The sequence below is a fragment of the Ursus maritimus genome, unplaced genomic scaffold (assembly GCF_017311325.1).
Source record: "Ursus maritimus isolate PB19 unplaced genomic scaffold, ASM1731132v1 scaffold_10, whole genome shotgun sequence".
NCBI classification, from domain to species: Eukaryota; Metazoa; Chordata; class Mammalia; order Carnivora; family Ursidae; genus Ursus; species Ursus maritimus.
In genome coordinates, this window is record NW_024423344.1 from 59692960 (window position 1) to 59837138 (window position 144179).

The 144179-nt window shown below is 35.1% G+C and overlaps 1 non-coding gene across 1 annotated transcript; it reads right to left on the minus strand.

Moving 5' to 3' along the window:
• Positions 1-80448: 80448 nt before the first annotated feature.
• Positions 80449-80555, minus strand: LOC121101476. Its single transcript, XR_005833467.1, has one exon. It is a non-coding gene; the product is annotated as a U6 spliceosomal RNA (small nuclear RNA).
• Between the last annotated feature and the right edge of the window lie 63624 nt (positions 80556-144179).

A 144179-nucleotide genomic window follows, 5' to 3' on the forward strand; every position in this document is an offset into this window, starting at 1 on the left:
TGAGCTCTGTGCCCCAAGAGACAGATGGAGCGACAGAAATTGTCTTGCGAGGACATCCTCAGCTTTTCCCAGCTGCACTGGCCTCTCGCAGTGGATGAAAGTCTGCCATATTTCAAGCTGTTGATCTTGGAGAGGGTTGATTTCGCCCTTCCTAATTTTAAATCTATCTCCACCTAGCCGATCTCGTCCATGGTGTGGAATGTTAGGACTGAGTTTGCATTCCTCATTCTTTACAGTCCCTAATTTCCGCTGGTGCTTGTGAATTCCTCTACTTTGACTTATTTGATTGTTGCGTTTAGGAGAAGGAGAAGTCTGCATGGGCCTGTCCTCCTAGGCCCTCTCTCTTTTAGATCCTGCTGCCTGCAGATAACGTGGAATATATTAGCTTGCCCTTTGTGTCAAGTTAACCACGGCAACTCTCCCTGGCAAAGGCATTTTGCGTATCTGGCTTCGTCAGTTACCCTTTGAGAGAATGTGTCACACTAAAGAAATACATTATCCAGCTCATTGGCTCCATAGCCAAAGCTGTGTGTGTCTCCAATCGGCTTCATCAGTATTAAAGGATATCTTCTCTCTCCATCTATTTGCTTTTCCTGCTTTTTTCTCAGTTATCTGTGAATAACAGAAAAAAGAAGGGGTGCTCTATGTTGGCCGCTCAGAACTACACTGTGTAAGGAGCAAGGAGAATAAAAAATTATGTAGAGGGAGAATCTGCTTGGACTTTAAATAAAACATCATAAGGAAGGTGACCATTGAGTAGAGAATTAAAAAGGAGTATATTTTCACTAGACAAAAAAGCAGGTGGGGAATAAGGCACAAAAACCAGAAGCAACAAGGAAACAATCTTTTGTGTTCGGAAAACCGAAGTCAGTTTACTTATGGCAGAAATCTGGATTTCAAGGTCATGAGAAAAGGAATGCAATGGGAAAGGCAGACAATGTGCAAATGATATCTGATACTCGGAAACACTGATATTATAATATTATAAGCCTCATATCAAATGTGTTGTAATGACAGGTATTGAAAGCTGCAGGACCCTCTAGTTCAGTGCTAGCCTTGTGGTATTATTGAATATGATTTTTTCCCCATTTTCTGCCCTTTTATTGCAATATATGGATTTCATTTAACCAAATTACACGATGTTAATAATGGCGAGGACAGGGGATAAGGATTGCAATCTACTGGTGCAGAAAGTAAAAGCTTAGCTTTCAAAGAAGAGCTGATGGTTGAAAAATCTACAAAGTCTCTGGGTTTTGTTTGTTTGTTTTTTCTGTTAAACAAAGTAAGATTAGTGGGAGTAGCGGCCTAAGGAAGGCGTAAGTCAATTGTGTCCAGTTGTTCTAGGCAGGTGCAGGAAGACATTCCAAGAAAGACGTTGAGCATGTTCATTTAAAAAACAAAGTTGAAACCAAACCATGAACCAACGCCTGTTATTTGCAGCTATCAGAAAACACCACTTTTCTTTCAGGAAAAAACCTAGGGAGTTTTTGTAGAAAGGATCTTTAGGTGTTATGTGATCATGATTGGATGAGGAATAGGGTCTATAGAAATAATGAATTTGACAAAATGACTTTAAAACCTGATGAGTTGTGGGAATATGATTCATTTTAAAATAAGTTCTCTAGTTAAGAAAAAGAGGAGAAGCTGGAGTAGCTGATCTAAAATGCCTCTTTAAAAAAATGCCTCTTAATAAGCATCAATAAAACAAAATGAACAAGGACAAACAAATAGCAGCAACAAAAGTTCAATTTCAAACTTTAAACACTAAAAAAATTCAGAAATTAGATATCTCAGCATGATAAAACATAATCCCTAAAGGAAAACATATTTTTATGTCTATGTTGGTAAATATTAATGTTATGCTAATAAGCACTATTTTAGTTCACATACTAAATCTATTTTCAAAACAAATCAGAACAGAAATATTTTTCAAAATGAGTATTAAATTAAATATAAACACAAAAATTCATTTTGTTTTTTTCTATTTATATTAAGAATCTATTTTTCTCCAGTTTTCTTGCATAATCTAAATAACAAAGAAATGTCTAATTTATTTTTAAAAACAAACAAAAATCTCTGAACATAATTTGCTAGATAAATAATAAACCTGTTGAGGTCGAGAGTCTCACTGAATATTAATATTAAGACAGAGACACTTTGGAAATGTCTCCATCTATTGAGAGTTCCTTATGAAAGATATGATATTATTACTTGTCCAGGTAATGTATTCATCTAGCCATGTTTCCCTACATAAAATTTTAAAATAGTATGAAACATTCCTATTTATTCAGTGTAGATTACATACTCTGTGTAGCCTAACTTCTCCTATATCAAAATTGATTCTTTTATGCTCGTGTATTATCCCCACTATATTGAAAACCATATAGGTCAGAAACAAATTCTTTATTAGTGTTCTATTTTTAACACTCAGCAAAGAACATGAGACATAGCTGTTAGCAAAGATGATTTTGTTGAATTAAAGATGTGATTAATATGTGTATTATTTTCAACTTCAGATGCTTGAAACAAACTGGAATTTTTTATTGTATAATAAGGTATAGAAAATATTTTCATTGGGGTACCTGGGTGGCTTGCTTAGCCAGTTAAGCATCCGACTCTTGATTTCAGCTCAGGTCATGATCCCAAGGTCCTGGGATTGAGCCCATGTTGGGCTCCACGCTCAGCCAGGAGTCTGCTTAAGGATTTCTCTTCCTCTCTCTCTGCCCTTCCCCCACCCCCACAACTCACCCTCTCTTTCTCTTTCTCTAAAATAAATAAATAAATGTTAAAAAGAATAATTTCACCAATGGCGTCCTTTCAAAAGGATAGTAATTTGTATACTCAATTTTGTTACAATTACATATATCATGACCCATTATTTTGTGGACAATAAAGGCAATGAACAAATTATTCATAAAGGTCAACAGAAGGATTAAAAGAATTTAAATAGGGTCAAGTAAAATATTCCCAAAAAAAGGTTATATTTAAAAAAGAATACTATTGCTATCCCAAATTATAGTAATTTTGACTTGGAAATCAATTTCTATCTTAACTGTATTTTATTTACAGCACTTTTTACTCATACATTAATTATTTGCTATATATCACAAATTTACATATTCACTTAGAAAAATAAGTCAATATAGAATAAACAAAAATTACATTACATTCTTAGAGAAAAAAAAATACATGTATTTAGGTTTGCTCATTTTAATAATAAATAATGTTACCCTAGTTTAAATTTAAAAAGTTGAGAGTGCATGATACAAACTCTAGAGCTAACACTGAAAACAGTACAGAGGTATAGCTAAACACTAATAGAAAAATTTAAAAGAATGAAAAAATATGTTAAAATAATTCATGTTGATATAGGAAAAAAATACAGAAGAATGAAAACCAGAGAGGACAAACAGAAACATAATAGAAAAAAAGCATTCCTAAATCCAGATACAGGAATGATTACATTAAATATTACTGGGCTATCCACTTGAATTAATAGATTTTAAAAGAATGATTAAAACAGTGAGACCCAACTCTATGCTGTCTACTAGAGATGCTCATCAACGTAAGAACACAGACACTTGAAAAATATTTACAGAGACAGAGATATGACATGCAAACAGTAAATATTAGAAGGCTGGAGTTGGATATTAATATCAAAATACAGAGCATTATCAGAAATGATTGAGGACATTTCATAATGATAAAATATGAATTATTTAAAAACACCAAACAACCATAAATAAGTATGCTCATTTTAATAGTGTTTCAAAATATAGAGCTCTCCCCCTCCCCTTCCCTTTCCCTCTCCCCCCTCCCCTCCCCTCCCAGTCCCTCTCCCCCATCCCTTAGGTCCTGCCATGGCCTGGCTCACAGCTCTGCCCTTTCTGAGGAGATCTCAGCTCCTGAGTCCCAGCAGATGGTGCTATCTTCACTTTGGCATCTCTGAAAGAGTCACCAAACACCTACATCCCAGCTATCATCTGCCTGGGGCTCCTGCTGCAGCTGGATATCTGCCAGCTCTGAGTCCAAACTAGGAAGGTGACTCTTCCAAGTGCATTCAAGGAATCCTGGGAGTCGAGGGCCTCTTGCTTCTTCATGCCATGTCACTGTCAGAGTAGGAACATGGTGGAACACTCTACCGGCTTGTTACCAGTACATCCAGTGTTGAAGTAGACATCTTATCTACCTGACCCTGCTTTCTGTCTTGGACATTTACTGCTCTTTTTTGAGGCATATGTGTTAAATATACTAACATTCTTCATGTCATGTGAAAATAGAAAATAAATAGAAAAGCAATTTAAATCACTTCCCCAAAATATATATATATATAAATTGACTAATACTATTCACTCTTGATGTTATAGAAAAACTGGGCAAAAAAAATGAAATAAAAAAAAACAAGAATTATCTGAACAATAAATGGAAAGACATTGAATTAAATTATAACTGAAACAGATTATAAAATTATGGGATGCAGCAAAAGCAGTGCTTAGAAGGAAATGCACATCTTTAAATGCTTAGTGTAGAAATAAATAACTGTCTAAATTTTAATAATCTTACTTTCACTTTAAGAAATGTAAAATGAAATAGCAACTCAGAACCAAAGTAAGTAAAAATAAATAATAGGAAAAAATCCATGCAAATAAAACAGATAAGCAACAGATAAATCAATAGAGCTAAAATTTACTTTTTAAAATAATTAACAAAATTTATATATAAAAAATGGAGAAAATCATAAATTATCAATACCAGGAATGAATGAAGGGTTATTGCTATAGATCCTATCACAGTAGAAAGAGTGATAGAATTTGATGAATAAAGCTTCACAAATTTGATGAAATGGACAATATGATTTATTGAAATTACTGATACAAGAACAAAACAATCCATGTACAACCACGTGTGTACACACACACATATGCACGCACAGATTGAATTTTTTAATCAAAATACAATTTCAAAAAGAAATCTCCAGAACTAGGTGCCTTGTTTCATGAATTTTGTCGAACATTTAAAGAAGAAATACCATCATTCTGTACAAAATCTTTCAAGAAATAGAAAAATAATTTTTTGGCTTTTTTCCTCAAATTTTTATTTAAAAATTCTAGTTAGATAACATATAGTGTAGTATTAGTTTCAGGAATAGAACTTAGTGATTCATCACTTACATCCAACACCCAGTGCTCGTCACAGCAAGTACCCTACTTAATACCCATCACGCATTTAGCCCATCCCCCTGCCCACCTCCCTCTATCAACCCTCGGTTTTGTTCTCTATCCTTAAGAGTTTCTTATTGTTTGCTTCTCTGCTCTCTTTCTTTTTCCTTCCCCTATATTAATCTTTTTTGTTTCTTAAATTCTACATATGAGTGAAGTCATATGGTATTTGTGTTTCTCTGACTGACTTGTTTCACTTAGCATAATACATTCTAGCTCCATCCACATCATTGCAAATGGGAAGATTTCATTCTTTCTGATGGCTGAGTAATATTCCAGTGTGTGTGTGTGTGTGTGTGTGTGTGTGTGTGTGTGTGTGTGTACCACCTCTTCTTTATCCATTCATTAGTTGACATACATTTGGGCTCATTCCATAGCTTGGCTATTGTTGATAATGCAGCTATTAACATCAGGGTGCATGTGGCCCTTCAAATCAGTATTTTTTTATCCTTTGAGTAAATACTTAGTAGTGCAATTCCTGGGTCATAGGGTAGCTCTATTTTTAACTTTTTGAGGAACCTCCATACAGTTTTCCAGAGCGGCTGCACCAGCTTGCATTCCCACCAAACTGTAAGAGAGTTCCCCTTTCTTCAATTCTCACCAATGTCTGTTGTTTCCTGGGTTAATTTTAGCCATTTTGACAGGTGTGAGGTGGTATCTCATCGTAGTTTTGATTTTTACTTCCCCGATGATGAGTGACGTTGAAAAGCTTTTCATGTGTCTGTTAGCCATCTGGATGTCTTCTTTGGAAAAATGGCTTTTCATGTCTTCTGCCCCTTTTCTTAACTGGATTATGTATTTTTGGGTGTTGAGTTTGATAAGTTCTTTATAGATTTTGGATACTAACCCTTTATCAGCTATGGCATCTGCAAATATCTTCTCCCATCCCATAGACTGCCTTTTAGTTTTGTTGATTGTTTCCTTCACTGTGCAGAAGCTTTTTATCTTGAAAAGTCCCAATAGTTCATTTTTGCTTTTGTTTCCCTTGCCTCTGGAAATGTGTCTACTAAGAAGTTGTTATGGCTGAGGTCAAAGAGGTTGCTGCCTGTGTTCTAATCTAGGATTTTGATGGTTTCCTGTTTCACATTTAGAACTTTCATCCATCTTGAATTTATCTTTGTGTTTGGTATAAGAAAGTTTCATTCTTCTATGTATTTTAATAGTCCATCATAACCCTAGTAATAAAATCTGATAAAAACATTACAAACATAAAAAGTACAGAGCATTGTCTCACATGAGCATAGATTCAAAAATACCGAATAGAATATTTGCAAATCAAACCAGGAATATATAAAAAGAGTCATATATCACAGCATAGTAATTTTTTCTAGAAATTCAAGATCATTTTGACATTCAAAATTCAATCAGAATATTTCACATATTAACCAAAAAAAGGATAACCAATAAGTTATTTTGCTAGATGTAGAAAAATCATTTGAAACATTAACACCCTGGGTGACTCAATCAGTTCAGCGTCCAACTCTCAATTTTGGCTCAGGTCATGACCTCAGGGTCCTGAGATTGAATCCTGCACTGAGTTTCATGCTCAGCAGGGAATCTGCTTTTGATTCTCTCTCCCCCTCTGTGGCTTGCCGCACCTTCTCTCTCTCTCTCTCTGTCTTTCTAAAAATAAATAAGTAAATCTTTAAAAAAAAAAAAGAAAAAGAAAAATTAATACCCATCCATGAAAAAAAAGAAAATGTCAGCAAACTAGGAGTAGACTTTCTTTATCTAACATCAAACATCCATGAGAAATTAATAGCATATACTAAGCTATGAATGGTTCATTTCCTTCCCCCTGGAATGAGGTACTACATAGGGTGTTGATATTTCAAAATTATTCTGGAGTTTATAGTCAAGAAGAAGATTAAAGTGCATAAAAATCAAAGAGGAAAAAAATCTCTATTTGCAAATGACATGATTATTTCCAAAAAACATAAAAGAATCTGTAAAACAGCCACTGGAAACAGTAAGTTAATTTAGCAAGGTAATGGACTATGCACTTTATTTACAATACTGAATTTCATACTCCCATCATATTTACATATTAACAGTAAACAATTGGAAAATGAAAGTAATTTACTATTGATGCCAGCAGGCCAGGTCTGAGGACCTGGGGGGTGGGGGTCCCACAGGACCATCCAAGAGAGTCCTTGGCTTCAAAGCAAACGTGAGCTAGCAGGAGGTGAAAGAAACATATAGAGAGAACAGATACAGACAGAGTGAGTGTCCAGGAGCCTCAGAAAGGAAAGGAGGGAGTCTCATTTTTGTTTGGGGTCTGGGGTTTTTTACTGAGGATGGAGTTCTGGTATACTCATCCTCTCAGACATCCAGGAATGGATTGGAACAAAGACAAGGGCTCAGGTGTTACTCCTTGGAGCCAGGGCTTCTTGGCACTGAGATGTGTAGCTCCAGTGGTCTGGAATGTACATGTGATAGCTTCATCGGGTCATTCTCATCTGGTCCTTCCTTAGATGTTACTTATTCTGGAGAATCATCAACTCCTTGTCCCTTACAAGGAGGACATATGATATTTGCCTTACAAGGCATGCATAGGGTGGGGTAGGGGTGCAGGCTCTAGAAGCAAGAGTAGAAGCTTGCAAAGAAGTAAAGGAAAAAAAACCCAGCTTTTTCTCTCATGCAGTCCCTCTGGTTTCCTGTATCACTATTGTAAGTAAATAAAAATAGTTTACTACTGTAAGTTACCAAATACTTTTTAAAAACCATTACAATTAAATTTAACAAAATGTGACCAAGATCTCTACATTGAAAATTATGAAGTGTTGATGAAAGGAATCAAAGACATTCTTAAAAGTGGAGAGATATACCATGATTCAGATGTTAATTTCATCAAAGTGATCTAATAGTCGGATGCTATTTAGAACTTTTTGGAAATGCATAGGATCAAGAATGTCTAAAGAAATCCTGAAAAATAAGGAACAAAGTTGGAAGACTTTTAGTGTATGATTTCAAGATGTAATAGAAAGCTACATTTTTCAAGGTAGCATAGATATATAATAATTACCAAATAATTTTTATTTACTTGCCGCTATAATTTTATCAATATTTCCATGTTTTCAGAAGTGTAGTGGCTTTATATATCTCAATGCTATCATTTATGCTGCAAAATGGAACTAAATATACAGTGCTATTCCTTCCCGTTTGTGCTATCACACTGCAAAATTGTACTGATATCCCCCCTTGTCCCCTTATAGATTTTCTTTTTCCTCTTTCTCTCAAGAAAGTCTGTAAGACTTATTTCTTTTTTTTTCTTTCTTTCTTTTTTTATGTTTCGGATGATTAGGACAATGGTTGTTGGAAGGAGACAATAATAACAATGCAGTCTCACTTGTCAACATACACAAATTGGTCAGGAATTTCACTGTTTATTCCACCATTATTTGGTAATGATTTGGGAAGTCAAGTAATCCATTTTAGAACTAGTATGAAACAGGCTTTCTACTTAAGATGTATTCATGAAAATATATTTCACTTATTAATTAAAATACTGCCTCCTTGGCTTATGCAAGAAAAAAAAAATCTTCCTTTTACTATATGTGCAATAATCGGGCAGTATATTGTAGATGAGCTCATATTGAATTCCTAATAACCACTTTTCTCCTTTGGCCTGATTTAAACAGTATTATTATTTTAATTTTCTGTGATATCATCAGGGTTAAGTTTTTCGCTTACATATCTTGACCACTAACATGAACTTGCTAATGCTTCACTTCTGTGCAAATTAATAATGATCTAATTAAGACTGAAATTCTTTGAGATATTCAGAACAAAATGTATTGATTGACTTTTGACCTGTACTACAGGAAATGGGGAAGAATCCAATAATGATTAGTATACAGGAGTTACTCCTACCATCTGTTGATAGGATTTCCTTAAAAAAACAATAGAGACAGAACTGAGGCAACTTGTCCTGTTAAAATATTTCAGCCATTCCACTATTGACCTTCATGAAAACGATCTGCTCCTGCAGGAAGCGAACACACCACAGAGACCAGCCTGTTAGGGTTTTGAGGATTGCTTTTATATTGCCAAATGCCAAAATACTAGGAATTCTAATGTATCTCAGGCAATTAAGCTTTTACTGCCTAAACTTTCCATACTAAATTTTGGAAACATATTCTCTCTTGCTGCTGTATTTTGTTAACTTAACAAATTTTTAGTAGGTTGGGATGGAAACTTATGTTAAAACAGATTAAAATCACAATGAAAACCTTTTATTTAATCATGCTGAAAGATAGGGTAGGGGATGCAGTCAAAAGAAATATTAGAAGGTACAACCACAATCATTATAAAAAGCTTAATAGAATTCATTCCTAAAACAAGCCGCCTATTTCATTTTTATGCACGATTATATGCAAAATCTTTATGAATCTATTATGATAATCTATGAGGTATGTACATATTAAGATCTCAGTGGTTAACAGAATTAGATATTCTCCCACTCCTATTCAGTAATATGTATTTTTGTCTTTAATTTGCATATAGATTTTATAGAATAAGAATTATGTCTTTGATAAAGACCCTTCCGTTTACATTTATTCCCTTACTTTAAATTCATAAGATTCAATTTAATACTTGTTTCACATTAGAGTATTCTAACATTATGCATAATTTGGAATTCCACTTTCCTAATTACTGCATTGACTGGGTGTAGTAATAGCAGAACTTGAATGAGAGACTCTCAAGCCAGACATGGTGGGTTCAGTCCTCTCGCTGGCACTTACTGGCTCTGTGGACTTACTTGGGTAATCTACATAACCGACTCGGTTTACTCTTTGTTACAATGGAGAGAATAGCATCTCATCCACAGAGTTTTTATGGTGATTATATACTATAAATCCAGGTTATCACTAGTGGCAACAAAACAATTTTCCTCGTTTTGGGGGTTTTTCTTTTATTTAGCATCAAATATGGGCCGAGTGTATTCTCTTTATTATTTGTCTAAATACCTTCTCACTCCTTCCGAGTGGGTTAGGAATAAAACAGAGCTGTCCACAGTAAGCACGCATGTGGAGGAAGGGGATGGGGAAAGTAAGAGAAGTGTTGAGGTTCTTTCGAAGTGGAGAACGTACATATTCTGTAAGGCAGACAGGTATGAGTTCCCGGTGACTCCTGTCATGTTAAAACGCTAACCCAATGTTGTCAAAACTTCTTATTTTTTAGAAGAAGCCAGTGATCTGTATTTGTACTTGAAATCCACAGTTGTTTAAAGTCAGGAAAAACTAAAATAATTTCAGACATTCAAGAAGCCCGCATCATATGAGACAATAAAAAATGTGTGATGGCTATGGGTTTGCTACCTTGGAATTGGCATGACTAAGTCAACTTCTCAACTGAGCAAGGGGAAACTTACCACTTGCGTAAGGTCATGAAGCATAGAAATGACTTAGCTAGTATTTTAAAGTACCCTCCAATTCCACATGCATTTTTTACTGTGTCATGGCCTTATATATCAAGGTATGATCTCCAGGCCAAAGTGCAGAATTCAGATCCCCTTGACTACTTCCTCACCTTCACCACATCTCAGAAGATGCCTCTCTAAAAAACTAAAAGTCAGTTTCAAAACATTAAATTTTTTCTTACATTTTTCCCCCAAGTAGAGCTTTATTAGAATAAGCCGTAATTGTTCCAGAATTATTTCCATTGGGTAACTCAAATTACCACAAATGTTAGGGTATTAACATTATCGAAGAGTAAAAAATATATCTTTTTCACTTCATAACACTTTGATCTAGGGTTTTATTTAACTACTCAATTCAAAGTCTGTTTTTATTTTAATAACATCTGATACTACTCACCATTATTAAATACAGATTCTTTGCTGAATACTTAGAAGAATCAGCCCTCCTCTCTACTTTTCTACACAGGTACCCCACCCAAATGCATGCAGGACCGGCTAAGTAATTTGTAGGGCCCAGAGCAAAATGAAAACCTGGGGCTCCTTGTGCACACGCGAGCTATCTATGACATGCAAACAGTGAGATGCTGTCTCCTCACTGAGCAAGTCCCACACTATCCACAGACAGGGTTCAAGGCTCGCTAAACTTGGATTAAAAATTGTTTTGGCTGGTACTGCATTTTTTCAGTTTTGTTGAGATATGAGTGGCCTATAGCATTGTGTAATTTTGTGTACAATGGGATGATATGATATATGTATACATTGCAATTACAATATTAGACTCCACATCCCCCTTTTATGTTTTCAACAACATAACAAGTTAGGATGGAAGAGAGAAAGACAAATAATGTAAATGATTAACAGGGAGATAATGGACAATACTCTGGAACATTTATATAATTCAATTTTACTATATCATTTTGAAACGAATCGAAACATTAAAAGTATTTACACTGTGATATTTAATAGAAGAATTAGGTATACAGTAATATATAGACATAGACCTATATATATTTTAAACCATAATCAAAAATAAATATGCCAGTATATAATGATCTATGTGAAAATACAATAAGTTAGTAATTTCTTTAAAAGAAATAATTATCCATTACATTATTAAACAAAAACTTTAAACTACAAAAAAAATGGTTGATAAATTTGAAGGGATGATGTCTCTTGAAACACATTTTAGGATTATCATTGAAAATTAAACATTTAATTTAACTTTAACACATACTTCAGGGAATTTTTTTTCTTTTTTAAATATAAAGGAGGTAATGATAACCATATCTTAATAATTATAATATTTTAACATAAATTTAAAACCACGCAAAAAATCTCTAGTTAATAAGCTAAAATTGAGTGTGAGTTGGTTGTTAAATATGTCATATAGTTAATGTAAATTGGGATGAAAAGATGTAACTTGTCTGAGCTAACTGACGTTCAGTCTTCCTCATCTCCATTCTCTCATGTCTAGACGATGTTCTCCAAATTATCTAGTTCTCATAAATTCTTGGAACCCATTGTAGGTTTAGGGTGTCTGTACAGAATCCTAGAAATGAACAAAGATAGTAAACCACTACCAAAGAAGAATGGCTAGTTGGCATTTCTTTTTGACACAGAATTGTGTTTCTAAAATAACTATCAGGGAAGAAAGAGGAATAAGAATTCATTCTAAATTGATATGGAATAATAACCTTTTCTAATATAAGGAAACTATTCATCAGTCCAAATCCACCTGCTTTGTCTTTCCATAAATTACTCTCATAACACAAAAATAGCCTACCAGTCAATCTGAAAGTTTGGCAACCTGTGATTTTCTCTCTGTTTATTTATTTTTATAAGTATCACATGGCAGGCAGTATCTCATGATGCTGAAGGATATGGATTTATGGCCAGACAGACACGTGTTCAAAGATACAAATTACCACCTAGACGTTGTTATCCTAAGTCTTTGTCAACTTTCCAATTCATAAAATGAGGATATGCATGTATTAGGCTAAAGGCTAAGCTACTACCACCAAAATATTAATAATAGTAACAATAATAATTAAGAATAAGAGAAAGGGAATGAACCATGAGAGACAATGGACTCTGGGAAACAAACTGAAGGCTTCAGAGGGGAGGGGCGTAGGGGATTGGGATAGGCCGGTGATGGGTAGTAAGGAGGGCACGTATTGCATGGTGCACTGGGTGTTATATGCAAGTAATGAATCATGGAACTTTACATCAAAAACTAGGGATGTACTGTATGGTGACTAACATAATATAATAAAAAAATATTATTAAATAAAAAAAGACTTAAAAAAAGAAATGTAGAATGACTTAATAAATAATGATAACTAAGAATTATAGATGCTAAATAAAAAAAGAATAAGAGAGAAACAAAATAAGATAAGGATTAAATTAATATTTATTTCTCCTGTATGTATCATTCCATCTGATACTCATTGAATTATTCATTATGATCATATGTATGCTCTGTATCTTGAAAATGTCTGTAACAAGTTTCTTAAGCTAATAAAAGGTGGAGGACAGAAAAGCATGGAGAAAAAGAAAAAGAACAGAAAGAAGAAAGGAGTAAACAATAAAGGAGAAGGTGATAGAGGAGGGGGGGGAATTTATCTGCATTTTTCAAACTAGTACTATTAATACTGCTCAATATTGAGTTGGTGAAACAATAATGTCTGTGGTTCAAAAATATTTTCTCTAGTTTTCTAATCAACTGTGCTATTCTTCTCCTTACAAAGGATGGTTGATGATCAATTAGGCCACATTCTTTCACGATTTCACTTGATGGAAATAACATTCAGGATATGGAGAACTTATGCTACCGTTACATTTTAGTAGCACTGAAACTATGTATCATTTTCTTTAGTAACATGTGTATTTTAATGGGAAATTAGGGAGAGGAGTAACAAGGAAAGCTATTTTTAGCACAAAAGTTTATTTGAAACATTTTCATTTCAGGGTAAACACTTAGAAGCAGAGAACAAAGTTTACATGCATACAAAGACACAAACACATACAGATAGTCAATAAATTTAATTAAAAACAAGCCAATGTTTTTGTATCTCATATATTAATCTGAACATAGAGGGAAACTAATATTTTGGCGTTGCTTGCGTTGTTTTTCAGATAACAAACCGGCATTGTTCAAGGGAATGAAACAATTTATCTTATGTATTAACACTTCGATTAATCAGTGAGATTGGAATGATATTTTCTTAATACTATACTGAACGTGTAATTGAAAGATTATTTTAAAGACAACGGAAAATATGTACTGAAAAATATTTACTCTCTATTTACATAAAATTCCACCAAACTCTAACTGGATAGTCAACAAATTGATGTCTCTACATTCTATGTGCTTAGAATTGTATTTTATGTTTTGAAAAATGTGGAAAACAATTCTAAAATAAATTTTGTACGATATTATTGTTAGGGGTGTGTCTGCGTTGTGTGCATGGAGGTCTCCATCCTTGGACTCCCCATAGAAGATTTGTGGGGGGATCCACTCTCATATACAGACAGCCAGAAGGCAAGTAGCAAGCACAAAGCAGTTTATTAAAGTGAATGTACACTCTCCAGGTGGGAGAGGTGGAAGGTTCTGCCTTGGTTGCTCTGGAACTGGATATTAGTGGGTCTTGGGCTGGGAGGAGCTGCGACATACAGGGGAGTGGTTTCTAGTGGAGGCTGCTTTCAATCATTTGGGAAACTCCTATCACAGGTTGGAAGGGGGAGTTTGGACCCTAGAATATTTGTACCTCTTGGCAGCCTTTCTGCATTGGGGGCGGGGGACAGTAAAATGCTGTGCAAATGTATTATGATGAGTCTAGGGGTTGCTACCTAGGTTCCATGAGGCAAAGAAATATGCTCCCATAATAAACGAAAATAAAGAATAATTGAAAAGACAAATGGAGACCTTTATAAAAATAAACAAAAACAAAAACAAAATAATTAAAATTAAATTTAAATTAAACAGAAGGGAACTCTCTACCTGAAAATGGAATCTAAAATCTGAAAAGAAACCATCATTGGATAAGCTTCAGAGTGGAATGTAGATGACAGAGAAAGTAAGTAAACCTCTAGATACATCAACAACAACAAAAATCTAATCTGAAGAAAAAGACTCTTGAAAAGAAGATTAAATTAAAAAAACAGATTGTCAGAGTTGTGTGGGATGGCTTCAATACATTGAACATATTTGAAATTGGAGCCCCAGAGGGGAGGAGAAAGAGAGAATGGGACAGAAAAATTAATTTAAGCAATATTGGCTGAAATGTTCTAAATTCGGCAAAATACTTAAATTAATAGATTGAAGAAGCTTACGGAACTCCAAAAGGGAAGGATGAGTCACCATATCATAGTCAACTGCTAAAAAGCAAAGATAAAGAAACAACCTTGAAAGCAGCCAGAGAAGAATAAACAACATGGTTTCTCTGGATGCTTTCATTTCTTCAAGCCCTCGATACAGTGGGTTCTCCCTATTTAATGTTCAAAATTACAGAATTTAATAATAATTTCACATATGCTGTTTAGATATCACGTATTCCCATTTTTATAAAAGAAAAGATGCATCAGATACATATTAAGTGGAAGAACATTATTAAACCCTCCTTCTATAGATTCAGGGGCAAATTCAGGATTTTCCCCTCCTTTAAATGTCAAAATGAAAAAGATGAAAGAAGGAGAAGGAGAAGGAGGAGAAAAAGAAAAGAGAGATGGGGCTTTTTCCATATCCAACAAAATTCAGTGTTTGGATTCTTACATTGTAAGTGGTGAGATGTGAGCAAGCAGTTATTGAAATATGTGTTACAGTATAAATAGGTCTTTGGAATTTGGGAAGACTGAGAGGTGTGAGTCCAGCTCTAAGTGACTCAAAAGAAGAGTAATCAGCTTTTGTAATGTTGTCCTTTTCTGTGAGATACAAGAGGGGTAATTGGAAGTCATGAGAGAAAGGAATAGAAATGGTCAGGTTGGGAGAGAGACTTTCATCATCATTAGAATTACCAATATTATTATAATTACCCTCATTATGGTTTCCTTCTTATCATCATTCTTCCTTAGTGAGAATCCGCTGGAAGTTAGGTAAAAAGATGGGCTAAACCTTGAACAATAAGGTTTTGTTTATTATGTTAATCCACTACTACTCTACTGTTACTTGTAATTTCACAAACAATATAACTTTGCTCTCATGGTTCTCTAAGTCTTCGTTCTACGTCATGGTTGAACTTTCTTTTTAGATTTTTTTTTTAAGGTATTATGTTCAGGCATTATTATGTTTCAGAACATTTAATTTTAGTAATTATGAAATAATTGTGGTATAGTATTTATAATTCAAGTTAATAAAAGTTCAGATTCAGATTAGGAAAATTTTTAACTTTCGTTTTTTGTTTAAAACCTTAAAATGACAAGTCTCTCATTTTAACTTACTGAAATAAAGAATTTATTACAATTGGAAACTTACTGGTATTTCAGTCCTGTTATTGGTTTAGTCTGTGGTTTGAATTGTTTAATAGATTTTCAATTACTTCAACTCAACATGAAATTTCAGCTTTGTTTTCCTTCTTAACTTATGTAAATCACAATAAATTCTCCTGCACTCCTGTGACATATTATCAATATTCCTTTCACTATTTAACTTTATAAATAGAATAGCCAGTCCACTGGTCAGTTATCGTATTGATCGACTTTACTGCATCTTAGAATATGTATTCAATTCTTGCCTAACCTATTAGCCACTCACACAAAGCTTATATTTCATGTTATTAAATGATTCAAACCAAAGACTAATAACAGGACTGAAATACCAGCAAGTGTCCAATTTTAATAAATTCTTTATTTCGGTAAGTTGAAAGGAGAGACCTGTCAATTTAAACAAAAAGCCTCGATTGTATTACTAATGTCATAATACAGGGTTGGATTCTTTTTTTTTTTTTATATGCATATGTAACTTCTAATTAAGTAAATCAAGCAGTTTTCGTGATTTTAAAAGTTAGAATATTTCCAGATTTAAAATTTTCTCATTGGATATGTCCTAATAAAATGTGAATTCCAAATGTGGCAATCTGAAAACTGATTTTTATTGTGATCAGGAACATGCATTTTGTTTTAAATATATATATTAAATACATATATATTTAATATATATTCTTGATGTAAATGTTCCAAAAAACGAACCATGTTTTATTTTAATCTATTTCTTTTATTTTAATCATCTGGATTGGTGTGACCCCAATTCACAGAGTTTCATTTATTGGAACTGGGTTCTGGTGCCATATCAGAAGGACTCACAATGCCACATGTTGACATAAGCTCAAAACAAAACCATGACCCAAGATACACCATCCTTGAAGATTCATAATACGATAGTCTTTATTTTATTCTTGGGATAACAACTTCTTCATGTGAGGGCACCCTATTTTGAGAAACCATGCTTCTGAGTTCAAAATACAAGCACAAGTACTTCTCAGGTAACAATTTCAAAATTTGGGATAATAAAACATCCCAGTTCATTGCTGAACTTCATCTTTGGTCCAATTACAATAAAATACACATAAAGCTCAAATCCAGCCTAGGGGAAAGGGAGACTCCGAGTTACTTTCTCTTCCTCTCAGGCATCTTAGCCTGAAGGTGTGGATGCCGCTGTAGACCTTCCTTTCCAGTTGCCTCTGTTAAAGGTTAGAGAACAAAAGAGCATCCAGTCACTTAGGAGTTTGCCTCTTGTTAGTTTGGAAGGGCCACCGCTGCAACTCAGAGAGGTCCTTAGAGAATGAGGAGTTTCTCTGACAGCATAATTTCCCCAGTATCAAATTCATTTTGAGGAAAAATTGTCACTTTCCAGTTGATCAGGGGTCACAGGTGGAAACAGAGACCACAGAGCATCATAATTGTTCCCTACAGGTGAAGGCTCAGTTGGAGTGTGATTGGCAATGGCAACAAGACAAAGAGCTTCACCACTAAAATTCCATCAGAGAAGTTATTACAGTGTTTGGCTTTATGGATTCTGTCGAAGAGAAATGACTTTAGCTGCTGCCGACTGCTAGCTGTAACCCCTGCCAAGTTCTATATAGAGGCTAGTAGAACAGCTTGTTGAAATTTCAATAGAGCCTGACTCAGGGGGAAAAAAAAGAGTAGTGCCATATAGTCTTCATCTGAGCTGCATCATGACTTTCAGAGAATTTAATATATAGTCTGTGTTTATGTCCAAGCATAAATCCAATTTGAGAAATCCCCAATTGTATAGTTCTCCCAGGCACTTGCCTTGATACAACTTCACAATCACATAAAACTTGCCTAGTAAGTAACTATTTAAATCTAAAGAAAACCGTTTTCACTGTGGTAGGAGGGATAAGTTTTTCCCCCCATTTCATCAGCCCAGTTATTGCTTCAGAGAAAAGAGCAAGTAGTCACTTCATCACTTTTTCGTGTGTGAATTAAAAAAAAAAAAATCCTTACTAATTAGGAATGGATAAAAGAGCATTGCAAGTTCCAAAAAATTGTACATAGAAGAATCAATACTTCAGAATGCCTAAAATACATCAATAAGGTCATACCTGGGTAGAAATTTACAAGGAGGAGAGTAGGCAACAGTCATGGAAGCCATATATCATGTCACACAAAAGGCATTGACTGGTTAAAAGAGGCATTTATCCAAATTTCCATTTGTGAGATAATGCTCTTCAAACATTTTTCGGACTCTTAGAGGAAAGACAGTTCAAATTTTGTTAAGACTGTCAGAGAATGTATGGCCATCTATCTCACGGAATTAAAATGTTTTCATTAAAACTAAATATATCTTTGTTGTTGATCTTATCTTCAGGTTAAAATCTTTACAAAGGAGCACCATTGGATCTAGTCCTGTGCCAGAGAAAAGCAATATGATTCTATTACCTTTTACCAAGAAAGAAGACAAATAGCTTTATTTTTTAAGCATTTATTTTATCAGTCAATATATTCAAAACAGGAAAATATTTATACATAACTTAAAAAGAACATTTTTGCTTATATGTCATGATTTCTGAAGAAAATTTTGAGATAAATAGAGAAAATAACTTGCTTATAAAAAACCCACTACCCTTTACTTTGGCTATGGATTAAATCAACAAATCTAGATTTAATTAACAACATATGACGAACGCATACTAGAAGGAAATCTGATCATCCAATCTACAATTATTTATTTAAATCTGAAACAATAGGCAAAGATAGCCACATGCTTCCAGGCGATACTGGCTTAGATCTTCCTTTGTTAAAATATCAGTTCAAATATTTTCTTCCTTTCTATAAATTGTCTTTTCATATTGTTGGTTCTTTCTTTTGTTGTGAATAGGCTGTTAAGGCTGATGTAGTCCCACTTGTTTATTTTTGCTTTGTTGCCGATGCTTTCGGTGACATATCCAAAAAATTCATTGCCAAGACCAATATCAAAGAGCTTTTCCCCTATGTTTTCCTCCTGGCCTTTTTTTAGTTTCAGCTTTTACATTAAAGTCTTTAATCTATTTTCAACTAATTATTGTGAGGGATGTAAGATAGGGGTCCAAAACCGTTCTTTTGCAGATGAATATCCAGTTTTCCCAAAACCATGTATTGAAAAAATATCCTTTTCCCATTGTGTATTCTTGGATCCCTTGTCAAATATTAGTTGACTTTACATGTGTGGGTATATTCCTGGCTCTGCATTTTGTTCCATTGTTCTAGGTGTTTGTCTTTCTACCAGTAACATACTGTTTTCATTACGGAAGCTTTGTAGTATAATTTGAAATCTAGTGTGATACTTCCAGCTTTGTTTTTCTTATGGTTGCTTTGTCTAATTGGGATTTTTGTGGTTACATATGAATTTCAGGGTTGCTTTTTTCTGTTTATTTTTCAGAGAAATACCATTAGAATTTTGATAGGGATTGCATTGAATCTATAGATCTCTCTGGGTAGTATGGACATTTTAACAGTATTAATTCTTCCAGTCCATGAGCACAGGATATCTTTTTATTTGTGTGTGATAGCCGATAAGGGGTTAATACCTAAAATGTACAAGGAACTCATGCAACATAACAACAGAAAACAATCTGATTTTAAAATGAGCAAAGGACCTGAATAGACATTTTTCAAATAAGACATACAAATGGCTAACAAGTATATGAAATGTTGAGCACATCGTTAATCATCAGAAAATTGAAAATCCAAACCACAGTGAAGTATCACCTCATACCTGTTAAGGTGGCCATTACCAAAAAGATAAGAGATAATAAGCATTGGTGAGAATGTGGAGAAAAGGGAACACTTGTGTACTCTTGGTGGGAATGTAAGTAGTATAGTCATTATGAAAAACAATATGGAGGTTCCTCAAAAAATATAAAATGGAACTACCGTATGATCCAGCAATTCCACTTCTGGGTATATATTTGAAGGAAATGAAATCGCTATCTGAAAGAGATATCTTCACCTCTATGTTTATTGCAGCTTATTTACAATAGTCAAGACATGGAAACAACATAAGTGTCTGTCAATAGATGAATGGATGAAGAAAATGTGGTGCATATATACAATTGAATATTATTAAGCAAAAAAAAAAGAAAGAAAGAAAGAAAGAGAAAGAAAGAAAGAAAGAAAGAAGAAAGAAAGAAAAAGAAAGAAAGAAAGAAAGAAAGAAAGAAAAGAAAAGAAAAGAAAAGAAAAGAAAAGAAAAGAAAAGAAAAGAAAAAAGAAAAAGAAAAAGAAAAAGAAGGAAATTCTGCCATTCTCCAAGTTTCAGTCATTTGTCAGTTCATCTCTAAATTGGTAACTTAAAATAATTATCCTGTTTGGAAGGTTAGTTTTGTTCCTTGTTGGGCTAATTATGGATTTTTCCCACCAAAATATCTTTCATCATATCTAAGACTGAACTATTCCAGCTCCCAGATGATCAGTTGTTTCACTTTCCAATAGCACAAGACTATTACAAGTTCTCATCAACACCATCAATAATTTTGGTAAGAAGCACAAGCATACCTTGAAAACTAAAAGGTATACTTACTCTTTTCCCCTTCTGTGCTAGTGTCTTTACTAGATAAAATTAATACCTTCAAGACTGTAATGCATATCTTCATGCAGAACGCTTTTGTTCATTCCAGCTGTGAATCAGAGCACAATTTGGTGTTATCCAGAAGGGAGAGACAGAAAATAACTTTTCTGGATTGCTAAACTATCCTTGTCAATTGTTTTAGATTCATAACAACTAAACTCAAAACACTAATGGCAGAAGCTTCCTATCAAAATATTAGTTGTGTCCTGTTTGATTCGTTATAAATTCATGCCTTTAGCATAAATAACCTCATGATTATTTAGTCCCTGCATGCTTATTTTCATTGTTTCACAATGACCAGCCTTCATGGGCCACTGAGCGGCAAACGTTTCTGCTATATATCCTCCCTCCCAAATTTTCCTTTTGCTGAAATTTTTTCATGTTTTAATAACAACAAGAAGAATGGTTACACAGATATGCCTTTATGTATCCTATATACCTATCACAGAAAACAAACACGGCAGTTCTATTATAATGATTCTTTTGAGAATGTAAATTTGTTCTAAGGAAGGCGATGTATTAGGGAACAATTTGAGATTGTTTATGCATGATTTCCTCCACAGAACATTGAATAAATGCAACAAACTGCACCTGGGTGAACCGAGAGAAATAAGAACGCGCAGAACACACACACAAGCACACCCCATAAATGTCCACCGGGTACATCAGCTCAGTGTGGGTGTTTTGACTTGGATCCGTCCACGTGTTACAACGTAGAACTTCCTGTCTGAATGGCAGATGACCCTACTTCTACCTCTTCACCCTCGCTCACAAGATACAAGTTTGCAGAGCTTACTTTTTTCTTTTTTGAGATTATTTATTTATCTGAAACACACACACACACACTCACACAGAGAAAGAACACAAGCAGGGGGAGAAGGAGAGGGAGAAGCAAGCTTCCTGCTGAGCAGGGAGCCAGATGCGGGGCTCAATCCCAGGACCCTGAGATCATGAGCTGAGCCAAAGGCAGACGCTCAACCAACTGAGCCACCCAGGCACCCCCAGAGCCTATTTCTACAAGCAAACGTCAGTTTTCATTCAAGATGAGATACCACATATATTGTCGTATCCCATTTATGTCTTTCTTAACAAATTAACATGTCTAAAACTGTGCTACACTTTTCTTTATTAGTTTCCTGACTTTTTTTAAAAAACGTTTCACTGATGGAGTTTTGACTGTTGTGTCCTGGAGCCATTTCCCCCATAAACCCTGTTGCCTCATTGTGCAATTTTGCATAGCTTTGATAATTTTGCATAGTGGGATGATTTATAATGAGATGTATAATTTTAGGTCTCAAAATTTGAATTTCTAGGTGAAACGGAGGCTTTAAAAAATTGAACGTACCGAAGGTGACTCAATAGGGCAAAAAATATAAAGGTTACCAAAAATCGAACACTAAAATAACAGCAAAATTCAATGGTTTTATATGTAACCTCAAAGGCACTGATAATTACCAAATTATGAAAATTATTCTGGAAAACAAAAATGCAAGAATAACTTTCTACCAAAATAATAAGTAACTGTGCAGTTATTATCAAAATTACACTAATTATATCTGAAAATCATTCCTAAATTGACTATACAGAGAAATAACCATAAATAACATTAAAAGTACGAATGATGAACTCAGAGTTTTCTCACTACTTTTAAGAGACAAAAACGTCTCCACATCAATAAATAGAAGGTAAATAATCCAGTGGAAAAACTGGCACAGGCAATAGTACAGTTTAGAAGATAAAAATACTCCTTAAAATTATAACCAACTTCTCTACTGAAAGGAAATAAACTCAATAATATATCATTTTTTCCTATAATGGATGTAAAATATGAAATTTGTAATTTCTACTTTTGGTGAAAATATGGAGGAGTTGTCACTAATCAGTGTTTACTGTTGGGGCATAAATCTGTACGTTTAGATTGAGTTTACCCACCAATATTAAAAGCTTGCATTATCCATAATTCTGCTCTCCTACTATTGGGAAACTAGCATAAAAACAATCATTTTAGGGGATAAATATATATGGAAAAATAGATAATTTCATGTCTCTTTTCCATAAATAGGTAGTAAAATAAATAAAATACCTCTAACTAGAGTATAGGCTAAATAAAATATTTTATATCCATGTGATGTCATACTCAGCAGCAATGAAAAGAATAATATAGTTCTATGTATATTTGATATTTCACAAAATAGAGCATAATCTGATATTAAACAGTGTGTGTGTGTGTGTGTGTGCATGTAGGTGTGTATAAACATAAACAACTGTCTAGAAAGCTATTCACTTAACTGTTAATAGGGCTACCTCTTGGATGGAATTGAAGAGGTATGTATAGGTGAAAAAAGGGATTAGAATTCTTATAATACATTCTTTTAAAAAAAGGCATTGTAACTTTTAAAAAAAGCTGTATTTTCATCATTCTCTGTTTCCTAAATTATTTAAAAATAGAAATATAAAAAAGCCCATTAGGGAGAATTGCAAAAGGGGCCTTTACAAAAGAAAGAATGGTCTCTCTAATTCTTACTTTGAATACAATAGCTATATGTGTTTTTCAGTTCTCTCTGGCTCAGAAATGCAGCTTTGTATGATCTGTAGCTTTATAGGATCGTCCACAAAAGGCAATCTTTGACATTTTATAGATGGAAGGGAAGAAATTATTCAAGTAGCACTAGGGTGATACAACCACATCGATGTCTCCGGCCCACCAGATACAATGAACGATGGGCATCTGAATCAGAATCAAAAGACAGGTATTCAGGGTCATTGAAATATAACATTTCTCATTCTTCAATATTTCCATTGACACCTAAGCTACTGGTGATAGGTAGTGACTATTTGAGGTAAACCTTGATTATGTAAAGACAGAACAAGAGGTAATACTGAGCAATATACAAGACTGGTGGGAGAGCGTTAAGACAGATCATGTACACGTTGAGTCACTACCTTTCGGACTTTCTTCTCACTGAGTCTTGCACTTTGAGGTCCATGAAATTGCTTTTATATACACTGATTCTTCATTTATCTGAACAAACTTGAGTAAGTTTGAGTTTGTATCAACTAAAACGTATTTAATTAGAACATTCTCTATGATTTTTCTCTAATTCTACAATTTGAAGGATTTCACTTAGCGAACCACAAATTCATTTCTACTAAATCCAAACACACCAAGTACACAAATTCTGAGCACACAGTGGAATAATTATTTCAGTTTTTTCATAATATCAGCTGAGCCTATTATTTTATATTCAAGAAGTCCTTCCAGTGAAAACGTGTCGAGAAGTTGGGAAGAAACATACTGAATATATTATTTAAATGTGTAACCAAAATACTATTTAGAAATAGGTTTAATGCATATTCTTGACTTTGTAAATAACCTATTATTTTGTTCAATTAATTAGTTTACTGATGTTCTCTGTTTGACAGACTATAAAAACTTTTTGAAAAACAAAACAATAAATGAAGACATCCTATTGAATTCAATATCTAGATTGCAAAGATATTTAAGAATATAATGCACCTTTTAGTTACTATAATTACTGATCTTATTATGGATAATATGACCATTTATGTCTGTATTTAAACTTCCTCTGAATTTCTTATAAGCAAAGAATTTCAATACCAAGTGTACGCTAATTGCCTATTGTTGTATGAAAAAGCAAGGACAATAAACAACACAAATAAAATACTTCCATAACCACAATTGATAGTATTTCAAACCAAGAAGAGTCCAGGAGAATTCTGAAGACATCAATACTCTTGGATGTGATAATCCTTTAATGCTTCTCTCTTTGTCTCCATCTTTTATGTCTGCAAAGAAAGAGTCTAAAAGAATCTGGTTGAAGGCACATTTGAATGAATACATTAGTGGATTTCTTATCTTTCTTGAAGGATATTTGTATTTAAATCTTTTTCATCTATATTTGAATAATGAAAGATGCTGCATTGCTAAGAAGAGTGGCATGAACCATGAATAGTTCAATGCAAGTTCAAGTGAGGGAAAAGAACTTTCTCTCTTGTTATCTACTGAGCGAAGTGGATGTATCAGTCCTCTACCCACATCCAAATCAATCCTTCTTACTCTTTTTATGTACCCATCCTGTGATTTCTAAGTACTTCGCTACTAATTATCTATTTGCAGCTCTCTTCTGAGGACTGCCCTTGGGCTGTTTAACTGCTGCGCTGGCAGGTACAGTGAGCGGGAAGTACCTGTGTTGGGACCTGGCCAAGCCATAATTTTGCTCAGCTATTTCCCACGTTCTGCTCTGTTTCCTTGACTTCTTTATCAGTCTTGACTCGAGCACTTCCTTCAGAGGTAGCTTGAATACAAATTCTTATTTAAGACCCGCTTGTGGAGAACCCAACCTAAGACAACACCTCTTTATCTCTCATGCAAAAACACACGCAGCACAGCTGCACACACGCACGTGCAGCAATACAGTGATAATTATGGTGCAGGAATAAATACACTGATGACTAAGCCCTGTTGTGAGTGACCTTGCTTTCTTCACTTTAGCGATGTGGTTTTTTTCTTTTGAAGCAATATTTCCAGATCACTTTCACCACTATTATTTCCTATGATTTAAACAAATAATAGATGAAAATATCTTACATTACAAATTAAGAATCAGAGTTGATACAGTTAATTGTAGGACTAGTTCCCTTGACCAGATGCTTTTAGAGTGTAAGATAGATGCTATTCATTGAAATTTGAGAAAGTGTAGCCATGACTATTAAGTGAAAAAAAGAACAGAAGTATCTTATTTTACTGACAGCTTAGCTGGTGTACTATTTATTAAATGGTGAGCACCATGGGTGGAATAATTAGAATAGAGAGTCTAAGTTTTTCTCTGTTTGTTTTGGTTATTTTTAAGAAATATTTTCAATACATGTAATAAATAAAATAATTTTCTTTAAGCTACCAGAGCTGCACCTAGTAGAGCCCTGGTTCCCAAAGTATTGGATTTGGAACACTGGTGATTATTAAAACTTGCTCCTCAAGGAAATCATTTGAATACAAGGAAGAGTTTATATAAACGGATTTGATAGGTAGGGTTGGATGGGACCCAAGAGTCTAAGTGTTATGTATTGCCAGGATGAATTACTACCCAGAATATTCTATCAACCTCTCTTGGCCAGAGACGTAATTCTCTCTTTCCTACCTGGTGTCTGAACAAAGATCAAACTTTTACTCCTAAATCATCATTTTTATTTTCTCTTTTTTAAACCCCACAGACATTTATAATCTAGACCAGTGTAATCCAATAGAAATATAATATACGCTACATTTTTAATTATGAATACTGTGCTGTTCACATTTTTAAGAAGCAAAAATAAACATGTAAAATTAACTTTCATACTGTTATTTTACGTGGTCCAATATATGCAAAACATTGACTTGACATAAAATAAATACAAGAAATTACTAATAAGATAGTTAACATCGACATTTTGGTACTAAGTCTTCAAAATGTGATGTGTCTTTTATACATACAGCCCATCTCAGTCTGTGCTAGCCACATTTCAAATGCTCAAGAACTATCTTATTGGACAGCTATGGAGCCTTTTTTTTTTTTTTAAGGATTTATTTATTTTATTTTAGAGAGAGATAGAGAGAGTGCAGTAGCAGGAGGGGCAGAGAGACAGGGAGAGAGAACCTCAAACAGACACCCTGCTCAGCTGGAGCCGAGGTGGGGCTTGATCTTAGGACCATGAGAACACCTCCTGAGCCAAAACCAAGACTTGGCCACCAGCTGACTGCACCACCCAGGCACCCCACGGAGCCTGTTTTTGCACTTGTTTGCTCTTCACTAATCATTTTTATGTCACATATGAAGTGTATACCGTGTTAAAGAAAATGAAGATGGGAGGATCCAATTAATTACACATACTGGTAACTCAGACTCAGGATCTACTCTTCAAATGCATGTGCCTCTCAGAGAGAGAGAGAGAGAGAGAGAGAGAGTGTGTACATGCTTATCACTAGTTATTTATTGCTGGATAATGAGTTTTTCCAAAACGTAGTGAGTGAAAGGAACAAACATTTGTATTCTCACAGTTTCTGTGGGTCAGGAATCAGGTGTGGCATTGCTGGTTGCCTCTGGATCAGTGTCTCTCATGAGGTTGCACTCTACACGCAGTCTCATCAAAAGATTTGACTGGGGGACAAAGATGGAATTCATCTCCAGCTCACTCACGGGATTGTTGTCAGGCCTCAGTCATTCACCACATCAGCCTCTCTCTGGGAATGCATGTGCTCTAGAAACTGGCTTCTGCCAGGGCAAGCAATTCAAGATAAAACAAGAGAGTGTCCAAGATAAAAGCCATAGTCTTTGATAATCTAATCTTGAGAGTGGAACCCATCCTTTCTTTTTCTATTGGATAGAAACAAGTCAAAAAGCTCAGTCCACTTTCTAGAAGATGAGATGAGACAATGGCATGAACACCAAGATGCAAGGATCATTGGAGCCATGTTAGAAACCACCTAACCATTGTCCTCTTCCTGGTCCCCAATGACCCACATTCCTTCTACATACAAACTATACACCGCTCTACCTCAGGTCCCCCAAAGTCTCTTCTCATTACATCATTAACTCAAAGTTCAGAATCTTGCCTTCTGGGTCAGATCCAGGTGTGAATAAGCCTCCTGTGCTGTGGTTCCTTCACCACAGCACACTGAGTACACTTCCTCTTGACGTGTACCCGTCACCTGAAAGGAACAGGCCTGCTTCCTGCATGTGGAATCATGGGAATCCAAAGACTTCTCTTCATTCTACACTGAGTGTTAGCTCTCGGCACAAGCTGGGAATGTTTCTGCTATATACAGCACTTTGATGAACTTTGTGAGTTTCCTGAAAACCTTCTTGGGATTCCCTCCATTACGCAAAAGCCACACCCACAAATCTTCTCTAGATAAACCTTTCTTAAGGAGGTGCTTTGAGGGGATTGTTGAGGCACATCTTTGATGGCCTTAAAGGCAACTGTTTTATGTGGCAAAATACTGCTCTGAGACACCACCTTATGGCATTCTGAAGAATTTTAAAAAGACTTTTTAAATTTAAGTGTCCTCCCCACAATCTGTCTTACTCCTCACACTAGTATCTCCACCCAGGGATCTACTTTTTCTTCCATGTAATTGTGTTACATACAAAATATCAGAAATCCTGTGATAAATAGCTAGGTCAACCAAGCATTTCTCGAAGTATAGCTGGTAGCGTTACCTTTGATCTTTGATTAGAAATGCTTTTCTTGGACCAAGTGATCTTCCACTTCCTTCCCTCTCTCCCCCAGAGTAAATCAACCCTCTCCAATTTATAAGGTATGGTGGGATTCATGGGTAAATATCATAAAACAGACTGTCAGGACTGCTGTTTATTTAGGCAAGATGATTTATTTCAACTTCTAACAACCAGCTGGGTTCATGAAGCAGGAAATCAAATACAGATTTGTGGAATTGTTGCGTTATTAATACTGAGTCATCTTTCCTGAGGACCAATCTGGAAGGTAGTGTTAGGGTAGCAGTACTGAGTTCAGGCAGCCAGCCAGGCAGCTCTCCAGGATACGATACATATATTATTTGAATAATTTACATGTATGGTGCCCATAAACAGGGTTTCACAAGTTACTCCTTACAGGAAAATTAAATGACACACCTTCCACCAAATAGACAAAACCTTATAGTGTCAGTTAAACCACCATTCTCAGCAAGTGAAAGCCTATTTTGCTAAGTAGGTTTTCAGTGTGTAACTACAGGAATTAAGGTACAACATGTACCAGCCAGTCTATAGTCAACTGAAGTCAGCAAAGTATGTGAAGCTGGTTACCAAGAATAAATTACTAATATTATCTTGGTTTCTAGCACTTTAATAAGCCTATCTAGGATCTGTGTGGTCTGTAATATCATGATATGCAAATGAAAAGAGAACTAAGAAAGGGGGGTAAACATCATAAATTGCCATAAGTCAACCCTACCAAATATTTTTTAAATGAATATTCATTCATTTCCATATAGATTATATCCTTCTGTATGAGTATAACTAACACATTCCAGTTGCCTAGGAAAGAAAAATAGGTAAATTAAAAATAAACTCAAAAAGCTAAGTGTTATTTTCAGGTTATATAAGTAATGTATGCTTAACGTAAAGGAACAAATAATTGTTAATAAAAAGTTAGTTTCTTGTTTCTAAAAGTTGGATTCTCTAAGTTCCAAATTTTGGAAACTCTAAATGTATTGAGTTCTACATTTTTAAAAGATTTTTATTTATTTATTTGAGAGAAAGAGAGCACATGAGCAGGGGGGAGGGTAGAGGGAGAAGGAGAAGCAGACTCCCCACTGAGCAGGGAATTCCAGAATCCTGGAATCATGACCTAAGTCTAAGGCAGATACTTAATTGACCGAGCCACCCAGGTGCCAAACTTCTACTTGTTGAATTATACATCATTTTAAATTGCATTTGTATTATTCTATATTGGACAGCATTATCCATCTCTCTCCATTTTCTTAGGTGGCTATGTAGCAACATTTAATTCAGGAATTCAGAATCTTGGTTTAAATTTGTTTACAACCATTACGCATCTAACATTTTATTGCATATTGCAGAAAAAAGTATTTTTCCACAGGAGGCAAGTTCATTCAGGGCAGTACAATGGGAGTGTAATTACAGTTCTTAACTTCAGTCCCTATGTTGAAAGAGAGCCTTTCGAATGCATGTACAAGGTCCTCTACTGGTGATATCCTCAACCCACAAGGCAATGTGGCCTGTACCTCAAGGATATTCCATCTGGAAGAAATGTTTTTTAATGTTTGCAATCATGGTCTTAGTCAATTACGTCTTAGTCAAGACCACAATCACAAATGTATTTATCGTCCTGTTAAGCAAAGCAAGGAAGAGCTTATTTTATTGGGGATAAGAGAACATTTTTGGAATGAGACCAAGCTCACCTCAGACCAGACAAAACAGTAACATACAGCTTTCGAACAAGTGAAAAGTATTGAGTTTGCTCTTTCAGCGACATGTCCACTTGATCATGTTTCTCATCTAGGACTGAGTGACTAGCATATTAATTCAGATGAAAGAACCCTTCCCACACGGAGCAGGAGAGGTAGTGGCAGAGAAGGGTGTGTACCGTGTTTCAAAAGCGAGGTGGAGGTGAGGTTATTTGGATGTGCACTGGAGAAAGAATATATTATTTTCATTGGGTTCCTGAAAAAGGAACTTGAGAAGTGCCAGTACAAGCCCCTCCGAGCTAAGCAAACCTTGAGATCTTACTGGGGTTGAAAAACACACAGATAAAAGTCCAGTGGCACTGCATTCGCATCCAAATTGCTTAGCTGCTTGCTTTTGCTCTTTTGTTTGTTTTTTAAACCTGGAGTTCTGTTCGGAGAAAACATTGGGTGCCATCACACTTCTGTACATAGCAAACACATATTCCATTCAGGAGAGGATTACTAGGAGATAAAGATGAATGGAAAGAAAAATCAAGAAGTTTCAAATATTGAAAATAGGAGATAGACTATCTATTCAGAATTGCCAAATATTTAGAAGTGACAAGACTGAAAATTTAAAAATAGGCAAAAAACAAAAGAGACAATGCTGCATTCAAAGAGAAAAAAGAAGTTTACATAGACAATAGGTCCTCCTCCTAAGACGTTGCATTTTAGTGCCATAATTAACATTTTAAAAGATTGTTCTAAATTTTTTTTGTTGTTATTATAGCAATAGTGGTTCATTGCATAGAATTACAAATTAGCCTCCTGATGCAAGAGTTCTCTAAGTTTTAATTTCACAGGTGGTGGAGTCTGGACAGCTGCCATGGATCAGGAAACAGCCCATCAAAGCCAAAACTATTAAGCCTAATCAAGTTCAGGGTATATGAACTCATAGTACATCTCCCAACACTGCTCTATGACAATATATTACAGTTTCAATGGGTAGTAGGAACTTACACCCTTGAGAAAACTGAGAAACTCAAAGATCTCTATTCTCAATTTAGAAGGATTATAGAACTGTCACCATCTCAGGGAAAGGGCAAGGAAGCACAGTCTCCATTTCGTGCTTTTGATGAGTGAAACTCTTCTGAGAGAAATCAAAACCCTAAGGCAAAGCTTAGTTTAACTGTTAACTATTTCACAGTGGATGGGAATCCACAAGCCATAAATCAACATAAAAATCTACTTTAAATTGATTAAACACTTGGAGAGCATGACAGGAAAAAAATACTCTGAATTTTCAAAACCATGCCACATTAGATATTCTCCCTGAAAACAGTCTTCACTGAAGATTGGCTAATAATAAAATAAGTTAAATGTAAGTTAGTTAAAAACAAACAAAACCAAAAAAATAAAAAAATCTAAAAACCCACAGATCCTCAGGGAAAGTTAACAAGAAAACCGTGGAGTACCACATTAAGACCTTTAATAAAATTTCACTGCTGGCAATGTTGGACTTCATGTTTTACCAACGCTCTCACTGAGGACAAGAGGTTAAGCCGAACAAGTTGTGTGAGGTGTGTGTGTGTGTGTGTGTGTGTGCGTGCACTTTTTGAAAAGATATTGGAAAGATTCCAAGGCTGAAAGAATTTGCATGGCTCAGATCCAGGAGTGAAGGTATACCAAGAGTGAGGAGCTCAGAAATTATATTTTCCACCCTCCATAGTACTACATATTTCAAAATTGGTTTTAGAGAGGTTGAATTTGCTTTTAACAGTCTCATGGGCTGGGGAGATTAAGAAAAGAAAAACAAAGGTTACAGGGCAGCAGAAAAGGGAGGAAGTGGCAAGTGCACAGGATTTGAGTTGGGACCTCATAGGGGCACAACCTTGTAGCAAGATGACTTGCAAATACTCCACTTCAGCAAGAGACGAAGACCGGCTTAAATTCACTCAGTCATTTATTGATTTAAAGGGAACCAACTCAAGCACAGCTTCCTGTCCAAAACAAAAGTAAACCATTGTTGGAGGGAGATGACATCTCTCAAAGTCTCAAAGTATCTCCCCGAGAGATCATATTGACTATCTGGCAATTGTTAAAAATGAGCAGAACTGTGTGGTGAAAATATATAATTTATTTAAAAGAGCAAAAATCAAACAAAAGATACACATGGAAGAGCAGATAATACCGTTGATAGACATGGATTCTAAAAATAATTATATTTCTAATTGTTAGGTTCAAATTTGGGGGGCAGTAACTGCATACTACAATAATCACAGAATTTTTGCAAATGATAAATACAATAAGCAAATGGGGAAAAAATGACATATGGAACAACAGATTAAACATAGCTAAATCAATAATAAGTGACCTGGAAGACAGGTTAGAAGAGAATATCTGCCGTGAAGTCTCTAGATGCAGAAGGATAGACAACACAATTAAGTCTAACATATCTGCCATTGAATTATCATGATGGAAGTTGCGGGAGAATGGAAAGGAAATAATATATATAAAAAAAGTGTAGCTGAAATTTTCAAGCTACAGAGTCAGGAATTACTATAAATCTCAAGCAGATGATTAAAGAAAAGGAAAAAAAACACATCTTGACATATCATTAGAGCCACAGGGAAAGAAAAAGAGAAAACAAATTATTAAGATCAGCAAAAACAAATCACATATTGCATAAGAAAAAAATGCTATAACCAGGGCCAATGATAAGGCTGATATCTGATTTCTAAGCATTTAGAAATAATGGAAACCAGACGAGTTAATGAAAATTTCAGAATCCTGAAAGAAGTAACTGTTAATATAGAATTCAAAATGTTGAGAAAATATGCTTAAAAAGAAGACATTTTCAAACAAATAAAAACAGTTAATTTTTCTTTAGCAGACCTATGTTAAAGGAAATAACAAAGTTTTTTACGTACAAGGAAAATAAACCAGATAGAATCTTAGATGTGAAAGGAAGACATGAACAGCAAGAAAAAGCAGATGAGGGTGCATCTTAACAAATACTGATTGCATAAAATGACAATGAAAACCGACATAATAATTAAAACAACGACATATTGTGGATATAAAACACATATAGAAAAAATATGTCAGAAGTAGTGCATTGGTACTGGCATAAAGATATAGATACATACCAGCGGAACAAAATAGCCCAGAAATACATCCATATATGGCAAAATGATTTTTGACGAGGGCGTTAAGACTACCACAATGGGAAAGAAATAGTGTCTTCAGGAATTAGTATTGAGAAAACTGGACATTCACCCATGAAAGAATGAAGCTGGCGTTCTACCTTATACCATGTACCAAAATTAATTCAATATGGATTAAAGACCTAAATGTAAGACTAAAATTATTAAATTCATTAAAGAAAACAGAAGAGAAAAGCTTCAGGGCATTAGGTGTGGCAATGACTTCTTGGATAGGACACCAAAATCATAGGCACCAAAAGCAAAAATAGACAAATGGGACTACGTCAAACTTAAAAACTCTGTGCATCAAAGGAAATAGCAGAGTGAAAAAACAACCTATGAAATAGGAGAAAATAATTGCATATAATATAGATCTGATTGGGGTTAATATACAGCATATAAAAGGAATTTCCGCAATTCAACAACAAAAGAACAAATAATGCAACAAGATGGACAAATGACTTGAATAAACATTTTCCCAAAGATATGCCAATAGCCCATGTGCACACACAAAAGTACTTCACATCACTAATCGTAGGAAAATAAAAATCAAGACCAATGAGATATCACCTCATAGCCTCAGAATGGCCACTATTCAAAAAACAGAAAATACAGTGTAGACGAGGATGCAAAGAAGTAGGAGCATTGCGCACTTGCGGTGGGAATGTCAAATAGTGCGGCCATCATGGAAAATAGTAAAAAAAAAAAAAAAAAAAAAAAAATTAAAAATAGAATTTCCTTATTATTCAGTGGTTTCACTTCTGGATATATATGTATATCCAGAGAGCAAGCAATGTGAAATAATCCAGTCACAAAAAGATAAATACTGTATGATTACGCTCATATGAAGTATCTAAAATAAGCAAAATCACAGAAACAGAAAGTAGTAGGGTAGTTGCCAAGGACTGGGAGGAGGAGGGTGGGAAGTTGCTGTTTTGTGGGTATAGAGTTTCAGTGGTACAGGATAAAAATGTTCTAGACATCTGTGGCACACAGTTGTATGACCACTACAAAACTCTACACTTAAAAATGATTATAATGGTAAGTTTAATGGTATGTGTTTTTTACCACAATAAAAAAAAATGTAGTATGTTAGTAGAAGGAAGGTGCCTAAGTAAAAATGTTCTAATATTTTTGAAATGTTAGGTAAGGGGTAAAATTATTAATTTATACTGTATTTCATAAATAAAGTAAGCACATGGTATTCACTAAATAACCACTAATCAAAGAAACTAGGTAAGATGGAATAACAAAATAATCAAAAGAAAGAAAGCTGTATAAAGCAGAAAGGAATAATATAAATAAAATACTAAAACAATAGGTTTAAATGTAAAGATATCAAAGGCACAAATCAAGCGTAAGTGTTAAGTATTCAATGGAAAGACAAAATTTTCCTACTCCCTTAAAAAAGCTTCTGGTTATAAGAAACCGATTTTAAACATAAGTATACTGAAAATTTCATTGAAACATGATTGAAAAGTTTTACCATACCCATACTAACTAAAAGTTGACGTATCTAATAATATGAGGCTTTAAAGAAAATTGCTAGAAACAGAAAAAAATCGAATTCATAAGTAGAATTACTAATAGGAAAAATGGAGTATCCAACAAAGAGCAGATTTTCTACATTAATGATTTGAAAGGTGCAATACTGCAAGGACATCAGTTTTTTTTCAACTTGATGTACAGATTCAATGTAATCCCAAAGAAAATCTGAATATACAGGGTAGGATAATTAAAACACTGTTTTTAAAAACATAGATAGAGCACTGGGTGTTATATACAACTGATGAATCACTGAACTCTACCTCTGAAACTAAGAATACACTCTATGTTAATTAATTGCATTGAAGTAATAAAAAAATTTAAACCCATTACCACATTATCTTACCTAAAATACCTTCTAATAAGGAATGATTTTAATTGAAGAAGAAAAAAAAATCCTCCTCAAAAAGTTCTTCGTCAGTAAATCAGAAATGAGAATCATGGGAAAAGAGGCTCAAGAGCTTGCCTTTAAAAAATGCTCCAGCTAATTTTAACCTACACTGGTATTTGCCAATCACTGCTTTCAAGAACCTTGTGTTTTATTTTTTACGTAACCCTCACATCAAACATGATTTTTTGACAAATGAACGAATGAATGAATGAATGAAAGAAAGAAACATATATAGAAATGCAAAGGGCCACCTAAGAAGAGCCATGGAAATCCTGAAGAACAAAAAGTTGGAAACCTTATTCTGCTAGATAAAGTACTGTCAGAAAGACTCGGTATTGGTATAAGCTCGGGGCAACGTGCCAGTGGAATGATAGAGACGTGAGAAGTGGTTACTCACATGCATGCGTAGCTTACATTTAGGAAGAAGCTGGCGGTACAGGGTATTGAAGAAATGAAAGACTGGAAACCCATGAAAACAATGCAATGGTTTCAGCAAATATAAATGATAAATAAAAATACTGGGGCTTTGCTTATGTGACAGGATACACTTGAGCCAAGTCTTTAGGAGTGTTCAGGGGAATTCACCTGGTAAAAAAAAAAACAACCTCAAGTTGCACCATGTTCAAGGGCATGGAGGAATGGGAACCTGGGAAATATGCTGGAATGTGATTGCGGGGGCTTTGCTGCAGGTGACTGAAAATGAGAATAAAATAGAGATTTTATAAAATTAATAATTTGAAGATTTTAATTTTAGAAATCTAGGAAGACCATTCAGGTTGTAGTGTGCAATGTGAGATTGTACCTACTGAGACACGAGGAAAGGAAGGCATTAGGACATTCTGTCCATTTTTCATAAGTGTTGTCTTGGTAATAATCTAGCAGGACTTGGGTGCTTCTCCACCATTAAACTGAAATAAGTATCTGCGAAAAGCAATATGCTGTTGAAAACAAACAAAAGGAAAGAATAGCGTTACCATTAGCCACCTGTGAAAAAAGATTGGTATATATGTCTACTGTTGAAAACACTATCTGAATTGGTGTCTACCGTTCAAAACACTACCTGAAACCTTAAACCCCACCTATTTCATGGTGCGCCCTTTATTATTTTAGCTAAGTTATTTTCCTCAGTCTCCGAATTATTGTACAGTTAGCATCTGAGTGACTATGTCACCTTGATATGGGACACCTTCTGCTGAGATGAGAAGCAGATTTAAGAAGACATAGCAACAATAAAAAGCATTAAGTTAATTTATCTGAACACTTTAGGGAAAAATAATTCCACATTTTCTGAAATGCTTCATGCTTTTAAACTTATTGTCACTTGGTCAGAAAATAGTATGCCTCTGAAATTCGGGGTATTAACATTTAGGACTAGAGAATCCTGAATACCAGATCATTTGCTGTGAATCTTGACAATTTAATTCAATTTTATCAATAAGATGTAAAATGAAATGGAGAAAGGTATAAACACATGGTTGAGTGGACATATTTATCTTACTACTACGATAATTCAGACTAAACCCATTAGCAGAAATCCCTTGGTGGCAATGGATTTAAGGTCACTCATTTTATAATCAGACCTTATAAAAATGCAAAACTCGCTCGGCAGGAACAGGAGTGTGGAACAAGAGTATCAGCAGCAGGAAAGAGAGCACTAGGAAGAGTGTTTGATTCAACAAGGATCTGAAGCTGAAAACATACTTACCCACTCTGGACACAGCCGATGCATAACAAGAGTATTTTCCCTCTGATCTCTATTTTTCGCTGTTCTTTCTGCGCCCTGGTTCTCTTTACATTCCTTTGATGATTTCCCCTGGTTCTCACCCCTATCTCTTATCTCTTATCCTCTCAAAAAGACTAAAATTGGCAGTCTTACTGGGGAAGACATAATCTACCTTAGGTTGCTGTTTAAAAGCTGCAAAAATCCAGGGTTTAAATTGTATACAGAAAAGCAATCAAACACATCAACTGGAGACCACCCCTCCCTGGGAGAGAATAGACCCGTACAAACAGCATGCTCCACTTACTGGCCTGGCAAGGCTGTAAAAAGCAAAGGCGAAGCCGACAGCCTGTTGGGTGGCCCTTGAAAGGGTGTTTACTCCTATATAGAAAAATAGTTTATACTTTTTGGGGGGCACAGAGTGTTTGAGAATCGTTAAATGGTTTCCTACCCTCAAAACAAGGCTGATTCTTTCGCTGGAGAGAAACAACCTGAATCTCAGAAATTGTATGCATCTTTTCCACATTACGAGGACTCATCAATTTAACTGGTAGTTTGGATCGACCTGAAAACAGACCGTATTGGTATAATCCGTAATTTGGTTCCGAGGTAATTCATTAATACACACAGTCATCATTTTTGGTACACTCCATGAAGAGCCTGTTAACACCAGTAAGGCTCTTTCTGTTTTTTATCATATTATCAAAAAGGAGCTAGAGAGAGTTCTCCCAGATTTTGGAAGATCTGTCTGACATTGTCTACCTCAAAATATAGGACAGGCACCCCCGTTTTATTGGGCTTTGCTTTTTTGGGCTTCACGGATACTGCGTTTTTTACACAGTGAAGTTTCGTGGCAACCCTGTGTCAAGCAGGTCTACCAGTGCCACTTTTCCAAGAGCATTTGCTCACTTTGTGTTTCCGTGTCACATTTTGATTATTCTTGTATTACTCTACGCTTTTTAAATTAATATTGTATTTGTTACGGTGATCCGTGGTCAGTGATTATGACTCCCCGAAAGCTGAGGGGATACTAGCATTTTGAGCAATAAAGCATCTATAATTAAGGAATGTCCCTTTTTTTGACCCAATGACGTTGTACCCTTAATCATCGAGTGCAGTACGGCGTAAACATAACTTTTATGTGCACCGGGAAAACAAAAATTCATTTAACTCTCGTTATTGTGATATTCACTTTATTGCAGTGGTTTGGAACCTGCCTGCATTTGACACCTGCAAAATCCATTTTGGGGAGACTCGGAAGTGTGCCTCAAAGCCACAAGTATTTATCCATAAGAAGAGTGAGAAACACTGACTTGTTTTTGCTGTTAAGCACTGTGATTGAATTATAAAATATGGACAATGGTTTGAGTGAAGTACAAGATACACAAAAGAGCGCACAAATAAACTCTAATTGCACAACTTCATACAGATTCCGTATAAGCACAGATCAAGAATAGTAACCTTCCCAGCTAAATGGAAACCCAGCTTCCCAGTGATTAAGCCTGAAAAGCTCATTAATACACTGACTTTGGTTACCATAGGGTAGTTTTGGCTATGTAGAATATTATACAAGTTGAACATAGAACATAGACAAATTGAACGATTAGAGCAATTTGAGGAGATTTTTGTGTTTGAGTCACCATTATGCTTGCGTGATTCATCCAGTTGCTGATGTTAATTCTCATTTCTCTCTAAAATTCAATGCAAGAATATACCACTATTTATTATATATCCTTGATGAATATTTGTGTGGTTTTTTTTTTGAAGATTTTATTTATTTATTTGACAGAGAGAGAGACAGCCAGCGAGAGAGGGAACACAAGCAGGGGGAGTGGGAGAGGAAGAAGCAGGCTCCCAGCAGAGGAGCCTGATGCGGGCTCGATCCCAGAACGCTGGGATCACGCCTGAGCCGAAGGCAGACGCTTAACGACTGAGCCACCCAGGCTCCCCTGGTTTTATTTTTGTTAATGGTGATAAGGAGTAGTAAGGAGTACTAAGAAGTAGTAAGAAGTAATTAGTAGTAGAAATATTGTGAACATATTTCTATGTCTTTTTTTCCCCAGTACTCTTTTTTCTATTAAATTTTTGCAACATCTTAAGATGCGTAAATATAACATTGATTGTTTTTGTCTTTCTTCTTTTCTGTTATAGGCATTTAAGGCTATCAATTTTCTTTTCATCACAAATAACAAACTTTTAAACACTGTGTTTTTGTTATTCAGTTCAAAATATTTTCTATTCTTCATTGTGTGCTCTTTTTTGTCCCCTGGATGGTTTTGAAGTATGTTGCATTGCAAACATTTGTGAGTTTGCATGTTATTTATCTGTTAATGACAGCTAGCTCAATTCCACTGTGGACTGACAGTAGTCTCTAGTTGATTATAATACTTGTTGATTTGCTGAGATTTGTTTTCTATCCTATGTTGAGCTCACTTTTGTAAATGGTCTAGGTAAACTTGAAAACAATGTGTGTTTGTTTTTTTCATTTGATGTAATGCTGAATGTATGTCAGTCAAGACAAATTTGTCAATTGTATCATACCGATCTGATTTTTTATTGATCTTTTTGCCAGTTGGACCAATCAGAGACTGATGGAGATGCTTAGATTTCACTAATACCATTCTAAGTGTATATATTTATACTTTTATTTTTGCTAAATTTTATTCATATGTTTTGAAGTTATGAGTAGCATGCAAACTATACCTTCTAGCTGAATTACCCGTTTATACTTATGAAATTTCCTTCCTTGTTTCTATTTATGCCATCTACTATGTGTGATATTTAGAAAGATATACCAGCTTTCTTTTCATTAGTGTTTAATTATGTATAATTTTCCATGTTTTACTTTAAACTTTTCAGTTTTTCTATACTTATGGGCTGTGTCTTATAAAGAGTACATAGTTGGATTTTTTTCTATCCAACTATATGCCAGAAATATGTGAGAAATTGAATTGCCCCGTATCCTCACCATGATATAATATTGTTAGTATTTTGATTATAGCTATTTTAATAGGTGTGTAGTAGTATTTTGTGATTTTAATTTGCATACCCTCTATGACTAATTATGTTGAAAATTTTTTTTAGAAGTCTTTTTTTAATCACTTTCTGATTTATACCAAAATTTAAAGGAAGGGACAGAGAGTTCCAAAATACTCCCTTCCCCCACACATACATAGCCTCCCCATTATCAACATTCCTCAGCAGAGTGGTCTATTTGTTACGACTGATGAACTTACATTGATACATCATTGTCACTCACAGTCCACAGTTTGCCTTCTGGTTTATTTTTGGTGTTGTACATTCCATAGGTTTGAACATATGTGTGACATGTATCCATCATCATAATACCATACAGAATATTTTCACTGCTCTAAAAATCCTCTGTGCTCTGCCTCTTCTTCCCTCCCCTCAACTCCAACCTCTGGCGAGCATCGATCTTTTAATTATTATCTCCATAGTTTTGCTTATTTCCTGAATGTCATAGAGTTTGGATCCTACCACATATAAACTTTTCAGATTGATTTCTTTCACTTAGTAATAAGATGGTTATGTAATATGAAGTAATACGAAGTTTCCTCCATGATTTTTCATGGCTTGATAGTTCATTTCTTTTTAGCACCGAATAATATTCAATTGTCTGGATGAACTACAGTTTATCCTTTCACATACTGAAGTTTTAGCAATTATGAATAAAGCTGTTTAAACTCCCATGGCAGGTTTTGTTGGGACATAAATTTTCCAACTCTTTTGGGTAGATACCAAAGGAGTATGATCACTGGATCTTATGGTAAGAGTGTGTTCTGCCAACAATGAACGAGAGTTCCTATTGCTCCACGTCCTCACCAGTATTTGGTGTCGTCAACGTTCTGGGTTTTAGCCCTTATAATACCACTGGGTTTGTGCAGTGGTAGGTCATTGTTGCTTTAATTTACATTTCCCTAATGACATAGGATTATATCTATATCTATATCTATATCTATATCTATATCTATCTATCTATATAGTGGAAACCAGTCTCTGTTACAATGTGATCTATAAATATTTTCTCCGACTCTGAGCCTTGTTTTTTCATTCTCATATAAAAAGCATTTCTGAAAGCTACTTAGCTATTGAGTTTTGTTTGTTTGGTTGATTTTGTTTTTGTTTTTTAATTTTCCTGCTTGATGTCATACTCTCCAACCTTATACAGCTCAAAATTCAGCAATTGCCCTCAGGGGAAAACTACTGAATATAGGAATTCATTTTCTACCCTTCTAGAGTAGATTCTTTGTTATCTTGATTTTCTGTCTTCTTTATTTTGTACTCATATGTATGTGTGGACATACACAAACAATTCCTATTAAGAATGTATGGAGGGTCAGTTTTTGAATATTGATTCAAAAATATTTTTGTTCTTTCACTGGGTTGATATATAAGCTGGAAATTTCTAGCTTGAAAGTGATTTTCACTTAGGATCTTGGGGGCATGTTTGTTTGGATTATTTTCTAGTTTCTCCTGCTAAGAAATTTGATCTTCTTTTAATTGTCAAAGTCACATAGTTGGCCTGATAGAGATATCAGGATCCTCTACCATTTGTTGCTAAAATCAGATGATGATTGTCACAGGTTGAATTTTCTTGGAAGTGGACTCTGAGAGGAGGATCTGCATGCAGAAATATATAGAAGAATGCTTTCTGGTTCAACACGTATTGGGGAAGGAAAGAAAGAAGAAAAAGAGGAAGAAAGTTCCCTTCAAGTCAACTGCACCTGTATAGTTGTCCTCGGTTGTGGCAGTAAGCCTTCAAGTCTTTATAAGCCTTCTACTGACCCTGACTGAATGCAAGCCGCCTCTAGGTAGTAGAGTAAGGTGGGAGTAGCAAGGTGATAAGGTGACTTGCTTTGGTAAGGTGGCTCTCTCCTGCCGAGGGCAATTGCCAAATTGGAATTCTGTAAGCTGTCTGCTAGCCACTGGGGGAATTATGTAATGCAGTCTTGAAGGGAGGACTGATCTGGGCAGTGGCCCCATTGCAACGTACTTCAATTTATGTCAATTTTCTTTCAATATGCTGGGAACTTGTGGCATTTTAGTTGTGAAGCTCATGTTTTCACCTGAGGAAAACATTATTAAATTATTTGTTATTGGACCATTTGTTAGCCTCTCAGCTTCCAGTCCCGGTTTTTGGAATTTTATGAATAAATCCTTAATCTTCTTGTTTTTATTTTTATACTCTTCTTCATTTTTTGACATTTTATCCCACTTTTCTTAGGAGAGAGAAATCTTCTTAATTTCATTTGCTACCCCCATTTCTATCTTGTTTGAATTTTGCAAATGACTTTTTAATGTTGCTTTCTTTAAAAAATGAGAAAAGTAGGTTTATATTTTTGTTTCATTGTATGCACTTCTTTTCGTATTGCTGATATGCTAACAAAATTCTTATTTATTGCTTGCTTCCTGAATTGTCTGCATTTCCACCAGATTCCTGTGTGGTCTCTTTTGCAAGTGCTGGTCTTTACTGCAACGTGTGACGAGCCTCTGCTGCCAGTGCACATTTAAGGAAATTCATGAAAAGGAGATCAGGAAGTTTATGTTTAATATTGGGAACCAGAACGATTGGTCTCAGCAAAGTGCCGGGGCAACAAGTGGCTTTTATTATGAAGGGAGCCTCCCGAATGGCAATACTTACAGGTGTTTTCTCAAGGGCCGCTCAGGTTCCCCAGGGATTTGCGGGGTGGTGTGCTCCAATCTATTCCTAGATGTGTGTTTGTGCACGAGTGGATGTGCACCAGCATTTGTGTAAATGTGGTTGTCAGAATTCCAGACAGGAGAGGAATACAAAGGAATGTGTGGGGCTTCCATGAAGCAATATGCAGATTGACTCACTCTCCACTGTGCTGTAAACGGAGTGGAGGCTCTTCCATTCAATTGCTCAGGAAAAATACTCTTTTCCTTTCTAGGGTAAGGAAACTAGAGTCTAAATCTGAGGATGCTAACTGCCCTTTACTCAGATTCTTGTCCAAACTTTTTTTTTTTTTTTTTAAGATTTTATATTTACTTGACAGAGAGAGCCAGCCAGATAGGGAACACAAGCAGGGGGAGTGAGAGAGGAAGAAGCAGGCTTCCAGCGGAGGAGCCTGATGTGGGGCTCGATCCCATAACGCCGGGATCACGCCCTGAGCCGAAGGCAGACGCTTAACGACTGCGCTACCCAGGCGCTCCTCTTGTCCACACTTTCTTACTCATTCTGATTGATATGCCCCTGGATTTTCTACCCATGAGCCTTCTTGACTTCTAGATTTTGTGCACTGATTTGTCTCACTTTGCTTATTTCCATCCTCTAAAAACCTGTCAATATTGCTAATTCATTATTATTTTTCCTTCAGGGCATCTATCCTCACACACTAATATTTTTTGTACTTCTTACTTTAATTTTAATGAACTTTCAGAAGGGTGTGAAAATGCACACATGGGTGCAAATATTTAACATGAAATCATCAATATTTTACAGAGCTTTAAAATGATTTTTGTGCACTTCTAATTCATTATCAGTGTTCCCTCTAAATTTCGTATAGAATCAGTTAATGTATTGACAAAGATACTGTGCAGCAGTGTTATTTTCTCTTGTGGGTAGGGAAGTAAGTGAAATCTAATTATCAGGATTTGGAAATGGTAAAATCTACAGAATTATTTGTGTTAGACTTGGAAATAATTTAAAAGTGTTGATGGATTTCTATGTGAATTTTATATGTGAAACCAGGATTTTATTTTTCAATATATTGATAGTGCAATTCATGGAAAACTTGATGGGAAATTAAAGCAAAACTACTCCTCTGAATGGCCCTGTAAATGTAATCCATTCAACAGAGCCAAATTCTGTTTAAAGACTTCCATTAAATGCTGTAATAAATGTGCATTTCTTAAAGTTCTGAATTGAAATAGCAAGTGTGTGAATATATATATATACTGTATGGACTATATATATATCGCGTACTTTTTGAGAACTAAGATTGCATTATTAGACTGGATGTTGATACCATCTAAGCATTTTCAACTGATTTTTACTTATGGAGAAAAACTACATTTTCTCTGTAAGTAAAAAAATGCATGTAATTATTTTAAAATATTTTTTCACTTTATTCAGTCTATATATACAGAAGAAGAATTACATGAAAGATATTTAGTATATTTGAGGATATGTTTAATATATGCTGAGAAATATTGGGGACAAGTAATTCATTATCATGTGTCTAAATGATGGTATAAATGAATCATCTGCCATTTTATGTCTTCGACAATGGCATTATTCTTTACACACGGATGAATTTGACCAAAAAGAAAATACGCTTCAAGTTTTTGTCATGTATCTTCTACCATGCTTATGTAAATTTAGTAAGAGTCTCAATAACTAATTTGTAGATGGAATCCAAATAGTGTACTTCCCGATTTTACAGGCAGAGATATGTTCTTAACACAGTAATGTCATGTGCATCTTTTTGCACTGTAAGTATTTAGAGAAAGTAAGTAAATAATGAGATGAAACATAAGTTTTTTAAAAAAATCTTAACAATTTCATTTATTTGTCAGAGAGAGAGAGAGCAAAAGCAGGGTGAGTGGCAGGCAGAGGGAGAAGCAGGCTCCCAATACAGTTTTAGTCACTATCAAAAGGTGGGAGAAACAAACATTTAGAATTGGGGGTCCTCCGAGAAGCCAGAAATTTGAAAGACCAGGAACATGGAGAAAAAAGAGGTATACAATCTTGATATCTTCGGGGTCACTTAGAAAATACCAAAAATTAGAATGTGATCAAATTTCTTAACACTAGAAGCTAGAAAACAACTCAGACATGTCTCTAAAATTCTTAGTTGAGAATGATCTTCAAGTTAGCAATCTATACCAAATTTATACGACAATTAGGTGTAAGAATAAAATAAAAATATTTTGAATTACTATTAGAAATATACATCTCAGGGTACCTGGGTGGCTCAGTTGGTTAAGCATCCAACTCTTAATTTTGGCTCAGGTCATGATCTCAAGGTCCTGGGATCAAGCCCTGGGACCAGCTCCCCACTCAGCGGGGAGTCGGCTTAAGGATTCTCTCTCCCTCTCCTTCCCCTCTCATGCATGCTCTCTCTCTCTCTTAAATAAATAAATAAATCTTTTTTAAAAATGTACACCTCACACATCTTTAGACAGTAATTTATTGAAGATATTATATTCATTATATTCAAGAAAAAAAGATGATAGATCAAAAAGCAGGATATATGCCACACAAGAGCAGAAAATGGAAATTTCTGGGACAACCACTGGGCAGACAGATCAGAGAGCAAACAGTCTGTAGGACAAGGAAACTGGAAGGCTACTGGAAGTACCCTTATCAGAGAGTAATAGAAGTAATGTGTGTGAAGGCATGGAAATATTTGTTGTTACCATGAGGTTAAATTTTGGTGCTTTGGGGAAAATGAATAATAATTACATAGGAAATTAGGGAAAATTTTTAAACTGCATCAAACATTAACTCCAGGATAAACAAAAGATTGTTGAGGAAGGCTTTCAGCTCATCGTTCACTGCATTGATTTAGCCCAAATTATATAAAGTCTGACTAACAGCCGAGTAAAAAAAAAATTGTTATGTGGAGTGTGGGGAGTATGTAGAGAGTAGTGGTGTCAGATACATAAGTTTTCAACTTTCACTGGAGATATTGGTAAAAAAAAATCTAAAATTGATAGATCAGTGAAAAGTTGTACAAATTTATGTATTTAGAAATAAAAGGTTGAGTTTGTCTCCGGAAAATATTTTGAAATAGAATGGAGGATGGGGAGGGAAGCCTGCTTTTTACTAATACCTTGAATTATATTTGGAACCTTATCTACATGTACCTCTTGAGAAAACCTTAACTCTTTAAACTGAATGTAAAATTTTAAAAAGTACATTTTTATATAACCACCAATACTTTGCTTCCAAAATTTCCATACTATTCCCTGATATTAATTTGCTTTTATTAGTAAATATTTCCACTGTCTAGAGAATAATAAAACAATCAGATACTATTTCATTCCTAATGTTTCTGAATCTTTCATCATAATATTTAGGAATGTAATAGAAAAACATACCAGTGATGAATACTTTCATTATAAATAATATTTATACAAATAAGTACATGAAATTATTTCCAGATTTTGGGATAAGTATTCACTTAAAAGAATGTTTATCTTTGATTTATGTTTCTTTCTATCTGTAAAACAATTGCCAAGAAAAAGTGCCAATATTTAACTGTCTGAGTAATTCAACTACAGAAAACCTAGGGAACAGACAACAACATTTTCAGGAATTCATAATCAGTGTTTTCATTAGATTGGGGAGCTGACACGTGCATGCACACACATGCATAAGTTATTAAAGAGATTAAAACTGGGGGGGTAGTTTATGGGGAGAGAGATAAGCACTATCGTTTTTCTAAGGCATTGGGTCTGTAATGGTTATTCAGAAAATGTGACCATCATGTGGCCTTCACATATTACTGTATTTCGAAAACCGCTTGCTAGATCCACAGCTAGAGAATTAGAAAACATTCCTTAGTTAGTTCTTGAGTTACCCTGAAGGGCAAGAGAAGAGAGCGTCGGTCTCACAAAAGGTGATGGATTTGTTTGTCCCACCTCAGCGCTGTGGACCACCAGCGGGGAGGGCAAGGGTTGAGAGGGGAGCGCGTCACACACAGGCTTCCCTCACAGAATCTTTCCAGACTTTCTGAATTCAAACTTATCGCAGTGTATTTTAAAGCAATTTTCCTTCTTCTTCATCTTCTTTCCTCTTTTCCTTCCTCCTTTCCCCCCCTTTCTTTCCTCCTTCCCTTCCTTCCTTCCCTTCTTTCTTTCCCTTTTCTTTCTTTCTTTCTTTCTTTCTTTCTTTCTTTCTTTCTTTCTTTCTTTCTTTCTCTTTCTTTTCTTTTCTTTTCTTTTCTTTTCTTTTCTTTTCTTTTCTTTTCTTTTCCTTCCTTCCTTCCTCTCTCTCTTTCTTTTCTTTCCTCCCAAAGAGTCGCTGCTGCTTCACCAATTAATGGAGAAAATCGGTTCTTACCTGACCGGCTCTGGACAGAGAACCACAGGAGTTATTGCGCGGTCCCCTAAGGGATGACAACGGTGTCGGGTTATTAGAGAAAGTTCGAGGTAGGAAGCATCCCGAAACATCCTCTGCCGATGTTGGGACTTGGGAAGCCTGTGCTTCCGCCCTGTTAATGGGTCTGACGTCGTCGTCCCGCAGAGACGTAGCAGCCGCCTGCGCTCGGTTGAAAGCACTCATGCTGCGTACTTCGTGCCAGAAATCCTTTCATTTCTCCGGAGCAGTTTTTCTCCACATAACGGGAAACAATCACAACCAGAGAAATCAGTTTCTGTTTGAGAACATCAACACATACAATGGACATTTATACAAGTCTGCTCATTTTATTTGATTTTTGTGTAATTGAAGAGACAAAAGAGCTCCTTGTTTTGCTTCAGTTGAATCTTTGTCGGAATTGGAAGCTTGGGAGCTTAACAATTAGATTATATTCTCTTTTTGTGTGGAGATACCATGTACTTTATTTAAAACGTTTTCTTCGTGGCAACTCCAGCTGTGAAGATGAAGATCTATGAGAGATGGCCAGAAAAACCTGCGAATCTGCTGGCTCTTCTGAATAATGATGCATTAGCTTTTTGGGGGGCGGCGGGAACAGGAAGGGAAGAAAGTGTAAAAAGATCAGAATCAGGGGCACCTGGGTGGCTCAGTCTTTAAGCATTTGCCTTTGGCTGAGGGCGTGAACCCTGCGTTATGGGATCGAGCCCCACATCAGGCTCCTCCGCTATGAGCCTGCTTCTTCCTCTCCCACTTCCCCTGCTTGTGTCCCCTCTCTCGCTGGCTGTTCTGTCTCTTCAAATAAATAAAAAATAAAATCTAAAAAAAAAAAAAAAAAAGATCAGAATCAGACTGCTCCCCCTATTACTTATTTAGGGCTTTTGGTTAAATAACATTTACTTATTCATACTCTGTGGTAGTAGACCCAAAATTATGCATGACAGTCACAAATTCACTCTTTGGCTTAACTTAAAATTTACCAGTCAAATAAATATTGATAGGTAACTTACTAGCACATTCTGATTCTATTCCTGTGCTTTAATTTGTTAATTAACATAGTTAAAAAAAAAAGAAAAGGAAAAATATATAAGAGAAAAACTTTTCAAAAATTACAACCCAAATAGGAATTTCTTCTGTTCTATGCAGCGTAGGTATTTCTGGCTTATTTCTTACATATATATAAACTTGTACCATCTCAAACACCCTTGCGTCTCTACTAAGTATGCACATATTGATTTATTCAGTAAATAATTATTGACAATCTGCCTACTAGGTGACAGACACTTCAGTCTCTGTTTCAGGATTCACATGTAATGTCACCTTCACCACAAATCATATTGTATCAATTAATTATAAACAATCTGTGTATATTTCCATAATACACATTCATTATTTTAGTTCATTGAACCTCAGAGAAATGTGATTTATGCTATTTTGAACTGTTAGGATTTCTTGAAATTTTATAGTGATATAAGATTAGGATAATTGGATATGTAATACATGGCCACCCGAAAAGGAAAAAACAAAAACAAAGAAACAAGCAAACAAAAAGACTACCCCAATAGAAAGAACCAGGTAGAGGCTGTTTGACCTCTTCCAACATAGCCTTGCAAGTCACACATTGCGTCCCTCAGTAGCAGGAGAGTGAGTGGCTAAGGCCAGCAAATATTCAAGGGAAGGTAAATTAGACCCCCATCTTGATGAAAGGGGTATCAAGTGGTTTACTGAAATATTTGAAAACAATCACAGTTAGCGTTCTGACCACAAATTACTCACTTTTCTTCTATATACGTATTAAACTCTGTATCTCTGAAGTCTCATCTTTTTTTTTTTTTTTAAGTGGGATTCGGAGGGAGAGGGAGAGAGAGAATCTCCGGCAAGCTCTACACCCAGCATGGAGCATGGGGCTGAACCCACAACTCAGAGATCATGACCTGAGCCAAAATCAAGAGTCCCTCGCTCAACCAACAGAACCACCCAGAAGCCCCAGTTTCTGTAAGTCTTATTGGAGCCCATTCTGCTATGGGACTCTTAGAATCTTTATGAATTAATGGAGATTTATGTGGCACAGCCTTACTATCCTTACAAGCTTATTGTCTGTTTGAATGATTTATGAGACACCACTGTAAACGTTTCTAAGACCTTAACCAACCCCTTTAGAGTCACACCCTTGACTTTATCTTCACACCACGTTTTCCTGACAGGAAGCTGAATGTGATTTTTCTGGGAAACCACTCCTTAATTTGATAATTATTTGGAGATTCTGGAGAAATCAAGAAAGATTAGAAAAGAGAAATAGTTCTATTTTTGAGCCCACTCGGCTCTTGGATTTGTTATATATCATAGTGTATCCTTGAGCTTCTAGGCTTTTTTTTTACCCCAAAGTAATCTTGCCTGGGTTAATAGATAAAATATCTTATATCATCTCTCCAAAGATACTAATGATGCTATTTATTATATCAAGTAGTAATTTACATACATATGCATATGTATTTACACAGATGTACATGCACGGAGCATTTGCCTTGTCTCTGTCTTTAAGTTTGTTTAAATCTTCTATTTACCCAGTTTAGTTTCCTTTTTTCATGCTGTAGGTTTCCTGAAATAGTTTTTAATTTTGGTCATCAGTTTAAGTGAAAAATCAGTGTTCTCTTGAAAAAGAATTATGTTTTAAAGTGTCTGATCTAAAATGGGAAATTTGGAGGGAAATGAAGCTGGGTATGCTTTGTATTAATTTATATATGGAGCTATATTTTTGGAACAGCTGGCTCCTTGCCCATCATGGCAGCCAAATCTTACTTAAGACTCTATCCTAGTTTTCCCTCAGACATGAAAATGCACTCTAGAGTATCCAGGACAATCATCCTATTTATTTACCAAGCTAATCTCAGAGTATTAGTTCACGTTTAAATGCATGAGCCAGGCAATTTGCAAATAAGAAATTGACACACAAGAGAAGCCTGTTTTAAAAGTTAATTGCTCTTGCAATTTCTGTTAGCAACGTCTATTCATAACCTTGCTTGGCCCTGATTTGGGTTTTTCATTCACAGCCTCCATACAAGGCTTATTTTTTGTTGTTGTTGGTTCTGTCTTATGTCTGAACCCATTGAGAGTTTTCCAGGTTTTTCCAATTTCGATTGAAATCCAGTGTCTGTGTGTGTGTGTGTGTGTGTGTGTGTGTGTGTGTGTGTGCTCGCCAGTTTGGGTTCTGAAGGAAATAGTTACCAAGACTGAATCAGAATTATAAGGGTCTATTGGGTGCTCATGCAAAGTGTAGAGGGGAGAGGAAGTGGAAGTAAGTAGGGAGAGCCTCTGAATGTGATTCAGGTCTGGCTCTGTTGAAGAGAAATTGGGAAGGAAGGAGAGGACGTGGAGAGTGTCAGACTGCAGTGTGGCCCTGAGGAAGTTTGCCCAGGCTAATGGAGAGGTCCCAACCAACGACTGCCCGCTAGAGAAGTCTGCTTTGGACAGGAAGGGCTCAGCTCTAGAACCTCCACCATTTTCAGTCATTGGCTGGGAGCAGCCAGGGAGAGCTAGGCCTTGGTTCCAGTGCTGAGACCCATCCTGAAGCCATAGCAACTGGGACCGTCGGCTAATTCTGCTTCACACAGCAGCTCCCTCTTAAAATAAGATCTAAGCAATCTACTCCCAGGTCTCTGCCACACACATTTCAGAAATTCTTCAAATGTTATGGACTCTTCACATGGTCTTCAAGCAGAGCTAAGCTTTTAAAATTTTATACCTTTCTTCTATTATTACTCTTTTGAGGACAGAAGGATAAATACTTAACATGTGTCAATTGTCTTAAATATAAAAATATTTCGGATGGAGATATCAAGGTTGAGTTAATTTGGTATCAATTTCCGTGTAACAGATTATATAATCAGGTATTTGCAATTCTTGCCAGAAGTTTCACTCTCCTTATTACGACCTGGTTTTTATGTCTGAAGTCTAATCATAAAAGGTATTGCGAGTGGAGAAAATATTTTCTAACGTGTCTCTAACAGGGGAGAGATGAAACATTTGAAGTCAGTGTTCTAGTACTGGTTTTTTTTGAACAAGATCGAAATTCAAATGAACACTGATAAAAGTCATAGTTCTATCTCCTCCATTCTAATTTGAACTCTGAATAAACATTTCTATTCTATACTTTCCCTCACTGATTACTCACTTACAGAATACAAAATTACCTCCTTTGAACCAGTATGTGCACACTGCTAAAACATAGATAAAGATGTTTCAATGGTTTTTAAATTAAGGTATAGAATTGTTTTTTATTTACTCATTCTTCAGGCAAATTTTTGTTCCCTTTCCTGCTTTTCTTTTTTTAACTTGTGGCAATTTAAGCTTAGCTGTTGGCAGAAAGCAAAAGGAAGTGCATTTTTTGGGGGGTTTTTTTTATATCACTGAAATTTAATTGTTGAGATTGCATGCTGCCCTTTTATCCCCCCACTGTTCTACTTCAGGTTAGAAATGCTTGACCTGATATAAAATTTCCATTTCCATTTCCAAAATTATAGCTCCCTCTTCAAATTACTGTGAAGCCTGGCCAGCTTCATTTCCCTCTGTATATGTACTACCACTTTACAGTGGAAAAAAATGGTTCAAAAAATAAATTCAGATTTCTGCCAACAACTATTTAATCTAAATAATACACATTTGCAAACCAATGTACTCTAAAGGATCAGTAATAATATGCTTCACTAATTTGATGTTCAATAAATTATTATATTTAAAAAACACATACTGGTGTTTATTATTAAGTAATACATTAATGCTCAATGTCTCTCTAGAGAAATAAATTCATCCTCATTGATGAGCGAAAAAAATCAAAAGAAAACACAGTTTTAGTTGGCTATGTAGTGGGTTGGGATCACATGACATGGGCCCTAGACCTATTTTTGCCACTCAATTAACTCACGACCCAAGGATGTGCACTCAGAATTTCTTTTTCTTCTTCTATGCAATAGAAGAGGAAGTAGGAATCAGTACCTTCAAGATTTACCATACTCCACTGTTTTTTAATGTTCCTCTAAAATAGCCAGCATATTATTTTTCATCTAATTAGGAGTATTAAGTTTCTAGAAATGCCCCATTTTCAAAAAAAAAAGAAGAAACCTATTTGCTTAATAACTAAAGTTAATTTTTATTGTTTATTTCATCTAACAATTTGAGGTAGTCAAACCATAAACCTATTTGTTTTATGAATATTAAGAAATGCAGAAAATGATTCAAGTTACTTCTGACGATATATTTGACAACTGAAGCAGTGTGAGAGGTTTAAGTGAGTATATTTCTTCGCACTCTTGTGGAAAAGGTACACTGAATCTTTTCATTTAATTTTTTATAAGTGAGATCCCTCTCTCATGGTCAGCTATAATTTAAAGCACCTTAAATAATTGACTCAATACCCAGGTCTCATCACTGTTAACCAAGTATCTGTCTTTCTGTGTTTGTTTCAAAATATATACAACATAATTGAAATCATTAACGTGGTAAAGAACAAAGCAAATTGCTGGTCATGGATAGCTATATGACATTAATAAACTTAAAAAGCATCAATTCAACAATAATATCCACAATTCTGAAAATGTATGCACTCAAAATATAGCTCAAAATTATATAAAGCAAAATTCAACAGAAGGAAAAATGAATCCACAGTCCTAGTTTAATACTTCATACATTTCTAAAGTAGCTGATTGAAAAAGCAAACAACAAACCAACAAGCATATATACAATCTTAAAAACACGATTAAAATTTCTAATAAGGTGCTAAATTCATAAACAATGCGGAAAAGCAAAATAAAGGCACAAATATGACTACTGTAGGCGATATTACAATGTTCTGCTCAGAAACCCTAAGAACTGACAAATCCATCTCTCAACTTCTGGAGACAGTCTGGCTCTTTTCCTCAATTGAGTCAACTCTGAAGGGTCTTCCAAGCTTCGCAGCTTCACAAAGCATTAACACTGTGCACCAGCTCCTTCTTCTACCCTGTCCTGCATTCCTAACTTCCCTTTAGGTATATCTCCTAAGGGTATTCTTAGAAGCGTCTGTATGGTACTTTCCATAACATTGTTTGTTTCCAGGAAACTGATTTTAAAATAATTGATACCAGATTTGGGGGTGATCTTAGGAAATAAATTTTACAATAGGATTTTGGGAATCTGTCCCTTGCTGGCTTGCTGATGGTAACTGAAGTATGTATAGGGTTTCCTGGCATGGTCTAGCAGTGCACCCGTTACATTGTTCAATGGCGGAAGGAACAATGACGCCTAGTGAAATATCTTTGATACTGGATAGGTGCGGAGGAATGGTAATTACGATGACTCTGTAATTTTTTGTGTGTTGGTGAGCATGCTGGATCCACTGAAAAGGGAGAATGGCAGGTTCAAGATGATAAAGCATCAATTTAAGGACAAAAAATTGAAAGCCAAAAAGCAGCCCTGGCAGGATTTCAGGAAACCCTAACCTTCTCTAGCCAGAAGACAGACAGAATGGAGTTTCCATCTTTAGATAACGAGTTTGAACTTGAGAAATGGTTCAGGTCTGGAAACCAATCAAGGGGTTATGAATTTTAAAAGCAGTATCTTAGTTATCCTCTGGGACTTTTTTATTATACAAATTAAGTAATACCCTTGATGATGATTCATTTATCGTATTTCTGAGAAAATCATATTCTATTAACTTTCTCCATAAATTTCTATGGGTTGTGATTATGACTGCCACTTAGATTTTGCCTTTGATTGCAATAATTTGCCCACCCAGCTCTGAGAATGAAGTCTTGCCACCTAGCTTTATTTGTTTCGAGATTGTATGATTCCACTTAGATTCAGAAGCCTAGACTCTATAACACCATAAGCACTGGACTACAGAGAACGGTCGTACCTTAATTTCATAATAAGGTAGTTGCCTTCACACCAGTGAATTCTTTATTGCTTTGATTAATGGAATGTCCTCTTGGCCCACCCATGGAAAGCTATAGACTGTTTAGTTTTCTGGTATTTGGTAGACTATCCATGCTAACATACACAATTTTTGTGCCTTTAGATCCATTTTCCCTCTCCACCGGTCAATTCTAGCATTTCTACCTCATTTACTATGCACTGCCATTTCCCCCCAAGTTTCTCATAACTATCTCAGCAGTATATCAGCACTTCCTCCCAAGGCCCTTTCCAGGGTATTAAATCTTATATCACAACAACTGCTCCCCCATTGTTAAAACCTCCCTTATCCACATTTATAGTCTATTGCTTGATCCAGCACCTCATGTACAGTCCCCTCCTTACTCTCTCAGATGTTGCTGGTGCATAGAGAGATTTTGCACCTCTTTTGGCATATTTTCCCTTTTCACACTATATTCAGACCATACTAACGTCTGATACTTATCACTGTCCTGGTTACCAAGATGGGGGATGAAGAAAATATTATCCTTTGAAGCACCTGCCTTATTTGAGGCTCACACGTGATATTTCACTATGAGGGGCTATAGCAGTCTATCAATACAGAGTGGACACTGATGTATCAATTCCAAGACTGAAGATCCCATCTATCTTTACCTGATCCCTGACCTTAGCTAAAGATACCTAGCAGGGCTGAAAATTCAACTTTATCTGAATCTCTGCTACTCAAATTTAAGTCCTAAGGCTGGGTCTGGAAACCAATAGGATAGAAGTAGAAATAAGATTAGTCACCATCCTTTTGGTGACCTATTGGGGAATTGTGCTTCTGATTTGCTATAGATTGAATGGTTGTCTCCCCCCAACATCCATATGTTGAAATCTCAGCCTATTAGGAGGTGGGGCCTTTAGGAAGTGACCAGGTCATGAAGAGGCACATGAAGGGGATTAATGTCCTTATAAGAGCAGCCTGAGAAACTCACTTTCACCTTGTAAGGTACCTCAGTAAGAAAGTGGGCTCTTACCAGACATCAAATCTGCTTAGCCTTGATCTTGGACTTCCTAGCTTCCAGAACCATGAAAAATAAATTTCTGTTGTTTATAAGCCACCCAATTTATAGTATTTTTGTTATAGGATTCAAACAGACTAACATAGCCTTCTGAAATCCTGGGCAGTATGTTCTAGATATCTTGCTGCCTGAAGGGGGAATGTTCTTACCAGAAAGCATATTAACGCACCACTTAACGGTAAGCTCTGGCTCCTTCTGACGCTTCAGTCTCCTCCTGCCAGGAACTCATCACGTAAGAAATGGAATCACAATAAGAGATAATGACTGTTATCATCAGGGAAACACAGGGTTGCTACTACACAATGGCAGAAGGAAGGGATGGTAAGTTCAGGTGACCCATATTTTGAGCTCATAAGCACAATTTTAACTGTAAATTCACACACAAGTACAATAACCATGGCATGAGGAAATGAAGATACTCCGAGGCTCATACTCTTCAAGGCTGAATTCCTGAGTCTTCCCACTAGGCATTCCACCCAGACCAGTATAAAGTGGTAGCTAAAGATTAGAGAAATCTAGAATTGATGTTGGAATAAGGGATGATAAATTTTAGTTATTTCCTTGTAATCAATGTTGTTCCATTAACTGCTAATCAGTTTTTCAGAAACAGGACCAGCAAGAATCCTGTTTACAGATGGGGCCAACTTACTATGAGGAGCAAATAGATATAAGTGGGGCCAGGAGATGATAGTGGATAATGTTGGGCTCCACCCGGATTCCTTCCTCTATGCTAATATACACATGCCTTGGTTGCTGGGCCAATAATCTGTAGATGATTCATAGCTGTGTCTCTTGCTGAGACTAGTTCTTGACTGCTTTCTCTCAGGTGTCCTGCATCCAATGATTGGCTAGTGACAGAAAGATTAATTTCCTTGCCTAATTTTGAACAACTCAGAAGTGCTATTCCCATTCCTGGGCCACTTATGAGAAGGCATGAGAAATGAAGAAGTCTGAAAAGTTGGGGTAGGAGAATATTTGAATAACTTATATATAATTTGGAGCAATTGATGGCCATCAAAAGGTGATGATAGTTTGCTCAGGAGTTGAGTAGCTAGATATATAATTATATTATGAAAATTACATACATACATACATAGACATTTTAGTATCACAACACATGACTGCCAGGACGAATATCAATAAACTAGATAGAGGAAAAATTATTACTTACGGAAATATAATTGTGATTATTTCTAGAGTACATAACTTTTTTCATACATATTAAAATGAGTTTACTTTTTTTGCTGTTATATTGTCTTTAACTAGTTTGGGAATCTAAATAACGTCAACCTCATAAAACAAGCCTCTCACTCTACATTCTGAAATGACTAGAAGATAATGAATAGTTCCTTGAAAGTTTGATAGAACTCACTGGGCATCTTGACTGTATCTTTTTTAGTGATGGCGAGCTTTTCTTGCCATTTCAACTTATTCAGTGCTTATTCATCCATAAATGTTTTACATTTTTTCCCAAAAATTTTTCCATTTAGTTTAGCTTTTCAAACTTTCTAACATAGTTTTAAAATAATATTTAAAAACCGTTTTTTAAGAGCCACCCCCCATCTTCATCCTGTATTTTATTTTCACATTCATTTTTTGGCCAGTATTTTTTTTTTAAGATTTATTGTATTTGAGAGAGAGAGAGATCAGGGGGAGGTGCAGAGGGTGAGAGAGAATCTCAAGCAGACTACCCAGTGAATATGGAGCCCAATTCCGGGCTCTATCTAAGGACCCTAAGATCTTGACCTGCGCCGAAATCAAGATTTGGACACTTAACTGACTAAGCCACCCATTGGCCAGTCTTAACAAAAGAGCATCTTAATATTTTCAAAGATTTTATTTTATTCATCCTGTTTTTAAATTTTGCCCTTATTATTCTTTCTTCTTAATTTTGGATTTGCTTTGTGGCACTTTAACCACCTTTGTGTGATGAAGTTTTAATTTGTTTACAACCATTTCGATATTCTGGTAATTGTATTTCAAGTTATAAATATCCTTCTAGATGTTGTTCTAGATGTGTCCCACACATGTTGGCATGAATGGACGTGCATTCGGTAGATGTGCATATGTCTCCCAGTCCTGCTGTCAGTTGTTTATTGTGAGACCATGACACTAGGAAAGAACATCTTTGTTTCTGATGAATATATCTTCCCATTTTTGTTGTTCCTTATATAGGTAGATAACACTCTACTTTGTTTCTTTGATATTTTCTGGTTTAAATGTTTTGTTAAGATTTTGTTTATTTTGTTGTTGTTAAATAAACACCCCCACCCCCAATCTTCTTTTGTTTTATATTTGCTGGGTATAACTTTCCCAACCTTTGATATTCACATTTTCACCGCATTTTGTGTTTATGTATGCCTCTTGTAGAACTCACTCTGTTGACACTGTGTGTGTGTATGTATTTTAACGAAATCTGAGACCCTCTGTCTTTTCAGTCATTATGTTTTAAGCATATACACATGAACTGGGTTAGTCTTCTCTAGAATATGGATATGTTTTCCCTCCCCTTGTATTCTTTCTGTCCTTTATTTTTACATTATCAAGTCATTTGATCACTCTTGCTTTCTGTATCTATTGTGTCACCTGTCTCTATTTTTTTTCTCCTTAAGAATGATTACAAGGTGGCTTTTTGTGGTGCAATCTTTCCCAGGCATTATATGCTTGAAAATATTATACCCGTCCATTTAAATGATAATTTGGCTAGACATAAAATCTTAGGTTCAAGTGTTTTTGTCTTCAGTATGGAAACAATTATGAATCTGTTAATTTTCTCCTCCAGTATCATTGTTGAGAAGCTTGAAGCAAATCTGATTTATGTTCATTTGAAGATGAGCAAGTCTTTTTCTCTGGAAGCTCATGGCATTTTGTCTCTATTTTTGGTGTCTTGCTGATTTGAGAATATTCTGCTTGCATTTGCTCTACAACATTTTTAGTATGATCCTAGAATGCGCAACTATTGATGCTTTTATCTTTCTGTTCACCTACTGTTACATTAATGATTATGCTCATTTTGTATTTTACATACCATCACATTTGCTTTAAACACTTTTAACTTCGCTTAGCAATAAATGTCTATGCTAAATGAAGCAAATTCTGTAGCCATCTTCTACACTCTGAGTTACTTAGCCTGTGCTGTCGGGACTATGAAAATCCCCACTAAGCTATAGTGAAGACACTACTTGCGGTATCAGCAGGAGTAGAACCCTCTGACTCCTGGGAGCTTTCCCTTTCTCCTGTTCGAGCAACCTGAACCTGAACCAGCACACATTTGTGCTTAAGTAACGTGTAAGCAAAGCAGATGCTGTAATGATCCCCTCCTGCAGAAGAAGGAGGATTTACTGCGCTGTGACATTTTTAAGCAAGGCTACTATGCTAATTAGCAATAGGGCATCTACTTACACAGGAAAACATTAGCAAGATCTCTAGTCGGCTATTTGGCTCGATCTTACTAAATGGCTTTCCAGTGATGGCCCTGTGCTCCATGTGTGCAGAGGTCATGCTGGCCAAAAGAACAAAAGTAAAAATGATACTAAAACCCCAAATATCAAGGGAAGACATAGATATCCCACATGTATGTATCTTCCTGACCCCACCCAAGGATTAAATAAACCATCATCAGGGTGCCTGGGTGGTTCAGTCAGTTAATGTCTGCCATCCGCACAGGTCATGATCCCAGTGTCCTGGGGATCCAGCCCCACATCAGACTCCCTGCTCAGCGGGGGGTCTGCTTCTCCCTCTGCCCCTACTCCACTTGTGCTGTCTCTCTCTCTCTCAAATAAATAAAATCTTCAAAAATAAATAAATAAGTCATAATCGAGCCTTTTCTAATAAATCAGGGAATTAGAAATTAGACAATATGCTAAATAAATGTTGAGGTTCTATCAAACTACTAGTTTCAGTGAATAAAAAATCAACAACTCACAAAAGATCAGCTGATGGTAGCTATTGATTAAATTGCATTATCTATATATCAGAAAACTTCAGAAAGAACTGAATATATGTATACTTCCTGTCAATTGGCAATTGTTCAATAAATATCTTATCAGTGGTATTATTCAGTTTTTAAGCACTTATATGAACTATCTATCTTATACACATTTACATTTACTGTATTAAAGAACTAGAAGCAATGTTACATATTTGAAATGCAAACTGAACCCAATTAAAGTCATTCACCTTGGTTCTTAATCTCATCTAAATCTATTTGGTATGTGGTTTGGGGCAGGTCTCAATCTTTCTGGACCTCATTTTCTTATAAAGTAAAAGAGGTATTATTAAAATCACTTCAGTACTTAAGAAGATAATTGAAATTTGGAATAAGCAAGATTCATGGGGTTATTATAAGGATAAGTAGAAAGACCATTTCCTGAAACTGTAAAGTCATACATACTTAAAAGAAACTCTTATTTTTTTTTCTTCAGATTCACTGAATATGCCTTCTTGGCTGCCTTTTCTGAGTATTGTGGGTCTCCGTAACACTACCTAGGAAATTTCTTTAATGTGGAAAGTTATAATGCAACAGAATGATAAGTTGCAGAATGAAGTAAACATTGACAGTTAATTTACAGTTTACTTAAGGAACATTTTCTACAAGCAACTACCGGTATATTGAAGCACAATTCTGGTGCTGTTCCAATGTTAACTACCTCATTTTACTAGGATTTGCTGATTGAGATGGACGTGGAATCTTTGATCTGGATCAGTAGCAAGTTAATCTCATTAAAAAAACCTGCGACTTATTATTTTCGGTATCTATCCACAGACTTCTATGTTCCACCTATTGGACTGGCTTATAAAGGTAAGTGTGTCACAGTTCTTCTTGCAAAGATTCCAGATTTTAGCTGGAAATCGTAGTAGCTACAATGCACCAAACTTTAAAGGAGCTAGGGGAGCAGAGAAAAGGGAGGATCCACTCAGCAAATGCTCTGGAAATATTATCAGATGAGGTTATGTTAGAGCCTCATGTAGTTTGCCAGGTGATCAGGACCGTGAATGTTATTCTCGGCTGGGGGAAATTAAGTGCAAATTCTCGGATGCATAAACGTGGAGTGTTCAAAGAATTACAGAGGTCTGAAGTCTCTCAGGAAAAGTGAGTCCACCACTAGGTTAAGAAATGGATTCCCACTTTCCATTGAACTTTATCCTTGCAATCCAGCGGTAAAGTCCCTTTCCAAATAAGAGGGCAGTGGCTATCACACACTAACAAGTGTAACTCAGGTTGGTGTTTAACTGGTGGAAAAGAGAGAGCCAAGTAGAATATTACGTATGAAGGGATAATTTTCACACAAAAATATCTTCCGTAAAAAGTCAATCCATAAATGACAAAAGATAAATAAGAAATTTCAAGCAAAGAACACTCTATATTCATAAAATTCATTTCTGGGAATCTCATATTTGAAAACAAATTCTAAAGAACTTTCTCCTGAGAATGGTCTTGACCAAAAAACAAGAGCTGCATTTTTAGATTTCTTAGATATTTTAATTCAGACATAATTGAATAATCAGCAGGACAAAAACACTTGATATGGTACTATTTTATTTTATAAGTTTGTTAAAATTTGTTAGACTTTTTAATGTCTCAAACATGTAGGAAAGTTTAAAACCATAAATGTTTTATGTTCCTATGTTAATGCGAGTAGTTGAAAGAGAAATACTTATTCCTTAATCTTATATTTTACCCTGTATATTTTTTAAAAAGATTTTATTTATTTGTCAGAGAAAGAGAGCACAAGCGGGGGGAATCGCAGGCAAAGAGAGAAACAGGCTCCCTGCTAAACAAGGAGTCGGGCGTGGGACTCCAGCGCAGGACCCTGGGATCATGACCCCAGCCAAAGGCAGATGCTTAACCAACTGAGCCACCCAGGTGTCCCTACACTGTATATTTTTTATACTAGAAATATTTATTTTTACTTTGTTTTAATCATGCCATCGCTAATCTCAGACGAACACATTTGGAGTGAAGCAAATGCATTTGGAGTATTCAGAAAGAGAACTGAGTGTTGGGTTAATGTAGAGCGTGAAATCAGCCATTAACACCTTGCTTGCTAAAATGTAACACAGAGGCCTCTGCGGGCAGGGAGGGTTTCGGAGAAGGGCGGAGGCCTTTGGAATGCCGAGGGGAGTTGCCTTCCCTGAAGCTTTCTTAGCCCAAACAGTCGCCTGTGATCTAAGACATGTAGGCATTGTCCCTTAGGCTATGTTTAGCAGACCTCCGAGAACAGGCGGATTGGCATATGGTATCTTTCCCGTAACACATCCTCCTAGTTCGAGTAAGAACTCTGGTCACACATCACGTGCTTGAGAGACAGTGAAAAGGATTTGTGATTATCCTGAAGGACCAATAAAAGCGGGAGCAAAGAAGAGCAAAAGGTCTTCGTCTCTGAGTGTTGACCCCCTTGCATTGACCCCCTTGCATTGTCCTCTTTTCACAGCAAAGTTTGGATCTTTCATCCATCTGTACAGGGATTGCTGGCCATTCCCGGCAGCTGAGGTGAAAAGCTTCAGCCTAAGGAGAATACTTTGTCTGTGTATTACGTAGAGCAGAATAGGCTGCAATAACAAATAGACCCGAATAGCATAAACACGAAGCGTGGTGAAACACATTTGGGTTCCACTGATAATCCTGTTAAATGGGGTACCTGGTAGGTCTTCCCCATGTGGGGGTCAGATCCTGAGGCTCTTTCCATTTTATGGCTCAGTCAACCACTATTACCTTGTACTCAAATTCATCTGCTGGGAGAAAAGATTTGGAGGCACAGCTTCTTCCATGCATTGGTTTGGATGTTTCGTACAACATGTGCCACGTTCTCTCGGTTCGGATTTCACAGCAGGGTCAAACACAACTGTAAGTGGGACTACATGCCAAGAAACAGGGGAGCATAGAGATTATGTGGAGTAGGTGTCAATATCCACTACAGGCTGCCCATCCTTAGGTATGTGGGACCTAGTACTTAGCCCCAAAGCCAAGTCCAGACTAGCAGCAGGACTACACTGCAGGTTCCTTGAATTTGTAATGATATCTGAAATGTAAAATACCTCTCAGGCAGGATTACTACAGAAATTATGCCATACCGGAACAAGAAGCAAAGTGTCTTAGTAATGACAACCAGGCGTAACTTAGTACATAGAGATTGGAATTAATTATGTATTTGTAATATTTATATATTTTATATACTATTATAAAGAGATAGGTCTCATGCATAGTTAATATATTTGAAAAAATTAAGGTGTTAAGTTTTTCCCTGTTTTCCATTATTTTTCTCATATCTTTATATTGGAAAATGAAGTGATAAAAATAAATTACTGTTTTAATGAAGTAGGGAAAATTTATACAAAAAAGAAAAAAAATACTCTTAAATCCATTAATATATAGTAACAAGCCCATTTTTATTTTGAGGTTAATTCTCATGCTAAATAATTAGACCAGGTTCTGCATCTCTAATTTCCCATGCTTGAGTATTAAGCTGACATTCGTTACATCTGTTTGCATTAGTCATTTTGACTCATAATGCATGGTAAAATAAAGAATAACTACAGATAAGCCAGAAAATGTGGTGGGAAAGTGTGATGAATCATTACATTATTTTTTATTAGTTCATCTGGATGGTAATTGTACTGATTTACGTATTCTTTTTAAGGTGTTAAGATCAGGGTACAATGATCTTCTCAGGAGATTAAGTTAGTTGTTTGTGACACGTCACTTGAAAAAATACATATTTACACAATATCCAAGTGATTTACACATTTCCGAAATGTAAAACCTAGTAATATTCGTGGCCTTAAAAATATTCGTTATTGACATACAATTCTAAACAAAGATGTCAAGATTGCTAGATATAATATCCTAGTTTACTGATGTAACTGATAATTTTCAAGCAAGGCTTTTTTGCCTTGTGGCACAATCAATCACACATCTAGAAAATATCTTGTAGCTGGAGTATAAAACAAATGGCTGGCTGTTAGAGCTTTAGGGTTAGAACAATGTAATCTATAAATCAGCATTAAGTACAACTCTAGTATCAATTTTATTCACTAGCATTCATTGACCAGTTTAGTTTTGTGGTACAGATAGGATGAGTCAATTAAATTCTATCCTACATTTTTCTAAAGAATTAGAAGAGCCAATGTTTAGTTGGGAACTTGGTAATACACAACGATTACCTCATTCTACAGACACTATTAAAGCTTAGTGTGACACTGGCCAATGGAATATTAACAGAAGTGGTAAGTACAACTTCCAAGGGTTGCCATTAAAAGGAAGGTGCGTGACTTTCTCCTCCTACTTCCTCTTGCTGTTCAGAATGTAGATAAGGGAATGTGGAGTTGGAGCTTGGACCCTGAAGGGACTCCAGGAAGGGAGCTTATGGATGGTGGAGGAACCTACCTCTGCCATTCTATATGGGAAAGAAATGATTTTATTTAAGTCTTTAATATTTCTCACTAACAGCTGAAGGAAGTCCTAATCATAGTGCATAGTGTAGCTTGGTGAGACAGAACTTTTAGAGCCATCAGGAAAGTCATACCAATTATTTGTTTAATTACATATGATTAGTCATTAGGACAATATGTGAAGCCTGTCTTAAACAGTTATTGAAAGAGGGGGAAAAGAAAAACCACATAAATCAATGATTTTTCTTTCATCACTAGCAATCTTTGAACAAATTGCAAAATTTCTGAAGTTAAGCTAAGTATTTTTATTAGTTAATTAACCATACACCAGGACCCAAACACATAGGAATGTATAAACTAAAAGGAAATTATTGATTCTGTCTTAGTCTTAATGAAATACATTGGTTAACATTCATCTGTCACGAGTCTAAGCCTATTAAGCAATATTTCCAAACACTATACCTTTCCTTTATTGCATGAGGAGCGAAGTAATAATGTTTTTTTGTTTTTTGTTTTCCTGTCCTCAACTCTAGGCTACTTGGACGTTGGTAGTTACTAAACATATGGAGTCACAGTATATGCACAGGAAAGTAAATTTTGTAAAACTTCACGTTATGAAGTAAAAGTAAAGATTCATGTTTGCCCTATCATTTGTTTGACATTTAGTGCCATAACTTACAAGTTTTGAAATCCAACATGGTAATCACTGGTTTGCTGTGACTTGTAAATACACATATTTTTAATACTTAACTATCAAAATGATAATTTGCCAAGGAAACAAGAGATTATTAGGGATGAAAGACAAGGCTCTACTTATAAATTAAAAAATGAAGAAGAATCTAGAAGAATTGCTATAGGATCCCCAAGGAGAGGAAATATTGATTATGGTGGATTTAAGTTTTCCATTTACAAGTATCATTATGCATGATGGTCCAGCAATAATTTAGCAGGTCTAGAAAGGCAAAGCCACAGACATGCATACATACTTACACATGTACAAATATGTGTACGTTCTTAGTATCACAAACTTTTGGAAAAGCTTACACCAATTATTGTCAAAATATGCCTAAGAATTATGACACGAGACCAGGGAAAATAGTGATCAGTGTAAAAAAGTATATAATGGTTTGAAAATATATTCTCTACTTATTGAAGACATAACTGGATTATTAACTTATAATGCTAATTGATAAGATACTAATATATTAATAGTTTAAATATAATAACATAAACTCTTGCTTCACTTTTCCAACCATCACCAGATTTGGGGAACCTGCTTTCATCTGACATGCCAGATGGTGTCATAAAGCTGAAGTCTAAAAAACCACTTGATGGACATGGTACAGATCCAAGTAAAACACCATTATTAATGGGATGCCTTAAAAACGTAATAAGAAAGGACAAGCAGGAAATATAAAAAAACCCAGAATGAATTGCAATCATCCATTATAGAACAGAGGAGGAGTCAGGGTTTCTAACTATAAAATTCTCTGATCAAAGATAACTTTTGGTAAGATTCTCAGCTCTATTTCCAACTAAATTCCTTTTGTCTTTTCATTGATTTATTGTGTCTTTCCACTAAATAAGAGGCTATCCACTGTCCTTTTTAGATGAGCACCCCAGGTGCTATCTTTTTAAAAGATAATTGCCAATTGACCTCTTGGTGCCTTGGTTTTCGCCTATGAAAAAATAGATAATGCTACATACCTCCAAAGTTTGCTGTGACTACGAACAACCGTGAGGGTGTTTACTAAAATGATTAGATTGTGCCTGCAGTGAAGACTCAGTTACTGTTGGAGTCCCTGTTCTTTCCTTGATTTAAAAAATATATCTGGTTTTAGTTTCCATAAGGATAAGGTGTCCAGATAAGGTGTTTTACACTTGATACTAATATAACATTTTTGAATTCTCAGGTTTGAATTTTATGTGTAAGAAAAATAGAATATACTGATACATAACTAAAGCTCTAAATTCAGACAACATAGGTTGAAGTCTGGACTTGATCACAGGCTAATATTTTGATGTTTAAAAAAATACAGTTGACCCTTGAACAACACGGGTTTGAACTGTGTAGGTCCACTTATATGCAGATTTTTTTCCATAAATACAAGACTGTAAATGTGTTTTCTCTTCTTTATGATTTTCTTAATAACGTGTTATTTGCTCTAGTTTATATTATTATAAGTATAATATATAGTACATTCAACATACAAAATATGTGTTGATCACCTGTTTGTTATTGGTAAGCCTTTCAGTCAACAGGAGTCTATCAGTAGTTAAATTATTGTGGAGTCAAAAGTTATATGTGGATTTTTGACTGTGTGGGAGGTCAGCACCCTTAACCCCTGTATTGTTCAAGTGTCAACTGTACTACTTAGTCTCTCCAACCAACCCATTTCCTAATCTAGAATTGGGGATAATGATTATTTCCCTGATGTATTATTAAGAATTATACAAGACTCCCAAAAAGGAATTAGAATGGTTCTAGCACATAAATAGATATAAATATATAGATACAAACTTTAATATATATATAGACTTAGCTAATATCAGTAGTAGTAATTATTAGTAGTAATCCTAAAATATTACTATTAGTAGTAGTAATAATTTTAGCATAAGAAAATACTATCTACTGATAGTATTATCATTATCCTTATGATTATAATTTAAGAACTACCAGATATGGTAAGAAGGAAGAATAAAATGATAATATTATGATTACTTTGGATGCTCAGGCCAGCATCCATTCTAGAATATCTCCTGCTTGGAAAGAGGAATAGAGACTCATTCCTTTAGAATCAAAGAACCTTGTGTTCTGGTACTTTAAATTGTGTGGCTTTTTTTTTTTTTCTTTTTTTTAAGTTAAGGTCTGAAAGTCTTCTGGATCATCTGCTGTTATGTAATGATGGAGCCAGCATTCAGATACTGATTCGAGAAGTCTCTTCGAATGTGTCCCTAGAGCAAGGGTGGCTGTGCTGTTCTTTGTATGGGTTACTATTAGGGGTTTTGCTATGGAGGACGGAGATTGAGTTCAATTCCCCCACCACAAGACCCCACTGTACTTCATTTCCCGAATAAAGTCTGACTTGGAGTGTTCGACAAGTGTCAGAATAATTTTTTTAACAGGGTTGGCAGCCACAAAGCCAGCAATAAATGAGAATCACTGAATTTAAGAAGGTTTTTTAACTAGACTATTTGTAGTAAAATATTTTCTATTGAAACACATTATCTAGTTTCAATAAACAACCTTTTGAGACATGGGCAAATGTCACCTTAGCAAACTCAATTCCTTTGAGGGGGAAAAAAGGAACTATATTTTGAAGATGAAAATATGTAACATGTTTCTGTGATTTTAAAAACAGCAACGTGTAGGGGCTCCTGGGTGACTCAGTCCATTAAGCACCTGACTCTTGATTTTGGCTCAGGTCCTGATTTCAGGGTCTGAGATAGAGCCCTGCATTGTAGGGCTCCTCGCTCAGCAGGGAGTCTGCTAGAGATTCTCTCCCTCCCCCTGTGCCCCCACTCACTCTCTCTCTCTCTAAAGTAAATAAATAAATCTTTTTAAAAAATAGCAACTGTATTAGAATTAAGGCTGAAAGTGGTGTTTGATAGGTTTTCTTTGCTTCACATTGAAACCTCCAACCTTGAAGGCTCAGTCCAGAAAGAAACAACTCTCTTCATGTGCACGTCAGCTCCCTTAGATGCTAATTTATTGGACTTAACAACTTGACATTGTACTTTGATTCTTTGGGTTTCATAAACTGGCTCAAAGTGCATCACGACTACATGCACACCTGCCTGCAAAATATGTAGAGCCCTCAAGCACCAGAGGAGAGGCCACAAGTCACAAAGCAGCAGTGGAAGAATGAAGTCAATAGAATACAGTGATGGCGAGTAAGGAGAGAAGAGAAATTCTGAGAAGTAGACTGAAAGATATCAAGTAAGATATTTCTGGGGGGGAAAAGCCAGCATGGAATCACTGAATTTTACATGCATGGTGATCGTCACCGTCACCGCAGAGTAGTTTGGTGGGGAGGTGAGCAATGATCCTGCTGCCTTGGAAACATAGCCAAGCCTGTGGTCTAGAAACCATAGCCTTGTCCTTAAATTGTATGCCTCGGTAGACTTTTTTTATTAAGATACTATGTTTTTCGTACAATGAAGGCAGTACACTTAAAGTTCATTTATGTCCTGGTCTTTTTATTTCCTTTTTTCCTCTCTTGTCCCAGAAATTCGAGTATTAAAATCACTCCCCTTTGCAGGAATTGTCCAGGGTCCTGGAATAGCATTTGCTGCTGGGAATTCAGTGCTTCAGAGTAGTTTACTATTTTGTTCCATGTGAGATGAGAATGGAAGCTTGAAGACAGAAGCTGGGATGTCAAGGGGTTCCTTCTCTCCTAAACGCATGAGAAAAAAAAAAAAAAAAGAAGGAAATATAAATAAGAGTTAGGATTGCACAAAAATATAAGTAAGGAAAAAATAGTCTTGCTGACCACTGTAGGCTTACCAGGAGCTCTCCAGAGCTCCCTGGCATTGGTGAGGTTATCTTTTCCCTCCAAGCCACCCATCCTTGCTGCTATACCCTCGGATGCCTTTCCAGGTGGACGTGCCTTGTTTGTTAGGTAGTCTCACCACTGACAGGAAAATTGGGGGGTAGGATTCTTTTAAAGAATCACTAGGCATACAGAAAAACTCTATTCTTACCCAGAGTACATGTTCTTCTCTGCAGATCCCTCTGCTTATGGTGACGAGGCTGCTCAAACCAGTCTCTCACCTGTTGCCATTTCAGATAAGGCTCACACACCCACATCCGCGTCCTCTAAGTGCCACAGACAAACTATTAATCTCCTAACACCATCCCTGCGTTTGAGGTGTGGAAAGCTTCTGTGAATCACAGTGACAGTAAGAAATACACACAACATATTGACAACAGTTTTTGAAGACATTCTCACACTAGAATCTCTTATGACACCCTCTTTAAATGCTCTTCTTTCTTGGGCAAGGTCTATGTGGTTCTTTCCATTAGAGTACATGGTCATTTAACACTGCAGAGCTGGGATTACATGGGTGTTGATCTTTTTATTTGCTATGGTTTCCAGTTGTTTGAAATATCCTAACCCAAGTGATTATGTTAATCATGTTAAAGAAAGGAAAGGAAGAAAGTATGGAGAGAGGGAAGAAGGAAATGAAGTAAAATAAACATAATTAGATAAGATGTAAATGTGGCAACAGCACAGACCACATAATTTACAAGCCACAGAGTACAACCAATATATAGGGCTCCCTGTTCAAAATTTATTAAAAATTGCAAGATGGCAAAAAAATGGCACCTGGCTGGCTCAGTTGGTTAAGCATCTACCTTCAGTTCAGGTCATGATCCCAGGGTCCTGGGATGGAGCCCCTCATCTGGCTCCTCCATCAGGGAGCCTGCTTCTCTCCCGCCTGCCATTCCTTGCTTGTGTGCTCTCTCTCTCTGTCAAATAAATAAATAAATAATTTTTTAAAAAATTGCAAGATTGCAACAGCAGAGCTTTGGATTTTATATGACTCGGTAGGTCACATATACCCTTACCTGGAATAACAGAAAGAAAGTTAAATTAATTACTTTAAAGTATCCAAAAATCAGAGAGGAAAATAATATTACTGACATATACATATATTTATTTTAACTACAAAATCTATTCTGATTTTAACTTAATTTAGATGATTTTAATTTTATTTATGTTTGGAAGTGTTTTAAGGGTGCCATATTTCCCATTCCTATTGTGTTCGTCAAGAGCCACATATTTAGTTGTTTTTAAGTTCTATCAATGGAATATACACCCTAATACAATTATTGTGATATAACTAACAAAACCGAAATTAACTCATTCTTTTTCTTTTTTGCTCTCTGCCTGTAATCACTCACAGTCATTTATACATCTTCCTCGCATCCTAGACATCCTTTTGATCATTCTTTGCCAGATTTTTTGTCTGTGGAAGGCATATAGGCTCCAATAAAAGAAACAGGTAAATCTCTAAGGAAAACTTTTATTACTGAGGAGATATAGTATTCTTCGTTTCTAATACCCTTTCTTAAAGCCCTACAAGCTCAATTTAGAAAAATTATATTTTGCCATGAATGTGACAATTGTTTTGCACCTACAAACATATTGGTCTTGTTTCCCCTCAGAAGTTTTCTCCCTAATGTAATTATTGCTTTTGCTCTCCTAGTTCTGTTCTTCTCAAGAAAACTCGTTTTGGATTTATTGGTTCTTTATTATCTGCCATCTCGATTAATATCTCACATCTAATATTTTTTATTCTTTTGCCTTTTCCTAGGCTTAATCACATCTGTTGTCTATGTCACGGAATCAGTTACAGGGTTACACGGCACCGGTTTCGTTCTCTCGCAAACATGCCATAATTTATCCGTTTCCTTTATTTTCATCTTAAACTGTACCCTCTTTCTGGTATCCTATTTTGGTACCTGAACGTTGTTGTTAGGGCTATATGCTCCAGTTTCATAGGGACCAATTGTTCTCTCATTCTGTGATTGAAGCTAAAGATCTGAGAATTTTCTTCTGCATTGCTCAATAAATCTTTTCAGATGTACGCTTTTATTTTGTTTGTGTATCTTCATGTGTCTGTCCTTTCTTTATTTGCCCTTATTTTGAGTTGAGTTGGATTCAACAAGTATATGTCTCATGTTTGATTTGCCTCCTCAACTAATATCTTTGAATGTTCAATATTAGCCCAATTTTAAGGTTTTCTAATGATTTGTCTGAACGGATTGCCCTGCCCTGACACCCTGTGTGGCTTTGTATTTGACTGTCTGCATTGAACCAGACCTCAGATTGATGTCTAAACCTTCCATTCAAACTCCTGCTTTCCAGAGTCCTTCACCACAGTGTACTTCCTCACAGAAAAAGGTAACGGCGTCTCAGACTCTCGCTGTATTGTTATCGAGCAATTTGAACTGATGGAGAACATGAAGAAAAGATCTACAGTGTCCTCTGCTGAAAAGTTTTGCCTTGCTTTTCTCATCAGTACCTCTATTTTTTCATTATTATTGTTATTATTATTATTATTATTATTTATGGAGAAGCCACCTTCCAGGGTAGAAATCACAACGAACATTCCTGCCTTGATACTTCCTTTACTGTCTCCTTTGAATGTTTTGGGAGGGACTAGGGTCTAGTTTTCTGGTAGGGGACTTAAGTCTTTGGGAGATTGAGTACAGAAGATATGGCATGTCTTTCTCACTCTACCTTGCTGTGTGCTTTTATTGAGTTGTAATCTTATTACAGCATTGGACCAAATGAAATAAATTTTTTTATTTTGTGTTGCATTGATCTCTATCAATTCTGTTTACTATATGCCTAGGATACTAAAGTTTTCTGTCATTTTCTTATCTTAGTTTCTGATCTAATTTTGTTTGTGTGTGTCTGTTTTCTGTCATCTTTGGTATTTTTAGGAGATGGTGGGATGTGCTTAATTTAAAGTTCCTATATTGACTTCATTATGACTAGCGGTCTCCAGTTCATAATCCAAACAATTTTAATGCGGATGGCATTCACTTGAATGAACATGTAAGGATAGTTTCTAACATTACATTCCCCAGAAAAGTATATGCATCAGTTGTAGTGAATCATTTGAATCAATTTGATTGTTGCTAGTGGCCACTGTTCAAATTAAAATCTTTGAAGATTTTCAAGTGCGAGCATGAGTTAATCAGAGTAAACTTTTAGAAATATAACACTGACAAAGTCTGTAGATTAAGGAGTAGAAACAATACAGGTGAAAAGTTCTGTTAGTCTATATTTGATCAACCCAGAAGATGAGGGCCTGGCTGACAGCAAAAGAAAAAGAAAATGCATTAGATGTTAATAGAATTTTATGATTAGTTGAATATGGGAAATGGAAAATATGTTTATAATAACATAAGTTTCTTAAAAATTCTAATCAATATGAGGAATTAAATAATAGAAGCCCATATAATCCAATATTTAATATTGAAACTTTAGTCATTATATCTTCATTCAAGCTGCTGTATAACAAAGTACAGAAGGTGGTTTATAAAAAACAGAAATTTATTTCTCACTTTCCTGGAGGCTAGAGGTCCAAACCAAGGCATCAGCATGTCAGGTTCTGGTGAGAGTCATCTTCCTAGTTGTAGACTGCAGACTTCCTGCTCTGTCCTCAGGTGATGGAAGCAAGCTCTTTTCTAAGGGCACTAATCCCACTCCTGATGGCTCTGTCCTCAAGACCTTATCTATCTTGATTACATCCAAAGGACCCACCTCCTAATACTATCAGATTGAGAGATAGGGTTTTAACATATGAATTTGGGGAAAGGGTACACAAACATTCAGTCCATAACATATTAATTTTATAAGAACAACTATTCAAGGATATAATTACAAAAGCATCTTTGGAGAGCTATGAAGTTCATAAAATTACATCAAGAGAAAAAACAATTTATGGATATATAAAATGTGTGATTTGAGTCATGGTTCCCCTTGGTAATCGCTATATAAAGCAAAATATCTAGAAGTTCAGAGAACACACTAATTCTGGTAACAGATTCCTCAATTATTCTTAGAAAGCTAGAGGGTTGCTTTGAGAGTTAAATAATTAATCATTGATTAATGACCTGGTCAGGGATTAAAAGAAACTTTGGGCTTTATATTACTTAGCTAATAAAGTAGAATTTTGTTCCAAATTTTATTCTTATAATGTATTTTAGAATCAGTCCATGATATAATTGTTTGGAATGTTCTTTGACTTAAAATAACAATATTAGCTATGCAGTTATAATTTTTCTAAATTTTAAAAAGTCCTAATTGTTATTATTTAACAAATTGTTAGTTGACATTGTCAGATTTTTATCCATGGCCCAATTTTCATCATGTCTAAAATAAATCCCACGTTTGGTGTTGGAAGATAAGATTTTCATGTGTGTGATGTGGTTATTTTTCTTTACTTTCAATTTTCTAGCTTAATAGTTTGCCAGAATCTAGAGGTATAGAAGTTATACTTTCAATATATTCATATCCTAGCCATGGTCATGCCTAGTACAATATTGTTGGGATTTAAGAAAGCTCAGTTAATAATACATTTCTTCTGTGACACTTCTTCTCTGCTCCTCATTTTTGCATGGAAAGGACCTTGCACTGGAGTATGATAATGGGCACTGTCAAGCATCTTCACTCACGTCTTATGGGGAAGAAATAAATTATCTGGTGGATGAATTCACTAAGATGATCAGAGAAGTAATGTTCAAGCTCTTCTGATTTTTTGGGGGGATCTGTCCTCTGCAAATAATTCTGCAATCCCATGCTCTAATTCTCCAAGGTTAATTACCAAAGTGGATTGACCAATGTAAGGGTATAATTTTAATTTGAAGATATCCACAGACCTAAGCCATATTTTCCAAATAATTTTATCATCATAAAGTGTGATTTCCATTTCCAACTGTTCTTCCTGTTTGTCATTTGATTTCAAGCTAGATGAGGGAAATAGGAGGGAAGCATTATGTATTAAGCTCTCAAAACTTCAGCACGTGGCATCTAACTTTGGAACAAGGAATCTGTTCTTTTTTCTTGTACTCCTTTCTTTTATAAAAATATACAACTGTTCAGTATAGTCAAATTAGAAAACAATAAAAGGAGTAGCACTCTGTTGGAAAAGGCAAATATCAAGGATTTTAAAACATGGTTCTGTCACTTTGTAGTGTCACCAGTAGGCACGTATTATTTATGTTCTCTGATTATTATATCTCTGATAACTTTATTGGTAAGATGATCAGGTTAGTTCAGGTGACCACAGGATTTTTTGTCCTTTGAAGTCTTCTATAAATCTCAATAAAGTCCTTTCTTCAAATAAAAATGAAAGAGCAACACCCCTCCCACTGCAAACAGAAGTGAATAAATAAATAATTATTTAAAAATGTAAAAGATCTATAGTTTAACAGATAATACCACCAAAGTTCTCAATGTCCAAAACTGTGCTTTTTTTTTTATTTAAAGATTTTATTTATTTATTTGACAGAGATAGAGACAGCCAGCGAGAGAGGGAACACAGCAGGGGGAGTGGGAGAGGAAGAAGCAGGCTCATAGTGGAGGAGCCTGATGTGGGGCTCTATCCCGTAACGCCGGGATCACGCCCTGAGCCGAAGGCAGACGCTTAACCGCTGTGCCACCCAGGCGCCCTAAAATTGTGCTTTTAAAATGATAATTTTTAAAGTGATGTCCAAATTAATTTTTAAAAATCTACTATACACATTTAACCCATCCAATATAAACTCGTTTTCAGAAGCATGATGATATCCATCCGTGATTTGAACATTAGCAAAGTGAGATTACATTTCTAACAACTAAGAGGCGTTTATTCGAGAGCCAAGTAAATGATCCTGAAAATAGCTTTACACCAATGGCTTCTAAATGAAATTTAGGACAGTAACCTTAATTTCACCAGCTGTTCTTATTGGAATAGAAAGTCTCATGAAAAACACAAAGCTGCAAGCAGGGATTTACAAACACATGTTGTAGGTGGTCAAGCAAGGTCTTAAAACAACAAACTTTCTAAATTGAAGCCAGATTTTTTTGTTTAATCTTAGTACATACCACCACTTTTCCAAGTACGGAGAAATTATTTATGACAGTATAATTTTAAGCACACAAAGACTGATAAACTAATATTTAAAGGAGCATTAAATATGATTTATAGTTCAAAGTACCATCTTGTATTTATTTTTCTATCGATACTATTTATGAACCATGAACCAGATGCTGCAATAATCTCAAGCAAGTAATAATTTTTTAAAAAATCCAGTCAGATATTTTGCTACTTACTTGCATCTGTTCCAAACATATAAAAATGTAACTATGTTTGAATATTCAAATAAGGAAACTATTTAATATTTTCTGATCTCCCTTTACATAATCAGAATTCCTTAAACAAGAGTGAGGATATACAAGAAAGCCATATTGTAAGTTTAAAATATATAAAAAGCTATAAGTACAAGATTGATTTCTCATACTTTGTCACATTCTTAACACCTTCAATTAATAGTTTATTTTGTGCATTTTGACCTCTCCTTTCTACCATATCCTATCAACAAACAGATTAAATTATTTTTAAAATAAACCTGACGCCTTAAAAACTTACCTTTCCTCATTCTAACAATTGCCCCAGTTTGGATTCTCCTTCTCACAGGATAATTTGGAGAGTTATATTCACATGACGCATGCACTTCATCATTTGCCTTTCACTCTCTGAGCAACCCCTCATCACATCCACTCAAGACGATCGAACAAGAACATTTCTTACCAAAATAAATAGTGATTTCCATGTTTCCAAACACAAGGACCATATTTCGATATTCATATCATTAACCTCTCTTTCTCATTCATTGTAACTGGACTTCTCACTCTCTTCTTTTGGATTCTGAGACTCAACTATGTCCACTCTCCATCCACAATCTCTTTGACTTTAATTTCTGTCTTTGGTTGGATCTTCCATATTGCCTAATGTCTATGCTTTGACTTTTGCCAGGACAATTTTCTGGTCCCACTGTTTGCCTATCTTTACAATCTGCCTCTAATGAATTTTCTGTGTTTTATTTATTTTTATTTTTTATTTTTAAAAATATTTTATTTTTATTTATTTTTGTGAGCGAGAGAGAGTGCATACAAGTGGGAGGAGGGGCAAAGGGAGAAGCAGACTCCATGCTGAGCAGGGAGCCTAATGCGGGACTCAATCCCAGGACCCTGGGATCATGACCCAAGCCGAAGGCAGATGCTTAACTGACTGAGCCACCCAGGCACCCCAAATTTTCCATGTTTTAAATTTTCCTTTTCCATGTTTTGAATGCAGTTCATATACTGACAAAATGAAATATTTTAAATCCAAATAAACTCTCTAAACATCAGACCTATAAGCGAATCATAAATATATAATATATACCCAATATTGAACACTTGATTCTCCTACGTACTCAATGCTCCTTCAAGTTCATTTCAAAAAGTGATTCCACTATATACCACATTACTCAAGATTGTGTCATAGGAATATTTCTGCACATCTGTAATTTCACTCATAATAAAAGCTAAATACTCTAACAGGGAATATGATATCCTGAATGTTATATCCACTGCCTAACTCAAGACCTTAAAAATCTGCTACATTGAGAATTCTATCTCCACAAAAGTGAAGTAAACATGCTTTTCCCTATTATTTTTGCTAAGCACAACTACAACCCCTGGACATTATGTATAGAACAAATATAAGAAAACTTTGAAAGAGACAGAAAACGCTAGAGAAATTAGGGCCCAAAATACAACACAGTGGTAAACTTCTTGTTTCCTTTTGCCTCATATATCTCAGACTTGGATATGAAGAAACCAGCAACCCAGAGACATCAATGGACGCAAACAAAGAGAAAAAAGAAAAGGGGGAAAAAAAGCCTCAACAAGAGCCTGCTCTCTAGCCAAAGGACCAGGAAAAAAGAAGCTTAACAAGACAGAAAATTCTTATGCAAGATATGCTCTAGTCCAGCCAAATGCCATAGAAAGATGTATGGTCCTACTCCTACCTATGTCAGCAAATGCCAAGTGGAAAGCCTTTGTATCCTCACTTGCAAAGCTGTAACAAGGTACTCCAACACTTCTGTCATACTGGTATCGAGAAGACCAAGCAGGAGCCAGGACGATCGTTTTCACTGGCTGCTAACAGGCCCTGGTCTTCCACAGTGTCACAGCAAAGCACGAGAGTAGCCTGGACTTACTACCCCCGCCCCCTGACAATAATGAGGTGCCTCTGTACCCTACTTGTCATACCGAGAACCAGGGAGATCTCAAACCCCATAAAAAGTGACAACGAGTACATTCAAAACCTGAGATGATGGAGATGTTAGAATTAAAGCTGTCATGATAAAAAAAAAATGCCTCAATGAGCAATCGTGTGCACATGAAATAATAAAAATTAGAAAGGATCAGAAAACAAATGTTAGATGTAAAGAAGTACCAAATAGAAAGTTTCAAACTGAAAAATACGATTGCCAAAATAATATTAATAATAAGATCTTAAAAACCTTCATAAATGGAATAAGCAGGATATTGGAGGCAACACAGGAAAGACTTGGTGATGGGCAAATAAAGGAAGAGAACTTACCCAATCTGAGGAACAAGGTGTGAAGAGAATGACAATGAATGAATAAAGCGTTAGGAACCTCAGAGAATATAACAAAAGATTATCATTCGTGTTATTGAAGTCCCAGGAAGAAAGGTGAAAAAGGGCGAATTTTAAAAGTACTTGAAGAAATGCTGTATTAAAACTCCCCAAATTTGGAAATGATATAAATGTACAGATTCAAGAGGCTAAACCTCAAGACACGTTTTAGTCAAATCTTGAAATCTGAAGTCATATGACAAACAATCTGGAAAGCAACAAGAAAAAAATGACACCTATCCTGCAAGAAAAACCAAATTTGAATGACAGCAGATTTCTCATCAGAAATTAAGAAGGCCAAAAAAAATAGGAACAAAACACTTTTTAGGACTGAAGAATAAGTACTGTTCACTCAGAATCTTATACTCAGCAAAAATATACTCCAGAAATGAAGGGGAAATCAGCATATCTGCTATCTACCCTGAAAGAATGACCAAAGGAGGAAATTCTCTGCAAAGAAAGGAAATGGTTTTATTTAAAGGTTCATTGGAATGTAAAAATGGAAGAAAGAACATGGTAAGCAAAACTGTGGTTAAGTACAAGAGAATTCCCTTTTCTTGAGGTTCTAAATTTTGTTTGACAGTTGAAGTAAAATTGTAACACTGTGTGATGCAGTTCTAAATATATGTATACGTAATATTTAAAACAATTCTGTTCTTAAAGTGGGAAGATGAGCAAAGGGGTGCAAAGTCAAAGTAACATTTCTGTACTTTACTCACACTGTTAAAACGACAACACCAGTAGATAAGTTATATGCATAATACCTAGAACAACCACAAAAATCACTAGATAAGTAAAAAACAGAATCCCAAAAATGTATGGGTAGACCACAATAAGGTAAGGAAATGAAAACAGAACAAAAAATATAAAATGAACAAATAGAAAACAGAAAAATAAAATGGCAGATGAAAGCACTAACAGATCATTAAATGCAGATGGTCTACATACAATTAAAAGACAGAAATTGGAAAAAGGGATTAGAAATCATTGCCCAACCATATGCTGTATACAAAAAATTCACTTCAAATATACTGATATAGGCAGCTTAAAAGTAAAAGCATGAAAAAAGATATATCATAAAAATATTAATTAAAGCAAAGTAGAAGTGGCTATATTATACCCAATAAAGTTGATTTCAGAACAGATAAAATTACCAGAGACCAAGAGAAATATTATTTAATGACAAACAGGGCCAATCTAACAAGAAGCCATAGCAATATGCACCAAATTGTCTAGAGCCCAAAATCAATCGATTGAGCAATCTTGACCTCAAGCTAAGTCTCACAACTTATTCAAAAATTAACTCAAAATGGATCATGGGCTTAAATAAAAAATGTAAAATTATTAAAGTTTTAAATATTAATACAGGAGAAAATCTAGGGGTAAGCAAAGAGCTCAGACCTGACACCAAAACGACTATCCACTAAAGGAAAATTTGACAAGTTAGACTGCATCAGAAAATTTGACAAGTTAGACTGCATCAAAAGTTAACATGGTGGTCTTCAAAAGATGCTATTATAAGGATGAAAAGACAAATTGCAGAGTGGGAGAAAATATTTGCAAACCACATATCAAGCAACAGACTTGTATCTAGAATATATAAAGAATCCTCAACACCCACAGGTAAAAGTCAATTCAATTTGAATATGAGCAAAAGACAATCCTTTTACTGAAGAGGATAAACAGATGGCAAATTAGCTCAGGAAAAGACGTTATATATCATTAACCATTTGGGAAATGAAAACTAGAACCACAATGAGGTAGCACTATACACTAATCTGTATGGCAAAAATTTTTTAAAAATCATGACAACTCTAATTGTTGTTGAGGATGTGGGGAAACTAGATAACTCATTCTCCTGCTGTTGGGAGGATGGGAGGATTACCAGATAGCACAGCAATTGTACTGCTGGGCATTTATCTGAGAGAAATGGATATGCTCACACAAAAACCTATTCACGAATGTTTGTAGGAGTTTTACAATAACAGCAAAACTTGAAACTAATTCAGATGTACTTGAACAAGTGAATGGCTAAATGAACTGATAACACCCATAGCATGGAATACTATTTAAGAATAAAAGGAGTGAGCTATTGATACAGACAACAACCTCCCAGAATCTCCAGACGATTATACTGAGTGAAAAAAACCAATTGCAAAAAGGTTACATATTGTATAATGCCATTTACACGGTGCTTTTGAAATAACAAATTGTAGAAATACAGAACAAACCCGTAGTTGCCAGGACTGAAGCCAGAGAGTGTGGGAAGGGAAGTAGATGTAGCTATAAAAGGACAAAAGTATCGTGGTGATACAGTGTCTTGACCATGTCAAAGTCAATATACTGATTGTGATGTTGTACCAGAGTTTATTAAGATGTCACTATTCTGGGAATCTGTTTAGAGGTTACATAGTACCTCTCTGTATTAGTTCTTACAACTACATTATAATTCTATTTTGTAAAAATTGCAAGGAGCAGAGGAAGGAAAGGAGAAAGGGAGCAGAAAAACGGTTACATACCTGAAAAGCATTGACTTGGAGCATTTGGATTTCAGTATTTTAAAAGGCATTATTATTATATTTCACATTCTATTTTTCACATTTACTCACTGAAATGTAGTGTGTATATTACATTTGTGACGCCTAGTGATTTAGACTGACCACACTTCAAGGGCTTAGTAGACACATGTAACCAGAGGCTACTGTATTGGAATGTGTGGAAATAGATGCCTTATGAATATTTATTGGAAAAAAGAGCTGGACTGTGGGGGAGTGAATGAAAGGAAAAGATGAAAGGAACAGAGAAAATATTTGTGTAGTGGAAGAGATGGTAGAGATAAGAATTTAACACTGGCCATCTGATAATACTGATAAAACAATAGAAAGTGTATGGCATGCCTGATAAAGCAATTAATACTCAAAATATACAAGGAATTCATACCATTCAATGGTTAAAAAAATTGATTTAAAAATGGGCAGAGGAATGGAATAGACATTTTAAAAGAAAAACATCCAAACAGTTAACATATTTATGAATAAGTATTAAACATCACTAATCATCAGGGAAATGCAAATCAAAGCCATGATGAGATACCATCTCATACCAGTTAGGGTGACTAATATCAAAAAGACAAGCAATAAGTGCTGGCAAGGATGTGGCCAAAAGGAAACTCTTGTGCACTGTTGATGGGAATGTGAACTGGTACAGCCAGTATGAAAAATAGTATGGAAGTCCCTCGAAAAAATTAAAAATAGGACCACCATATGATCCAGCAATTCCAGTTCTGGGTATATATCCAAATGGAGTGAAATCTGGATCCTGAAGAGATATCCGCATTCTCACATTCATTGCACTATTAATCACAATGGCCAAGGTAGGGAAACAACCTAAGTGTCTCTCTATGGATGCATGGACAAAGAAAATGTGGTATATATCTATAATGGGATATTATTTAGCCAGAAGAAAGAAGGAAATCCTGCCATTTGGAGCAAGATGGATAAGCTTTGAGGTCAATATACTAAATTAAATAAGCAGACAAACACTGTATGATCTCACTTATATGTATAATTTAAAAAAAAAAAAAAAGCCAAGCTCATGGAAACAGAGAGTAGAATGGTGGTTGCCAGGGGGTGGAGGATGAAGGGAATGGGGAGATTGCTGATCAAAGAGTACAATCTTCCTGTTATAAGATGAATACGTTCTGGGGACTAATGTACAGCCTGCTGCTTATAGTTAGTAATACTGTTTATACCTGCTGCCGCCTCATGTCTGTCCAGACCTGATAATGTAAGTCAGTGGACGAGTTTTCCTATTGCTGTTCCTACCAACGCTTTTCATCTCCCCAGTTTGCAAACAGGTAATCAGATCCCACTACCCTTATTAAGCACATTTTATTTTACTATATATCTTTAATCAAAACTCAAGAAAATATTTACCACAAAAAAATTTTCCAAGAATAATAATTTTTTTAAAGTGTTTAGTTTTAATTTCAGTATAGTTAACATACAATGTTATAATAGTTTTGGGTGCACAATATAGTGATTCAACAATTTTATACATCACTCAGTGCTCATCATGATAAGCGACCTCTTTAATCCCCGTCACTTACTTCATCCATCCCCCCACCCACCTCCCCTCTGGTAACCATCAGTTTGTTCTCTAGAGTTAAGTCTGTTTCTTGGTTTGCCTCTCTCTCTTCTCTTCCGCTTCGCTCATTTATTGTGTTTCTTAAATTCCACATGAGTGAAATCATATGGTATTTGTCTTCCTCTGACTGACCTATTCCACTTCGCATTATACTATAAAAATAGGAAACACTTCATGAATTTGCATGTCATCCTTGTGCAGGGGCCACGCTAATCTTCTCTGTATCATTCCAATTCTAGTATACGTACTGCTGAAGCGAGCACTGTGATTGTTTTTTAAATAAACAAAAATATCATATGAATTCACGTGTAGTCCGAGTAAACAGCAGGGAAAGATTGTGTATCTACTTCACGTCTCTGTACACCCAGATTCCTTCTTGTTCTGTAAGCTGTCCTTCTGGCAAACACATATCCAGAACCACTCACGATCTGCAACGATCTCCCTATGGCTATTTATTCTTTGCAGTCAGTTTACAATGAAGTAACTCCTCAGCACGTCCTTATTTTAGCAATCTGAATCCTCCTGTGCTTCGAAAGTGCCCTCCTCCTACGTGATGTAGCAGCTATTTGGAGACATTCTTAGACCATGCTGCATCTCGGAGGGGAGAGGAATAACCCTGGGTACTGTTTTCTCAATTTTCCTGGCAATGGGCAAGTGGCCTTGGCCTCCGATGTTTTTACGCGCTTTCACTTCCCTCGCCATGATCTCCTCCCCTGTCCCAGGATCTCTGCCTCTGACGTGCGGTATCGTGAGCATCAGGTGCCGAGGAAACTCAGCGTGTTTTCAATTTTGGCTGTCAGCAACCACATGAAGGAGAGAAAACCGTGACAGCACAGAAACAGCCTGGCGTTTTATTTGTCCTTTTTTCTTATGTTCTCGTATGAAGTCATTAAGTCTTTGTCAGGGGAAATGTCATCACTACTGACACAAGAGGGCCACGTCAAAAGGGTGTGAACAGATTAAATCATTATTTCTGAGAAAAGGTGCATCACTGTCAACCACAGTGTTAAAATTTCGCTATGTGCTGTGTGTATTTAGTTGTGTCCAATGGTTAATGATATTTTTCTGTGGAAAAAAATTCATTCATGAGAGCGTTTCATTCCTTTACTTTCTGAAGACTGGCCCTGTATCCTCATTTAATATCACAGACTCTGAGGCTATGGCATAAGGCAGACATCTACTCTTATATTCCCATTTGAACTTTAATTCATTAGAGGCTTCCCCAATGAGAAGAAAAGGCACTGAGTTGAATAGATTGATGAGTGGAGAAGCGGGCTTTTCTCCTCCTGGATCAAGTGGACACCCAAAGTGGAACTTCTACCCCCTGACCCCACCACCACCACACATGACGCCCATATGCATTGAATGAGACCTGTGAATGAGAAAAACAATTTTAAAGAAGAATATTGTTCACTAGGAAATTTAACTCACATCATGACAACGAGCTGTCTTTGAGATTTAATTTCATAACCCTCTTCTTGTCAAGCTTTAAATAACACTGAAATTCTCAATCTACTTTTAAGAAGGTGATTTCTTGTAGTTATTGTGTATTTGTAGAATTCAGAAGCATATATAAATATACATGCGTATATATTTTTTAATATTAAGTATAACAAAGTGTTTATCCATTCTTCTGTCTTTTAAGGGAACTATCAATATTTGCCTGGCAAAAGGTTAATCTACTATGTTATGGGGATCAATCCTACGACATTGTCTACAAAATTAAATATATATCCCTCTGAATTCTTCAGCAAAAACTTTGATCCCAACAGTCTTCTCCATTTCTTCTTTCAATACTCTCCTACGTTTCTAACATTTCTACAAAGCTGGACTATTTGTTGTTCCTTAAATGTGTCCTGCATTTTCAATGTCATTTGAAACTTTCCTTAGGCTCTTTACTCTGCCGACAGTGTGCTTCCTGTCTCCTTTATTTTACCTCGGTTCCAAAGCTTACTTAAAATATATTTTCAAACTACCTTTGGGACAGATGACTTCTGGAATCATTGCTTGGGGGAATTCTGTGGACCCTGGCTCTGATGAAATAATAGTAAGAGGCGAAAATTAGAAAAAATAAATAAATAAATGAGCAAAAGAACCATTTAAATTATCTGTAAATTGGCCAAAGGGCATGAAACAAATAAAGATGAAGAAAAATCTATTAAATCTCATAAAACTGAGTCTATGGCATTTGAGTCATGTCCCTCACTCCCCCCAAGATGGAAACTACGTTCTGAATGGGTGACCAAGAATCACTTCCCACAGATTCCAGTCTAGGGCTGTGGTGTCTCCTCAGGGGAGGCAAGGTAAAGCATTTCTCATCTCCCAACTCACTGTTTCAGGGATTCCCTTCCTTCATGCAGCCCTCACTCATAGGATAAGACCTTATAGTAGACATAGCAGTCCAAGAAAACAGAAACCCCAATCACCCTCCTTTCAGCTCACTTGCAGGGTGGGAGTTCCATGCCCAGAGAAGCAAGCCTCGAACAGACCACTGCTCCTGACCAGCTCGTTGCTCTCAGAGCAAGGGCATCATTCTGAGAGGAGAAAGTCCCTGTCCCAGCACCCAGCTCTGGAGGAGGAGCTCAGAGATTTTTCCCAGGGGGAAAGGCAGGCCATAACCACAGAGGTATTTGAAGCTCTCCCCAAGTGCCCTGACTTTATTTGGGACAGTGTATTAGGGAAGTTCTACCCTAAGGATGTTCTCAAAGCCGTGGACATGTTGGTGGCAAGCAACTGAGAGGCAGGTAGCTCCATGTTAGCAAAGCTAAAATGTTTGAAAAGCCCACTAGTTTAGGAAGGAGAACCAGGGAGAAAAACAGCAAAAACAACCCTCCTGGATTCAGAACAAGTCTTAAAGACTGTCCTCAAAAAGTGCCAATTCTGCAAATACTGGTAATCAACAACCCATGTTAACATGACTTAAGGAAGTAACTAAATATTTTCACCAATTTATTCATCATTTTCCATATTTCCCTAAAATTGTAATTGTATAATTGCTGTTTCCTTAAAATCTACAGATCTTTAACTTGGAAGAGACAACATAATACAGATTTTATGTGTCCTAAAATAACCAACCGAACAAAATGCTTTCACAGCCACATTAGACATGATAAAAAAGTATCGAGGCTGTATGGAGAGAGCATTAGAAAAAGTTAAGAAACAATAAATCTAAAGTTAAAAAAACTTTGACTCATAGACACAAAATATGATGAAATAATTTAAGTTGCAAGTATGTATATAAATTATATTTACTATGTGTAATTAAATTATATTTGTTTTTAAGTTATATAAATGAAATAGGTGACTTACTATTTCTACTTTAAGGTTTATACATGAAAATCATGACTCATAGATGTTTTAGTTTCCTGGTTTGTTTATATTTTTAACACCGAAGGAAATATTTTCCAGGAGAAGTGATGATAATCACATGGGTGTACTATATTTAGCAAAGCGTTATATAATGGTTTTCATCTGACATAAAACATCTGGAGACACAAATCAGCAAAGCCTTCTGTTTCTTACTTTAGATAATTATATATAAATCTTCATTCATATTGCTTCTGCTTATTATGGGATAGAAAAAGTAAATCAAATTGTGTGAATGAGATGTGCATCTGGAAAAGAGATAGTAAAATAAGAATATTTTAAGGACTCTTTGAAAATATTTGGGAATGCACCAGATATACCACTTTTTAGATTTAACAATTCTTGTCAGTCATGAAACAAATTAAATATGGAAAAAACGGCAATATATAGAGTTATAACACAACGTCCACTGGCACAGGGTAACTGGGTTTGCTGGGTCAGTATCATAAATAGCTGGTACACCAGTTCTGCACAACCGAGGGCCAAGCAGCCTGTACCTCTCCCACAGGCAAGGCTTATCCTGTTAAAAGGAGGAGCCATAAATAGAAAAGGGTACCAGCCCAGAAATTCAAACCCACACTGGCCCAACAAAGACCTGAACGTACCATCCCTGTATTCATTCTCCGTTCTGCACAGTTTCAGAAACCAAATGACTTAAAACAATACCCACTCATAATGTCACAATTTCTATTTGTCAAAAGACCGGGCACTGCTCAGTTGTATTTTCTGCTCAAGATCTTCCAAGTTTCCTGTCAAGATGTCAACTGGGCTGCATTCTTATTTGGAGGCTTAGTCATGAAAAAATTCACTTCTAGACTCAAAGTTGTCGGCAGAATTCATTTCCTTATGCCTCAACTCCTGAAGATGGGGCCTCTCCAGAGGCAGCTTACAGCATGCTGTTTGCTTCTTCAGGCCCAGGAAGAGCCTATGCCTTCTCAAAAGGGCTTTCCCTAATTAAGTCACATCCGCCCCAAACTGCCTTTTGATTAATTCAAAACCAACTAGTGAGCACCTTAACTGCATCTAAAAATCCTGTCATGTTTTTCATAGAACATAGAACCTAATCGTTGGAGTAACATTTTATTGTAATCACAGAGCCCACCCAAACTCAAGGGGCCAGGATTTTACAGAGTGTGAACACAAGCAGGCAAGAATCTTGGAGTTTATCTTAAAAGTCATTCTACTTCTGTGCTTTTCTGTAGTATGATGGGCATATTAAGAGCACCCAAGCCTTCTCTTTTTTGCTTTTGGTTATTGAGTCTCCCTTCTGCAATAAAACCTACTTATTAGCTTATTCATTATGGAATTCAAACAGAATCCTGATTTATGCATGCCAAATAGAGAGCCATATGGGCTCCATATTGTATGGCAATTTGACAACTTGCCCAACTGGGTAGTTCACAGTATCTTCCTATTTCATTTAAAGAGGGGTGTGTGTGTGTGCGCGCGTGCGCACGTGTGCGACCTGCACACAAGTGTGTGTACTGAGAAAAATAATGTGTACAATATCTTTCTCAACTCAACTCCATCTGCCTTAGAGATTGAAAAGCTATTAAGACATAGCACAATATATTGTGATCGTTTGAATCCGACCGCTTGCTCGGGTACTCTGCTACTTACGGTAGTGGTATAGGACAGTTTGCTTACCTTCTCTGCATGTTTTTATTTTCTGTGAAAAATGGGGATACAGAGTACGGTGCTCATATGGTGGTAGTGATACAAAATTGAGTTAATGTAAGTATAAATGTGAATGCTGATATAGTTCCATGTTTCCTGAAGTAGTATTCAAAAAATCGGGAGAGAATACCTCTGTGGCTAATGAGATCATTTCCAAACAACAACTTGGAAGTTAAATGAACATAATAAATATGGCATCCTTGAACAGAACTGAAAAAATGTTTTTAGACCTTCGTTTAGATTGATTTCCACTCTGATCACAAGTAAACATGAACCTAAGATACATCTGAAGCAGAACCGAATTTTAAGATTCAGCTCATGAATATTAAAAAAATAACAATAAATGCCACACGTTTTCAATAAATCCATCAAAGAAACATTTATTTTAGTTTAGTCAGTATCTAAGTGCTTAAAATTGGGTATAAGGGACATAAAAAAATCTCAACCACACTCTAATAAGAATTGAAGTGAAAAGTATCTACTCTGTGTAGGGTGCTACCTAGGATCTGGGAATTGAAAGATACAATTAACACCTTTATGGAGTAACATCCTACTACCGATAGGACATATTTGATGGTTACTTTAGGATCTATATTGTGTTTTTGACATATATCTCTGATTTAATCATGCTCCAAAATATTTGAGCTACGTAATATTGTGTCACTTTTTCAAATGAGATCCAACCTCAGTCATTTTCCAAAATATTCAAAAGTATTATTACTTTTATTATTATTACAGGCATTCTGGTTCTAGCTGCCACTTGAACCATGTCCTATGACTCCAAATCATTTGGATTTACCCTCTCCCACATCGCCTGTAACCCACTGAGTGGGAAGAGTCACACTGATTCCTTAATTCAAGGAAGGTATTCCTGCTCATTGTGGTTTAATACTCTACTCCCCACGGAAATGTTTGATATTTGGTAGAGGTTACAACCCCAGAGAATGAACACTCATAGTAGTGCATACCCTAGTAAGGTACATGCTTTCCTTTTTTAAAAATATGAAATGTAAAAATCCAAGACGTTTTAGTGAAATTAAAATAATCACAAATGCAGTGCTGGGCTTTATTTCAATGCGTCAGAATATTTGTTTACCCAAACGTTGATCTTGATTCAAAGTGCCATTTCTCCATATTTCTTGACTCCTCATAACTACATTTTACCTAATTTGTAAGTTATTTTATTTAATAAAGTAACTATTTTTTCCTGTAATAATAGGATGTTTAGGAGAAGCAAACTGCAGCTGTACAACCATCTTTAATCACAGAGCCTCACTTATTCATGGTTGATGCAATTTTATGACATGGAAGACAGTTCCGTGTGAGATTAACAGCAATATATCTTCATTAAAGGTTGTTGAGGAAAGTACAATGATTTCAAATTTGTAAGCATATCGTCAGGCCAGAAAGAAAAGCAGTAAAGCATATTAGTTTGTTTTGTTACGGGTGTATGAAACTTTTGTAATTAGAAGAGGAAAATATTGCTTGGCTTCTTTTAAACAGTAAAGAGAGTTAAATACAAAAGTGATTTTTATATCTCTTGTGTTTTAATTAGTGTTCGAGCTATTACTAGAGAATTTTAATAATGTTTTTAAAATTTTGTATTTTCCGTTAGGATTGACTTTAATGAACTACTTTTCATAAAAACTAGTCAGTGTGTCTTCCAAAATGTTATCACAGTTTCTTTTAAGTCTTTTGAATTTTATTTGACAGGCCAGCCAGACTACTCAGATAGCAGTGATATTTTAACCCAGAAATGTTCGGATATTCCCCAGTCATTTTTTAAGCCATATTTTTTTCATACATACATTCATGGTCTCAGTCCTTAATTCTCCTTAGACTAAAATTGTCTCCAGTCTTCAGTAATGTAATATAATACTGGTACTTGTACCCTTACTAATGCTAATGCTATTGTTATTACCACTACCAATAGTAATGGCAATCATAACAATAACAAGAGATTTTTCCATTCTTTCTCTGGCCATGATATATGCCCATACACATTTCACAGGCAATAACATATTCCATATTTAGAAGATGCTGTGTATTAGTCATAATCATATTAATCATTCTTTACATATAGGGAATTGTAATTACCCACATTCATACAGGCAATAAGTAGTTGAATTTATTTATACAGTCTTTCATAGATTCTGGATTTTTCCAGTGCAGAGTTAGAGAGGTTTTTCTTATTCCTAGAATATTATGATAGAAATCACCTGTTGAGTGCTTGTATGCTCTCCTTTTTCAGTATTTGCTTAATTTCCTTTTCAGAATTTAGATTTCTGATCCATTTGCTATTTAGCTTTGTACACAGTGTGACATGTGCATCCAATTTTACCTTCTTTCCCAAATATCTGTCCGGTTAGCTCCACATGATATATTTTTAGATCATCATTTCTCCATGAATTTGAGATGCCACTTTTAGCCCTTGCGAGATTTCTATATGAAAGAGTCCATAGCTAAATTTTCTATTATGTTCCAACCTATGCTCATACTGCAGCAAATAATTATATAAAATGTAGAAGTTTTGTGATAAAGTTTACTAGCTGATAAACCCGTGCACGATTCAGGGTTCAGAGAAGCCGACTTTCCTATGCACTTGTTATAGAAATGTGTGTGTGACTGTGGGAGATGAGTGAAAAGACTCTGTCTTTTGCCTTTTGATGTGATGCTGAACCCTAACGCATGAAGAGGAAGCGGGCAAGAAAGTGGAGGGGAGCAAGGACCCGTTGCCCTACACAGCAAATAGGTGGGTACTAACTATGCTCGTCTCTCACCACCTCCAAATTCCGTGATGTTGGTGTCCTGCAGGAAACTTGGCAAACTTCGGCACTGACCTAAACCTGTATCGAGCTGTACAGTTGGGGAAGGTGTCACTGCTTCTGGGGAGCTGCTGTCCCCTGCCCATGAGGTGAGCCAGCAAAGAAGTGCCAACATGTGTGAGCTCACATAGTACCTGGTACTTCTTCACCGCCTTCTGATTATGAAAAGGAGACGGGTGCTGCTTTGCGTTACCTTCCAAATCACGCACAGTATGTCTCTCCTGGCCTACCCGAACCAGTATATACTGAAACACTTCAGGAAACGTAATTTAGCAGAGTCATGTGAATGTATCGTAAAGCCACCGCAGTGCAACTCATGAACCCCGCATCCAAACAGGACTCCTAAAACCGTATGTAGCTTCTAAATGAAACGGGAACGGAGTCATGTTCCACCAGCTCTGATACAACTGGGAACAAGTTGTTCTTATCCCCACAAAAAGATACGAAAACTATTTTCCACCTTTAGCTGGTGTTCATGGTTTTTCTACTGGGGTCTCGCTCCCCTGCTTACAACGGGATACTGAGATGTAGAGTTAACTACCATTAACATACTTTGTAGTCATTGATAGGGGAAGGTTAACGGGGAAATTTTTATACACACATAATGTCGGGAGTTCAGCTAAGCTACTCCATGTCGTTGTTGCCTCAGTGTCCATTTTCTTTGGCCAGGCAGCCCGTGAAGGCCTCACACCGACACTAGCCCCTCACACAAGCACAGGCTCTAGCTAGCAGCCTGCAGAGTCACTAGCAAATGGAAGCTCCTGAAATGACTTTCCAAACAGCCCTTGTGATAAACAGTCTCTTCCCCTTCCAGGCCCCTTAGATAAGAACCCACAGAGATTACCAAAACCCCACTTTTTATGTGTTTGTTTCAATTGACCAAACCAGCCATAGCCTGGGAATCCCAAAGCACTCTACTAGTGGACCCTAATAAAGGCATTTGACCCAGGTTCTATCGTTTGCTCTGCCTGCACTTAGCCTCGATCTCCCCTAGCAGCCCCTCCAGGTATGCCATGTACTTCCTCCAGGACCTATGAGGACAAACCTTGTTCTTTCAATTTCTCTTGTGCTCTTTTCTTAAACCTCGGTTCACCATCCAACATCCCGAGGCTTTGCTGAAATGTTAATTTAATGAAGTCTTAACACATGCATACACAAACAAATCTATTCGTATGAAAATAAGAAAGAACTGCTGATAACTATTGTAGTTTTGTTTCTGTGACTCTTCTCATAATTATAGCTGGTATTTATAATTACTTTCTCCCCCATCCAATCTATATGTCTTTGGTCTTAGAAAGAACCTCAGTTGGCTGTGATTTTTGCCAGCTGGGTTGACCAAAGCCGTGATCCCTAGAGCATGAGCCACACTGGGGTTATGGCCGTTTTTCATCGACTTCAATCACAGGACATGGGAGTACTAAGGAGCACCGCTAGATTTCCTACCTTCCAGATGTATTCCTCATCCCTCCTTCTGCATGGTAGCAACCGCAATCCTGCCTCAGTTATCAAAATCAATCAGTAAAATAACACCCTTCTTTGCCAGTTGGTTCATTGGTATGAGGAACCCAAAGTGTTTATGTGGCAGTCTCAACTTCTGCATGAATGGACCACTGCTTGTGCATGTGGAGGAAGTATCCCCGATTTGGAACTAAGAACTCTGCATCACCAGAGCCCAACACGGCAGGGATAGGAAACAAATATTTTGCCAGTTGATTACCATGTGATTATCTCCATAAATATATTGCCACTGCATACCCCTTTAGTCCTAGAAACAGAGTCAACAACACCTTAACATCTAATCAGATTAGAAAAACAACTCCAGATAACTAAGAATCAATTCACAGAATGTATCCATTAAGGTTCTGTTTTCTGAAAACATTTTTAGTAGAAAATTGTCTGTCAGTTCATGTTCAATCAGAAAAGCAGAACCACTAGAAGGGAGATAAAGACTGTTTTTAAGGCTCTTGGCATTGTTTCTGATTCCGGCGCTTGAAATCTATAGAGCAGGCAGTCAGGAATAAAATCCTTTTGTACCTACTTTTTGTTTTATAAATTATTTTGGAATGGGACATTGCTTCTCCCTTTATATTTGCAAATATTATACATGCAATTTTATACTCATTTTGTAAATTGTTCAATTATTTTTATTTCATCTGTAGTCAAACCATCTCAAGATGGGTTTATTTAATTTTTTAATTTACTTTTTATTTATTTTTATTTTTTTTCTTTTTCTATTTACTTTTTTCCGTTTAGTAGACTTATCTTGGCTTGAGTTCTTCTTTTGCCATCTTTGTCTCTTTCCACCCTTTGTGTTAAGTAGTTTTTGTAGTTGTCTCCATGCTGATGATGTGCTCTGAAATCCTGAAGAGATTATTTTATTTGTAACTCAAGACTCCTGCCCTGTGGTAACATGGAAAACAACACAGACTCGGACATCAACCCGACGGATCAGCCCAGCCTGTGTGGTTTTCTTTTCTCTCTCCAGTGTTGTTTTTTTGTTCCTGTTGTTGTTCTGTGTTTTGTTGTGTTGCAGAGTGGAAGAGTTTCATCTTTATAGAAACATCCCAGGATAGGCAGTTCATGTTATAGTTTTTCACGTGAAATCGCCTATGAAATTTCATTTCATAGGCAGGGGAGCACAACCATCTCGCATCTCTGTGAGGGCTTGCCCTCCCGTCATGAACTTTTATCTGGCTCAAGGGTTAAGTCAGTGGTACCACATCTCTTTTTTTTCTTCCTTTTTTTTTGGGGGGGGGGCGTCTTTATTTATTTTATTTAATTTTTACTTTTTATTTAAATTCACTTAATTAACATATAATGTATTATTAGTTTCAGAAGTAGAGGTCAGTGATTCATCAGTCTTAATAATACCCAGAGCTCATTACCTGATGTGCCCTTCTTAATGTCTATCACCTGTTACCCCATCCCTCTACCTCCCTCCTCTCCAGCAACCCTCAGTTTATTTCCTATGATTAAGAGTCACTTATGGGTTGTCCCATGTTTCTTTAACTGTTCAGTAAAATTCCTTATGAGGAATATGCTGACTTTAAACGGTAGGATGTAGAGTTTTATTTCAAGATGTTTGCCTACTGGGAAAGTAGTAGGCTGAAGTTGGTGTCAGGAAGAAGAAAGGATAGAGGATAGAGTTTAGAACATACTGACACTGTAGGCAGAGAAAAATGATGCAGTAAATATAATAATGTGTCATTTCTTGAGCACTTACCAGTGCTCATGTGTCAGAATTTTAAGTTAAGTTATTAAGGTAAATTATTCATCTAATCTTCATCTTATTGAACAGGTGTTATGACATTATCATTGTTATTACTGCTAAATTCAAGAAATTATAAACTTAATAAATTTGAGAAAATAAGACAGTAAGTCATTTATCCAGGATCATACAATTAATAATTTAATACAAAGAGAGGCTATCTGAATCCAGAGTACCTGGAATCTTAAAAATTTTATACTGTGAGGAAGGAGAGTGATGAATGAAATATCATTTGCTTGATAGAGGCAATCATTTCTCTCACTCATACACACATCACATACTGATCAAATATTGAGACCAACTAGAGCAGCAAGAGTGTGCAACCAAAGTTGAAGCAAGGTTAGTACAGAAATCTAGCATCGAAAAGCTAGAGAATTCAATTTCATTCTTTTTCTATTTTGATCTTCTGTGATAACTTCCTAAAAATATATAAGGAAGGAGCAAAGCAAAAATAGCAAATAAGCTGATATAACTGAACATGGGCAGGGATAAAACGACAAACCAAATTTCTCTTGCTTTGTTGGAGGAGGTAACAGAGAAAACATGACCCTCAGTTGCCCCAAGAACTGGACTCTGCAATCGGAGGCACCTCACCTTCTCCCCTGTGCTTAAAATGTACACTGTCCCCCCTGATCCCACAGTGGAGACTGTTTCAAGGACCAGACTTGAGAGAACAATGTATTGTTGAGACCATCTGGACAGTATACCATGATTGAACCCAGTTAAGACCTCTATATAAATGTTTATATCATGGCAGGTGGGGGCAGAGATCTACTCATCTTGTGGCTACCCTAGACAAGCCTCGTAAGTAAGTTCCCTTGCTTGTCCAACCTGCCACCTGACCAATCTGGAAGGGCTGCCTCTTTCTTTGGTCTCCCCTTGCCCTCTGTGTTGGGGAGACAGTTTGTGAACCAACATGCTTTCCTTATATTCTCTTCAGGACATACATCAAAATCTCAAAGTCTTTATAAAGAGTTATACTAATTTCCTCACTAATGAAAGGAAGTGAAGGACTACCTGTAGATTGCTTTCTGCCTTACTCAATCCACTGGTATCAAAGATGCCCTTGAAATAGTGGAGCTGGCTTGAGTGTGGGGAGAGAATGGATAATAGTACAAAACCACAGAAGGATGAAAGGAGACTGATGCAAGCAAGGAGCTTGAAGAATAGTACCGGGACTCAGTGAAGCACAGTGGGAAACAATATAACAGAACTCCCTACTGATGAGAAGTGAGACCTTCCAACATCCCACGCGGTCGTGCTGGTGTCTGAGACGGAGCAGCTCAACATGAGCAAAAGCCTCATGCTGTGAGAGAGGAAAAGGAGTGTGGCTGAAAAAGCTAATGTGAGTCCTGATCAGAGTGATGATTAAGCTGTCTCTCGCTCCGTCTCTCTCTCTCTCTCTCTCTCTCTCTATATATATGTCAATTCAAAAATATATTCAAAATGTATATAGTGTATATAGAATTACATAAAATGTCTATATGTGTTCATATTCAAAAAGCATATAAAGAATGAGAATAGAATGAATATCATAGGTTCCTGAAGATTTCACATACAGTGAAGAACTTGTAAGCAATACATTTGTTGGGAAAAGAAAATAATGAAAATAGGCAAAGAAATAGTGGTCTAAGCTTTTAAAAAGAGTTATTTTTTCCCCCATATTCTTTCTGATATCCATTCCGCATTATGACTTTAGCCGGTTTTTTCTTTAGCAAAAATAATGTGTTTAAATGCATGTAGCCATTTATGGCAATTCATTTCATTAGTTGCAATGTTCACTCTTAACATATGTATCTATCTCAAGAATGAAGTCAGAGCCTACTTCACTTCTCCCTAATTCATTTTCCTTCTTTTTTTTTAATGTATTTATTTATTTGAGAGAGAGGGAGAGCAAGGGGTGGAGAAGCAGAGGGAGAGAGAGAGTCTCAAGGAGACTCCCCCGGAGCACGGAGTCTCGATGTCAGGACCCTGAGGTCATGAACCGAGCCGAAATCAAGTCACTTAACTGACTGAACCACCTGGGCGCCCCTAATTCATTTTCTTTCTGACTGCATTTCCCTCTTTGTTTTTATCTCTCTCCACCTGCCCTCTCATTCTTATCTTCTCATCTATAAAAAGATTTCTATTTATTTATTTAAATTTTGATGATGTATTTATGTGACAAAATATTTCCTGAGCACTAAGTAGTACAAAAGATGACTTTTTAAGAAATAATAGATGATAACAAATATTAATCTCATGCCAGACTAGAGCGACGATAGGGTCATCCTTTGCTTCCTCTCTTCTCCCCCACCTGGAGTTTTGTCTCCTTCTCTCTACACACAGTGTGGCTATGAATAACCAAAACCTCACTTTGAGCTCTCTTGCCTGGTAAAAATACCTCCTGTTACTCAGCAGGGGCATGGTCTCCCTCTGCAGACACATTAAATCTCTATTATGAATTTTCTGTATTCCTGCTATTACTTTGTTTGTTCTTTCTGAAGGTGACCATTGGCCAACTGTGCTACAGGGCTGGAGTATTAATGGGCTGCTTCTCTGAGCCAAGCAGGTTTCCCCCGTAAGTGGGCCCTCCGTTTAGGTCCAAACTGTATGATGTGCCGCTCTCCTTCCATGTACTGGGCCCCAGATAAGAGGTTGAGGATTTACTGACATTCCTTCCATATCTCTGGTCTTTTCTCATTTCCCTTTCTTACATTAGTAAGAGTTGAAGCCCCTTACAGAAATGTAGAGCCCCTGGGGCCGCGGTACCTTGACTGCTGCCACAAGCTCACTTCTTGATTCTGATGGTTCTCCTCCTCTTCTTGTATCAGGAAACTGATCATATGCTTTCCTGTCACTCCATTTTTCACTTAATTTAATTTTACTGCATTTTAATTATTACATTTAAGTTATTTTGCAGATTATTTACTTAATTTATTCAAATTACTGCATACAATACGGTACAAATTATTACTATATGAAAATTACTGTATACAATATGGTTTGAATTTTTACTGCATTTAAAAATGAACATAAAGCCATTTTGGTTAGTTGTCATTAAAGTAGTTAAGCAGGACCTGGGTATAAATACAAAGTTTTATTGTTAGGTTCCTGTTCTGTGTTTTTGTTATTTTTGGTATTATCAAATGTTGTAAGTAATCATATATTACAAATAACACTCTAAGATAACTAGAAGAAAATGTCATTTTTTTATCTGGATTGTTCTTTCATGACACCTTCAAATATAAATGAGAAGGATATAAATGATGAAAAATAGCATAGTTTACAATATGTAATTCAAAATGTCTGCAGATCAAAGCACTTAATAAACCAAAACTGAAGAAAATTGAAAAAACAAAAATAATTGTAATATGCATTAAGTTGATATTAATATTCTATGGTTCTAATATTGTCCTTTTGTAGCTATTAATTGCCATCACATTTTGGGGGGACACTTTTATAATTTAATTTTTTTGACAAAACAATCCCACTTGAATGAATTTAATCTGAAGAAATAATTTACAATCCTGCAATTCCACTGCTGTAAATTTATTCTAGGGAAATATCCGAAATGGATATCATTTGCAATTCTTCTATATTATTTAAAACTGCAACAAATTAGAAGCAAGGAAACTAAATGTCCAATGAAATGGGGTAAGTTTGTCTCATACAACATAATTTGGTAAAATGCATGAATTAATACTATTTAGGAGACTAGTTAATAAAGAGGGATCACAAATGTTGAACTGTAGCAAAAATACCGTTTCTGTTCTGCTGGGCTTTTTTTGCTGAGCAAATTTGCTGAGCAAATTTTATTAAAATTTGGGACCTGGGTTAAAAGTTGAGCCTGGAAGTGCAATTATGACTGTAACTAGTGAGAACTGCAGGGAGATTTACCTCCCTGGAAGGTATGTGATTACATTTCCAGGAGGAAAAGGAGCTGGAACTATTGAAACCATTCCAGAGTTGTAGAACTGAAGAAAAGGGTTTCACTTCCTGGAGGAGGAATGTATTTACATTTTAAAGTGTAAAGGGTCTGGACCTTTCTCTTTTGTATTTCCAAGGAGAAACTGTTTGCTCTAGGGAGTGAAAGATCTCCTAGTCAGGGGAGGAGAAGAAAATATCTCTCTTCTATATAACCACCCAGCTTCATTTCTGTGGGCTCCTGACCTGCACTAGACTCAATTATGTGTAAGCTGACATCGACCTCTCATCAAGTTAGACCAGGGGCTAGAACTGCGGCAACGTGGTGATGGCTATATATAAGTAATAATAATCTGCTCCGCTGCAGAAACCTCATGTTGACATTTAGGATAATATTCATAAGTATAGATAGTAAAAATCGGAATACACTAGTAAATGAAAATATATGTCTTACAGACAGTGTGTTCCCGGTTCAAGAGCTTTTGCTTATTACTTGTGCGTGTCTGTCCACAATTAATTTAGTTAGCATACACAAATATAATAATACAGATCAAAAGCTAAAGTATTTAAAAATATAGTAATATGTAGTGGTAGTTTAAGTAAAACATGCTCTAGTAACTATTTTTTTAATGTTTAAGTAAATATTACCAAGATTTAATTTATATACCAAAAAATGCATCCATATAATTCTAAAATATGATATTAATGCAATTATACAATAGAAAGTCTCCTGTGTCTGGCTTTTTTCGCTTTGCGGAACGCTTTTAAAAGTCATCCCTGGTTTTTTGTTTGGTTTGTTTTTTGTATATCAGTAATTCGAAATCTTAATGTTGCTGAGAAATATCACACTGTATGAATATACCTTGATTCAGTGATCCATTCATTTGTGGATTGACGTTTGGCTTCTTTCCAGCTTTGGCTTTTGAAGAAATAACTATGAGCGTCCTTTGCAGAAGTCTCTATGTGAACATACGTCTGTTTTCTCTTCAGTAAATGCTCAAGAGTGGAATTCCTGGGTCTTGGTCAAATTTATTTTTCACGTTATTAGGAACTGACAAATTATTTTCCAAAGGTCATGAAAATGTTTTACTATGTTTTCTCTAAGAAGTTATATAGTTTCTTTGTATGTATAAATAGATGATCCATCCACATAAGGTCCTTTTCTAGGTAGCTTTCTTGTATTGTTCTAAGGTTAGAGATTCACAGTTTTTCTAATTGTTTCAGCAATATTTCCTGACGACATCATTCTTTCTGCATTACATTATGTTGTCATCTTTGCCAAATATCAATTGGCCATAAATGCGTAGGTCCATTTGGGAACCTCCATTCTGTTCTATCATTGTAATTATCAGTTTATATAAGTCTTGACACCAGGTAGCATAATCCTTTAATGTTTTTCTTTTTCAGACTTGTTTTGTCTATCCTAGAGCCTTTGTATTTTTAAATACGTTTTATTATCAGCTAATCAATTTGATTGAAAAATTAATCGGGTTGTTGATAAGCTTAAAGTTATTTGAAACTTAATGTCATCTACAAGCGTATGTATGCAAAAGTATGTTCACAATTGTCTTTTCCAATTTTGAGAGTAGTTCTAAGAGTACAGATTTTGGTTTCCAACACTGTATTTAATAATACATTTCAAGCAGTATGACCCTAGACACCTCATTCATATCTGCCTATGTATTAATTAAAAAACATGCTTACCCCAATTGCAATTAAACATATACATTTAAAAAAAATTCTTTAGAGAACTTTTATCCAAAATCTTTCATTTCCTTTTTGAGGATTCTGAAAGCAGATAAATTGACTCTATTTCCCTAACAGCTGAAATGTGAAATATATTGAAAAGTTTATATATTTAAAATAAGATTTTGAGCAAAAATGCCTTTTAATCTCTTTTTTGTGGAGGAATAGAAAATAAGGGACAGAATATATTACACCTGTTCGTCATCGTGCAAAGGAGGAAGCATTTTGTAATTACGCATTTTTGTATTAAGAAAAATGTATTCTTGGGGCTCCTGGGTAGCGCAGTCGTTAAAGCGTCTGCCTTCGGCTCAGGGCGTGATCCCGGCGTACTGGGATCGAGTCCCACATCGGGCTCCTCCGCTGTGAGCCTGCTTCTTCCTCTCCCACTCCCCCTGCTGTGTTCCCTCTCTCGCTGTCACATAAATAAATAAAAATCTTTAAAAAAAAAAAAGAAAAATGTATTCTTATGCACAGAAATCTCAGATTTACTTTGGTTGTCTATGAAACTGAAAATATATCTTCACAATTTCATGTAATTATTTTTATAAAAATTATGCTTTTACATTATTAGTATCTACTGGAAATTTTACAGATGTCTGAATCTGTCACCCCCAGCATAAAAATAAATTTAAACGATTAATAACAATGTTTCCTATTTTAAGGAAGACTTATTATTCTCTATTTGTAATATTTTTAATTTCTTGTGAGGCTTATCTCCCTTAACTCTCTTGTAACTCATAATCATTACGAATAAAAATTATGTGTCAAATCTTTGGATATGGTATATTTACTTTAAAGGATATTTGTATAAGCAAGTGCTACTGGTTAGTTTGCTCAATTAATTTGTAGTAAAATTAATAAAATGCATTCTTGATTTTTCTGAGTGCCACTGAACTCTAGGTTCATTTAAACACTTATTTATTTATTTATATTTGTTATTTTTTTTAGTGAGAGAGAGAGTGAGTTGGGGGGGAGGGGTAGAAAGAAAGAGGAGAGAATCTTAAGTAGGCTCCATGCTCAGTGCCAAGCCCAACTCAGGGCTTGATCTAAAGACCCTGAGATCATAACCTAAGCCAATATCAAGAGACTGTGGTTTAACCAACTGAGCCACCCAGGTACCCCTAAAGACACCTTTAAATGATATAAAAACAGAATATGTAGTGTTAAAATGATTAATGTTTATTAATGAGATCACTGTCAATTGGAGTTAGTTGATAATGATTTATAAGAAAGATCTGTTGGTTGACACTTGGATAAATAGATGATAAAGAGGTAAAGAAGAATGAGGACAAACCTGATGACTAGACATGTGACGCAAAGTACTGGGAAACAAAGTCTTTCCACCAATGACTCACTTAATGATATTCACCAAGTCCATACTGGCATCTGCTGTGTGTTCTTATCTATGGAACAAAAATAAGGAACAAAAAAGATCTTCCCGACTTTGTGGAGCTTACAGTCTAGAACCAGGGCTCAGCTAACTTTTTCAATAAAGGGCCAGATAGTAAATAGTGTGAACTTGCAGACCAAAAGACAATGGCAGCGATGTTATAAATGTGCTCAACTAACAAGACAGAAAATAAATATCCGTAATGTTTTATAGATGATTTATAAAATATGATAATAGTAAGTAAGTAAGATGAGTATAATAAATGAATATAGCTGGGCTAGAGTAGCAAGTAGTCAGAGGGCAGTCAGTGAGGGTGCGGCTGGCAGAGAACAGCAAAGTCAAGATGGCCTTTTGGGAGAGAAGAGAATTGCATTCATGTCTCCAGTGGAAGGGAATTCTTAAGTGTTCAGTTATGCTCAGAGACCTCCCTCAGCCTCGCTCTCTCTCTTTCTCCACTCTAAAATAAAAATAAATAAATAAAATCTTTAAAAAATAAAAAAATAAAACTATGAAAACCCATAAACCCATAAAAATAAATAAATCTGTAATAACATATAACTAAAATCTTTAAGAATCAATAAATACTAATAACTTATCATATAATAGGAAAGAAATATATTGATTTTAATCAGTCATCAAGGAAATCTATACCTAACTGAATGAAGTAAAACTCAAAAAGTTGTTGTTTCACATCCATTTTTAAAATTTATTCATCATTCATACTAAATGAATAATCCCAACTCATATTATTAGTGTTCAGTCTGACCATTTGGGAAATCAATGACCACATTGCACTAAATAACTGCAGGATTGAATGCATCAGTCTGGGAGATATTGGTGAGCCGATTACAATCCTTTTCTCAAGTACAAGGCATGAAGTTCTCAGCACAGCAAACAGTGTACAGATGAGAAGCAGTTCCTGAGACCTGGAGTACAAACAGGGTGGGGAAGAACATTTCATTTACTATTAACAAGTAGTTTGCTCCTCATGCCATTACTCGGAAAGGGAGATGGGGTTCTGTGCTAACAGGGTGCCGGGTGAAGGCTTAAGGGAGGGCACTGCTCCATAATGAAGTTGCTTTGAGTACCTTCCACATTCTGTTTTATTCACAGAGAATTTTTGCAGCAAATAATATACCAGTGATTTTGATTGGAAGCATGAAAAATAATATATGCTATGCTCTGATTCCCATATCCCGGCATTAAACTTTGTAACTACAGCACTGCTGATTATGGGCTCACATTTTTATGACTTATTTTTTAAAACCAATCTTACTCCATCTCTTCAATGACACCCTCAGGATACACAGACTTAAGATTCTCATTATATCATTTTTTTTCATTCCTGTATGTACAGACGTATGCCCTGCTAAAGCAGAAAGGTGAATTTAATCAGACGCAGTACAGCATCTTTAAAAAGATAGCACATACCTAACACCTGTCAGCTCATCAATGTTTGGTCTACTACTCTACAAATTACTACATATATCATTCCTGACACCTAAACTGATGTAGAGAATAAAACACAACTTATAAACTTTGTAAGACACACAAGCAAGACATATGCAGCAGAATATATGTTCTCAAGCTTGGTATTAGACACTTAAAAAGTAATGACAACCTAAAACCATTTTTGTTTATCTGGGATATGTTATGCATATGCATATGCATTTAAGCATATGCATAACAATTCAATTAAAACTGCAAAATTTAAAAATATGCAGAGAGTCAGGAGATAAAAGACAGTCGTAGAAGCAGGGAACAATAGATCAGCCAATTAAATAAGACCATTGTCTAGGGCAAATGTGTTGAAAATGTAGCCCGGATCTTCTCTGCTTCTCAGTGTAGAGGCCAAGGAAATCTGAAGGCCCTTAAAAGACCAAAGACACAAACTGAACACCCTACATCCCCCCCCCCCCAAAAAAAGCTTTGTGATGGCAGCAGTGATTTTCGTTGTGGTTGTTCTATTGTATTTTAAAATTTGGATTGTGTCATTTGAAATCTTCTGCGACTTCATTGGTGACATCTTGAAAATTTGACCATAAACTATTTTAAATGCTTGAAATTTGTCAGCTCTATAAATGGGGACAGCTAATGGATACATAAGAATATTTTTCCACTTGTCAGATGCTATCTACCCCACATATTTGTCCCACCATCCTTGAATATTTGTTTATTTTACTTGATCCTATTTTATGTAAATCTCAAACATCTAATACCAGGGTTTTTAAGTTAAAATGTTATTTTAAAGCAACATTTATTGAATTTCAATAAATTTATTTCCAATATTCTTTTTCAGATCATTCATTAAAATTAAAAGAAAATGTAAATCTCTAGAAGGTGACATATGAAATAAACCAAAATAAATCATGATGTGATTCTATTTAACCAAAATAGAAAAATGGGCAACTCTTTTGGTGATGAGATAAATGAGAATGAAATCAACCAACACCATTAGAGCATTATTTTAAAAATTTAGATTGCTGTAAATAATGGTTAATCATTCAATTAATACATTCTTATTCTCTTCAAGAATGGTTAGTAGATAACAGCTTGGTTCATTGAAAATATGCATCAAACATTCAGAATAATCTTATGGAGATTTGAATCTAAATTATAAGGTAACATATTTTCTTATTCAATGTGAAAATGAAAATACTAGATATATTTATTTTTTAATATTTACCTGAAGGGAGAATATGATTAATGAAAAGTGCATATGAATGCTTATTTAAACAACACTTAACAATAGTATTTCCTAACATATTTTATAGCCTGTCTATAACTCTATCATTTAATAAAATCAATAGTATATTGCTTGGCTAGTTATCTCCTTTATGGAACTAGGATAACATATTTCTCAATATCTATATATAGAAAATTATAACAAATGGTTCAGTAGGGTTCAATATGTCCTAGCATGAGAAGCAAAGAAATCCTGGAAGCCACAGACTTAAGGAGAACTTATCGCTAGTCATAGAGGGATGGAACATTTTACTCACGATGTACTTCCTTCTTTTCACGAAAGAGGCAAATTTGGAAATAATTTTTTTCAGTTAGAAATCATATTCGATAAGGTTAGAATTTCACACATCTAATTCGTTTAGCTAAAATAGTAACATCAAGCAGTTGAAAATAGAAGGGAGTGTCGGTGAGAAGTTTCCACTGCTCTGCGTGTGGTAACACTGTATGAGGGAATTTATGGACCTGCTATTCCAAAAGCATCTTTAAAAGCAGACTTCTGGTTAGTTGCCTGTCTCTTCTAATATAACTCCATTAGCATTGCTGTTTTATTATGCATTTATTACGATAGGTTGCTGGTATAATATATTTTATATTGGATTTTGTTTTCTTACATGGATTGATTTTTCCATGAAAGCCTCTTCTATTCCACCTCCTGTAAAAGTACCAAATAGCCTTCTTGTTTGTTCAGTCAAATAAGAATTGCATGCATTGTAGTTTGTGTTCTTTTTTCCTGAAATACAGTTATTTGCCAGATTAATTCTTGCTTTATTAGTTAATTTTAGAAAGTAATAAATGTTGCAAAGACAACAAACTGGGGTAATATGACAGAGATTGGATGGGGAAAGTAGTTATTTTAGATATCATGGGTTTAAATCCTATTTACAGGGGTGCCTGGGTGGCTCAGTCCGTTGGGCGTCTGCCTTCCTTACAGGTCATGATCCCACGGTCCTGGGATCAAGCCCCACATCAGGCTCCCATCTCAGCAGGGGCTCTGCTTCTCCCTCTCTGTCCCCCCTCCATTCACGCTCTCTCTCTCTCTCTCAAAATAAATAAATAAAATCTTTTAAAAAATTAAATCCCATTTATATGAAGACATGTATTATACAGAGATGAAGACGTTACTTGTGCAAAGATGAAAAAAATGTTTGAGAGAGAAGGAAGAGCAAGCATAATGATCCTGAATTACAAACACATTTGCTGTCTTCGTGTGGGGAAAATGCATGATGTGAGGTCAGGGAAGCAGTAGGATGGCAGATCATGTAGGATCTTAAAGGCCATGGTAAAAAATTTCTGTGTGAATTCATTCCACTGTCTTCAAACAATGGAATTAACTACTGAGGCAGCTTCTATTAGATTATAGATTGTAAAAACGTCTGAAGATGTCCATGCCCTAATTCTCTGAGCATGTTATATTACATGAAAAAGAACTTTGCAAATGGAATTATAGGTTTTACAATAGGGGGATTATTCTGGATTAATTGGATGGGACCAGGTAATCACAGGGGTCCTTAGGAATGGAAGAAAGCAGAAAGATAGGTTGAAGAAGTGTGTAATTTCATTTGTATCACATTCTGGAAAAGACAAAACTACACTGACAGAAAATAGAACATTGGCTGCAAGGTGATGGGAGTTTGGGGAGGAGTTGACAGTAGCAGTGTAAAGGAAAAAATGGGGAGAAGTGAAATATGCTGTATCTTGACTTGTAGTGGTTGCACGACAGTATGCATTTGTCAAAATTCATAGAACTCTTACCAAAAAAAGACTAAATTTTACTATTAGTAAATTATACCTCAATAAAACTTTGTTATAGAAAGTTGCAAATATTTTACTGAAGTGTTTAGCAGAAGATTAAAATAGCACATAAAAAATAAAATAGCATACAAAACAAATGAAAATGGGAAGTAAGATGGACAGTAATATAAATTAACTAACTGAAAAATATAATAAGAATTTAAACATGTTACATTTTAAATTTGGCTTCTTTTACTCAGCATAATGTGATGAAAATTCATCCTTATAGTTTCATGATCGGTAATTTTCTCTTCTATTTCTTTTTTTAAAGATTTTATTTATTTATTTAAGAGAGAGAAAGAGAGAGAGAACATGAGTGGGAGAGGGGCAGAGGGAGAAGCAGTCTCCCCCCTGAGCAGGGAGCCCGATGCAGGGCAATTCCAGGACCCTGAGATCATGACCTGAGCCGAAGGCAGATGCTTAACCAACTGAGCCACCCAGGTGCCCCTCCCTTCTATTTCTAAGTAATATTCTATTGTATAGATATTTTGTTTTTTCATTTCCCAGTTGAAGGACATTTGAATTATTTCTAATTTGGAGTAATTATGAATTAAAGTATTATAAACATTCAAGTACAGATTTTTGTCTAAACACAAATTTTAATTTCTCTTGAGCAAACACCCAAGATTAGAATTACTAGGTCATAATTGAGGTTTTTGAATAAGTTTATAAGAATCTGGAAAAGTATTTTCCAAGTGGTTCTAACAATTTTTGATCCCACCTGAGATGGAGGGGATTGGCCACCAGTACAAGAAAGTCACAAGAAAGTCACAGAAAGCAATTTTAAAAAACTACACAGCAAATGCTCTCATACTGCTGGGGCAAAGGTAAAGACCCATTGAACTGAGTCTGGAAGAAGTAAAAAAAAAAAAAAAAAAAGAAGAAGAAGAAACTAAAACCCCTCCATTTTCAGAGGAATGCAAGAAATACTGTGTGTCCACACTATTAGAAACCTCCTATTTTGAGGGATCAACACAACATTGTACTGCATAACACCCCCCAGATAATAGAGGGCAGAAGTAGGTGGCCATGAAAAGGAGAGGCAGGGTACTGGTAGCTTTATGGCTTTTATTTTCCTTATTATTTTCAATATACATATTATATATTGTTTTTTGTTTATCCAATTAATTAAAGATTTTCCAATGCTGGTTTTCCTTTATACATTCATGATAGATTATAACTTCATGTTTGGTAGAAGTTTTGTCTGTGTAATCATTTTCAGGAAATTTGTTTACTATAGGTAATTTCAAGTAGGCTTGCTTTTGAGAGTGACCCTCGTGGGCAGTTTTTGTACTCTCTTCTGCTACCTGCCTCAAGAGTAACATCGGCTTTTAAATTGCTGAACCAATTGTTTAATTAGAAGAGTTCTAGAATCACTGTATTAGAGGACTTTTATATTTCAAGAGTATACTTTTTATTTATTAATGAATCAGAGTTACATTTTCTTCTTTTTCTAAATTACAAAGAAGCTGTTTCAATCATTTATAAAAATCAAAGACTTTTTTCTAATGGAAAAATTTAAGTAGCAAATTCATGATTAATTTTCCTTTATTTTGAAACCAATCATATTGTAGCTGTTATAAGATCATGTTATTTTTTTCCATGTTTCAAGTTTTTATTTAAATTCTAGTTAGTGAACATATACTGTAATATTTGTTTCAGGAGTAGAATTTAGTGATTCATCATTAACATATAACACCCAGTGCTTATCACAAGTGCCCTCCTTAATACCCATCACCCGTTTTGCCCATCTTCCTACCCACCCGCCCATCTCCCTTCTAGCAACCCTCAATTTGTGCTCTATAGCTAAGATTTTCTTACGTTTTCCTCCCTTTCTTTTTCCTTCCCCTATGTTCATCTGTTTTGTTTCTTAAATTCCACTTACAAGTGAAATCATATGGTATTTGTCTTTCTCTGACTGACTTGTTTTGTTTAGCATAACACACTATAGCTCCATCCATGTTGTTGCAAATGGCAAGATGTCCACTCTGACCATTGTTATTTAACATAGCACTGGAAGTCCTAGCCTCAGCAGTCAGACAACAAAAAGAAATAAAAGGCATCCAAATCAGCAAGGAAGATGTCAAACTTTCACTATTCACAGACATGATACTCAGTGTAGAAAACTCCAGAGACTCCACCAAGAAATTGCTAGAACTGATACACAAATTCAGTAAAGTCATAGGATACAAAATCAATGCATCGAAATATGTTGCATTTCTGTACACCAATAATGAAGTAGCAGAAAGAGAAATCAAGGAATCAATCCCACTTACAGTTGCACCAAAACCCATAAGGAATAAACCTAACCAAAGAAGTAAAAGATCTGTATTCTGAAAAATATATTACACTGATGAAAGAAATTGAAGATGACACGAAGAAATGGAAAAACATCCCATGCTAATGGATTGGAAGAACAAATACTGTTAAAGTATCTATACTACGCAAAGCAATCTATGCATTTAATGCAATCCCTGTCAAAATACTAACAGCGTTTTGGAATAAACAATCCTAAAATTTGTATGGAACCGCAAAAGACCCCCAATAGCCAAAGCTATCTTGAAAAAGAAACGCAAAGTTGGAAGCATCACAATTCCACACTTCAAGTTATACTACGAAGCTGTAGTCATCAAGACAGTGTGGTACTGGTAAAAACAGACATGTAGATCAATGGAACAGAACAGAAAACCCAGAAATGGACTCACAACTACATGGTCAACTAATCTTTAACATAGAAGGAAAGAATATTCAGTGGAAAAAAGGCAGTCTCTTCAACAAACGGTGTTGGGAAAACTGGACAGCAACATGCAGAACAATGAAAACTGGACCACTCTCTTATACCAAACATAAAAATAAATTCAAAATGGATGAATTACCTAAATGTGAGACAGGAAATCATTAAAATCCTAGGGGAGAACAGAGACAGCAACCTCTTTGACCTTGGCCACAGGAACTTCCTACTAGACACATTTCCCCGAGGCAACGGAAACAAAAGCAAGAATGAACAATTGGGACTTCATTAAGATAAAAAGCTTCTGCACAGAGAAGGAAACAATCAATAGAACTAAAAGGCAACCTATGGAATGGGAGAAGATATTTGCAAATGGCATATCTAATGCAGGGTTAGTATCCAAAATCTATAAAGAATTAATCAAACTCAACACCAAAAAGCACATAATCCAGTTAAGAAATGGGCAGAAAACATTAATAGACATTTAGTTCCTAAGGGGAGGTCTCCCCAAATTATAAGGGTTATTTAGACCTGCTCTCTAATACAAGAAGTCTGGAACACAGACAGCCCACTAAGTTCATATTTATTGTTTACATAATTGGGTAAATTAGAAGACTGATAACTTCACAAATATATTAGATAACGTGTTTTAAGTATCACCTTCACAATATTTTAAAAAATTAATGTGGCTACTGGTAAATGTTATTAGAAATTAATTTAAAATATTAAGTGTTTATGTCCAGCAGATCAAATGTACTTGCAAATATATTTTTCAGCCAAGTCCGAAATGGTGGTAATACTATTCAAAACCCTATAACGTAAATTGGAGTGTTTTAATGGGGAAGACTATAGTTGGTATTATCCTTGTTTACTCTTTCCAGATCAAATTTAATTGTAGTTTCAAATGAGTATTATTTTTTCAGTAAATACACACATCTTTTATTGTTTTTTAAAGAAATATTTGTTTATATTCCAGAGAAGGTATGTTGAGTGTCCACCAAAACAAAGATGTAAGTCCTCATTCTTAGCTTTCAGTAGAAGATTATAACCTTGAGCCTTGATCATTTATTTTTTAAGCATATATAACTTTGTCAACCTACAGTAAAGGATACTGATACCTCAGACACTTCTCTGTTTAACATATCTTCTTAAATATAATCTATTGTGGGAAGTTCTCTCCCATATATTTTTATGATAGGTCAAATCATATATTTGAAACAAATATAATTGCTTTATCTTTAGAACTACTAAAGAACCTTAGTAACTCTTTTTTTTAAAAAAATATTTTATTTACTTATTTGACAGAGAGAGAGAGAGAGACAGCCAGCAAGAGAGGGAACACAAGTGGGGGGAGTGGGAGAGGAAGAAGCAGGCTCCCAGTGGAGCAGGGAGCCTGATGCGGGGCTCAATCCCAGGACCCTGGGATCATGCCCTGAGCCGAAGGCAGACACTCAATGACTGAGCCACCCAGGCGCTCCAGAACCTTAGTAACTCTTAAGATCAAATCTATTTTATAAAAAACAAGAAGGTAAGAGATGAGTAAGATTATTGTATAAGAGATGAAATAATCAGCAACTAGCATATTATTCTCGATTTGCTCATTTCCTATGAATAAGTTGGCCTATTTTATTCCCTGGTGAGACATTTTAAAAGGGAATCACAAGAGTTAATTAATGATTTAATAACAGTAACAAACTATGCATACATTGGCACATACTTTCATTCTAAAAGTGATGTGAAGAGGACATAAAAATATGGGGGCCTGTGGCTTGGGATAGGAAAGAAAGAAGCCAGCACTATAGTAAATATCTATTTTTCCTTTTAATTTTCTCCATACTGCTATTAAAGTGACATGATAAACATAATTAGCCTATGCAAATACATAAGATAGAGTTAAAATTGCATTGTTATAACTCTTAAATCTACTTAAAAGCTACCTGCAAGACATAAGAGATCATACAAGGGACATTTTTACCTTTTTAAATGTTTTTAACTATTATATTTCTATCAAGTTAAATCTCCTAAAACTCTATATTTGGTTTAAAACCCTCTAGCTTCCTATAGCAATCTGCTGGCATAGCTACAATTCCATATAATATGCATTTGAATTGAGGAAATTCATTATAAAGCATGTCTATTTTATGCATGCACTGCAGAAATAAAATTGAGGAGAATGTTTATTATGTTACTTTATGATTTTTATAAAATGACCCATGTGCTACATTTTTATAAGAATTCAATGCTGGGAAAAATTTTGTCTTTACAAAAAAACAAACAAACAAAAAAAACCAGATCACTACAAGTAAAATCCTGAACAAGTAAATACAAGTAAAACACTAAAACATTTTTATTTATAACACAATGAGAACTAAACATCTTTTCAAGGTTTTTTTTAATGTCTTGATTTTCAGAAAACTGACAACATAAATTTTCTAACTTGATTAGCTTTGTCAAATTTTACCTGTTAAAATAGTTATTTGTGTAATCATGATGCTGTGTTTTATATTTATTAAACATGTACATACATTTGTGTATTTTATATTACTTTACCTAATGTTCTATATGCCAGAGAAATACGATTTATAAATATATAATCTATATTTCAATAAAAATATGGGTCTTTTTTGTGAAACAACAAAACACTTAGTAGCTATTAAATCCATTTTGGTGTATTCTTGGATATTATATGGCCTTGATAGCTTATGTAATGATACAAAAGTATTTGCTAATACTTTCTTTTCCTCTGCGTGAGTCCATCTTTCTTTTAACACTTTATTGCTTCTAGGAATACAGTTTGAAGATATCTACTACATACCAAAATTTTTAATATTTAAAAAATACATTTATTAATACGTTTAAGAAATATTTAAAGAATAATTAAAAATTTGTTGATTTTTCCAAGTATTACAGCTCATTCTATATCTTACATGATACTTAAAAATATACATCTTTTTTAATGCCCCCCCAAATTTTGCTTTATGTTTATTTAGATAACTTAGAGGCAAATTCATTAACTTTCTACTATAATTATAAGAGAGAGTAATCCACACTTGCACATGAGTGCACATGCAAAGTTCAATTTTTGCAAAAATTGTGCGATCATTTACTTCTTAAATATGAAAACTCACCTACGTCAAACAAATGTATTCCATGTTTAACTTTAAAAAATAATTTTATTGAAACATATTAAATTGCCAATTTGGTTTTTAAATAAAATTTTAATTCAGAAATTTCACTTGGTTCAATCTAAAATCTTGTGCAAATAGATTTTATCAGCTCTGTGATTGCTATTCTTTCTGATAAGGGTTACATACCTGGGAGATAAACAGAAATTTATAGCTAATCTGAAAAATATAAAGAGCTCAACCATAATTAGAAAGAAAGCACTTCAGTATTTAATCTTAAATAATGTCTTTATCCCACTGGAATGGTGTCTTCCTTCATATTCTTCCTGTGGCCACTGGAAAGTAAATAGTTCCTAACTTTTTCTACTTCATATTTGAGGGTATTTTCAATACAGCACTTGATTATTTTATCAAAAAGATTATTATCATTGTAGGTTTCTGATAAAATACAATTGTAATAAGTTCCCAAACTGAGATCAAAGAGATTATTGATTTGTAGTAATCATTTCCATATTTGCCAGAAAATTCATATATATCATCAAGTTTAATTTCCAAAGTTACATTGCTTTTGTTCAACATATGCCACCATATATATTGATGAGCAAGCTGAAGACAAAGAAACAATGCTAGAATTCATTCATTCATTCATAAATATTTCATTAACATAGTAACAGTTATTAATCTTTCCATTATAAGCAGGGAGGTAATTGGGCACCAAACATTTCAAGCAAAAAAAGATTTGTTTATTTGTTTAGCTCTCATAACTCAAGTGTTCAGGGCAAGTGCAAATTGTTCTAATTATAAGACCAGAATTTATTATTTAAGTCTGTGCTCTGTTAATAGATTTTATAATCAGAGTCTACATTGAGATCTCCCAAATGCCAAAGATTATCATTTTTCTTCAATAGTCCGTGGCCTCATAATCTCATACTATCACTATACGTGTTCTCATAATTCAGTGACGCAAAGTCTAGGCGTTTTTGGAAGCTATAAGAAATCGTGACGAAATAATTTATGTTTCTTCTGCTTGTATCATTTACCACACTCCTCTGTTATGGCTCTGGTTGACATTAACACATGTTAAATGTTCAATAAATACAGAAATAGGCTTCAGAATTACTATGACTACTCTGTTATAATTGTTAAAAGTAGACCATGAACACACACACACAAATTGCTGCATCAAGAAACTGTTTTCTGCATCTAGATTTTTGTAAAATCTGACTTATTTTGATCACGTGAGACCATTACAGTGCTTTGCTTTACACATTACAGTGTAATCTGTGGCATCTTCACAACTCAAGAAAGTGATGTCCCTTCTATGCTCAGAATCTTTATCAAAGAAAAGTCACCTTGACCGCAGCCTTCCGCTATGGTGTGACATTTAATTTCTTCATCTCAAGCCCAGCTGACTCTAACCTGGCACTAAATTATTTCTAAGTGAAAAATTTCTAGTTGCACGTTAGCCCCTGTTGCCTCCTACATGGCACCTCTGCTGGAGAAAAGTGCCTGCCGTGATGTGGGAATCCAGGTGGGGAAAGCTCCCGCCACACCTGGAAATTTCGCATGTTGTGCTCTCTTAGTTCCAGTATCATGTAACGAATGCTTTTGACATGTAGCACCGTAATTGGATCCAATTTAAAATATCTTATCTTCCCAACAGTTTTATCTTTAACTCTTATGAGAGCAAATTACAGAAGTTTATTCTGCTTTTTCAGGATTTCCTAAAATTATTTTTACAACATTGTGTTAATTTTTGTGATGGGAAATGAGTCAGACATCAATGCTTTCTGTCAGTATGATTCCACACCTAGATTAAAACTCCAAATCCTTCCCAAGGCTTAAAGATGCCACATAATCTGTCCCGTTGTTATGTCACTGGCTTCATTTCCTACTGCCCATTAGCCCTCTCACCCACTTGAGCCATACAAGCCATCCATTACGCCATTTTCACTTGCTGTTCTCTCAGGTAAATTCATCCATCAGTTGTTCCCAAAGTTTGTTCATTCACTTTAGTCAAATCTTATCGAGACTTCTCCTTACATTATTTTCTATTTTCTTCATATCACTGAACGCTATCCAACATTTCATAAACGCATATGTGTGTATGAATACATTTGCATGTCTGTGTACTTTTTTTTTCGAATAGAATGTAAAATTCATCCATGTGGGATTGTCTTTCAGTCTTACTGGTCTGTTCCACCACTTTATGCTCACTGCTCAGAACTGTAACTGGGCTGTAATAAGACTTCAATAAATATTGTTTGAATAAATGAAATAAATAAGTGAGTGGATCTGAATCTAAGGAATATTATTGAAAAGTTATAAATTGTGGTTGACCCCATTCTCATGAATATGACTCAGTGACTCCAGTACCAGGCTAGTCAGTGATGGTGCTGTGCTCTTATCCAAGCTTATAGTACTTGGAAGTGTAAGTTTTTCACAAACACACTGTACTTTCCTAAACAATAGATTTTAGTTCAATTATAATGTACATTCTGATAAACAGCGGTTGCATTTTGCAACACAGCCTAATTTGACACAATAATACCTTCCAATTAGTTTTAATTCTTCCAATGTGTTCTATTTATAAATTACTTTATTACCACAGTCGTTTCTTTCAATTGTTTGTATGTTCCTAATTGAGTACCTTACGTAGTTTTTGATAGACATTCATTCTTGGTGTTTTACTTTGTTTTATATTTCCTTTACTTGTTTTTAATTCCTTTAAATTTTCCTGCTTTGTTGTACCTGAAACTAAATATGTTTTGTCTTAATATCCAGATTTAGCAACATGCTAATAGGTCTTGCAGCTGTTTCCAGACTCTCCTCTATCTGCCCAGAAATCCTGAGGTTATCAGTGCACTTTCTAAGAAATAACCATCATCTTGTGTTCTACCAGTTACGATTTGTTAGATATTTCTTCTCTATGCCCCAGGACTTTTCCCTTTTTGCTTCAAACAACAATGTTGCCAGTTCCTACAAAAACCATCTTTTGTAAAGGTTTTGTCTTGCAGGGCTATGAACAAACGAGTAGGGTAGGGATTCACGCAAGCAGGTGCTGCAAAACTCCCTGCCTTGGTTGTCTCTACCAGCAATTTTTATCTTTGATCGAAATAATTTTAACCTTATTTCTGCCTTTTCAGGACGACTCTGAAACTGACAAAATATGATTCCAACCAACAATAGACTATCCCTTTCTTTAGTCTTTCCAGAGGTAAATTTGCTCATAAATGTCCATTTGGGTACAGAATTAAAATTGAAAAGAGTCAGAGATCACTACTACTTATACAGAAGGGAATGACACACATGATCTAATTATTCACAGGTTAAATGTAGAAAACAGTAACCATGTGATTCTTTATGATATCTCTTCTGAGTTACGGATAGCTTTATATTCAGGCAAGGCACTACGTGAGAAAACCAACACAAGGGAAGTAAGATTGATTTCATGTATCATACTCTAAATAGCTGTGGTATACATCTCAGCACTGTCTCTCCATCACCATCTTCTGATACTCGGGATTAGTAATATGAAAATCAAGGCACTTTCCTTTCTCAATGATGTAAACTGATGCTTGGGGACGTGCTGTTCAAGGTGATTATTTGCTTTGCTTGAAGACATCTGGAGGCTTTTTAATAGGTGACATAATTCAAGATGAAGTCAATACATTTAAAGCTGCAAAAAATATCTGTCGCATACAAATGCATAAAGTAAAATTGGTGTTTAGGAAGATAGCTATATATATGTGTTATTTTAGAGGAATATAAAATAAGATGTCTTTAAAAAATTTTAAGCCCTGCACCATAGTAACATGATACACAGGTATATAGTATAAGACAGTAATACATGTAATCTGCTGGTCTAGTGGACAAAGTGGACATGACATAATATCAAAAAGCAGTCTGTAATTCCAGATAATGACTTATTTAGTATGTATACCTTCTGCTGCATGTATTTTATCTATTAAGTTAACAAATTGCATTGTTTAAATGATTTTCGTATAGCATAAATACAGTGCTTTTATATCTAATGTAGGATACTGGTTATTATATCTTCTGGTGTGTTTCCTTTTAATTTTCTGAATATAGTGTAGAAATACTTGAACCATTATTTTTAAGTTTTGGAATACAAAAAAACTATTCCTTTCACTAGAATAACCAGTTGCTATTAGTAAAGTCGAACATTATGGGAGTTATAAATTCTTAAAGCACAGATACTACTCCAAGAAAAAAATATAAATTTTATATATACACCTTCAAAATAATCACTTCTGGGTTTACTGGTGTTCACTTTATTTTTCCCTACATATTACATTTATGATATAAATATAATTTTATATGTGCACAATATGAAATAAAAAAGTGAAAACAAAGATGGGCTCTAAGACCATCTTGCAAAAACAATATTTGGAATTATAGGCTTATTTTCAGATCTAATGCAATATATCTTTTTTCATAAGGTGAATGAGGAAAATTTTCAGCTGCGTATTATAGTACGTATTATTTAAAATTAGCTGGTTACTTCATAACTATTCCTCCCAGAAACACTGGAAAGGAAGAGGGAAAGCACATTTTTATTTCAGAACCACTATGTGTCAGGCTCTGTTTTAAATTCTTTAAGTATTGTTTAAAATATCACCAAAAATTTTTAGAAATAACAAAACAGATATTAATTCAAAAATCCTTTTTTTCCCATTGACTGAATTACTTTTTCCCACTTTCCGTCATTAACCACTAAGAAATAGGCTTTCCGTCATTAACCACTAAGAAATAAATAAAACTATTGCCTTCACTATTTTTATCCCTATAAAACGTGCAAACATTGTGTTCTACACCTTCACAGGTATATATGCTTGTTTTCTGAAACTGGAGATTCCTTCTAGTTCTGCAGCTACATTTTGTCACCATTTCATTACCCTGACATTTTAACCTTTCTATGGACAGAAAATAAAATATGTTGATATTCAGAATGTGAGTTATCTTTGATATCATTGAGTGCTTTGTAGCTTATTAGCACTTATTCTAGCTTTAAACACATTTTTTCATACTAAAATCTTTATCAATTCAAATGAAAATCATGAAATACACTATTAGAAGAGTAAAGCAATCACCCAAATATCTCGCATCTTTATGCTCTGCCTTGTAATTGTGGTTCTATACTTTTGATATGTGAGAAAAAGATAAAATTTTCTTTCTTTATATATTGTCTCTGTCTGTAGTCTTAAAAATGATACTTCTATATTTAGAATTAAAATATGTTTAAAAATTAAGTACATTACCACTTCAAAAAATTAGCTTGGAACAAGTTAATTATAAATGACTATATTAAAATAAACATATATAAACACATATCCAGTTATGGATATAACAAATAAAAGTCTTAATTTCAGTTTCACAATTTCCTGTAATAACACTGTTTCTTTGTTCATTTATTTGTTCTTACCTTCCTCCTTCCTTTGCTTCCTCCCTCCCTTCCTCCTCTCTCCTGCCTTTTCTTTCTTTCTTTCTTTCTTTCTTTCTTTCTTTCTTTCTTTCTTTCTTTCTTTCTTTCTTTCTTTTCTTTTCTTTTCTTTTCTTTTCTTTCCTTTTTTCTTTCTTTCCTTTTTTTCTTTCTTTCCTTTTTTCTTTTTCTTTCTTTCTTTCTTTCTTTCTTTCTTTCTTTCTTTCTTTCTTTCCTATTTGAATATATTGGACAAAATGTTACATTAGTTTCGGATGGACAACATAGTGATTCAAAAGTTTACACACTACACTCTGCTCACCACAAAAGTAGCTAACTAGGTGTTTGGTTTTCAATCAATTTCATTAAAAGACACGATCAGTCACACTAAAACAGGAGCAAAATAAGTGCAACATATAGACACTTCAAATGTTTGAGGAAGATTTTAATATTCCATGTCCAAAAGTATTAAGTATTTGTAACATTGGCATTTCTTCTACAAAATGAGTTTTCTTGAGAGAATTTGGAAATTCAAAAAAATTAATTAAGGAACACCTTTGCACTTGCCTAGGTTGATAGTAGTAAAATAAATTTTCAGTCTTCAACTAACAAAAGTGAGGATTCTTGCAGCAAGTAGATAAAGAAGCTATTACCCTCTAAAGACAGCAGATTTGGTTGAATGGCTTAGTGCTTCGTTTATCATACGATGGGTGATAAGGCTAATAAGAAGTTGTGTGATGCTAATGGTTGTGATAAGAAAAGACAGGACATTACTCTTGGGTAAATCTAGATAGGATCAAATTCTGGATTGGCTCAGTGTTGCTGGCTAAAGTGTCCACTTAAAGCACAACAGCAAAAAAAAAAAAAAAAAAAAAAGAAAAGAAAAAAGAAAAGAAAGAAAGGAAAAGAAAAACCTTTGATATAGAATATCTTTAAGGAAAATAACTTGAGAATCTGAAAATCTGTACCTCCTCGTCTATTTTTCTACATTGAGCTGTTATTATTGTCATAATATGGTTTTTGATAATTTAAGTGTTTCTTGTGAATATGACAGCATCTATTGAAATCTTGTGTTTATGTGAGGATATTAAAGAACTTAGCCTAGAAGGATAGACATTCGAAATTATAGAGCAATATAAAAAAGGTTTTGTTTGAATGCAAAGAATCACCATTCATCTTCGTAAAGCAGATGACATTTGAGTTGGTATTGAAGACTGAGTGGGTTCACTAGATAGGTAAAGTAAGAATATTCCAGGGGGCGCCTGGGTGGCTCAGTCAGTTAGACGTCTGGCTCTTGATTTCAGCTCAGGTGATGATCTCAGGGTCCTGGGACGGAGTCCTGCTCCAGGTTCTGTGCTCAGCAGGGAGACTACTTGAGGATTCTCTTTCTCCCTCGCCCTCTGCCCCTCCCCCTGCTGGCATGTGCATGAGCTCACACTCTGTTTCTCTCTCTCAAATAAATAAATAAATCTTAAAAAAATAAAAAGAGTATTCCAGCAAAGGGAACATAAAGGTCAAAAGCAGATGTGTGAAAGAACGGTTGTGAGTGAACTGCAAATAATAAGTTACAAAAGGAAAAGCTGGAAACGGGGCCAGAAATGGTAACTTGTTGACCGATTGCATTGAACTCAAGTGGATGGCTTTAATCTCAGAATCTGATATTCTGTAGTCTAGAGACCATTTATATCAAAGCCACCTGAGGGGCTTGTTAAACTTTAACAAACCTCTTGATCTTATGCCCAATAAACTTTAAGCTTCATTTTTTGTGGATGGAATCCAATGTGAAATGTGCCTACCGGGTGCATTGCCCAAGATGACGTAATGATAAACGAGATAATAGGACAATATTAAAATTCTGTTTAGTTTTGAGAGGAGAGAGAGAAAGCGTGTGTGTTTGTGTGTGAGAGAGGTAGAGAGAGAAAGAGAGAGATGGAGGGAGGGAGAGACAGAAGGAGAGAGAGAAAGAAGAGAAAGATGCTTTATTATTATGTCTTATGTGCAGGTAGATAAAGTATCTTTTATTTGGCCCATATATCACAGTATAGTGTGTAATATATCCTCAGGGAAGAGATTGCCCTCCCATATCCATTTCCTTTCAGTGTGTTGGGATGTATTACAGTTTAGATATGATGGGTTAAATTGTTTTATGTATTATTTTATCTCCCTTTAACTGAATTTGTGCTCAAGACGACAGTTAAATCTGCCATTTGAAACCACATGTTTTGTGAGCTGTTTCATCCATGAAAACCATTAACATAAATATCAGGCAAATTGACTTTAGCACTTCTTCAAATTGCAAAAAAAAAATAATAATAATTTTGAGAATGTAGGTATATTTATACTATTAATACATACGTAGAAATTAAACTCATGGAGCTGTATCTTACTATTAAGCCAGAAGAGGTTTTGGATTGATATATCTTTCTGTTATAAAAGAAATGTTGTGGTGAACAAAAATGACAGCATAGGAAAGACCATGAAATTGGAAAATTCTAAAATACAAATTATTAATTTGCTTAAGAATTTTAATATCTCCCATTGCCTATGACAGTGACCTTCAAACATTTTTTTTCTTTTGATCACAGAACTATCATGAATAATTGTGAGCACAAGCACCACGGTTGGCTGTTTATATTTCTATACTGTCCATCCTATATTGTCCTAGTATAAATATTACAAAAGTATTTCAGAAATAGAAAAAAATGAAAAAAAAAACAGTAAAAAAATCAATATTTAAAAAGTAAACATTGATAGTACCGATTTCTTAAATTTAAATATTAAATAGAGATTTGGAAAATCAGGGCAATGAATGGCATGTGATAAGTACTTAATACAGATCAGGTCATATTATCATTGCTATTGGTGTTTATGTCCTTACTGGCTTGAATGTCCATTTGTTATAATTGCATGACTCAGCAAATTTCCTTTTTCATTTTCATCATTTCTTAACCCTGGGCTTTTGATATTATGAACAAAATGTGCTATTACAAAATAATTTCACACTTCAGATAGTATATTTAGCTCTTTTCCTCCCTGGCTGTTTGAAGCTTGGCTGCCATCATGCACTATCTGGACAGTAACTATTGGGACTGGGAAGTTCATGACCAACAGATTATTTCAGCGGAACCAATAGTCGTTGATGTCCTTTACCCTGGGAAGGTGATTACCTAAGACAAAAATTCAGGGAAAACTAGCCAAAATGCATGGGACCACACCTTTGGATTTCATCTTTGGACTCAGAACCCATTTTGGTGGTGGCAAGACAACTGATTTTGGCATGATTGATGGTTCCTTGGACAAGGCAAAGAAAAATGAACACCGACATAGACTTGCAAGACAAGGCCGGTATGAGAAGAGACAGACCTCTAGAAGAGAGTGAAAGGAACGCAGGAACAGCATGAAGAAAGTCAGGCGGCCTGCAAAAGCCCTGCAAAAAAAAAGTTGGTGCAGGCAATAAGTTAGCTGGAGAACGGACAACATTCTGCAGTGACTTCATCTGTGGTGATTGTGCAGATTTGTCATGAGAGGATTAATAAGCTAAGAACTTATATGTGAATAAAATAGTATAGTTAATGTGTATTCTAAATGGATTTATTTCATATAAGTCATTGGTACAGATGAACAGGTATACGATTGCTTTTGATATTCTGGGTTCATTTTGTTCTCCTACGCTGTGTATCAGAATGCAGTTCTCCCTACCTCGGCACTTCATTTCAAAATATAAAAGAAAGCTCTGATTCTGTCAAGTTCACTACACATGAGTTCAGGGCTTATAGCCACAAAGTAGTTTAAGCTGCACTTGTCATTTTTTTCTGCGCTTAATGAAAAAAAAGTTACGTTGTGTTTTGCTTTTTCCCCAGAGGTTGTGTTTAATGTCACTGATATTCAAAAAGTTTTTCTTTCAAAAAAATGCAGAGACGGTTTCTAGTTTCTTTGATGGTATTGAAACATGTCTTTGAATAGATAGTGAGGAGTAATGATGAGACAAACATAATTTTTACAATAAAATATACATGTGACATGTCTAATATACTGGATAGGTGTACAGTATTTTAATATAGTGATTGATGAATGGAAAATAACTAAAACATTTCATTCCCAATATATTCTATAGATTGCTTTTGTTAACATTTTTAATTCACATTTTAGATTTCATTTTATTACAAAACAATACACATGGTGCTGGTCATATCATACCAATATAAAAATCAAATACAATAATAGAAATAATTGTTTTAAATAAAATCCTACATAAAGTTAAATTTTGTGATAAAGGAAATTTCTGATTGAAAACAGTGGAGCAAAGGGATTGTTTTCTCCACAAAAATGAAAAAAATAAAAGCATAAAGAGAGAATATGGCATGATATATGGGGAATATTTTCAAGTCTATTTTTTCAGAAATAAAGAATAGTCAAACCCCACAGCAGATTAAAACAATAGATATAGTGAATGAATGTTCCGGACAGTGAAATAGTAATAGAAGTGATAACTGAGGTTTTTCATTGTCCACTCTCCCCCAACTATATTTCAAAGATAAGTAATAATAATTTAAAAATTAATATTGGTCTTATTTACAACAATTAAGGTACAAGACAGTGAATAAAGAATATTAAGTGAAATATGTCCCAAGAAAACTGACTGAGTTTAGACAGTGCTCTGTAGGCTCAAAAAATTACAGAGCATATATCTAGCAAGTTCAGAACTCAATGTAGTGGGAAATAAAATACAGAGATAGCAGCTATCTTAGGACTAATAGAAATAGAATAAACATGATATGAAACCCATCGAAGACATGGGAAACAGCATTGAGGAAATCACACAAAAGGGAGATGAGAAGAACAAAATTCTAAAACTGATGGTGGGAAAGATGAGAGAGAAGAAGACAGAATATCCTGCATATGAATAATTCATGCTTCTGGAATAACAAAAACAAAAATAACAAGGGAGAACAATTAAAATGGAAAAATATTCGCAAAGACACAAGAACAAACCTGAGAAGGAAGAACTAAAACTGCTGATGAAGAGGAAAAATAATATTCCAAGAGAACTTGTTTCAACAAAAGCATTCTCCAGTGAATTTATTCACACAAGAACGTGGGCATCAAACCCAAAGAAGAAGTCACGTGCTACGTGGTAGATGCAGCATTTGTTAACTGTCATGGACGAAGATCCAGCTTCTGGGAATTTGCAGGTTCAAGTTCCATTTCCTATTACTAGGTTGGCCGCCATGAATAGTTTCTTCATCTGTCTGAACTCCTCTTTTCTAACATTTAAATGGATTTAACAAAATACCGACATAAAGACACCTTCTGTACAATACATTAGATAATGTGTAAAGGGATTTAACAGGATTCTTGGCAAAAAGTAAGCTTCACCAAGGTATCATACACAAAACTGCAAGAACTCTGAGAGCACAGCACTCATGCTTGTTCTGGGCTTCCTAGAAGCAAACAAACAGGTATTAGACAAAGTTCTTGGAGAACAATATGAAAATAAACGAACAAACTCAGAAATGATGGTATTAAAGGAGTAGTGGTATTAAGTCTACCAAAATAAGTTGAATTATTTTCAGCTGTAGGGCTCATGGTTACACAACATGTGGAAATATTATAAAAGTTGATGCTGTAATATTAATGATACAGCCATAGAAAATGAGAAGACAAAGTGCTAGAGTTCAGATTTTTTGCACTAAGGAGTTGCTAGATGCTGCTGAATCATACTAAAAATCAAAGGTACTGCAACCACTTCATATTTTTCTTGACACATTTTCTTAAATTTAAATAGATTTTAGAAACTATTCTCTTGTTATGAAGAAATATTTACTAGAAATTAACAGATATCCTTTACTTTGTGTCTGTTTTCCCTATGATAAATTTAAATAAAATTTACTGTAATATATTTTATTTTGAACTAATAAGTATTTCATCACATTTTCTAAAATACTCTTTGTTTATGGACTGTATATTATCTGCTATTTATCTAATATCTACATTTATATATACATATAGAAAGAGCGGGGTGTGTTGTTGATAATGATTCTTTATGAGTGATGAAATTCGTAGTTGGCTTTCTTTACTAAAAATTTTCCTGATTTCTTTGAATGTGTCGTAAATAGCACATATCCTTTCTCTATATTATATTTATAAGATCTGTCCACAAGGTGTTGCCCATCATCCCATTACATGAATATACCATTTTTACATATACATTCTGTTATTGATGGACATTTGAGATTTCAGTTTTTTCCTTCCCTCTGGATAACATTGCATAAAAACAACCAGAAAAATCACAGTGGCTTCCAACAACAAATGTTTAGGTTACACTTATGGGTTTATGGGTTGGCTGGGATTTGGGCAATTTTGTTTTGGGCTCCCATGGATTAAGCTGGACCCAGGAGTCAGTTTAGTTCTGCTCTAGGGGACCAAGGCTGAAGGAACACCTGATATCTAGGGATCAGTGTTTCTGTTTGTTCCTTTTGTGTTTGTGTTTGTTTTTGTCATGGAGGATAAGAGTTGAGGTGGACTGGTAGTTACTGAGTTTGCCTCTTACAAGCCTCAGCTTGGACGTGGTATACTATCATATGCTAATATGATTTTAGTAAAGCAAATCATTTGGGCAAATTGAAAGTCAATGGAGAACAAACAGATACAAGATTTAGACTGCTAGGGAGCACTGGAATGTCACATTTTCAAAGGAAATGGTTAAGTAACTTCACTGTATAGATAAGTAGGGAAAAGTTAGAAACAAAAAAATATACTCTATTGCTGGGTTATCTCCAACCTTTGACCATGGCCTACTATGAATAATGTTACTGTGAGCATTCTTGTGCAGGTCTTTTGATACAAAACCTCAATGCCTTTCTGTTCAATATGTAAATAGGAGCTGAGTTGTTGCATACTTATTTACTCAGAGATTCACTATAATTTGTAATGTCACACAGTTTTCCAAAGAGGTTATACCAATTTATACCCACAATTAGAGTTGCTAATATTTTAAAAATATTTTTGCTTAATGCTCAGAAATGAGATTGGTCAATACTTTTCTTGTAGATAAATTTTTTTTTAAATAAAGGTTATGCTGAGCTCATTAAAATAATGGAGAAGGTATTCTCTGGAAGTTTTTGTAATATTTGTCATATTTCCAATCACCTATCTTGTCTTATTACTCCATTAGATGGATAACGTGTGGACCTCTACCTGTTGTTTGTTTCTTTTGATTTTCAGTTTTAGGGTCCTTGTATGCCTGGTAATTGCTAAATGAACACTATATATTACTTATGAAAAGATCTAAATTATTGGCATTTTATTTTCTTCAGGGAGGATCTGGTTTCTCTACGGCTGGCAGTTACAGGATGTTCAAGCATCTTGATTCTGTGAAAGACTGTCATGTTTCAAGAGTAGAAGTCAAGCTTTCTGAAAGCTAATGATTTCTAGTTTGCCTTTGACGCAAGGGTGTAGCCCTTGGGTATTTGCAACTCAGAGCCTGGGATATTTTCCTGAGGTCCTCCTCTTTGGTGGATATATATACATTGTGTCTTTTTAGAATTGTGAAATTCCTAAAATCTGTTGAGTTTTTTAGCATCTTAGCTACTGCTGCGGTTTTTACTCTTCTCGCCATGTGCACGCACAGCTCAGGAATTGGTGAAATCCTCAAAGGAAAGTGGCACACTAAGCTTCAGGTTCACGTCTCTCAGGTTCCCTCTTCTCGATCTTGGCCTCTTGATCCCGGATGCCATGCAAGCCAGAGCTGCTACTGAGGCTCCTGCAGCCAAGAGAGATGGCTATGAACTCTGAGCTAAGGCTTTCGGCTTGGCAGTCATGCCCAGTGCTGAGGGTGTGTGCGTGGCCTAAGAGGGAAAGCTTCAAAAGCGGCACCACCTTCACACATGTCTCTTCATTTTCTCTTCTCTCCGGTAGATTGGCTCAGAAAGGTTTGGTTGCCTTAGTTGCACTCCAATGACTTCAAACACCTCTTCCCCCCAGGGTCTTTACAGTTATTTTTAGCAGAAGAATTATTATTTTTTTACCATCTCTTCAGACAACTGTGAAAGTGGAAATTAGAGAATACATTGAAGTTTAAATTAAGAATATTTATATTGGAAAATATAAAGTCCCTGATACATGTGAAAAAAAAAACCAAAAAAGGTAATTTAAATGAACACTTACAATGAAAAATAGTTATTAACTTATTATTTATTCTCTAAGGCAGAATAAGACTATTGTACTTTTAGTTTCAATTATTTTTATTCTCACAACTTTATGATTCATTATAGGACTATGGGGAAATTGTGTATATAATATGTATGTATATATATGTATGTTATAATGCATTACGTCAAGATTTCAATATATTTAATTAAGACTAAATACTTGGCAGAGTTATCCACTGTGAAAAATATACTCTCCTTTCTAAGCTAATGATATTTTAAACATTTCAATTATCTCTTCTAACCTATTATAAGTATCTCCAGAATATATGTGGTTTCTAATGCAAAAAGAAGAGCTAATTTTTTTATATGCAATGTGATACATGCAAACAAAACTTTCATCTTTAAAATCTTTAAATAATCAATTACTTCACTACTACTATTTCAAATCCCTGCATAAATCACACAGAATGCATTGGACACTTTGAATATTTTTTGTTTTAACATGTTTTCTGTGAATAAGGAATTATTATATTCTATATACATGATGAGGTGTATATTGCAAATAATAGTAATTAATACAAATTATTCCCATTCATTGCTCATTCTGTGGCATCTGCTATGAAAACTCCTTTACACAAATGATAGAATTTTGTTCCCCACTTTTCAATTCTGAAAAAGTGCAAACCTAGCAAGCCTTCTTGTCTTCTGAATCCCATTCTCCACTATGATGAGCTAGGACTCATTGGAGAAATGGTTGATTTCAAAGCTGATGTTCTGAAGGAAAAAAAGTAAAAGCCTGAAACAACTTGTGCCAGAAAGAACTGTAGTGTTTAAAAATATGATTTGATTTTATTTGCAGATCAACTCTATAAAACTGATTATTCCCCTTAATGAAACTGAGGCTCAAGTGCCTTCCCTAACGACTGATTTAATCCCTGGTCTGATTTAAAATCTTGCTTTTTTCCCCTCCATCCATTTACTCATTCATTTATTCGATGAAATGTATTGAGTATTTTCTGTGTGCCAGGAATGACATTATACTTTGAAAGTGTAGAAGGCTAGGCTACTCTAGAGATATTCAGAGGCAATTTGTTCATTTTGGAATTTCTTATAATACGTTACTGTGGAGACTTCCGTGTTTGGACAAGACACAAGCCATCCATAACATCGGTTAGTGCGATATTTGCTGGAATGTTATGGGGCTATTTTAGCTTGAGTTTTTATTGTCTAGGAGGGCATTCTACTAGAGAATACATGCTTTATCAAGCAATTCTGATATATCTGATGTGGGTACCAAATCAAGACGCTTATTGGCCCCGCCCCCTCAGCCTCGCCGCGAAGCCGGGGGGCGGGGCCAGAGTTCCGGCTCCGGCCCCGGACCGGTTGGCGCCAAACTGCTGCTCACCTGCCTTGTGCCGTGTGATCGTCCTGCCCTTTGGCGACCCAAGTTCCCGCGCCCACCCAGGCTCCGAACCTGAGGCACCTGAGTGTCCTGCCCTGGTCACCTCCAGGTAGGATAATTAAAATAAACAGAGAAACAAAAAATCACCACAAAACTAGGGATATTGGGACTGTCTTAGCTTTTTATTTTTTTTTATTTTAATTTTTTATTTTTTTTTAGAAACATATGTTAGATGTGACTTAGTGGCTTATGGTACCTAATTAGTAAGGACTTTGATTAATTGATGATTTTAAAATATGTTGTTCAGTTGCCAAAAGACTTGATGAATTCTGTTGGAGGTTAAAAGGTGTGCTTATATCTATTTAGAATAAGAGATAAACTGCCAAGTCTTTAAGAATTAGTATATATTCTAGCAACAGTAGGAATACATTAATTAAACATTTAAAAATATAATTTAGGCTCCATCCAAAATAATTTTAGTCTCCACCAGAAACGATTCCAGTTATATCCTGTTATGAGCATTTAAAGATGTTAAGTATGAATCACTAAAATTGTATCATTATTTTATATTTAAATTTTATAGTGCCAACTCAACATTGACGAAGAATTAAGTCTAATAAACGTAAAAATCTTCACAGTTTCACTTTTGAGAGATAGTTAATTCTCTCCATGTGGTTTATACCTTCTGACAATTTCTGTGACTTAGGCTTTCCTGATCTTACACTTACCCTAAACAGGACTGGGCATTGACTCATCCATTTATACTATAAGCTCTAAATCCCAGACCATAGTGAACTGTATCAGAAATGGACATTGATCCAGGTCAGGACAATCAGATTCTTTTTGTCAGAATTTGAAATTGGGAAAAATAATTCATTTTAATCATTTTTATTTACTTGAGGACTTAGAATTCTGGAATGGTGAAGTTGTCATGTTTTCAATAGGAATTTTAAAGATGTAAAAATTCAGTTACAGAGAGGGGGGAATGAATTAGAGACACAAAAAAGAAAAGATGTGAGTCCATGTAAGTTCAACATAAGCAAGTCAGACAAAAGAATTGTCTCTCAAATTCCTGAAAATTCCCCTGTTCCTAGGTGCCAACCCATAAGAATCCTGGTGGCATTTCTTGATCTTTGGTCCCCTAAGATACTCTTGATCCCCTGTGCTCGATTTCATTTCTGCTTCTGCTCTTTAAGAATGATTTGCTGTTACTTGGAACAAAGCATCTTAACTATCAGAGACTAGTAAAGGATATGGGAGAAATTGTTACCTAATAAAGCATCCTAAAACTAATTAGTGTATTACTAACATACATAATAATGGATTAAAAATAGCTGTAGATAATTTGTATTTGAATCAAATTATGTTGTTTGAAGTCAAATATTAAACTCTTACTAAATTTCAAAATCATTTAAGTAATTTTGATCACATCAACTCTTATCAGTTACAGATAACATTTTCTAAGTAAATTTATCCAGATGAATTCCTAATGCAGTGATAGATTTATAATGAAAATCTGTATTCAAGTAAGTAAAATTATGAAAGAAATTTCAGAGGTACAAACAAATTTGCCAAGTATCATAGAAGATGCACTTTAATTTCTCTGTAAAATCAATAAACTCCAATTAAACAGCAAGATGAATTAGATAACTTCCAGGATATTAAAGTAAAATGGAATATATATTTAGAAGGGAACAATGCATATTAATCCTCATGGAAAACATTATAATGACTAAATGAAGTGTATGATTTGTACATTTCCTTTTAACATTTTGAATAAGCTTCCGTCCACTTTTCTTTTTTTAATAAAATCATTGCTTGAATAATTTCTTCAGACTTTGGCTGTTTCTCAAACCCTCCATTTTAATTAGAGTTCTATAACTGTTAATGCTATATCCTAATTAAGAAATCCATTAAGTCTCTATAATAGTTGCTTTAGAGATAATATTAAATTTACTGGAGTTTTAAATAATAAATTCATGTGATGGGATTTTAATGTGCAATAAAGAAGTTATTAATATTTGAAAGAAGCAGTCATTGCTTCTGTGTTCAATCAATACTAAGTTTTTGTCATATACTTAGTTATCAATTTTATCATTTCTAGTATTTCATGAATACTCTTAAGTGTTCATGGAAAGGGATATCTTATTTAAGTGAACTTCTTGGCTGAACTATTTATACTCATTTATGACACACACAAAAAAATACCTGATACGGATTATTCCTACCTCTTTGTGGAGCATGACCTACTATGACTTTTACTCTGTCAGTATTTTTCATTCCTGATCCCCCAAATGCAAAATTTGTATACTGTATAGTTTATACTTACAAAGAAGATGATATGTAAAAGAAGCTGGGGGAATTTGTGAATCATAAACTATCTTGACAATCTAGGGAGCTAAATGTAAGCCCTGGGAATCTTGCAAATTGCCACAAACTCTTTGCGGGCATCTGTTTCTTCATCTGTAAAATAAAGAGCCCCCAGCAGACTGAGCTACATTGTATCCACTTTAAAAAATTAAATCATATAGTTGAGTAAAGTTTTTAGGCTGTTACAAAAGGCACATATAATCAATTTGGTTGTGCTCTGAAATAGTTTTTATAAGTCATCATCACACACACTTTTTTTGACATTAAAATGTCCCTCTCATGGTATCATCTGGGGAAGGATGGCATGATATCAACATGACTTGGTACCGATGATGTTAACCTTGACCGTATGCAGAAGCTGGTGTCAGGTTTCTGTGTGCCATTTCTTCCCCTTTCTGTACTCTGGTTATTAGAAGTGAGTAACTAAATCCACTCCTTGCCAAAAGGAAGTAACATTGAGCTCCACCCCTTGGAGGGAGTATCAAAGAATTTCTAGATATTTTTAAACCACCGCAATGTTTAGTAAATGTTTTGTGGGTGATACTTGAAGGCTATGCCAATATGCTGTTTATCCTTCAAGTTTTGCCCACCTATATTAGCGCATACCTGTAGATAGTTCCTGTAGAAATTCTTATTGTTACTCTAATGATAATTTTCTGTTTCTTCATTTCTTCTAAATTTATTGTTTGGAATTCTTTAAGGAAAATCTGTGCCTTCTCCTGCATTTATTTATCTACTAAATTATTTATTTATCTATATGGGCTTATAGATATGTATTTTATTCTTTGGGTTATAGTCCAGTGCTATTATTGTTTACATCATTGCTCAAATTATTCCAGATTTAGCTACTAGAGAGTTTTCCACTTGGCTCCTGTGTCCCTTCGATGTGGTCCTGTCCCTTTTACTTTGCTGTCACGACACCATGCCACAGGCTCATCTGCTATTTCTCCTCCTCAGCCTTAGAATCAGCCATTTCTCCAGCAATCCCAGGTTCCTTTTCTTAAAGAATTGGGTTTGGACATTGAGATAAGTATGCTAGGTGCGCTCACTGCTGCTGGACTGGTGCTGTTTCTAGGCCTTCTTGGTACAACGAGCCAAGAAATACATGTACGTGTATTACCCCACATCTACATGCTTGGTTATAATTAATTCCTTCTCCTTCTGTCTGTCTGTATCTATAGGAAAGGAAACATAAGTTCCCACTGATAATTCCAAGCTTAATCCAGCACCATAGGGTTCATGAACCTGCATTTATCTAGCTTTCTTTAATGCTTCTAACTTCTTTCTTGGGCAGAGAAAAACAGGGCTCCTAGGGTCAACAATTTAGTCCTTCAGCTCCAATATTCATGTAAAGTAGTTGCAGAATTGTTAATCCCTACACCTGTAGAAACAAATTAACCAATTAAAGTATAGTCTCTGTTCTTCTGTTCTTAATTGTACAGTATTCAAAATGTTCTTTTTCAAAGTTGGCTTAAATTATCCCCCTTTTTCCTCTTTCCCCCTCTCCTTTGGTGCACCGACGCCATACATTTGTAACACAGCTAGATTCAGTTGTCACAGTCTGCATTTCTTCCTGGGGTCTTCTGATATCCGGATTGATTTTTTAAAAAAAAATTTGTATAAGTGAATTTCACTCTTTATAATGTACAGGCTCTATGGGTTTAACAAATGCATAGAGATTATTATTTTCTGTATCATTGTAGCTCTCCTTGAAAATCAGCTGGAGCAAAGGAGAAGCATTGTGGGCAAAATTGATAGCAACGAGAATAGTTTTAAAGTTATTTCTGTAGTCTGGGAGAAATGATGGCGATTTTAAAAAGATGAATTATTTCTGGATTTCCAGTGTGATTAATATTATATTCTCTTCCAGACAATCACAGTGTTCTTATTTTTATGAGGTAGATTTAAAAAAAAACTCAATATAAAAGAGGTTTAGTTTTCTAGTTTGAATGTAAAAAAAAAATCTTAAAATAATATACTAGATACAACCTCACATTTCCTCTTTCTTATGTGGTAAGATTTGTATTTGAAAGTGGAGCTAATGTGCTTCATTGATAAACTACTACGTGGGGGACTTGACGTAAAGAGATAATTTAAGAATAACTCCAAGGTTTTTATCTTCAGTAAATGGTGGCATCATTTAAAAGAGCTAGTGAATACCTTTACAAATTGGGTGAACACATTTTGTTTTCTAAAACAACAAAAACAAAAACAAAGCCAAAAATTATATAGATTTAATGAATGATGCAAAATTTAAATGCTAAAGGTTTATTCTAACTAGATATAAAAAAAGAAAAACATTGTGGCTAATTTTGTCTTCTCAAGAAGTTTCTGCTGTCTTCTAAATGTACAGTGTAGGAGAATGAGCTTGCATAGGGTGTATTTCCATTAATACATTTGTATCAGTGGAAGATTCTCTGACACGCATTTTTTACAAATCTTGCTCTTGTAAGTCTTATAAAATAGAAGTAATTTGTTAATTCTGTCCCTTTATCAGAGACTTTAAAAGGTACCAGTATGGTAATTTTGAAAATACGAGATTTTCTTAACATTCTTTCCTCCAAAGACTACACAAATATTATCCTGATTTAAACCAAGACTGAATCTGAGATGCTTGAGTTAGTAATTTCTCCTTTCAAGTAATAACCACAAAGCCATCAGACATAAATGGAATATCAGAGGTCTGTTTGCTGGTATCTACCGTTCCCAGGTCCCTCTAGTATGCTACTGCCTATATTTTCATTCACTTATCATCTATAACTATTTATCTTGCACACCTGATAGCAAACTTCAAAATGAGAAATGAAAAGTCATATTTCAGCGTGTCTTGTTCTTTTCATTATCCAGTTTAATTTCTGTTACTGTTCACTTTGATTACATATAAAGGTTTGCAAAGTTTTTCTTCATTCGGTCCTTTATTGAAATAGCTAGTTTTAATCTAACCAGGAGAAAAGCTCTAAAGGGGCTTATTCTCTTAAAAAAATATTAAAAACATGTTTAAAAATAAATTAACAAGTCTCTGATTTTACTAAGCTTTTGAACTGTTTAAGCTGCTTGATTTTCATTTAAAAAAAAAAAAGTATTTGGCTGTTCAACAAGGTGAGTTCTATCAGCCAGTAAGGGCTAAACAGGAGAGACAGAGAGAATTTAACATATAAGTGAGTATGTTTTTAACATTTTTATGAGGACTGAGGGAATGGCTTGATGTTAGGACTTCAAATGAATAGCTAAAGATTATCACTCTGTTTATGTAACTAAAGTCTGCACAGATCCTTTAGAAATAAAAACCATGTGAGAATCTACATTCATGATAAACCTTTATCTCTAGATCAGTGTGGAGATCACTTGTCATCATTATCAGGCAATGGAGTAAAGTTTAGAAAGAAAAATGAATTGTTCCAAACTGGAGAATCATGCCATAGTATATGGGATGGAAAAAAACAGGAAAGTATATGACATAAAAAAGTATAAGGAAAAAAAGCATATGAGATAAATATATAATTTGTATTCTATTATATAAACGGTGTTCAAAATGTTGCTTTGAAGGGGAAAAAAAAATCCCTCCTGCTAATTCAGTACAACAGAGAGATATATTCCTGAAAAATAGGTAATAACTTTTGCCAATAATTGGATTAAAATACAGCACCTTTGACAGAAAAACTAAAGGTAAGTTGAGGGTATCTAGTATAACTACTCTTACAAATTACTTACATTCAAACTAGAAAATTATACCTGTTTTATTTATTATTTAAAAAAATCTATCTCATAAAATTAAACCATTATAAATTTAAAGGTCATGGGGTTGTAATGCACAGCATGGTGACTACAGTTAATAATACTGTACTGAGGGACGCCTGGGTGGCTCAGTCGGTTAGGCTTCTGCCTTCAGCTCAGGTCATGATCCCAGGGTTGGGGATCCAGTCCAAGTCGGGCTCCTACCTCGCCTGCTGCTCCCTCTGCTTGTGCTCTCTCTCTCTGACAAATAAATAAATAAAATCTTTAAAAAATAATATTGTATTGAATATTTGAAAGTTGCTAAGAAAGTAGATCTTGAAAATCCTCTATACAAGAAAAAAAACATTTTGTACTATGTATGGGAAGGATGTTAACTAGACTTAGTGTGGCGATTGTTTCACAATATATACAAATACTGAATCACTGTATTTTATACCAGAAACTAATAGAATGCTATAATTCAATTATATCTCATTAAAAAAATTATAATTGTCTGGAAGAGAATATAATTTTAATTGTATTGAAAATCCAGAAATAAGTTAACAAAATAAGGTCTCAAATAAATTATTGGATTATGAATAAATGCTTATAGTGGTAGGCAATTTATCTTTTTTTCCTCCTGTTTTAATCTAGTCACAAAAATATTTTTCAGAAAAAAGAATATATGATACATTTAGGTATAAAACTATTATTTTATATTTCTAGTCCATGTTTAACTGACTAAAATTTTATAGCTAAATTTTTTCTATGTAATTTAAAAACAAAATGACTTCATGAGTCGGTATCTTCCTAATGTTAAATTTTATGTCATATTATTATTAATTATAATTTTTCAAATACAGCATTTAATCTTAAGCTTTTGAGTTATACTTTCAATCAGTGATGTTTAGGCAGTCTTTTAGTTTTGCATGAACTGGTTTTCATTTATTGCTCATAATGCCACATGATTGTGTCAACATTCTTCACATTGATGAACTTCTTAAATTTGTAACAAAAAACTTTGATGTAGATATCATATTTAAAAATTGACATGTTTAAAAGTTAAGGTGATTAAGTATTTATATCTAGAGATAAGGCAGACGTTGAATACTTATTAAACCAGAACAGCAATACAAACTTAAGTCAGGGGGTTCGTGGGTGGCTCAGTCGGTTAAGCATCTGCCTTTGGTTCAGGTCAAGATTCAGGGGTCCTGGGATCAAGCCCCTTGTCAGCTCCCTGCTCAGGGGGAGCCTGCTTCTCCTATTCCCTCTGCCCCTCCCCCTGCTCATGCCCTTTCTCTTTCTCAAATAAATAAAATCTGAAAAAACAACCACTTAAATCAGATATAGTGCATTCTCAGCTAAATCACTACCTCTTCAAAGGAAAACCAGTTAGTGTATCTAGTGTATCTATGAAGGATTTAGAGCAAAACAGAGAGCATGATGTTTTTCAGGCCAGCAGTGGCAAGTCTAGGCTGGCGGCAGGTGTCTCAGTAACCCTCCCTCATTTCAACTTCTTAGCTGTAGGAGCTCCTCTATTTGCACTGAAGCTAGTTTGCAATTCAAGCCATTTCAACATTTGGAGACTCTAAAACCTTTTGTACAGCACATATCTTTTAAAGGATTATGCAAAGATAGCAAAATAAAAAAATAAGAAAAATAAAAAAAATAAGAAATAAAAAATAAAAAAATAAGAAAACCCTGGGATGATAAGAATGGAGTGCAATTAAAAATGCAATTGAGAGTTCGGGGGAGCAGTGCCTAAGTCACCTGAAGAGTTCTAAGAAGATGGGACAAAGCAGGGCACACATGTGCTAAAATCTCGACTCCTGAGCAGAAAGCTTGCAAAAGGACAAGTAGTTAAGATAAAAGATGTCTTTGTGGGGCAAAGAAACAGAAATAAATCAGCATACGGTATTTAAGAGGTAATCGCCGCTAAAATATAAGATAGTCACAGAGGGTTAGATATTACCCAGTCTCAGTGTATTGAAAAGTATTAAATACTGCAGTAATGAAATCAGGTTTGTGTTTAACTATAGCAGTTAATAAATTAACTTCTTGTAACTAATATTTGTTGAGGGACTACAATATGCAAGGCACTATAAAGTTGTATTTTCAAGTAAAGGGAAAAGCACCAAAGGATAGTGCAACGTGGCACATTCTTCCTCCAAATATGCCACTTTGTCATGAGCATTATATTGAGCTAAAGACACTTTAAAAACAGCAGATACAATAAGGACATTCTAACGACCCCCTTTTCTTCCTGAAAACTGCTAGGTGAAAGATGCCCTCTCTGTTTGAGGGGGAAAAAAAAGAAAAAAAAAAAAAAAAGAAGAAGAAGAAAGAAAGTAAGTCTTTGACAGGGAGTTGAAACTAAGAAAATTCTGTACAAAAGACTTTGTGAAAATATTTCTTAATCTTCTTTAGCCTCCCATATATTTCAGTTACTTTCCCACACATGCTTCTTTTTGTTCAACCAGTATAAGAGCCAGTTTTGCTGCTTCTTGGGGTCTTCATTCCTAATGGGGGCTCTCACTTCTGTAGAACTTAAAGACATTTGCATGCCTTTCTCCTGTTTATCTGTTTTCTATCAGTTTAATTCTCAGGCTAGGCTGAAAAACTCTTAAGAGGGTGGAGGGAAATTTTTGCCTCCCCTACAAAAGAATATGCTTAGGATTAATATAATGGTTACTAACATATTGGTGACCTTTGTAATTTAATGCCTATCTAATATCTGCATAAATCTGCTAAACAAGTTTTATTAAAACTTTTGATAGTGTAAAAATATACAATCATTTTCAAACAATCCTAGGTCACATTTGGCCATAGAATAGATTTTATCGCACCCAAATAGGAAAGGAGAAGCTTGTTTGTTTGCTTTCTGTCTTTTGCTAATTTGGTTACTCTGTCTGTGGGGTTCTGCTCCAGATTCAAAATATTTTTAAGTTGTTTCCTGCCTAATGACTCATCTCTCTTTTATACCTGAAAGAAACATGCATTTTCCAGTGTAAGAAATATTGCAAAGTGAAAAAAAAAATACTTAACATCTCTTCACTCTTCACCTACTTATTCAACATTTATATAAATGCCAGGCTTGGTGCTTCACACTCTGGGTAATTTATTGAACAGGACAAACAGGATACCTGCTGTAATAGAATTATACTTTAGTATAGGAAACAAAATAATCAACAAATGACTCAAATAAGATAGATTATTTAAGTGCTATGAAGGAAATGCTGTGATACAGAAAAACAAAGAGGATGACCTCCAGGAAGGATAACATTTCAGCTGAGACCCTCAGGATGCTAGGCCCAGGAATGCCAGGTAGGAGGGCGAATAGTAAATAATGAATGCAACAGCTTTGCAATAGGGGGAATGTGGCATGTTTGTTCTTGTCATTGCTAAAAGCTATTGTGATCACAGTAAGAGAGTGAATGAGTTAGGGAGTTCTCAGAGATGAAGTCAGCAAAGTGGGCTAGTAAGGATTTATAGGTCCTGGGAAAGGGCTTCAAATACTTTCTAAGCATAATGAAAAATCATTGACTTGAAGCTGGAAATAGCATCATTTCATTTGTAAAAAAGATGTCTCTATCTGCTAAGTGGCGAGGCTGGAGAAAGAAAGGAGGGAAGCCAGATAGGAAGCCAGTGCTCTCACCTAAACAAGTAGTGATACTGACTTCACTAACATTGTGGGGAGAGAAAAATGAAGGCGCATCAGGCATACAATTTGGAGGTGACTTGAACAAAATTTGAGGATTGATAGAACTTGAGTGTCTATGGATTTAAGGATGAGTTTTTAGTCCGATTATACTGATTTTGAAGACAAATTCTTCTTTTTCATTGTATAATTAATTTTACTAAATCCACACTGTAGGTTTCTCTGGGAAGGACAGCACCAAACAGCATTAGGGAAGGATTTCACATTCACCACCATTTATTAATAAACACAAAAGACCAGTGATAACCAAAACCACTTTAGTTACCAGTTGGAATCAGAGCAAAATATATCCTCCAAGGAATTCAAATGATTCGGTTGGCTGTAGTACTAAATGAACGAATCAGAAAAAGTTAACAAGAGTTAAAGATAATTTCCTTGCCTGAAATAACAATAACCTATCAGCAAGAAAGTAAAGGGAAGACAAACCTTATTGATACCCCATAAAACTTCAAAATGGACCATGTGAGCCAGCCATGGAGAAGTGGGAATCTCTTTTCTGGGAACCTCATTCCCATTGCAGAGCAGCATATTACAGTGATTCATGGAAGTCTTTTCAGTTTTAGACTGAAAATAATATTTTTAATAATAGCAGGAGATCCATTCAATTCAAAGAAGAACCCCGTTTTTCTCCCAAGTATATTCTCTGACCTTTGTTTTCTTATTTTCTTCTAATTCTGTCTGAATTAATTTTTCTCTTTTCCCCAGATTTGCTTTTCCCTAGATTTTAACTTTTAGCTTTTTGAGTGAAATGATTAGTACATTTTGATTTAAGTGATGGAATTACAAGGCAATATGCTATCCTGCAAGTATAGATTTGGTCAATTCACACAGATTTTTCTGTGTACTTTTCTCATGATTGGTATTTTCCAAATGTCTTGTTTAAGCCACTTTTATTGGGCGCCTGGGTGACTCAGTCGGTTAAGCATCAGGTCATAATTTTGGGATCCTAGGATTGAGCCTTGCCTCGGGCTCGCTGCTTGGGGGGAGCCTGCTTCTCCCTCCTACTCTCCCTCTGTGCTCTCTTTCCCTCTCTCAAATAAATAAATAAAAATCTTAAAAAAAACCCCACTTTTATTTTCCCACTGAATCAAAAGCTATCTCTGAGAATGTTTTTCTAAATATTTGTGAAAAGGTATTTTTATTTGTTCATTTTATGTAAATATTGGTAACATTTCTTTTTATTTTTTTGTATTTTGATTTTTTTCAATATTGTCTGTTTCCTTAGATGAGTTTTACTCTGAAAAATTTGAAGCTGTACAATTGCTTTGATACTACTTCAATTCTTTAAATATTCTAGAATCTCAAGTTGTTGATATTGGAAATGATAAGCCATCATTTCAAAGTGGTACAATTATACATTTTTCTACTTCCTCTGTCATTTGCTCCTACTCTCAGTCTTGCTGGTATACTCTTGATTTTTCTTCCCAGTGTAAGAGAGAGAAAGGTTTAGTGTGATTATTATTACACAGCTTATCATTTAAGAAAAAACAGAATTGCCTTCTGAGTTTTACTGATACTTTCAAATCTAATAGCAATATCTTCAAGTAAGATTAAAATCATAAGTACAGAATATTTAGACAAATACCAATAATGAGATCATGGTTTATGGCAAAAGACAGCTTATTTTTAAAATTTTACTTTCCAGACACCTGGGTGGCTCAGTTGGTTAAGCATGTGCCTTCGGTTCAGGTTATGATCCCAGGTCCTGAGATCTGAGTCCGAGTCTGGCTCCTTGCTCCCTGCCTGTGGCAACCCCTGCTTGGGTTCTCTCTTTTTCTCTCTCTGGTAAATGAATAAATAAAATCTTTAAAAGCATTTTTAGTTTCTACATCCATATTATTCGATGATAGGAAAACTAGAAGTTCTATCAAATATTTTTTTAACACTCAATTAGATAATTGGTTTATATCTTCAGAAATGAATAAAATAGAAGACACGATAATAGTAGTATTTAAATCCTCCCCTTATGCCATAAGAGGGATTGCTGGATCATGTGGCAGTTCAAGTTTTAAACTTGTGAGGAACCTTCTCACTGTTTTCCAAAGCAGCTGCACAATTTTACAATTCCATCAAGACTGTGCAAGTGTTCCCTTTTCTCTACATTCTTGCCAACATTTGTTATCTTTTGTCTTTTTGACAATAATCCTAACAGGTGTGAGGTGATATCTTGTGGTTTTAATCTGCATTTCCTTGATGATTAGTGATGTTGAGGGCTGTGAGAGTTTCTACTATTTCATTGTGATTACAACCCAAAGAAATATTTTTTTACAGAAATATCAGGTCTATTCTGTAGTTCTGTAGTTAAACCAATGAATATAGCTGATAAGCTATGTTCTCTACTTTTAATCAATTTTGGGTAAATTAATGAAACATCGGGAGATCTGCTGAAGTGATAAACGGATTAATTAGTTCATGGACAGAAAGTCACTTTTTTAATGCTTTAAAGCAGCTGCCTATGCAGAGCTTGGAAAATGATCATCAGTATAATTGAAACAATTTCACTAAGAAACATATGCTTAAATTCTAGAAAATGTAAATTCATTAACTGACCTAATGGGAAGTATGCAGATAATTTCACAACTAAAATAATAAGGCTATGCATAGCAAACTACAAAATGACAGTAATTAAAATAGAATATCTAATAACTGAATAAAAGCATTTTGTCAACAGTTTTTAAACAATCAAAATTAATGTCTACAGCATTTAAAACACTGTTTCCTTCATTTTATAAAGCCAAAATTAACAATCTTTGTAAAATTATGAGTTTTTACAGTCCTTATAGCATCCACAGAACTTTAATTGGAAAATACATGAAACACTTTGGGGGAAAAAATAAAAGAATAATTTATTTCTGGAAGACAATGCAATTAGAACTATTTAACATCACAATATTTGGAGGGAATATAATTAGATGCCCTGTACTTACCGCTTGATAATCACAATTATTATATAACATAAATGATTCTCATTTTATCTACATATGTGCTCATATTTTTAATATATACATATAACTATTATATGTATATAATGGATCATAACTTATATCATTATTTCTCTTAATGAATATATCATATTTGAAATATGATATGATAGGTTGAATGTCTCCCCTACCCCAAGGCATGCATATCCTAATCCCTAGACTTGTGAATTTGTTACTTTATAAGGGAAAAGGATTTTGCAGATGTGATTAAGATAAGGATCTTGAGATGGGGAGATAAACCATATTATCCAGGTGGGTACCATGTAATCATAAGTGGCCTTGTAAGAATGAGGCAGTTGAGTTAGAGGCAGAGAAAGAAGACAGTGTGTTGGTGGAAGGAAGGAGAGGGAGCAAAGGTGACCTGATGCATGGCCACAAGCAAGGGATGAGGACAGCCTCTAGAAGTTGTCCAAGCAAGGAAGTGGATTGACCCCTCCAGAAGGATCTAGCCCTGTTGACATCTTTACTTCAGCTCAGACTTCAAATTCTGGCTTCTAGAATGGTAAGATAATGAACTTACGTTTTTTAAGCCACTAAGTTTGTGTTCATTTGTTATAGCAGCAATAGGAAACTAGTACAGATTTGGGATTAGTATAAGTAGTACTAGCACAAGAATGGGAATTTAATGTAACAAACATGTAAAAATGTGGGAGTGGCTTTGGAATTGGGTAATGAGTAAAGGCAGGATGAATTTTGAGAAGGGTTGGTAGAAATACGGATGTTACAGGCACTGTTAATTAGGAATTAGAAGGAAATCAGGAACATGTGATTAGATATGTGAGCAAAGTGGGTTATCATTATACAGTGGTCAGCAAGCTTGGTTGATTTGAGTCCTAAAGCTGTATAAAAAGCAGAATTTGTAAGTGATGTACTTGGATATTTTGCTGAGACTTCTCAGCAGTGTTGAAGGTATTTTGTATTGCCATTTATAGTAAAATGCAAGAGGAAAAGAGATAAATTGAAGGAAGTTCTGTTAAACAAAAGTAATCAGGGCTTCATTTGGGAAATTTTCAACCTATCCAGATTGCAAAAGAACTAAAATTACGAGATTCACTGTAAGGAAAGAATTCTCTTCAGAGAAAGCTGCGGGTGTGCCTGGACAACCTTTCCCTTTGTTTCAGAAGAAACAAAGATGCACGTTATTTAGTCACATAGAAGATTCTTTGAAGATATTAGTCATGTGACTCATGGATCCACTCAGCCATTTTAGTGGAAACCAAAAATAAGGTTGAAATTATCTAGGAAAGACCTGTGCAAAAGTCTGTTGTCTAATGGAGTGAATCCTCTAGACATACACAGGAGATCCACAAGATTCCTGAAAACATAGTATCAGCAGAAATGCCATTGGCTTGGACCAAAGGTGACAAAGAGATGACAAATGACAAAAGGCTGTGGGAGTCCCAAAATTCTGCTGGCAGGAGACAGATTGATAAAACCACTCAGCTCCAAACAGATACTACCCTTCATGAAAAAGAAGCCTGACTCATCAGGTAGAGCTCAAGAGTCCAGGCAGAGAGCTGAGGGATCAGAGGGTGGAGAATAAAGCCAAAGAGACTATTCCCAGTCCTTGAAACTTAATGGAGTATGTACTGTTAAATTTTGAATTTGGAACTGGTGACGCTTTTTTCCTTTCATTTTCTTTCTTTTGAAAGGAACTATAACTGGTGTCCTACCACTCTTGCATTTTGGGAGTAGATCTGTTGACTTTTAGTTTCCTGGGTATACATTTGGCAAGGAATTTTGACCAGCATGAATCACACCCAGAATCTCACCCATATTTGATTTAGAGATGAAATTTGGAACTTTTGAGCTGATAATACTTATATGAAATTTGGAATTGAATTATTCTGTAATTGGTTTAGACTTCTGGGGACCTTGGGGTGAATGTATTTTGCATATGAGATGAATGTGGTTATTTAAGGGCAAGTGAGCACACAGCGATAGGCTGCGTAATGCCTTTCCAAAGACGTTTACACCTAAACCCTGAGACCTGTGAGTATGTTACCTTACATTGCAAAAGGGACTTGTAGGTATGATTCAATTAATGCTGTGGATGTGGGGAGATTATCCTGGATTCTATTTACTGAACATGGTGAGTAACAGACTTTCTTAACATATTCTTATGTCCTAGTAAATTGTTAACATTATCTTATTTAAATTACAGTTTAAGATGGATTTCATCATCCATAGAGAGGAAGATAAGAGCTCTCAATTACACATAGGTCTGTACAAGAGATCAAGTTTAGAAGGGTGGTTATATTTCTATAAATCAATGAGTTCACATAGTATTAAAGAAAAAACTGGAGAATTGGAAAATAAAAAGGCCAGATATAAACTTTAGAGAATATGAATATTAATTAAACACTGGGGAGTAAGGATAAAATCCAAAAGTGACTGAGTTACTGAAACAATTGGTAGGATGAAAAAATAGTGTTGTTTAAAAAATTCAAGAAAGGATAAAGTTTTAAAGGAATTCCCATTTAAAGTAACAAATATATGGATAATAATTCTTTGAATTTGACAATTAGAAATTATTGATCCCATTTTTCAAGAGAAATGTATTAAACTTGCCATGAGATGTCTAACTATAACAGTGGAAAAAGATTTGTATTAATTTGTATATATAAAGTCTCAGAGATTACTTGCCCCATCTAATATTTTATATTTCCAAATAGTGTAATTTTGTCTAAAGAAATTACATAATGAAGTCTAGAGAAAAAGACGATCTTAAAAACAAGTTGCAAAATAAAACAGATAATGTATAATAATGTTCTCTTTTGCCCTGATTTGCTCTTTTGTGTTATTTATTTTCTGACCAATATGTGATTGACTTCTAATCTGTTTCTAGGAAAAGGAAGAGGGACGGTCTAACACTGTAACTCTGTAACATTTCACAGCATTTGCATAAAATATCTTTAGTCTGCAGATGATTTATTTGACAAAATTTATTGAGCTGCTACTAAGCAAAGAATAGTTAACAGGAAATACCATATTGAACCTTTAGAAAGCTTTCTTAAGATGACAGATGTTAATTGTGGAGGTTCATCAAATAAATATAAAATTACCACCCAAATAACTTGCAATAAAATAAGCATCTAAGTTACCGCAAGACCATTTGATGTATCATTCCTTTTCTCATTAACAAAGCTACAAGAGCTAGGAGGTAGAGAAAAGAGTACTTTAGAATGCATCTAATTTATAGATATGGTCATGTGTCATTTGAGAAGAGGGTATTATGTTCTTTCGTTAAAACATACTCAAAATATTTTGTCAAACATAAATCTTTGCATTAATTGTTTGATTTAATTTCAGTACATAAGTAATATTTCCTTATAAAAATCTTCCATTTATCCCCTGAAATTTTCTGAAACACATACATACTTTTATAATCGAATGTAATGGGAAGATAAATTCATCATATATAATTTTGCAATATAAACAATTGAGGATTGCCTTTTAAAACTCAAAAAAATCTGTATTGTTATCTGAAATATAAGTATCGTTACTGTAACAAACCGCAGTAATACCTAGAAATGATTCCCATTTGCCAATCACTGTTCTTTACACATCTTTAGTAATATAATTAAGTAATTAAGACAAAGGGTTTTTGTTTTGTTTTTTTGTTTGTTTGTTTTTTTATGTTAGAGCCCACATCCAGGTATCATGAAATGGACTCACCAGTCCTTTCTTGAGAATCATTTCTGGAAATACTAAGCAACAATATAAATCTTTGAAAACTGGAATCAAGCATATATGGAACCTTATTTAAATGTTCTTATGGAAAGGCAGTTGTATTGGAATAATGATGCTTTCTTGTCATTGAAAAGGGCAAGAAATTTTAACTGACATTTTAAAATGATACCGTAATGAAGTATCTCATTTTTAAAAACAGCTATAGTGATATTCTTTAGAGAGTGTTTTAGTTACCTCTGATTTTCCACAGCTAAGAAATGAAAATCACTGAAGCATATGAACCATTTTTAAGTTAACTTTTAAGGTAAATAAACAAATCATTTAAAAAATACGATCATCAGGTTACAGAAGAATCATGCAAACTTTTTATTCGTGTCCATTCATTTAACGAATATGAATCATGTATGATGTGCCAGATTGAGGATAGTAGGGATGATGAATTTGACAAGATTCCTTCCTCAAAGAATTCACCGCTTAGAGAAAAGAAATAAAACAAAAATGTGATTATATTCCAGGTGTTACTCTGGGGATAGGCATAACATAACCACAGGTATCTTTTGGAGCTACCAACTAACAGCATGAAGAACCACTAATTAGCAAGTCGAGGTAAATGGGATTTGAGAATAATTCAAAGATATGATAAAAAGTATGTCGAATGAACCTCCCACGGCAGTCACATCATGTTCAGCGTCTATGTAATTCCTCTTCATGCACTCTGTTGTAGTTTACTCTCAAATTACACATTTATTGAAGGCAGGAATTCTTTTTAATTCTAGTAGCTTTTGTACTGTTGCATTCAGACTAATTAAATGTGCTTTACAACTAATGTCCTCAGAGACTCACCTTCAGAGGTTCAGATTTATTGAGTGGATTTTTTAAGGTGGAGAATTGATTGGTATTGGGCAAAATTTATGATATAATTATGTTGGATTAATGGACACAGAGGGGCTACACTCTTAAAGAAGTCTGTAAGTAAAATACTGTCTAAGAGAGCTGTTTGAGTAGAAGAGATTTGACCCAAATGAACAAACTCTTTCTAAGATAGACGGGCTTGCAGAAATTTTGTGAAGCGATGAGTGAAATTATTGATTGATTTATGTTTTTCTCTTCCTGGATAGGGATTTCCTAGAACTAAAAATTAAGTTACATTGACACGAACAACCTCAGTTCTTCATCATTGTTATATAGATGCAAGTGATCTCAGTTCTTAGCACTTGGAAGGGCTCTTGTATTTTTAATTACTGCACAGAAATTGTTTTTATCAATGGCTTGCATTCTTAAAACAATTTTTCTGAGCAAGATAGTGTATTGGCTACATATATTTTATCACAGTGTTACATTTAAACTTTTTTTATACTTGGCCGAATTGCTTGATGCGTTGGTTCACCAGGAGTGTGTGAGAATTCCCATTTCTCTACATCCTCTCTGTATCTCAAGGTTTTATGTTGTGTTTCTGTGATTGCGGTCATTCCTCATTATCTATTGACCTTTTGGGAATGTATTATTGATAGTATTTGCATGTGTTCCAATGTTTTCTTCCATTGGAAGTTTTTAAATATATATTTATTCTGTTACTGACACTTTAAACTTTTATTAGGCGGTTTGTTGTTTTTTTAGTACTTACATAGTATTCGGTTTTATAAATTTTACTTTTGATAGAATACAACTTGCCGTTCTTTGGTTATTCATATATTCTGTTTCTTCTCCTTTAAAAAAAAATGTTTCCTACCTTAATGCTACTTATTTTTCATTTTATTTTCCAAGTGTTAAAATGTTTTTTAATGTGTTTAATGTATTTACTTTTTTTTTTTACAAGTCAAGGATATTATTTTAAAGATTTTATTTATTTATTTGAGCGAGAGAGAGAGACATAAGCAGAGGGGAGGAGGAGAGGGAGAGGGAGAAGCAGACTCCCCGTGCTGAGCAGGGAACCCAATGCGAGGCTCTATTCCAGGACCCTGGGATCATGACCTGAGCCAAAGGAAGGCACTTGACTGACTGAGCCACCCAGGCACCTTTAACATTTCTTTGAATAAGTGTACCTAAAGCTGTTCATTTTTCCTCACAGACTATTTAGTTTCATTCCACAGATTTTGATATGTAGTACTTATGCGTATACTCCAGTTTAAATATTTCAAACCTGCATTATGATTTTCTCTTTAACTTTTGATATGCTGAAGACAGTGTATATGCATTTAATTCTCATAGATTTTTTTTCTTTTGTTGTTATTGCTGTTGTGATATTTCTGTTTATCTTTTTACTCTTGGTGATTTTTAACTCAGCAGCCCAGTGGCTCCTGATATGGAGATAGAATGTTTATCTATCTTTAATTTATTTAACTTTATGTAATTCTAAATGAATTTAATATTTCCTATTCACTCTCAACTTCTAAGAACTTTATCAAGACTAAATTATATTGTCTCTCCCTCTACTGTTCATTTCATTTCTGTATGGCCAGTGTTTTCATTTTAACCCTTCTCTAAACAAGAATTGTTATGGACTTAATATTTATGTCCCCCCAAATTCATATGCTGAAGCTCTAACATTAACTGTGGCTATATTTAGAGATCGGGTGTTTAAGGAAGCAGCTAAGGTTAAATGAGGTCATAAGGGTGGGACCCTGTTGATGGGATTACTGTCCTCCTGAGAAGAGACACCAGGGAACCAGCTTGGTCTTTCTGATACATGCACTGAGGAAACGCCGTCCTTGAGAGGATGAGGCTCCACAAATTGGGAAGAGAGCTCTTAACCAGTAACAGAATCAGCCAGAAGCTTGATCTTGGACTTCTAGTCTCCAGAGATGTAGAAGCAGACTTCTCAGTCTTCGTGTCTCAAATTATTACATCTCCACCATTCTCTCAGAGTTCTTTTTGAAATGCTACTAGGCATATGTTAAAGTGTATCTTTTAACTTCATACTTTAACTGTTTTACTCTCTGTGCTGATTTATTGATGTTTTATAGGCACTGTCTTTTTTTTTTTAAAGATTTTATTTATTTATTCGACGGAGATAGAGACAGCCAGCGAGAGAGGGAACACAAGCAGGGGGAGTGGGAGAGGAAGAAGCAGGCTCATAGCAGAGGAGCCTGATGGGGGGCTCGATCCCACAACGCTGGGATCATGCCCTGAGCCGAAGGCAGACGCTTAACCGCTGTGCCCCCCAGGTGCCCCTTACAGGCACTGTCTTAAAATTTCCTCCCTCCACTGTGTTCAATATATAAGTTATCCTATCCAATACATTTGATTTTGTTTGTCTTCTATTTAATAAATGTATCTGGATTTTTTTGTTACTGTCTAGTATTGTGTGTGTGTGTGTAATCTTGTCTAATATTCCTATGTTCTTATTAATAACTTATTTCTTTATCTGTAGGTAATTTCTTTACATCTTTTAAAATGTAAAGCATCTTTTAAAAAATCATTTTGAGCTACAGCTAATACTTGATTTCTTTGAGAATGAATTTATATTCTAATTATCTATTCTGTTGTGTCATCTTAGTATTACTTTCTTTGATAGCATTTGCCAATTTATCTCAAGGATTTACATGTATATATTAATAAGCTATGACTTATTGTTATGTATATAGTTTGTACATAGTTTTTTGGATTTTTTTTTGTTTTTATAATTTGTGTGTGTGTGTTTATTGCTTCCCTTCCCTTTGTCATCCTTAAGACCCAATTCAGAGCCAAGGTTTCTATCAGTAGCTCAAAATTTCTATCCTGCAATTATAATGTAATTACAGAGCCTGGTGGCTAGACCCAGGTCTATTTATTTTCTCATTCTATCATCTCTGTCTATAAGCATATTACTTTACACTGTGTGTGACAGTCAGCTAGTCTAGGCTCTAA